A 139,967-nucleotide genomic window follows, 5' to 3' on the forward strand; every position below is an offset into this window, starting at 1 on the left:
AAGGATAGGATAACATAAAGAACCAATCAAATATAAATTAATAGATGAGTGAAAAAAAGTCAAGTAGACTAGAGGAATGAGAATGGGAGAGGGGAAGGAAGATGGGAGGGAAAGGGAAGAATCATGAACTGAAGTAGAATTGCATGCATGCGTGAGTTTGTCAAAATGAACCCAATTACTATGCATAACTATAAAGTTTTAATGAAGAGAGGGACGAGTAGGAGGAGGAAGAAAAAGAAGAGGAAGAGGAGGAGGGAGTGGAGGAGGAAGAAAGGAGGCAGTCTCAATTTGAATGCATAGAGTCAGTATTTATCAGTCCACTTTCTAAAACACAGGTTGAGTATCCCTTATCCAAAATGCTTGGGAGCAGAAGTCTTTCAGATTTGGAGTTTTTCAGATTTGGGAATATCTGCATAGACTTTACCAGTTGAGCATTCCCCCCCCCCCCAAAAAAAATCTAAAATATTCTGAAATCTGAAGTTTTTTGGAGTATTTCATGTTTTGGGTTTTCAGATGGGGTACTCAATCTGTATAATATTTAGTCTATACTGAAAACCTCTATTCTTTACACATTTATCTAATTAGCCCCTCCTCCCATTATGTGACAGTCTTAAAGGAGAAAAACAGCAATTCTGCTATAGATCTCTGATAGCTACAGTCAAACTCTGCCAAGGTAGTGAACACCATTTCCTCCCATATTAAAAACCAGTCCTTGCAGAAATATTGATAGGGAGAGGAAGTAAACAAACAGGAACCTTTCATTATCTCTCATTCATTTACACTGACCAGCAGCCAGATCAAACACATGCTCGTATTAACATATTTGTAACAATACCAAAACCTTTCCCATTGATTCCACTAAGGTTTTGCGTTAGTCAGCTTTTTGTCACTATGACCAAACTACATGACCAGAATAACCTAGAGGAGGAAAAGTATATTTTGAGCTCACAGTTCCAGAGGTTCAGTCCATAGTTGTCAGAGTCCAAGACTCTGGGCCCAAATGAGGCAAAGTATCATGGCAGAAGGATGTTGCAGAGGAAAGCTACTCATCTCATGGTATCCAGGAAGGAGAGAGAGAGAGAAGAGAAAACAGTCAGGGACCCACAGGCAGCCCCCAGTGATCTACTTCCTACAGCTCCCTCATTAGTCCATTCAAAATACTAATCCATCAAGAGGATTAATCCACTAGTTAGGTTACAGCTAACCTAACCATCTCCCTTCCTTCATTAACACAGGAGCTTTAGTTGCGGGTACCTCATTTCCAAACCATAACAGGTTTTTACCAGGTACTTTCCTCAGACTCATCTATAACACCTCCTGAGTAATGTATCTATACTGGCTCCTTGCATGTCTAAATCAGGTGGGACATCCACTTCCACTTTCCTTCTCTTGATTCTCTGTCTCAGCAACCTGTTTTGGTATCTGCAATCTTTCCCTGATGAACAAAACTCATAATTGCTGATTTCCTACCAATGGCAATAAGCCATATAATGTTTCTGGGCTCCAAATTATGTCCATCACTATATGTTTACTTTCTGTCGTATTTTATAGACCTAGTTAGTATTAAACGAACAGTATCTGTAAGCATTATCTGAGTTTATACGTAACAAAAATCCAAAAGCAGTGATTTTAAAAATAATTGATTGTTTTTTCCTCATCAAAAGAAACTCATACCAAGGAGGAATTTCAGGATGAATGGAATGCTCCAGCTCCTGAATTCACTGCTGCACAACCTGAGGTCACGGGCCAGTCTGAAGGCAGGCAGGTGGGCTCCTTGCCTATGCATTGTGTCCCTACTCAAGACCCATCTATAGCTCCCACTGATGAGGATACTTTGTGGGAACAACAACTGGATGAGATTAAGGTGTTCTTGCACAGGCTCCTAAGCAAAGTGAGAATAAGGTTGTCTGACAATAAACATTTCTTTCTTTAAAGGAGAAGCAGCTAGTATAGCCACTCATATAAATAAACAATAATTATATAAAAATTTCCTTCATTACTGAAGTCCCTACAGCTCTCTAGTGTTTTGTCATTTCCTTGATATATGATTTCTTAACTTCTACATTTTTATACAGATCTGGTTTTGATTTAAAATTCTCAAACAAGAATAAATATTTAATTGGAAAATTCTTTGGTATGTAAGAGTTAGACGTTTCTGAGAAATTTCCCCTAAATCCAGGGAACAATATAGATGATATATGAGTTTAATTTTCTATCTAACTATAAAATAAAATGACCCTACAATAACTTTTCTGAAATTAATTTTGAAACGATGGGTTCATGTTCATCATATGGGGAAAGTACTCTATTGGAATTGAGTGATGTAGTCATAAAACTATCATCCACCCTGAAGATTTTTCATTTTTCTAAGTCTGATCTGAGGAATATAAACTTGGAACTAACAGAAAAGAGTAACCAACAACCTTCAAACACAATTTATTGTCTTCTTTGATTTCTACTGGTTTCCAATGAATTATTATTTTTCAAAAGAAGGAAAATAGACTTGGAGATTTTGTAGTTGAGAAAAATAAGTATTAACCATAAAAATCACATTCGGGCTTGATTTTTGGCTTTGCCCTATGCTAGCTATTTGAGCTTTGAATGTTTACTAACAAAGGCCCTCAAACTTAATTTATTTATTTAGGCCAAATATGATTTATTAACACTGATAAAAATGTTTTCACAGTATAAACAATGAGATGGTAGAGATTATTGTTTTTTAAATAAATATTTGCATTTTTTTCCCTTTTGTTCAGACCTGCCTTCAAACTGTTTTGTCAGCTACTTTGGAGCAAAGATTTCCTATTGTTGCTGTGGCTGTAGTAGTTGTTATTGAACAATAAATCTCTTTGGCCCACCCTGGGGGAACTTTAGTCTGTTAGAGTGTCTGGTTAGAGAACTCTGACTTTACCAAGGATCTATAAAATCAAAGTTGAAAGACTGGCAACTCTCTAAATTACTTTCTCTTTTTAGTGTTCAGAAATATAGTTTGGCTTAAACAATTAAATGCTTGTATGGAAACAGTGAGTAAAAGGTTGATAGAGGAGCTCAATTGTCCTTATTTGAGAGAGAAAATTGCAGAGGGGGTTATTGCCTCATATGTAAGTAATATTGACTTAACTTGTAGTCTGTTCTCAAGTCAATATAAAGCAATTTATTACTGCCCTGACAATGTATAATGGTGAATTCTGGAAGGCACGACAAAAATCATTCATTTATTAGTGTATTTGTAAGAGTAATACAAATATTTTGTTGATAATTAAGCCTTATTCTAAAAAAAGAAATAAATAAACCCAGTGCCCAGGCATAAAATATATATCTGATTTTTGCATAACTCTCTGGAACTATGTCACCCTTTTCAGCATGTTATTTTGTGACCTTGCTGGATTGATCCTTCTGTAAAACATTTCAAGTCACTACTTAACAACACTGTGTAACAGGTTCATTAATTGGACTAAGCTTATTTGGTTTTAATTGGAAAATAGCCTTTTTTCTCCTCCTCCTGATGGTTCTTTAAACTTCATTTATTGGCCATCTTTTCCCCGTCCCTAGATAATATCTTTGATGGACTTCATACATTTTCTGGTTACTTTGGGTATTACTTGTTTTCAGGTATTGAAAAGTCAATGTTGCCCAAGTCGAAACAATCATATCTGATTTGAAAGCTTTTCTTCATTCCTGGATCAAAAACAGTAACCAGCAGTAGAGAAAATGGTTACAGTTTCTTCTTTCACTTTCCTTGACTTACCTCCCTGCTGCACTCACTACCATTCTACTGGATACTTCAGCTCCAAGGCAGGTTTGAGGAGCTAAGGGAAAGTCAGGTTAGTGACAGTACATATGGAATTGTTTGTTTTTCCAAAAAATTGACAGTAAGCCAGATGTATAATTTTTGATTTAAAATTATACTTAAGTGAAGGCTATGACTTGACAAACACATTGGTCATGAAGCAATGTTCAATAATATGCTCCATATGAGAGACAGGCCAAGAAAAGTGATTTTAAAATGTTGAGGTGGTTGGAAAAGGTGTGCCAGAAATATGCAGATAAGGGGCTGGGGATGTGGCTGAAGCGGTAGCATGCTTGCCTGGCATGCTCGGGGTGCTGGGTTCGATCCTCAGCACCACATTAAAATAAAATAAAGATGTTGTGTCCACCAAAAACTAAAAAATAAATATTAAAAAATTCTCTCTCTCTAAAAAAAAAGAAAAGATATATGCAGATAAAAAGGATCATCAGTTAATTACCAGATCTATTCAGATAAGGGGACATTCAGAGCAAATGACAGACAAAAAACAAACCCAAAAGAACAGTTACCATCCACAATGAAGATCCAAGTTATAAATTCTATACACTAAATAACAGAGCATCAACATTCATAAGAATTACAGGAGATTCATGAAAAAAAAGACAAAGAAACATAAATAGAAGGAGACAATGACAGATCAAAAATAAAAAAAAAATAAGTAAAGATTGGTAAGAAATACACTGATGGGGAGTAAAATTGGCTATAAAATAAACTATTATTTTCAAATAATATTTTAGTGAAAAGTAGACTTGATCAGAGGAAAAACAGGCTTGTACTTAAAGACCAAGCCAAGGAACATAAGAACAATTAAAAAGACCAACAGGCAAGGCTGGCACCCATTCATCCTCCTTAAAATCTAGAGAAATTTTCAGGATGCCTTGAGATAGGGGTGGCCATGGGACTCAGCTACAGTTAATGATATCTAAGTGGAAGACACTGGGGAGAACTCCTAGGAAAGCTTTGTAAGGGGGACAGATTAGCTGTCACACTCCTTTGGCTCTCTGCTTTTTTAGCAGACACGATAGGTGCCCTGCCTCCACCTGTACCCAAGCTTCTTTCCCTACTTCTTGATCTAACAGCTTTCCCTGGGAGCCTGTTTGGTCATGTGTGGAACAGCTTGTAAATGCTGTGTTTAATGTCCCCACAGCAACCTTTGATCAAGGAGGCTTGGAATTTGACAGGTAAATCGTTCAGCTTCCCATCTCTTAGGGGGACTGTTATGAGGAATGTTCTGTAAGATTCCCCAGAAGATCTGCGGCTAGAGTGAGCCCTAGTTGCCCACCCCTCTCTTTACTGATTTTTCCCCCTTTACTATCTCCTTTTCCTTCTCTATCATTTATTTGGCTTCCTGAGATCACTTTCCAAATAATTTACCCCCTCTAACCAATCCTTGTCTCCTGATCCAATCTCAGGGCTGCCCAAAGTTTGACATCCTTCTTTCTGTCTAGAATGTAAGAATGGATTTGGATAGAAAAAGATAACATGATCTCCATTTGCAGATAATATATAACCCTAAAAGAATTATTATAAAAATAATACCATAATTAAGACAATTTATTTAATAACAATTTATAGAATAACAATATAACAATTTAATAAATAAAAAACAATTGTCTTAATGTAGTCAAAGAATAACCAGATAGAAGATATAAGGGAAGGAGAAAACACACATATAGCTGCAATAAAAAAGATTTTTAAAATTTAATAATAAAATGAAATGTTTACTATTTGAAAAATGCAAAAGTAGAGTTAAACAAATGTACAAGGGATGCCTTGCTTATCAATAGAACAACTGTACCTCATACATACATGTTAAATATTTCCAAGTTAACAAATAAATTTAATGAGAATCTAATCAAAAGTGTCCATTTTTTCCCCTGAAGTTGACTATGGATTATGAAGTTCTTATGAAATATTATCAAACAGGAAAAGTAGTAAAACCTGGAAAAGAAGAACAATGAGAGGAACTAGTCTTATAAACTATTAGAACATTTATAAAATTCCTATAATTTAAAAATGTATGCATTCATCAATACATAGACACAAAGAATGATAGACTAGAAAATTCAGAAGTAAAACAATTATATGTGACAAGTTCAATGACACCAAAAATGATAAATGAACATACGTTCTTTTTAATAAATGTTGTTGGGATAACCATTTGGGAAAAAGTAAAATTGGATCAATATTTCACAATGGATACCAGAATGTAATCCAAACAATCTAGATATGTAAATATTATGGCTTGGATCTAGGAATCTTCCCCAAAGAGTTCATGTGTTAGGCAATGCAACAATGTTCACAAATGAGAAAATTTGAATGATGAGAACTATAACCATTTGTTGGGTTAATACTTTGAATGGACTACTGTAGGCAGGCAGGTGTGGCTGGAGGGCATGGCTTCAGAGACTGTAAATATGACCCCAGACTCACTCTCTCTCTCTCTCTCTCTCTCTCTCTCTCTCTCTCTCTCTCTCCTTCCTGGCTGCCATGAGCTGAGCAATTTTCCTCTATCACGCCCTTCTGCCATGTTATTCTGCTTCACCTCAGACCCAGAGCAATGAAGTCAACTGATCATGGACTGAGACCTCTGAAACCATGAGTCAAAATAAACTTTTCCTCCTTGAAGTTATTCTTGACAAGTATTTTTGTTCACAGCAATGAAAAGCTGACCAATACATGGCAGCCATTATGAAGTCAAACAACAATAAGTGTTGGCGAGGATGTGGGGAAAAGGGTACACTTGTACACTGCTGGTGGGACTGCAAAATGGTGAGGCCAATTTGGAAAGCAGTATGGAGATTCCTGGGAAAGCTGGGAATGGATCCACCATTTGACCCAGCTATCACCCTTCTCGGACTATTCCCTGAGGACCTTAAAAGAGCGCACTATAGGGATACGGCCACATCAATGATTATAGCGGCACAATTCACAATAGCTAGACTGTGGAACCAACCTAGATGCCCTTCAATAGATGAATGGATAAAAAAATGTGGCATCTATATACAATGGAGTATTATGCAGCACTAAGAAATGACAAAATCATAGAATTTGGAGGGAAATGGATGGCATTAGAGCAGATTATGCTAAGTGAAGCTAGCCAAGCCCTAAAAAACAAATGCCAAATGTCTTCTTTGATATAAAGAGAGCAACTAAGAACAGAACAGGAAGGAAGAGCATGAGGAAAAGACTAACAGTAAACAAAGACGAATGGGGGGAGAGAAAGGCAGAGAGAAGGGAAAGGATAGGCAAATGGTAGGAGACCTTCAATGATACACAAAAGTATAAGAGGTTATGATGGGCAAGGGGGAGGGGGAAAAAAGGGAGAGAATTGAACAACAGCAGGAGGCAGAGAGGGAAGGTGGGAGGGGAGGGGAGGGGGGATAGTAGGGGATAGGAAAGGTAGCGGATTAAAACAGTCACTAATATGCCATTAGGTAAAAATGTGAGTATGTAACAGATGTGATTCTGCTATCTGTATTTGGGGTAGAAATGGGAGTTCAAAACCCAATGGAGTCAAATGTATGAAAGATGATCTATCAAGAGCTCTGTAATGTATGGAACAATCAATAAAAAAAAATAATAAATAAATAAATAAGATTATGACAAAAAAAAAAAGCTGACCAATACAATAAATGGTGAAAAGTGAAACCCACAAGAAAACAAAAATTCCTTAAGAATACATAATAATACACGTTGGAGAGAATGTGGAGAAAAAGGAACACTTTGACACGGTTTATGGGATTGTAAATTAGTACAACCACTATGGAAATTAGTATAGAAGTTCCTCATAAGACTAGGCATGGAATCACCATATGATTCAGCTGTACCACTCTGTGGTATTTATCCTAAAGAATTAAAGTCATCTTATTACAGAGATATGTGCATACCTATGTTTATAGCAACATAGTTCACAATAATCAAAGTATGGAACCAACCTAAGTGTCCATCAGTAGGTGAATGGATAAAGAAAACATAGCATACATACACAATGGAGTCTTATTCAGCCAAAATAAATAAATAAATAAATAAAATTATGTCATTTGCAGGAAAATGGTTGGAACTAGAGACCATCATATTAAATGAAATAAGTCAAACTCAAAAAGTAAAGAGTCATATGTTTTCTGTCATATGTGGAAGCTAGAGAGGAAAAGGAAAAGAAAGGCGGAGGGTTGGGGATCCCATGAAAATTGAAGAGAGATGAGTAGAAGAAAGGGAGCAAGGGGGAGGAGGTGGGAAGGGAGGGGGAAGGACTGAGGAGTGATATTAGCCAAATTACATTGCTATATTGTGTACATGTACGAATATGTAACAATGAGTACCATCATTATGTACAACTATAATGTACCAATAAAAAATATGGGAAAAAAAGAAAAATTTCCTGCCTTAAAATTTTTTTTAAATAGTTCAGCACCTATGGAGAGGAGTTTAGCAGCATCTGACCTGTTGCATTTACAGTCATCCTTTGACGGGCAATTCCACCAAAGACAAATTTTCCAAATATAAAATACTTATGAATTGCAACAGCAAATGATTGGAAATAGCCCAAACATCTATTAGAAAACTAATTGAAAAAAAAAAAGAATATTACACTTCTGTTTTTTAAAAAATTGAGGAAAAGTTCTGTGAAAGATAGTAAATGAGCTCCAGGATACATTGTTAAATAAAAAATGTAAGGTGTGGAGAATTATATATAATAAGTGCTCTTGGTTGAATTGTGTCCCCCAAAGAACTATGCTGAAGACCTAACCCCTGATACCTGTAAGTGTGAACTTAATGGCAGGCATAATCAAGTTAAATTCATATTGGATAATAATGGTATCATTATAAGAAGAAGAAAATATGGACAGAAAGACACACAAAGAGAAGTCATGCAAAAATGGAGACAGAGATTGCAGTGATTGCTCCACAAGCCAAGTAACATCTAGGATTGTTGGCAATCTTCAGAAGCTGGGAGACAAACATGGCACAGATCTTCCTTCTAAGCCTCCAGGAAGAAATCATATTGCTAACACCTTGGTTTTGGACTTCTGGCCCCATGAGTTATGGGGATCAATGTCTTCTGTACTAAGCCACCTGGTTTATGGTACTTTATTACAGCATCACTAGAAAATTAACACAACGGGCTACTTTTTCCCCTCATCTCTTTAGTATGGCAAATTGAACCCAGGGCCACTGAGCTACATCCCCAGGATTTTTTATTTTTTGAGACAGGTTACCCAGGCTAATCTTGAACTTTTAATCCACTTGCTCCAGCCTCCTGAGTCACTGGGATTGTAGGTGTGCACCACTGAGCCTGGCTATGCTACATTTTTGTAAGAAAAATAAGAATTCATATGTATATTTAATTTTTTTTGCAAAAAGAAGTCTAACAGAATGAGCCAGAAATGAATAAAAATGGTTACTCATAGAGAATTAGCTTAAGTAGTGTGGAGAGAATGAGTTTAGGAGCAAGACTTCTTTAAACATAGTATCTTGTGGGGCTTTTGGGGCTGGGGCTCAGCGGTAGTGCACTTGCCTGGCGTGAGTGAGGCACTGGTTCTGATTCTCAATAACTTAAAAACAAAATGATACCTTGTTGTATAGTTTTGACTTTATATATGTGATATATTTTTATTTATTTTAAAGGTAAATAAAAAAGAAAACAACAGCAAAAAAGATAAATTACTGAAATCAAACAAACACATAATCAAAAGAACTGAACTGCTTATCAAATTGGTTCCCTAGCTATGTAAAGAGAAGACCAGTATCAAAAAAACGTTAAAACACAATACTTGGACTGCCCATCCTGTACAGGATACATCCTAAGGACAAAAAGAACTGTGAACAGATCTTAAGGTTCACTTAGTAGATTTAGTAGTGGTAATATTCATCTGAAACTACATGATTGTTGCAAGATAAAGGGAACATGTACTTGTTGATATTCTAAGTAATCAGAATTTTCAGTGTAAGAATAAAAGAATGCAAATCTATAAGCAGTCAGGGAAGCCAGGTGTGATGGTGAATGCCTGTAATCCCAGTGGATCAAGAGGCTGAGGCAGGAGGACTGCAAGTTCAAAACCAGCCTCAGCAATTTAGAGAGGCCCTAAGCAACTTAGTGAGACCTGTCTCTAAATAATATAAAAAAGGGCTGAGGGTATGGCCTAGTGGTTATGCACCCCTGGATTCAATCCCTGGTACAAAAAACAACAAAAGACTTCAAAGCATGAGAGCTCAAACAGGTGCCATGTATATAGGCAGATTACCGAAGGCTAATGTATTCATGAGAGGCCTGTAGGTAAAGATGTTCAGTGACAAGTGACCTACATATACCTTATGGCTTTTCTTCCAAATATCAAATATAAGAGAAAGTCCATTTTAAAAGTCTTTTAGGTATTTTCAACAGAGTTTCTGAATTATCTGTAGGAAGCTCTGACTTAGTTGTACATAGTTTGATGTATGTGTCTACCGTTAAATCCAGATCATGTTTTATATCAAAATTTATGTTAAGCAAAGCCAAGTTACTTGAACTTTGGTCTGTCAAAGTGTTCCTCAAGTATGCTTTAGAATGCTTTTGTCCACTTTCATAGCATTCATTATCAACCTTCATTACAAGAAGAATACACAGGACCTTCAGCAAGGCATATACATTAGGAAAAAAACTTGATATCAGGCAAATGGAGGTCTTCATAAATGGTGGATAGAAGCTCTATATCTTTCCCTCAGTGTTTCCATTTGATTCTCCAACAGTGAAGCTCTGCTGAAAGCGTTTCAGGATTAGGCAAGTCACTTCTGTACATGTCAGCGTGGTGCTCCTCTGATGTATTGAATTTGAGCTGTCCTATGACTGAGGGTACCAGAGATAAGCATTTAAGACCTTTGAGGTGCTGTTCTGAATATATATCTTTAAGTCCCTCAATGATGTGCTCCACTGTTGGAACACTGAGGGTTTCTTTATAGGAACTTTCAGAGGTTAGTGAGATTCCAGGTTACCCTGCTGAGCCCTACGAAATTTCCCAGGGAGTTTCATCTGAATATCAAGTTTTGTTGCCAAATTTGTTGCTTCCTCAAACCAAAACTCATGATAAACTTCAATATTTTCCATTACTTTATTGAGTGAATGCAATACTGCAGTTAAGCTGCTTGATGGCAAATAAGACATCTTATTTGTAACAGATAAGACATTGTAAAAGATAAGACATTTTTAAGAACAACAATGGTAACAATGAAATCAAAATCTATTACTGTACTACAGAGTACAAATGCTCAACCAGTTATACAACTATTCCATCTAACATTTGTGTCACTATTTATTCCATCTAAACCTAAAACAAGTGCTTGCAGGAGATCCTCCAAAATTTCAAAAGCATCATGCCTGCCTGACCCCTGAGAATGGTAAATTTCCTTCAGTTCTTGACCCATTTCTTCACTGTTCTGAAAAAGAAGAAAAATTACATTGTCAAGTTCTAATAGCAGTTGTGGTGATCAATGGAGAAAAGAATAAACTTCCTTAATTGTTCCTAATGCAATAGACACCTTAAACACAGGCATTGATTCTGCCAATGATTTAAGGCACAGGAAGACCAGAGGGTGTAGATAGCTTGGGGATATTTCTCTAAAAGTCTAGAAGCAACAACTTTCATTTTGGAAGAGAATCCGCTAGACAAAACGCAAGCCTGGCCACGACAATAATCCATATTTAGTCCCCACTTCTCAGTTATGGTAATGTGAAATTTCACAGCCAAAATTTCTGCATCAGCTTCATAAAGCAGGAAGCCCACAAATTCCTCTCTCAGGTTTGAGATTCATCTACAAACCTCACCAACACGGGGAGGTGCTCCTCCCCTGCTATGTCCACCACTTCGTCAGTGACAATGGAAAAGAAGTGCAAGTCTCTCACTTCCCTGAGGATTTCTTCCCAAAAGCAACTCTCACAGATCTCCAGCATCTGCTTCTGCCTGTGTTTTTGAACAGAACAATGTGTTAACTGCTGTGGTCTCAAAGCGTTTTCTCAGGACCTCTTCACCAGAATTTATCCGGCACTCCAATAGGGCCTGAAAGTTATCAGGAGTGAAGGGACCTTCTGGGATTTCATCAGCCTCATGCCCATCCAGTGGTATATTTTGTTTTCCCATAAGAATCAAAATTTCAAATAAATACTTTAAATATTCTTTGTTTTCCTTCTCTTCAAGGGTTAAAGGCAAAATATCTTCATCTTGTTCATCACCCCTTCTTCTGCACTGGGGTTCTCAGCATTGCTATTATTTATTTCTTTATGTTTTTGTTCCTGTTCAGAAGTTTTGTCAATTTTTTTTCCTGTTTCAGTGTCCTGATTTCATCTTCACTCAATTCTTTTATTCCTTTTCTGTGTCTATTATGTGGATTGTTCAAATGACTGGTAAGATCAAATATTATTGGTATTGCATTATCTTGAAGAACTATCCTATGAAGATGCACCCAATGACTTCACAAGTATCTTCTACAATTAATTTTGAGAAATAAAATAACCCAATCATTCTTTAGTTTTATGATACCTCTGCAAAATGTTTAGTTCTACAGATCATAGAGGTCTCGAAGTGCTTGGCACATAATCGATAATGTTTATTTAGTTGATCAGCCTCTCATGAATACATTAGCCATTGGTAATCTACCTATGTGCATGGCACCTGTTTGAGCTCTCATGCTTTGAAAACTTGTCTCTTCTTCCAGAAGACCCCATTGGAAGTACCACATTTCTTCCAGAAGACCCCATTGGAAGTACCTCTGCTAGTAGTACTCTGGAATTGTTTCAGTTAAATCTTTTAGATTATAAAATGCATTATTACCATGGATCCAGTTGTCAGGCATTATTATCAATTTTGAAGAAGTAAATTTTGAGGAGGTATAAGAAAAGAATGCATCTTATGAAATGTTACCATGAAGCCTATTGTTGACCTTTAACTATTAGGAGTTTTAAGTGTGTTAAAATCTGTAATGGACAATTAAGGGAATTAACCAGAGTTGTGAGCTCACCAAACAGATTTCAGTATAGATTCTGTCTTTATCAAGAACTTAAAGAACACGTTACAGTTAAAGTTTGAGTGGAAGAGTTGCCATGGTTGTTCCACATCTGGTTGTTGCTATTTACGTTCCTTTATTGAGCCTACATCTTCATAAGCCTACACTTTCATTTTAGCAGGTAAATAAATGTTGAACACTTCTGCTTCATGGTCAAGACAGAATCAGAGGATGTTGATATGGGCAACTTGTCTGTTTTCTTTTTCCATGACTACATCTACTGCATCATCTTGATTTATAATAAAAACCCATAAAATAAATGTTTTGCAGTTTATCTAGAAATAATACAGAAAATATTGCTATTATTTTGGTGAAGAAAATCAATTTTGTATAGTTTATTTTAATCTAAATAAAATGTGAATTTTGTTTAAAAAAAACAAACAACAAAAGTCAGGGAAAGATAAACCTGTCATGTGAAATTAGAATTTGGTACAAAATGCAAAAAAAAAAAAAAGGAACTATACAGTAAAAATATATTTATAGCTATGACCACTGAGAGGATCTGCAAGTGAGGACACAGGAAGCTGTCTAGTCTGCTCATCACAAAAGCCTGTTCTGGTTTTCTGCGTAGGAGATTCATTGATTTTTAAAATTTTACATCTTAATAAATCATTAATAACCTTAAACTCAGAGAGTATCTTCGTGTTTTTTTTCTGTTTTCCTTATACTATCCAGTTCAATGTTGTCCTCACAAACATCACTTGATTCGAATTGCTGATTGATTTATTTTCCTCTAAGGTTGCAAGATTTTCTGGACTAACAAATACAGAAATTTGGACAGTGTACAAAGCTCTCTTCCCTAACCACTATCAGGAAGAGTCCCCGACCCTATCAAAAATCAAAACTTTTGCTTGTGCTCTAGACTTGTCTTGTCTTGGAGAGGTCTAAATCACTTTTCTTTTCTGTGGCATCAAATTTTTGTTCCCTGCTGGGTTATTCCCAACAGCAGACAAATACACTGAACCAATCTCCTACATGGGAGTACAAAATAGCCACAACAAAGACCCTCCTCTGATTGCACATCTTCCTCCAGCTATTACCTTATTTAAAAATATATTTTATTTATTTATTCTTTTTAGATTTACATGACAATAGAGGATATTTTGACATATTATACATACATGGAACATAACTACTCATTCTTGTGGTTGTAAATGTTGTGGAGTTACAGTGGTCACATATTCATATGTGAGCATAGGAAAGTTATGTAGGATTCATTCACTGTCTTTCCTATTCCCCTCCCCTGCCCTTCATTCCCCTTTGTCTAATTCAGTGAACTTCTGTTCTTTCCTACCCTCCTTATTGTATATTAGCATCTGCATACCAGAGACATTCGGCCTTTGGTTTAGGGGGAACGTTGGCTTATTTCACTTAGTATGATAGTCTCCAGTTCCATCCATTTACTGGCAAATGCCATAATTTCATTCTTCTTTATGGCTGAGTAATATTTCATTGTTTATATATACCACATTGTCTTTAGCCACTCATCTATTGAAGAGTACCTAGGTTGGTTCCATAGTTTAGCTATTGTGGATTGAGCTACTATAAACATTCATGTGGCTGCGTCATGGTAGTATGCTGATTTTAAGTCCTTTGGGTGTATAACGAGAGTGAAATAACTGAATCAAATGATGGTTCCATTCCAAGTTTTCTGAGGAATCTCCACACTGCTTTCCATAGTGGTTGGACTAATTTGCAGTTCCACCAGCAATATGTGAGTGTACCTTTTTTTCCCAGATCCTCGCCAACATTCTTATATTCTTTTTTTTATTTTTTATTTTCAGTTGTAGATGGACATAATACCTTTATTTTATTTATTTTATACATGGTGATGAGGATTGAACCTAGTGACTCAAACGTGCTAGGCTAGTGCTTTACCACTGGGCCACAATCCCAGCCCCTGCTACTTATATCCTTGATAATTGCCATTTTTATTGGAGTGAGATGGAATCTCAGTTTTTGTTTGGTTTGATACTGGGGATTGAACCCAGAGACACTGTACCACTGAGTGAGCTGCATCCCCCCTACCCAGCACTTTTTTTTTTTTGTAATTGTAGGTGGACAGTCTGCCTTTATTATATTCGTTTATTTTTATGAGGTGCTAAGGATCTAATCCAGGCAAGTGCTCTGCCACTGAGCTACAGCCCCAGCTCCTCAGTGTAATTTTAATTTGCATTTCTCTAATTGAGAGAGGTTGAACTTTTTTTTCCCATATATTTATTGACCGTATTTCTTCTTCTGTGAAGTATCTGTCCAGTCCTCTTTTCCATTTATTGATTGGGTTATTTGTTTTGGGGGTGTTAATTTTTTTTAGTTCTTTGTACATTCTGAAGATTAATGCTGCACCTGGGTGCAGGTGGCAAAGATTTTCTCCCATTTTGTAGGCTCTCTCTTTATATTCTTGATTATTTCCTTTGCTGTGAAGAAGCTTTTTAGTTTAATACCATTCCATTTATTGATTCTTGACTTTACTTCTTCTGCTTTAGGAATATTGTTAGGGAAGTCAGTTCCTAAGCAGGCATGATGAAGAGTTGGGCCTACATTTTCTTCTAGTAGGCACAGCGTTTCTGGTCAAATGCCTAGGTCTTTGATCCACTTGGTGTTGAATTTTGTGCAGGGCAAAAGACAGGGGTTTAATTCAATTTTGTTATGAATGGATTTCCAGTTTTCCCAGCACCATTTGTTGAAGAGGTTATTTTTTTCTCCAATGTATGTTGATAGTGCCTTTGTCTAGCATGAGATAACTGTGTTTAGGTGGGTTTGTCTCCTATAACCTAATTTCTCTGATCCCCTATACCTCAAATCCATCAAAATAGTTGTCAATACACAACATTTCTACCACCTCTCCTCCACTATTTCCTCAACCCACTCAGCCAGGCCTTGGTCCTCATCACCCAGTGGGCCCTGCTCTTGGCACGCAGAACAATGGCCTCTTTATTGCCAACCCCATCTCTCATTTCTCTGTTCTCTTCTCATTCAGTCTCCCGATAGGAGACCACACAGTTGACCCTTCTCTCCTTGAAACACTTTCTTCCAGAGACTGGTTTCCTTCCTCCTCACAGGCTTCTTCTAGGTCTTCTCCTCCAGCCTGTCAACATCTACACTAGATGGCCCTAGATTCCGTTATCAGATTTTAGTTTATATACACCTTGGAGTACTCTCTATCTTATTTTAAGTATCTCCTATATGAAGATGAAGGCCAAATTCATATCTGGCTTTAGTCTCTCTCCTGGGATCCAGAAGTATCTATATAACTGCACTATAATGTTTATACAAGGGTTCTCTGGAGTCAGGCTAACTTCCTCCTGTGTGGTCTTGATTATTCACTTATTTGTGAAAAAGATATCAACATTACATAACTAGGTTATTTGTGAGGATTAAATGGGAAAGCACTTGAAGCATTTATAATAGGTTGGCCCAAAATAATTGCTTAGCAAAGACCCAATTTGTTTACTTGTTTAAATTTTTTCCTAGAAGTCATGACAGAAGAAATCTTGTATGTGTCATTGAGGGATGAATTCCCAAGGCCTGGAACGATTTATCAATGGATTCATTTAAACCAGGAAAAGGTAGAACCTATAGAAACTAGATGCACTGCCACAGGTTGCCTTAATTGAAGGAGTCATTCAGGACTTTTTTTTTTTCAGTACAGTGTCTTTGGAATCTCTTTTCATTGACCAACTCCGAGAAATGCAACTATAGCATTTCTGCCTCTGATATCTTCTCTGAGATTTTTTTCTTAGAAAATGTAAAATATATTGCTAGAACCCATCTGCAGTGTTTTTTCATTTGCATTCATTTTCATCAGCATTTATTGTAGTAGAAAACTAAAAAGCAGCTTTGCCTTGTGAAAAAAATATATATTGGGCATGGCATGAATAAAATTCAAGGAATACAATGCAATACAATATACTTTCTTGGCAGGTATAGGGTTGAACGGGCACTGCCAGATACCAGCATCTGAAAAGGTTATACAAACCGCAAGAGGGCAGAACGATCCCGCCCCCACAGTATACTACACTCTGGCCCCACCTCTCCACGGTCCCCGCCCTTCACCCCGCCCCTTCTACCATAAACCACGCCCACACTCCCGCCCCACACCTCGGCCCCGCCCTACATCGCTGCTCCGCCCCGCATCTCGCTCCACCCTGCCCCGGGCCCTGCCCAGCGCCTCGGCCCCGTACAGAATTCCGCCCATCCCAGTGGCTGCTCTAGGAAAAGTCTGCGGAGACTAGAACCCCCAGGCCCCAGCAGCTCCGGGAGGAAACATGGCCGCCCTGACTACGGTCGTGGCGGCTGCGGCGGCCACCGCGGTAGCTGGGGCGGTTGCGGGGGCGGGCGCGGCCACCGGGACCAGCGTGGGAGCGGCGCCCGCGCCGCAACAGGTAAATTGAGGACGGCTGGAAGCCGCTCTGGTGGCGGGCGTGGGGCTCGGGGATGTAGGCCCCGGGGGCGGACCACGTCTCTGGCCCCGGCAGAACAGGTGTCCTCTGCAGCGCCACCCGGGAGGTGCCGTGTTCACGTCCCTTGGTGGAGGCCTGGTACGCCCGGCGGCGTTGCTCTTTGTTGTTATGGGCGTCTAACAGCCTTTGTAAGCCGCCTCCCTGCAGTTTTGAAGTCGAGGAACACCGGGTTGGAAGCCCTGGGCTTTGCCGCTTCCTAGTTGTATGATAGGAAAATGTCTGGGCTGCTCAGTTTTCTCTCTAAAAATGGGTACTAATAAATAATACGCTTCTCCCTGAGCTGTGGGCATTCTGTCTGGGGAGACCCTGACATGAAGCTTGGTTGGAGGGAGACTCGGCATCCAGTAATCATCGCCAGCTCTTACTGTGCAGGTGCCAGGAACACAAAAGAGGAATAAAATGTGGGAGGATAAGAGGCAGAGGTGTTTCCTAGAATGGGCTTAAGGACCATTTTCTCCACAGCGAAAGACAACCGTACCTTTCAATTGCCATCAGCTTAACGAGACTGTTCCTTATCCCTCTAAACTAGATATCGCCCTTATACCCACTACACCCAACGTTCTTTCCCGGTTTTATGTTTTTCTCCGTAGCACTAATTACCATATGATATATATTTTTTCATTCTCTACCCCCCCCAGCCTCCTTGAGAATGTAAGCTCCATGAAGGCAGAAATTTTTGAAATCACTATTATATTCCCAGCACCTAAAACGTGCTCACTTTATAGTGCCTAGGACATAGTAGGCGCTTCCCAAATATTTGTAGATCAGTGCAAACCTGGAGGAAAGCTGTTGTGAACTGAGGACAGGGTGTCTTTTCAGCTTTGCAATTCAGGAAATCCACCTCAGGCAAATTTTCTCCCAAGTTCTATGTGATTCTATTCTAACTCCGGATCAAGTGCATCAGGAAAAATATAAAAATGCAAAATAGAGCAAATGTTTTTAAATATGGACTAAAACATGTATGGTCCTGTTAGTTTGTCTATGTTGCTGGCTTTCTCCATGAAAACTTTTCAGTTCAATGTGATTTGTTCTCTAAATTCTCATAGCTTGTTTTACCTCCTGATTTACATTTTTTACAAGCTATCTAATATCGTTATTGACAAAGCCCGTGAGTCTACTATAGTGATTCTCAGAGGTGGTGTTTGCCCCAGGGACTACATCAGAATCATATAACCCATAGAGTTATTTTAAACAAACATTATATTAGTTCTCAGAGAGCACTTAGCAATTTTTGGAGACTTAGTTGTGACAAAAGGGAAGAAGTTTTGAGGTGCTGCTAACATATAATAGGTAGAGGCCAGAAGACATCCTCCCCCCAACAGTTATCTGGTTCAAAATGTTAGTAGTACTGAGGTTGAAAAACCTTGCTTTATAAACATTTCCACCACTTTATTAGGGAAGGCATAGTTTCATAACTGAGAATCATAGCAGGAATGTAGAAATCGTCAAGTGTGTTTGGCTTAAAAAAATTAGAATCACTGCTGTACTAATTCCAAACCTGAATATTTGTCATTAATGCATATTCCTACTCACTAATACTGAAACCAACTAATGTTTCTTGAGATGTTTTTTTCTGATAATCCTATGATATTAGAAGTATCTAAAAGATATCTGAAACCTAGGGTTTCCATAACAGAGTATCACAGATTGGGTGACAAAAACAACAGAAATTAATTGTCTCACAGTTCTAGAGGCTAGAAGTCTAAGAACAAGGTGTATTAAGATTGAATTCTGGTGAGGCATCTTGTCCTAACTTGTAGACAACTATCTTCCTGCAGTGTCCTCACAGGGCCTTTCCTCTGTGGGCCTGCAGAGGGAGAGAGGAAGGGAGAGAAAAAGAGTGAGAGAGAGATGTATCTGAGGTCTCTTCCTCTTAAAAGGGTATGGGTCCTTTTGGACTAGGGTTCTCTTTTATCACCTCATTTAACTAATTATCTCTGGAAAGTTGCTCTCCAAATATAGTCACTGTGGAGCTAGAAGTTCAACATTTAAATTTTGGGAGGAAATAATTCAGTCTATCACAGTTCTCTTAAATTATTCTGGAATAATTATCTCTGAAGTTTCAGAACTATTGTATCTTGTATTTTGTAATCTCCTTGGGGTGTGGAATGTCATAAATTTCTCACCTATTATGAAAAGTAATAAGGTACCCCATCTATGCTTTTTGATGCTTGTATATGATTCAGCCACTACCTTTCAAGACTGAAGGCCACAAATCTTTTAACCTTCTCTTATCCTGGAACTTGTTCACTTGATCATTTTAGTTTTGAATTATGAGTTTTTTGGAAGTACCTCTAACTACGATGTTGCTGGTTTTATACCAAGATAGGACTGTGTCTTCTGCTTTATTTCTAGTGATTTTTTTCTCTAATGACCTGAATCTTAAGTCCATTGACTGCCTAGATTAGGCTTTTAATAATAACTATATTTCTTCTCAAACTTTAAATGGTCATTCAAAATGGACTTTCTCTAAAAGGTCATGCGTATGCATTGGGCTATGTGTATGTTCAGGTGTAGTAGGCTGAATAATGTTTCCCCAGGGCATACATCATAAGGGTCTTTGCTGATGTGATTAATATCTTAAAATAGGGAGATTTTCATGGACCTTCTGATGGGACCCATTGCGATCACATAGGTCTTTCTAAGATGGAGGCAGGGGAATCGGTCAGTAATAGGAGATGTGATAATGGAAGCAAGGGGATAGGGTGATTTGAGGAAGGGGTCACGAGCCAAGGAGTAAAGGTAGACCCAAGAAGTTTAAAAAAAAAAAAAAAGGTAAGGAAATAGGTCCTCCCTTAAAGCCTCCAGAAGAAATGCAGCCTTGCCCATACCTTGATTTTATTTATCTTTTATTAAGATTATTTTTAATGAACAAATCATTATGTTGTAGACTTACAGTATACATTGTGATGTTTTGATATGTGTATACAATCTGGAAGTAAATCTGGATTAAATTGAGCCCATTTACATATGACCTCACTTCATTTTTTGTGGCAATACATTTGAAAATGTATTCTTTTTTAAAAAAATTATGTATTTATTTTTAGTTGTAGATGGGCACAATACCTTTATTTTACTCATTTTTATGTGGTGCTGAGGATTGAATCCAGTGTCTCACACGTGCTAGGCAAGCAGTCTACCACTGAGCTACAACCCAGCCCTGAAAAATGCATTCTTAATAGTTATTTTGAAGTATACATTTTTATTGACTGAAATTACTTTGCTGTGTAATAGGTCTCAAAACTTATTTCTCATTTTCCATCCTGACTTTGTACCTTTTGATCAACCACTTCTCATGCCTTTCTCCCCAGTTCCTTCCAGTCTGTGGTAACCATTATTTTGCTCTTTACTTCCATGAGATCAACTCTTTTTTTTAGATTATACATTTGAGTAAAATCATGAGGTGTTTTTCTTTCTGTCTGGTTTATGTCACTTAGCATAATGTCCTCTAGTTTCACATCATGAAATTGAAAGAGAATAAATTTGTAGTGTTTAAACTAGTAAACTGGTGGTAGACGAATCTATGATAAATTTGTTACAGAGGCAAAGGAAGCATAAGGATAGATCTGAGATTCTCTATTTCTTTAGGGGGTATCGGGGATTGAACTCAGGGGCGCTTGACCACTGAGCCACATCTCAGCCCTATTTTGTATTTTATTTAAAGACAGAGTCTGACTGAGTTGCTTAGTGACTCACTTTTGCTGAGGCTGACTTTGAACTCATGATCCTCCTGCCTGTGCCTCCTGAGCCACTGGGATTATAGGCCTGCACCATCACACTGGGAAGGATAGACCTGAGAAAGTCCTGAGTTCTCATCTTTGACTGACCTTGAAGTTCTATGTAGAAAGAAAGTAAAGGCTGAGGTAAAGTTGTAAACTTCCTGCCTGAGTATTGAAGGTGTGCCCCAGAATGCAAACAGACCCCCTCACCCAAAGATAGCAAAGACTAGGACTTATTGTTTAAAAGCATTTCAGGAAATTTATGACCACTTATTACTGACAACTCGCTAGCCAAACAAATTTAAGTGCTATACCCAACAAAGAATATGTAATTCAGAATAGTGAGTAAACAAACAGAAACAAAACAAATCCTAGGAATCTTGTTTTAAGAGTTGCCACATTTAATTATTCTAAATGTCCAATTTTTAACAACAACAAAAATATGAAACATGCAAAGAAATAAGGAAGTATAGTTCACACAGGGGAATAAAGCAGAAAAGTGGAGGACTAAATACTGGATATACTAGATAAAGACTTCATATCAGTTACTTTATTATTTTTCCATATTTAGTTATTTTATCTTTTATTAATTTGTTTATTTATTTAGATAGCATTTCAGTGTTCAGTGTTGCCTAGGCTCATCTCAAACTATGGCTCCAATGATTCTTCACCTTAGCATCCCAAGTAGCTGGGACTTCAGGTGGTTTGCCAATGCACCTGACTCAAATAATTTATTTTAAATTTATTCACAGAACTAAAGGAAACTAAAAGAAAATATGAGAATAATATGTCACCAAATAGAAAATACCTATAAAGAGATAAAAATTACAAAGAAAAATCATATAGAAATCTTGGGGTTAAAGTACAAGAACTTGAATGAAAACTTGACTAGAGAAACTCAACACCAGGTTTACTTGGCAAATAAACGAATCAGCAAACTTGAAGATAGGTCAATTCAGATTATCCAGACTGAAGAATAGGAAAAATAAATAGATAGAAGAAGAAGAAGAAAAATAAAGACTCAGAGATCTGTGGAATACCATTAAGCATACTAATATGAATAATGAGAATTTTGGAAACAGAGAAGCAAAATATACACAAAGAAATGGATATTTGGGTGATGTCAGAAAACTTCCCAGATTTGATGAAAAACATTAACTAACACATTGTTGGAGCTCATCAAAACTTTCAAATATAAACAAGAAAAATTTTGAAAACTCCAAGAAGCAATTGAATACTTAGGAGGGATCCTCAATAAGATTAGCACATCAAAAACCCCCGGGCGTATTATTCTGTTTCTGTTGCCATTAACAAAATGCCTGAGGCTAGGTACTTATTGAATAAAATATTTATAATTAATTCACTATTTTGGAGGCTGAAAGTTCAAGATAAGTCATCCCCAGCCTCTCCTAAGGGCCTGCCAGCCTGTGTCACAGTGTGGTAGATGGCATCATGACAGCATGTGTAGAGGGAGAGAACAGTCACATATTGAGACAGGAAGTAAGGGAATGACCGAAAATACAATAATATCACAAAGAGTAAAATACACAGAAATGAATTTAATGAAAGAAGTATAAACTTTAAACATTTTTGAAAGAAATTAAAGGTGACCTACATAAAGAGATGTTTCATGTTTGTGAATCTGAAGACTTTATTCTGTTAAGAATGGTATAGTCTCCAGAGAATCCAACCCATCTGCCCTTTTTTTGCAAAAAAAAAAAATTTACAAGCTGATCCTAAATTTCATACAGAAAATGCAGGATATTATTTACCAAATAGTAAAAACAGCTTAGAAGAAAGAATAGAGTTGGAGTGCTCACATTTTGTAGTTTTGAAACTTATTTCAAAGCTACAGTAACCAATGTGTACTGCATAGACATAAAGATCAGTGAGAGTCAAGAAATAAACCTACATTTGTGGGCATGAAAAATGATTTTCAATAACACAATTCAGTAAGAAAAGAAATGGTACTAGGACAATTGGATATCTGCATACATAAGTTGAGCTCCTACCTCACACCATATATGAAAAATAACCCCAAATAGAGACCAACATGTGATATATAACTCTTAGGAGAAAACATAGGCATGAATCTTCATGACCTTTGAATAGGCAGTGGTTTCTTCTATAGAAATCTGAAGCACAAACCAAACTTAAGTAAGATAAATTGTACTCCATTAAAATTTAAAAATTGGTGCCTTAAAGGACATTATCAGGAAAGTGAAGAGGCATGGGGGTGCAGCTCAATGATAGAGCATGTGCTCAGCATGCACATGGTCCTTAGTTTAGTTCCTAGTACCAAAAAAGAAAAGACAAATCAGAGAATGTGAGAAAATACTCGCAAATTTGTAAAAGTTTTATGTCTACAATATAGGTTTAAAAACAAAATTGCACAACTAGTTTAAAGATCATATTGACTTATTTGCAATTCATGAATTGGAGCAGTATCTTGTTCTATAAAACAAAATAAGAACTCTCACAGGGCTTCACAGAACAGTGTTCCATTGTTGTTGTTATTGTTTTTCTTTTAAGGTGGGAACTAGAAAACAAGAGAAAAAAAGCATATTAGTTAACATCAGGTTGCTTCAGTTTACTTTTCTTGTGAGAGTTAAAGAGGACTCACTTATTTGACTCCCTGAAGACTGGTAAAGCCTTTCTGATTGACTGCTGTGAATGTTAGGAAAAAGTAGTCTGTTTGAGGATCTACTGCCTTCCTTAGAGTTTCAGTTGATTATGCAGCACTTAGCATAAATGACTCCATTTTGGTTTGGTCTGGTCTTTGGGGACTTAGTGTAGGAGCTCCATCTAAAATAGTGCCCTCCCATAAAAATGAACATACATAAGCAGCTCTAACAGTTCAACAATAAAATGACATGTAGCCTATTTTTTTTTTAAACGAGAAAAGGCAGAAGCCACTAGATTCTTTGTTTTATTTTTTGGCTTTATGCCATTATTTATTTATTTATTTAAGTTGTAGTTGGGCACAATACCTTTATTTAATTTATTTATTTTTATGTGGTGCTGAGGATCGAACTAGGGCCTTGCATGTGCTAGGTGAGTGCTCTATCTCTGAGCCACAACCCCAGGCTCCCCCCCACCCCCACCCCGCCACTTTGCATATGTAATACTGCAGGAAAGCCAAAGTCACTTGGCCCTTCAGCCAGGGAACCCTTCAGAAGAGAGCTGCTCCCTGGGTGGTACCAGCAGCTTTGCTACCAGCAACATTGACTTCCCCGCTGCTGCACCTCCCGGCAAAGTCTGATGCCATCTGGTAACTGCAGCTTGGTGAGGCCATGTACACTGCTGTCCAGCACACATAGGGCCAACCATCATTAAGGACTATAGTGGAAGAAATAATGCTGGGCCCTCAGAGTGTGACCTTATTTACCAGGAGTCCAGGGAACTGAGCAAGCACAACAGCAGCAATTTGGTGGCATTTGCTTTTATGAGATAAAATAGTTTGGGAATTATTCCTAGAACCAAGGTAATGTTAAGCCATTGTAATGATTTCAGTGAGGTATTGAGGCAGTGCAGACTTGCAATAGACTAATCTAATCAAGAAATCCAAATTGAAGAGATAGAAAATCAGCACTGATGACCAAATTACTTCAGCATAAAAATGTAACTGGTAGTGAAAATATGAAGTTTTCAGAATGGCAATGGAAGAGGATGTTCCAAATGTATAGAGTTCATTGAGATGGTATAAAATTGGGGACTGGGCAAATGTTTGTGTGGCCACAAACCAATCATGATATTATTGTTTATGAGTTAGTTAAAGTTATTTTCTTCTAAAACAATGAGAAAAGATTTAAGTAGATAGATATACCTCAAGAGCAGTGACCCATAAGCATATGAAAAAGATGTGAAACATCATTAGTCATTAGGAACTAATCAAAGATTAACCACTGTGAAATGCTATTTCACAGGCATTAAAATGGCTAAAATAAAATAGACAGATAATAGCAAGAGTTGGTGAGGGTACAAAGAAATTGGAACCCTTATGCCGTGTTAGTGGGAATGTAAAAGATACAGCCATTGTGGAAAACAGTTTGGCAGTTTTTCAGAAAACTAAAACCTTGTGCATCAGAGGCATTACTAAAGACATGAATGGATAACTCAGAGAAAAATATCTGCCAATTACATATATAGTAAGATATTTACATTCAGAAATAAAAAGAATGCTTCCAACTCAACAATAAAAGGGCAACCTGTTTGTTGTCGTTGTTGTTGTCTTTTTGTGGTGCTGGGGATTGAACCCAGGGCCTTGTGTGTGCAAGGCAAGCACTCTGCCAACTGAGCTATATCCCCATCCCTCAACCCAGATTTTTAAATGGGAAATTAAAAAATAGAGCTACCTTATGAGCCAGAAATCCTGCTATTTACCCAAGAGAATTGAAAGGGTTGGTTGTGAGGCTCAGTGATAGAGTGCTTACCTAGTGTGTTTGAGGCCCTGAGATTAATCCCCGGTACTACAAAAATAGGCAAGTTAAATTCACATACAGATGGTGATGGTACCATTATTTGTATTGGCCAAATAGTAGAAAGAAACCAATTGTCCATCAGCTGATGTCCAATGAGTTGGTAAACAAAATGTGGTGGATCTGTATAAAGCATCACATTTCAGCCACAAAAAGGAATGGAGCACAGATTCATGGTACCACATGGATGAATCTTGAAAACAATGTGCTAAGCGAAAGAAGCCAGACAGAAAAGGCTACATGTTGTATGAGTCCATTTAGCCAGAATAGGTAAATTCATAGTTAGAAAATAAGTTAATGCTTGCCTGGAGCTGGGAGAAGGGAGATGGGGAGTGACTGTTAATGGGTATAATACTTCATTTTGGCATGATGAAAATATCTCAGAACCACATAGTGATGATGGTTGCACAACTTTGTGAATATACTAAAAACCACCGAATTGTATGTCTTAAATGGATATTTATGGTATGTGAATTATATCTCAACTTTTTAAATATTTCCTGTGGGAGGCCAACCTTTCAGGTGACTGAGTTACACTCCCCAGCTGGGTGCTGAGGCACAGAAATAGGTGTGTCTTGCTACAGCCCCATGGGTGAAGCTATGCTCACCTGTTCCTTTGTAATATAACCCCTTGCCCTGTTTAGGATAGAATCTTCCATGAAAGTGCCTTGTGTGTGTCCCCTCCTCTTACTGTGCCCTTGGGTGTGGCCTACCCAGGTGTCAGTCAGCCTGCTGACAGTGGACATCATGAAGATAGACTCAGCCCCCTGAAACCTGATCCCTTGCCTCATTTGAATAGCTTCTCCTCAATAAAAGGGGTCTGCGTGTGCTCTCACTCTCTCTCTTTCTGTGGACCTTTAAGGTCAGAGGAGTCGTCACAGCAACCCCAAAGAAAAAGGTATTGGTGTCTCTTGTGTGGTTATTTCGTGCAGCCCAGTTAGCCCAGTTTAACTAGAGTGACCCCTGAGCCTTTCAGTCTCGAGAACAGAAACCCGGCAATTTCCTAAATTCTTTACTTTGTTCTTGCTTTTAGAAATATAGAACCTATATTTCCCTTTTTCTTCATCTCTCACATCCCATTGTTCAACAATCCCTTTTGGTTATACCTTCAAAATAAATCTAAGGTTCTTAACTTCTTTTAATTTCTGTCACCTGGGTAGTCCTGGACACTCATTCCAAGCCTGTGTTGCTTCATCAGCTACTCCACTGATCTTGCTTCCATTCGTGCCTCACCCATCCTCACACTTCCCACCGATTTATTCCCCCCAAACGGCCAGAATTTTTTTCTTAAAGAATTAAATTTACCATGCATTTCTCTGTTCAAAACCCTGCAGTAAAATCCACTCAGTGACCTAACCCATCTGTGTGTTTGGCGTGTACCACCTCCCTGTTGACTTTCATCTCCCATCAAGCCCCCTACCTTTACTAATCTCATGTCATATTGCCTTTTCTGTGCTTGAACTGGCCAACATCTTTCCTGCTCTTGCAAATTTGTACAGCTGATCTGTAGACCTGGCACACCATTCCATGCTGCTTCTGGCATGGCTGATTCCATTCTTTCTTAAATGTCACCCCCTCAAATAGAACCCCTGCAACTATTCTAACTGAAAAGCAAGCCTAGGTTAATATTTTCCATGTTAACACTAGTTCCTTAATAGCACTTATCACAGTTGGTGCATTTTTATTTGTTTTTATTGCTTGTTTCATATTTTCTCTATAAATCTGTTTCCCTTCAATAGACTTTAAGGAGGGGCCATATTAGGATGGATCATTATTGTTTCCCTAGTGTCTAATGCTGCCCCTGTCATAGCATACATAGTGTTCAGTCTATAGGTGACAAATGACTGGTAAATGAATTAGATCTTTTTTGTAAAAAATCTCTGGATTATTATTATTATTATTAATTTATCATTTTAAGATAAAAATTCCTTCTTCCACAAAATGTATTTTTAAAAAAATTAGATTAGCCTTAAAACGAACTCAATAAACTCCAGTATTTGATGTTTTAGTGTCGAAAAATAATTTCACGTTATTTCTTACTACTTTCATTATGGATGATAACTTCTTGTTATTTTTTATACAGAATGATGGCTGTTTTAGTACTTCAGGTGGAATTCGTCCTTTTCAGCTTCAAAATTGGAAGCAGAAAGTTAGTTGGACTAAGAAAGCAGAATTCATACGCACAGCAGAAAAATTTAAAAATCAGTAAGTATGTTTTGTCCAAATAACAGTACTAGTCAATTTATTATGAACAATATAAAATTAATTCAATTTCACCTGCTAAATCCCATATTATTAGAAAATTTTAGTCACCAGTTAAATAGAACAAAGAAAGTAGCAGGTATGAATGGACAGATGGTCATGCAATATTTAATATAAAAATTATAAGTGGAATTGTTTTATCTTTTTTTACCACTTTCAATTTTTATTTTAAGGAAAACAAAACAGCTGCTTCTTTAAATTTTGTATATTAAATAAGCAGATTGAGTACCTTTTCAATTTACAACTGCAGGTAAACATTCAGTAAACATTTTTGAATAAGTGAATAATTTGAGGGAGTTTAAAAAATATATGTATGAAAGTGCTTTATAAATAAACATCATGTATTTAAATTGCTATTTTTCCTATTTTGCAAACAAGGGTGATTATAGAGAGTAAATATCTTCCCATAGGTTATCTAGTTGGTAAATGTTTGATTTAGTGACTCTTATGGGTGGCTTCAGTCACTCTGAAAGCCACTGTTCTTTTTAATTACCAGTGCTGTTCTTCAGGAAAGCCTGTTTGAGTTGTCAGTATATCTCATTGAGGAAAGCAGTGGCTAGTTTTCATGAAAAATCTATACTCTTGAGTTAACTTTTTTTAAAAAAATAACTTGTGGTCTCTGTTCTTCTCAGATCTATTCTGTACATTATGATGAAATTGAGAAGTTTCTGTTTATGTTTCTGTTTAAATGTTAGTATATACTATATGTATTTATTCCTTGAAGAAGCAGTGATATTCATTGAATATTCATTGTTGTCTGCAGCATCATGATGTAACTATGAAGAATGGTGATAATTAGAACTCAGAGTGCCCCATTCTACTCTATAGTTTTTTATAAACATACTGCTTTGAATTTAGACACTATCCATTTACCAAAGAACTCAATAAAAGGAAACTATTGTAAGGAATAGACTCTGGAACAGAATTAGTGACAGTTCTCTTCAGAAATTCTACCAGTGAAAAAAATATACTATTTGAATTTTGAAAAGTTACACCATCTGTAGCTTTGGAAGATTGAATTCTTACTACCCTTATATAATACTTGTCTCCCTCCCAGCTTTATAATTGACAAAAATAGTATATGTTTAACGTATACAACATGATGTTTTGATATATGTATACATTGTGAAATGATTATCACCATCAAGCTAATTAACATATTCCTCACCTCACATAGTTACTGTGCACTTACATGTAAGATCTGTTCTTTCAGCATATTATACTAATTGAAACAAGTCAAATTCTGAAAGATGTACATGGCATGATCTCGTTTATGTGTGGAATCTAAAAGAGTTGAACTTATAAAAACAGACCAGAGGGGTAGATAACAGAGGTGGGCGTGAAGGGTAGGGGTAAAGATAATGGGAAAATGTTGTTCAAACACTATGTGTGTCAGATGGATATGTTCTGAAAACCTAATATATAGCATGTTCACATTGGTTAATGATAATATAATTTATTATTATACTATAAAATAAAATATATTTGAAAAATGTAAATACCATCTCTGTAATACCAAGAATTCAAGAAAATACAATTTATTTATATATTTTTTTCTAAAATGCATTACTCTAGGTAGAATTGGACTCTAGTTAGGGTTTCTGGTTTGTATTTATCTCTAGATGGCATAATGTCCACTAAAAGGTTAAGGTCTATAATACAGCAACTCAATGTATTTCTATTCAATTCTTCTTGAATACTGAGGAAAAAACAATTTGTTTCATCATTCTGTTATTTTTAGAGTAAGAAATAAATTCACATGTCTCAGAACTCTAAACAATATCAAAGGGTACTCAATAGAAAGTCTCAGTTTCACCCCTAGTTCCTCTCCCCTCAGACAACCAGTAGTACTAGTTTTTTTGTTTATTCTTCCACAGATTTTATGTGTTTATTAGGAAATGGGAATATATATTCACATTTGTCCCTTTTTATGTAAATGGTAGCATACTCTACATACTGATTTGCATCTTAGTTTTTTTAACTTCAGAGTATATCTTAGACAAAAAGGAGTGTTGATTTTGTCAGGTTCTATAATGGCATGGTAGTTATATATCAAATATCCTTAATTTACAGAGGTGCACATGGTAGTATGTTGGAGAAAAACTGCATAGAGGATTTACTTCAAAATACTTGAGCAAAGGAAAGAAAGAATAGATGAAAGGAGAGGTAAAATTACTGAGTCAGAGTGCTATGAGGGGCACATCATGAGTGTAAATGAGGGGTCAATTTACTCTTTACTTGTGGGCATGTTTGACATTTTTATATAAAAACATTGTTATAAAGAGTGTCTTCTTGGAGAGGTTTCCTATTCTGTACATGGGACATCTGCAGCATTATATACTGGTATTTGAGTGTAACATGACTTATTTAGCCTGTCCTAAATTTTTGGATGTGTAAGTTGTATTGTAACAAACAATGCTGCAATTAATTGCAGCATCCTCATAGGTCCACGTTATTTTGCACATGTGTGAGTATATCTTCAGGATAAATTCCTAGGAGAAAATGCTGGGTCAAAGGTATATGAATTCATGAATGTGGTAAATATTGTTGCATTGCCATCCATAGGCAATTTACAATGTATGAGAAGATCTGTCTCCCCACAGTTTTAATGAATATATTATTTAAACTTGTGATTTTTTGGCCAATCTGATAGATATGCAGTGTTCTTATGATACAGTTTTTAATTGCATTTCTCCTAATTTGAGTTTAAACATCTTTTCATATGTTTAGCAATCTGTCGCCATTAGTACATTTTGAATGTCTTTACACAGTAGTATTTCTAGCAATAGCAACATGTAATTCACTATCATATTGTATCCTATGTCCTTGGCAGACGTTTCTGTTTGATCATAATATTATCCCTGCTCCCCATCCAGAGCTTTCATGGGATTTCCAGTTCTTAACACACAGGACTTCAGTAGTGACCCTCAATCTGTTAGAAATGCCATGTGGAATGAGTCTGTTCAACTTCTCTGTTCCACCTCTTGCCTCCTCTCACAAACAGCACAAGCTTCTTAAACACACATGCTGAGATATAATCCCCTCTGCCTTTAGGGCCTGGGGCAGTCTTCTGTTGTGCCTCATAAATAGTAAATTTTTCTCTGTGTAGCAAGGTGGAAAAGACTGATAGTTGCCCCTCAAGTTATATGAAATTAGTCAATGGCCAGAGATACCCCAACATTCATTAAATCCAGGATTAAGGAAGAGATATTCATATTCCACTTTGTAAGAGAAAGAAAACTAACATTAACAAAATTCATTTTTTTGCCCAATCAAAAAAAAATTTCTTAACAGTATATCTTTTGTTTTGTTTTATCCAAGGGCTCAAATTAGCAATTAGAACTCCTTACTGATAGATGGACTAAGTCCAAAGAGCAATAATAAGATGAAAGAAGCTTTGTAATGAATGAAGACAATATCCTTGAAATATACTAAATTTCCTGTCTTTGTAGATTGTTTACCTCTTGAAGTTTAGTATTAATATCAGTAACTTGAATTTCCATAGTACATATTTATATATTGTACAAAAATCCCTCACATACTTTATCTCATTTGATGTTAATTATAGCCCTGTTAGGTAGTAAAGAGCTGTTATTAATCCTGTTAGCCATGAGATGAGTCACATCAAATGAGGTTAATGACTTGGCTAAGGTTACAGAGTTAACAGTATCTACTACTAAAAGCAGTGACAGCCCTTTTCAGACCCCAGCAAGATTGAAATGGAATCCATAGCCAAAGTCCTGTGTATTTTCAAAGGAAATTCATATATCCACATTTTCTTAAATTATCATTTTTATAATTTAAGTAACAATTTAATACAGTTGATTTTGGTTGAACTTATTCCTATCTACTCTTTTGACTCCTTAATCTCATTAGTCTAAGTAATTACATTCTTTTTAAATGAATTAATCTATTTTGAGTGTCTTCATATTTTAAACAGTTAAAATATATTTAAATCATATTTATACCATTTGTTTCTTTTTCTAAAGAGTTATTATCATAGAAAAAGATAAACACAGTCATTTCTACAACCAGAGAAGTGACTTCAGAATTGAGCATAGTATGCTGGAAGAATTGGAAAATAAATTGATTAACAGCAGGAAAACAGAAAGTAAGTTGAGTTCATGATAAACTAAAGACTGTTGAGTGAAATAAAGTTATAGTTTTTCCCTGTCTTTGTCTTTGTGCATTGACTGTATTGGTAGTAAGTTTGTCTTTTTAGGGACATGTGTTTATTCTCTGAGGTCACTGTTTAGTCATTCTAACTGGATTGTTTTCTAAGCATATTTCTTCAATTTGATAGGAAAGAGAGGGTTTTGGTGTTTTGGTTGACAAATTAGTAAATGCTATTAAAATTTCCTGAAAAGAAAAAAAAAATTGGTTCCTGAGCTATCTGATCTTAGCTCATCACCCTGGCATTATAAACTGACCTCTGGACTCAGTAAGTATTAGCAAATTTACAATCTGTACTTTATGAGGAGAGCATGTCACATAGTTATTTAAACCTGAGTTTCCTCATCTGCACTTTGAAACCTACCATTTCTACCTTGATAGAGATAATATGTAAGAAAGTGCCTTATAGATTATGGTGAATATGTTCTATTGTTGGTTATGAAAATTAATCATTTCAACTGTATAGTAAATGCTAGGCTTAAAGAATTCTGTGAGAATACCCTGTAAAGTTAAATTTTTATGTTGAGAAATCTATTTAATAGAAAAGCTATTTAGCATTGCTTATAGGACAAATAATGGTTATCAATCAATTAGCTAAGATTTATAACATGTTGACTTACTATGTAGAGATTAGATTATTCATGGTACTCTCTTATCACCAATTAAAATAAATTCCTAATAACTAACTTTTCTCTTCCACAATACAAAATTATACTATTTTTAGAAGTCATCTTTTGTCAGGTAGTGACAAATCATTCCCTTTCTTCTTTTGGAATGACAACAGGATCTAATATTGAGAGCACTTTTCCAGTTCTCTTTTCTTTGAGTCATACAGAAATTTAGACTTTGCTGATTTAATATTCATTAATATTTCTTAGGTTTTTTTTTTTTTGCAAGCAAGTGGGAAGCTAATCTTTCATGTCTTGGTTATATTCTTTTTAAAAAATTTTATTTATTTTATTCATTTTAGTTATTGATGGACCTTTATTTTTTATTTATATGTGGTGCTGAGAATTGAACCCAGTGCCTCACACATTCGAGGCAAGCACTCTACTGCTGAGCCACAACCCCAACCCCTTGATTATGTTCTTAAGTAGAGTATCTCAATTTGTGCATTTTAAAAGGCCGCTTGGTTTTCTCTTTTTAAAGACAACTTTGTTTTTATCTTTTTATTTTCCCTTTTTCTATAGTTTTGCCTTTTGTTATTAAGACTTTATACATACCTAAGAGAGGAAGGAATGAGTTGTTTTAGTATAAAGATTTAGAAACTTCCACTTTATAGATCATAGCTCAGAAACACCTATTCCTTATTACAAATATCCATGCCTCAGTTTTAGCCTGAATTTATATTTTGTTGTTCTTTGGCTATGCAGAGTATCAGTTCCAAATGGATAAATAAAATAAGGTTGTTTGCCCTGTAATGATTTTTGCTATAGTTGATCAAGCTAATAAAACAACAAAAAATTCTTTCCTAATTATTTAAACTTACTAGAGAAGTTTCTTGACTTAAAGTTTCAATAGTGATCAAGACTATATAAAATAAAATGTCTTTTATGGAACACTCAAATGTTAATTAAAAAATAGAACAAAGCCATATAAATATTCGGAGCCTTGTTCTGGATATTAGTCCTGGCTCTAAGACTGTAGATAAACTTAAAAATTAATAATATTAATAATAATAGTAATAATAGTAATTGCCAGGGCTGGGGGCATAGCTCAATTATAGTGTGCTTGCCTTGCATATATAAGTCCTGAGTTCCATCCCAACATTGCAAATAAATAAAATAGAGTGCCTTTAAGGACAGAGCCTTTTGATATTTCATGCTCATTTATCAAAAGTTGCAAAAACAGCTGAGCACGATGGTGCACACCTATAATCCCAGTGGCCATGGAGGCTGAGGCAGGAGGATCACGAGTTCAAAACCAGTCTCAGCAAAAGTGAGACTCGGAGCAATTCAGTGAGACCCTTTCTCTAAATAAAATACAAAATAGGGCTGGGGATGTTGCTCACTGGTTGAGTGCCCCTGAGTTTAATCCCTGGTACCCCCCCCCCAACAAAGTTGTAAAAACAAAAAGAGGAGGGTGCATAAAGTACCCAATGCTGATAAAATAATAATATTACTGTTATATGAATATGTATCCATGAATATGAATATTTACAACATAAGCCTACTAAAAAATAAATATTAAAGAAAATTGCTACTTCAGAAAAGAATATGAAAGAAGAATCTAGTCTTTCTACTACTGATCAAGACCATTTGAAAGTGGTCTTAACCTGTTTTCCAGACTTTTATTCTGGGCCTAACATTTTACTTCAGGATATTCCTTTGGTTGAGCTTGGCACCTGAATCATAGATACCACTTAATGGCACCTGAGGGACCTCTTCAGGGGCATGACAGTGACACTACTAAGTATCACTCACCTTTGTCTTAGAAAATGCATTTAGATGAATTTAAACCTCAATGGGGAGTTTGTCAGTATCCATAGAATTAGTACTGGCTAGACAGTTTTAGTATTCCCACAATATAATTAAGAGCAAATTCTATTTCCATAAATTACAATAAGTTAAAAAATGCTTTTAGCCAGGCCCATTGGTGTTGTCTGTAATCCCAGCAACTTGGGAGACTGAGGCAAGAGTATTGCAAGTTTGAGGCCAGCCTCAGCAACTGAGCAAGACACTATCTCAAAATAAAAAATAGAAAGGACTAGACATATAGCTCAGTGGTAAAGTGCCCCTAGGTTCAATCACCACTACCAAAAAAAAGAAAGAAAGAAAAATTATTTTAAAGAACAAAACATGCTAAGCTTAAGCTTCTAATCTTGCATTTAAAACAATGTGCAATAACTCTGTCTCCACAGAAGGGAAAAAAAGACATTTCCTTGGCACACGTGTATAATAAAATGTAACACACTATGCTTTTAAATATTGGAGAAAATTAAGAGATGCTTTATTTAGAGAAAAGGTACCTAAAGTATTCAGATGACTTTGATATAAACATCTTTTATTCTTTAATTGTTCTTCACTATCTTTTGCTAAATGATTGTGATCAGTCTTATGTGTAGAATCCTAATGCAACTACATTTGTCACAAAGTAATTTTACAATATGTATTTCTTCCTTACAGGAGCAAAAATCCAGCAACAATTGGCCAAAATACATAACAATGTGAAGAAACTTCAGTATCAGTTAAAAGATGTGAAGCCTACACCTGATTGTAAGTAAATTCAAATGTTAGAGTTTTTTATATATTAATATTTTCTTCTTGCTCATTAGAAAAATTTATACTTTTCTAATATGAAATGTCTATTTTCCTACTTGGCATTAATGAGGCTATACCTACTTTATTGGTTGGGAATTGATAAAGTCATTTTGGAGAACTGTAGTATCTGGCATTTATATAGGCTTTTTATTTTTTTAATCCTTAGAGTGCTATCAAATCCTTAAAAATTATAAGGTAAAATACCTTATATTATTGTCATTTGTAAGGTAGAGAACTTATGGTACAGGTACTTTAGATTGAGTTAATTAAGGGGGCAAAATAAGGCTGACTTCTGATTTCTGGTTTAGTGCTTTTTCTGTCATTTGCTTTTTGAAATAATTACCTTTCAGAGGCATTTCAAATATGTAAGAAAAGGTTCAATTGTATTGGGGCAAATGCTAGTTTTAGGGGAAAAAGTTGTATCCTTGTCTCCTTGTTTATATCAACATTGATTTCCAAAGGTTCAAAGCAATAAAGGAAAGTGCTCAAGATTATGGACTAAGACAGATGTTGATCAAACCCTTGATCTGTCATCTGTTATGTAATTTTAAATTTTAGGAAAATTACTTAAACTTTCATTTTTTTCAGTTCTCATGATGTTTTGAAGAGTATAGCTATTACTCATTAAATTTAATAAAATCAAAAATATTAGAATAGAACATGGTTTAACATATTTATAATCATATTATGTTTAGAAGGATAAGAACAGAATATAAAGAAAAAAGTACTTAAAAAAAACTTAAACCTATAAGCAAATGTGATAAACAAATTAGAAAAGTATTAACAATATATAATTTAAAAAGCCAACATCCATAATATATGTAGAATGCCAGAGTTAGAGCAACCAGGATAAACAACCTAATAGAAAAATTAGCATAAGATTATAAGGTATACAGGAATTCAAAATACATATAAAAATGCTCAGGCTTATTAATGATCACAAAAATGTCAGCTAAATCAGTGATGATAAATTTTTGCTTCATTTTGGAAATGGTTAAAAGTATATAGGAAGGGGCTCTCTCAGAAACAATGAATTGGTATAGCATCTTTGAAGAACAAGATGACAGTATCTAGCATATTGTAAACTTTTCTGTTTAGCATTTCAAGTTTTATCAGTTATTCTCTAAGAGCACTTATTTGAGCATGCTAAAATATATATGCAAGGATTTTTACTATGGTATTGTATATATTTAAAAGAATATCAATTGGAGAGTGGATTAAATGAGTTACAATAGATGTAGCCATATATAGACAGAAAAAATGAGATAGTAATGTGTGTGAAAAGTTAATCACAATATTTTGTTAACTGCAAAATTTTATTAAATGAAAACTGCAAGTCAAACAACAGTATGTTTTGAAATTTTTTTGTAAAAACTAATATTAATTATAACATTTAATGCTAGGGATGCATAGGAAAATTATTTGTAATAAAAAAATTGCAATCATAAAAGTTTACTTTTGAGCAAAGGTTTATTAATTCCTTAGGCCAAGAAGTATCTTTAAATTAGGGAAACACTCTACTTTTTTGTCTTAATTTTTAAGACAAAATTCTTAATTTTCAGCTACACTGAAATATAACAAAATAATTTGTTCATGGCTTTGTTTTTTTTTTTTTCTTTTCACAGTTGTTGAAAAGCTCAGAGAAATGATGGAAGAAATTGAAAATGCAATTAATACTTTTAAAGAAGAACAGAGACTTATGTATGTTTTAAGCTCATTTTAATATAAAATCACAGACCTTTAATTTTCAGTAACTCACCACTAGTTTGTTGTATACAACCCTATTATTGTTTGTATTTGAATCTTACACAAAAGCAATATAACACCTCTCCTTTTGTCTTAGGGTTTATTTAGGAAATTTTCATTCATATTTAGACACTATAAAATGTCAAATAAGACTCGAAAGATTGTTTTTATCTTTGAGGAAACTTAAGGCTTAGATTTATAAATGTTTATAATGTCAATTAGGGAAGACGATATGAAGAATCAGGAATAATTGAATTTGAGGGAAATTGGAATATTAAAATGGTTTGATTTTTATCTTCAAACTTTTTAAAATTTTAGATATGAAGAGCTTATTAAAGAAGAGAAAACAACGAATAATGAGTTGAATGCCATATCAAGAAAAATTGACTTATGGGCTTTGGGTAATTCAGAAACAGAGAAAGCTTTCAGAGCAATCTCAAGCAAAGTTCCTGTAGACAAAGTGATACCAAGTACTCTTCCAGAAGAAGTGGTAGATTTTGAAAAATTCCTTCAGCAAACAGGAGGGCGACAAGGGGGTTGGGATGACTATGATCACCAGAACTTTGTAAAGGTGAGAAACAAACATAAAGGGAAGCCAGCATTTGTGGAAGAGGTTCTTGAATACCTTCCAGGAAGAACACAGGACGAAGTTCAGCAGCATGAGAATTGGTATCAAAAATTTCTGGCTTTAGAGGAAAGAAAAAAAGAGGTAATAATAATAGCTGTTATTCATTGTATGTTTCTCTGTTCTAGGCACTGTTCTAAACTTAACTGTCATTAACTATTATTAACTTTGTAGCAACCCTGTTCAGTATGTTTGTAGTTGTTTTTACCCTATCTGAAACTGAGCCAATAAGAAATAATTTTACCTAAGTAATGGAACTACGTTGGGCTTCCTCAAGGCCAAACATTTCTACCCCTAAGAAACTACACAAGGGGCATTAAAACTAATAACTCTAGGCAAAACACTTTGTGTCCATTTCCTAGAACTGTATAATTCAGATCTACCCAGACTTGAAAATCATCTTACCAGCAAAGGCCACATTATCTTGGATAGAAAATCAAGAAGCAGAGGGGAAAGTACTTTTAAGTATTAAAAGTTTCTTTGAAGTTTTTTGTTTGTTTTTGCAGCCATCAGCTCTGATGAACATTAACTTGCTTTGTTTAATTAAAAAAATGCATGTCTGTTCAACAGATGACACACCTAAGGAGCAGCAAGGAAATATTGATTCATATAGCTACATTTTTCATTGTTGTTGTCATTGTCCCCCCACCCTTTAAATTAAATGCATGTAGGGAGATTGATTCAGGGAGTTTAAGAAATATTTTTGAATTGTAAGTCATTTTTAGAGACTCAAGAGAAGATTAACACTTCTATCTTCCACTTCCTTTAGTATAGATTGTGTTTTGTGTGAATGAAGATAACTTACCATTTTCAGACATACTCTGAACTTTTTCAGTGCCCTCCAGTATCTTGTTCTTACTTTATGTGCCTCTATTCTTTTGTCCTCAATGCTTAGCTTATCAAAATCTGTGCAGAGCAGATGCTGCCTTCTCCTTGTCCACCCAAACATAGTCGTCCTCCTCACACTTTCACTAACACGGTGTTTATACTTTTTTTTTTAAATGATGTGCTATGGCATGCTCATGTTGTATCTCCCCAAGAATAATGCTGCTCAAACTTGGTCCATGAACTGGATATTAGTTTGTAAACTTACTAGTTTACAATGAGATAAGGTGATTGCATGAAAATCAGTTACCCAGTAAGCACATTATTTAATTTAGTTGATTTTTTTCCATAAAAAAATTTGCTCATTGAAGGCAGAAGTGAATTGATTTACATTGTCATGAATCTCAGATATTTTTTTGGATTGTCACTTTGAGTGCATTATACTAAATGGTATTTGGTATTGTCTAATCATCTATGGATACTGTCCCATTGCCTTGTATATAATATACATTCCATATGGATTTAATGAATGAATGGTACATGATGAGATGACAATGGTTTCCTGACTTGGGGGGAAGGTAATGCAGCAGTTATATCCTATGTGGCATTGAGAAGGCCATTAGAATTTTAAATAATCTTTCCATAACCAATATGTACAGATATTGAACTATTTTATTATTTGTTTTTTTACACTTATGAAGCACTGTGGTTCCAGATACTGCCTTATTTAGTCTTCACAATAGCCATGCATAATAAGTACCATCTGCTACTTCACTGATGAGCAAAATGAAAACAGAGTAGTTTAGTGATTTATCCAAGGTCACATCTAGTAAATGGCAAAGACAAGATTTGATTCCAGGTAGTCTGACTTCAGGGCTCTTTACTCTTAAACTACCTCATTTTTATTCCTCTTCTGATATTTGACCAGGGGAAAAAAATCACTGAGAATGTAGGCTAATTCTAGAAAAAGAATTTGTAAGCAGAAGTGAAATGATTAGAGGAAAGGGATGTTGCCCATGAAAACAGAGCAGGTAAAGAGGAGAATAAGTACAGTCCTTGTGAACCTAAGGATATAGACAGGAAAAGGAAGGCCAAAAGAATGACCTACTAGTCAGAGTTTTAAAATGGTAATATTTTTAAATGGAAGTAGAAAAAAAATTTATTGGTTCAAATAAAACAGAACTTAAAACCCTAAGCACTCAGCATCCTATAATTGTTATTCTTTCTAGAAAGATGGAATTGTAGTTGTATTTTAAATTACTTTAGAGTAAACATTTTTCTTTTGCTGTCTTTTTTTAACTATCTAGTCTATTCAGAATTGGAAAAGTAAAAAGCAGCAAAAAAAGGAGGAAATTTTCAAGTTAAAAGAAAAGGTAGACAACATACCTGTGCCCTTTCATAATAAACCAGACGATAATCAAAAGCAAAAAGAAGAACAAAGAAAGAAACAGAAATTGGCAGTTGAAGCTTGGAAAAAACAGAAAAGTATAGAAATGTCAATGAAATGTGCTTCTTCCCAATTAAAAGAAGAGGAAGAGAAAGAGAAAAAGCAGCTGAAAGAACGCCAACGCCAGTTTAAACTAAAATTACTACTAGAAAGTTATACCCAGCAGAAGAAAGAACAGGAAGAAGTTTTGAAGCTTGAAAGGGAGTTAAGAGAAAAGGCAGAAAAGGCAGAAAAAAGGAAAACTGCTGCTGATGAAATTTCCAGGTTTCAAGAAAGAGTGAGTAAATATATTTCCTAAATAATACATGGAAGTATTATTTCAAGATTCAATTAAGCAAAAGTTGAGAAAGTCTTATATATCAAACCTGTGTTTCACATTACCATACTAAAATAAGTAAGCCATGCTATCTAACATCTAGTGGGTTAGGAGATTCCACTGTCAAGTGGTAAATAGTGCAGTGATGGACAGAGAACTTTAGGAGGTGGATACAGGGATGTTTCCCACAGCTATGAGAGTTAGAAAGAAGTTGATGCTTGGGTTGATTCTAGAGGGAGAAATCTTTCCTAGTCGAGGGAATACCATGAATAGCATTTTGGAAGAGTGTAACAGCATGGTGTACTATAGATACTTGATATATACTTATTCTATTTTGTCTCATCATCCCAGATGTGAAACGCCTATAAAACTTAAATTAAGCAGCAAATATACCACTTATGGTAACTTTGAAATTATATTTGCAGAATTGAAACTTTGGGACTTAATGGGTTAAAAAACTCTTAGGTTATTGCTAGTTAATAGGACTGTAGGTAATTTTCAACAAATATATACCAGAAAAAATGTTAGTAAAGACAAAGTGGAATTCAGTCCAAAAAGTATGAAGACAAAGCAGGGTTTTTAAAATGCAAAAGGGTGCAAGTAAGATACAACTTATGCATGTAACTTATGCATTATTATGTGCATCAAAATATATAGCAGCAACATTAATAAAGCAAAAAATAATGGAAGTATAAAGATAAATAATAGACAAATACATTCATATTAGAAATCTTAGTTCATTTTTTTAGTCTACCTATAAAATTCTTTCTGAATAATAAAAGATTTCATGCCTTCTCACTCCCCAAAAAGTTAAGTAGGGCACATAATGAAAGACTTAGAAAAAAGAAAACTAATAATCTAAAACTAGACATATCTGTATTGATAAATGAAAATGGGCTTAACTTATGTATTATAAGAAAAGGAATTTGAGCTGGGGTTGTAGCTCAGTTGGTAGAGCATTTTGCCTTGCATGTGTGTGTGAGGCACTGGGTTCCATCCTCAGCACCACATAAAAACAAATAAAATAAAGGTATTGTGTTTGTCTCCAACTAAATATGTGTGTGTGTGTGTGTGTGTGTGTAGTGTGTGTGTGTGTGTGTGTGTGTGTGTGTATAGAGAGAGAGAGAAGGAATTTTAGGTTGAACCTTAAAGTGAAACAAGTTAAAGTGACACCTAAAAATATACATAAAGGATGAACATATTATAGTTATGTTTAGAACAAATAAAGTTTTTAGCCTTTGTTGGAAAAGGTTAATATTGAAAGAGTATTGATAGTTAAGGTAATTTATTTTATTTTCCAACAACTAAATTGTAAACAAATTCAGGTTAATTTCATTTTCTTAATATAATCTTTTTCTTTTTTTTTTTAGGATTTACATAAACTAGAATTGAAAATTCTAGACAGACAGGCAAAGGAAGATGAAAAGGCAGAAAAACAAAGAAGAATGGCAAAATTAAAAGAAAAGGTACTCTGTACTGAGGTTAATTTATTTTTAAAGAAACTACATGAAAATGTAAAAATTATTAATGGGGTGCCACATGCTATTTCAGTACATATATACATTCTGTAAAGTTAAATAAGGTTAAACAGCGATCTCGAGCATTTTCATTTCTTTATGACAAAACTACTGAAAAATTCGAAAACAGTGCCTCACACATGTTAGGCAAGTGCTGTGTCACTGAACAACAACCCCAGCCTGAAAATCCTTTCTTTTAACTTTTTGAAATGTACAGTTATTGACAGTTACCCTATTATGCACCAGAGCTTGCTCCTAACTATTACTTGGTATTCATTGATCAACCTTTCCCCTCCCACTCCTATCTTAATTCCTTGGTTTATAAGCATACTGACATCATATGTATTTTCTTCTTATGGTTTTTATACTTAAGTACTTTAAATTTCCTGTTTATATATTAGAAAACATAGGCATATGATTTTAAAACTATCATTTGAATTCTAACATTTTACATTCTTTTTAAAAAAATATTTATTTATTTTAGTTTTAGGTGGATACAATATTTTTATTGTTTTATAGTTTAGGTGGATACAATATTTTTATTGTATCCACCTAAAACTGAGGATCGAACCCAGTGCCTCACATGTGCTAGGCGAGCACTCTACTACTTGAGCCACAACCCCAGCCCTCTATCATTCTAAGTAACCTTTTCTTTCACCCTGAAATCTCTCTCTTCCTACTTGCTGTTCTTTTAATCCTTTCTATATGAACCTGTTTTTTATACTTGTGGCAGCTGTGAGCATTTTGAATCTCAATGGTAATACTCAGAACTAAAGACATTGATGACCCCTAAGGATTAAGCAGAGGATTCACTTTATCATAAATTTATTGTCTGGCTATATCAATATTAAACTTAGCTATATAAAAAGTTATATTTTTTTCTCATAGTAGAAAGAGAAAAAATAGAAAAAGAACAAAATAATAGAACTAAAAAAATAGACTAATGTTTTATTAGTAAATTGCTGTAGTCCAAATTTTATTTTAGAAGTTTAAATTAGAAGTTTACTGAACAGGTTAACAGTTTTATTACCATTTAGCTGATATCAAGTATGTTTTTTAAAACTGCTTTATGTTATGTTACTAAGGATCTTACTCATTGAAATACAAACTTAGTTCACATAAGTTAACTGGCATTATTTTGCTTTTGATTACAGGTTGAAAATAATGTTAGTAGAGATCCCTCTAGGCTTTACAAACCTACCAAAGGTTGGAAAGAGCGAACCAAAAAGATAGGACCAACAGGCTCTGGGCCACTTCTACATATCCCACATAGGTAAAAAGGGTTTAGAAGGGATGGTCACTTTAGAGAAATTTCATAGCAGCATGTTTATATTTTATACAATTTCTATATTATATTTAGTTATGAGGTTGATAAAGTAAATCTATACACATTTTTAGCAGTTAACATATAATTAGATGTGTTTAGTCTTTAAATTTTTTTCTTGTATTTGTAATTGCTTTTCTCTTTTTCTTCATAGGGCTATTCCAACCTGGAGACAAGGAATATAGAAAATGTGAGATAACTGAATTGCTATTTATGTTTTGAGGATATTAGCATATTCAGTTATACTAAGAGAATAACTAACCATATTCTTTAAATATTACTAGCTTAACCAGATTGATTATTGTGCTGTACTTGAATTGAGAGATATTTTTAAGTTTCATGCAGCATTGTCATTAGTATTTCCTGCTTCTACTAAGAGGACATTTAAGGTGTATGTTGGCCTATTATTGATGTAAAAGTTATTTAAATAAGTTTATGTTCAATCTTTATTCCATTTAAATACTCAAAACATTTCAAAGATATTTTGTTTTTTGTCATGTGTAGTAAAATAAATTGGGGGTAATCATAGACATTTTTTAAACCAAAATTTTGTAATTTTTTAACTTTGAAGTAAGTTAGCTTAAGTAACAAAAATATAAAGTGTCTTTTTTTAAAGAGTTATGAAATAACTTAGTATTTTTTTCTAAGTTTAACAGATTGGTAGTTTGTCAGTTATTACATTTTTGTGTAATAAACATTTTGTATTTGTTTGAAGCATGCATTGTTTTATATAGAGAATACTTTTAAAATATACCTTGCACCTCAAATTCCCTATTAATTGTATTATTGCTATCATCCTTTTGATTTCCTTTAGCTATTCCCAATTGCCATTCACTCTTTCTGAACTTCATATGTTTATAAAATCTTTGTGTCTTTCACATCTTACTGGTTAATGCAGTTTTATTTCTGCTCTGTTTGCCTCAAAATAGAAACTTTTTGTTCTGAAATATCATCTGAAATAAGCCAGCTTTAAAATACTTTTTTTCTTAAGTAGCATTTAAAATGTTTCAAAATTGCTAGGCAAATATATTGGTCCAAAGAGTTTATTTTTAAATTTCTAAACTTTTATAAATGAAAACACAATTTTACTGAATTCAACTTTTCATATTATAAAATCTTAGATCCTAACCCTAATTAGTTTTCATCTTATAGGAAACCTACTGTATTCATAAAACTACCAAAAAGTTGTTTCTTATAATTTTATCTTAAGGTATCTTTTTTTAATATTTATTTTTTTAGTTTTAGGTGGACACAATATCTTTATTTTTATGTGGTGTTGAGGATCGAACCCAGCACCCCGTGTATGCCAGATGAGCATGCCCCCTCTTGAGCTACATCCCCAGCCCTTAAAGTATCTTTTAATTTTAATTTGTTACAGATGGGCTAAATGACTTATAGTGGTCAAAACCTTTTCCAGTATAACAGTTAATATTTCAAAGTATGTAGATTCCAAATTTTAGAGATAGAATTCTAATTGTATAGTTATTGGTATTTATGAGAAAACCAATTCAAACAATCTTTAATTGGAAATGTCCATTGTACTTATATTATTTGTTCCACATAAGTCTTTTAGATGATTTGAAGTAGTTCAAAAATAAAATGTGAAAGATAGGGAATTTAACAACAGAACTGAACCAGCTACAAGATACATAAAAGTAAATCTTTCTTCCATTGCTTTTTGTTGTACACAAATGCAGCATTCAGTTTCCTACATCTAAGCTAAGCATTCTGATTGATATGTTTTTTGTGGCTTTTGTTTATTTTGGGGTGTTTTGTTTCAGCACTGGAGATTGAACTCAAGGCCTCAACCATGCTAAGCACATGCTTCCCTACTGAGCTATACTCCCCTGTTCTATTTTATTTACCTATTTATTTACTTATTTTTAATAAAGTATGGATGTTTCTCTGAAGAAAATCAGTCTTTCTGACTGAATTTGAAGTAAATGAGGAATTTGTTATATAGATCCCTGCATAAAGAATGTAGGATGGCAGAGTGCTTGCCTAGCACACACAAGGCTCTGAGTTCAGTCCTCACACTGGGGAAAAAAAGAATGTAGATAAACATAATCTAAAATGTATTTAGTTATAGGTTCATTGATGAGATGTCAAATATACATTTCTTAACCTGGTTTAAAGTATATTAATAATAAATGGATGGAGTTAGAATATCATGCTAAGTAAGCCAATCCCAAAAAAACAAAGAGGGAATGTTTTCTCTGATGAGTGGATGCTAATCCATAATGGGGGGCGGGGCATGGGATGAGTGGAGGAATTTTGGGTGGGGCAAAAGGGAGCAAGGGAGAGGCATGGGAATAGGAAGGATGGTGGAATGAGACTGATTGCATGAATGGTGTGACTCTACTTTGGGTACAACCAGAGAAGTGAAAAATTCTCCATTTGTGTACAACGAATCGAAGAGCATTCTGCTGTCATGTATAACTGATTAGAATAAATAAATAAATAGTATATTAATAAGAAGTTTAGAAGAAAACACTAAAGAAATGTTACAAAGCATCTATAATTCCAAGACAACAGTTTTCTAAAATATAACTATATGTATTTTACAACAGATACATGGAGGCACATATCACTTAATACATTATACATATTTTCCACATAATTTTAACTTTTTTTTTTTTTTTGGTGCTGGGATTTTTGAACCCGGGGACGTTCTGCCACTTAACTACATCCCCAGCCCTTTTTTATTTTTAATTTTGAAACAAGGTCTCTCTTAGTCATCTAGGCCAGCCTCAAACTTGTGATCCTTCTGCCTCAGACTACCAACTCTCTGGGTATGCACTGACACCCTACCTGGCTTCAACATTATCATTTAATGGCTAAATAATATTGATTTATAGATACTGTGTCATAAGATTTGAGCTATTTGTACTTAGCTAATTATGTACAGTGGCATTTTATGTGGAAGTTAGATTCTGTCGTGCATATACCAAACATTTTGTATAGTCAGAGTCACTCATGAAAAGGCTTTTACTTACTTAGGAGATATATTATATCTTTCAGTGAGTCCAGCATAGCAACCTTTTACTTCAATTTCATACTAAATTGCTAGCTCTTGAGCTTAAGAACAAGATGAAATATTTGGCTTCCCTAATTTAAGGACTATGTTGATGAGAATTGCCAATCATGTATAGAGCATGCACAGTTGATTCTAGTAAATTAAATCAGTGTTGTGATTCAGTTTTTAACATCTTCAGGTATCTATGTATGTGTTGTATGTCATGTGTATGAGAGATCTTAATTGTAATAACAGTGAAAACTCCTGTCATAACTGAAGGACAGGGACTGTGAGCAAAGCACCAAGGTCAACACTGGGACCATCATGCTGTTTGTCAATGCATTATTTATTAAAGAAATACAGGAATGCCTGTGAATAAGTAGTTAATAGTAGCAAAAATCATTCAAGGAGCCTTCAATTGTTGAATAAATAAAACACTAGTCATTAGGCACATTTTTAAATAAAATATTTTCTAAGAAAGCTAACAAAAGTATACCAAAATTTCTAATAAGAAAGTTAATTTTAAAGAACTGTTTAGACTTGATCCTTCTCTTCCCCAAGAATGTCTCATGAATGAATCATATATAATAATAATATATATATTAGGAGGACACAATACCTTTATTTAATTTTTATGTGGTGCTCAAGACCAAACCCAGTGCCTAACACATGCTAGGTGAGCACTCCACCACTGAGCCACAACCCCAGCCTCTGCCTCATGAATCTTTAAAGGAAAAAGTACATAGTAGAGGTAACTTAAACCCCCATTTTTTGAAAAATGAACCACCTTATTTCTGTCTTTAGTATATGGTTGATTGGAGAATATGTTGAGCTTATTTTGCTGTTGGGAATTGATGCAACAATGACTCCTGATGACACTTGGACACAGGAGTTAAATATATAAGATTTGTGAAAGAAAAAACATGCAGTCTCACAAATGATTATGTAAGTTATGTGTAAGGTGTGTATAGTGCATATATATAAGTGCTCTATGATAGGATTACATTCCAATAAACCTTTTTTAATGCAATTAATACACCTAATTTGATACATACTAGCTTGGCACTACTATGAATATTACACTATGTATTTTAATACCCTAAGAGTGTTGGTTGGTCCTGACTGACTATGCTTCCCAACCCTAGGCCCAGCCTTAGGAGAGTATCCTATTACATATTGCTAAGCTGGGTTGTGGAGAGGTGGTGTCAGAATTTAAAGTATGATTTCTATTGAAAAATCACTTCGTCAAACTTTGGTAAGTTGAACATTATACATTTACTTATTTTTTTTAGTTGTAGATGGACACAATATTCATTTATTTTTATGTGGTGCTGAGGATCAACCCCAAGGTCTCATGTGGTGCAAGGCAAGTGCTCCACCACTGAGCTGCACCCCCAGCCTTATACATTTATTTTTAAATGATTCTGGTCATTCCAAAGAAAGTTAGGTAAATCTCAATTTCTGTAGTGCTCACAATTACATAAAAAGCATGTTTATATCCACCATTTTAATTAGGTTTAGTTTCCCTGTTAAGCTTTAAAATGTGTTAACCCCCACCCTGCACCCCCCCAAAATGACTCTTAGCAAATTTATGCGGATCCATCCCTATTTTCAGAACTACCTCTTAACATTCTCTAGGGCCTGTACTTTGGCAAAACGAACTTGAAGCTCTTGTACTTGCCCTTCCTCCCAAATATCCCACTAGGACCAAAGTTTTAACGAATTTACAGGCTGGATTCCACAAGACCTAACTATTTGCGAACCTCTGGGCGCTCAAAGTAGAAAATGCTGTACATTTGCAGTCTACAGTATATGGCTCCCATCATCTAGTTGGTCTGCGACCCAGTACATCCGGGTCATTAGTGAGGGTTTGATTTCCCTTTACGAATATTGCTTCCTGGTCGCGGTGGACATCACTTCCGGGGCAGCATGGCGGCCACGGAGGATGAGCGGCTTCCTGGTAGCGGTGAGGGAGAGCGACTGGATTTCCTGCGGGACAGGCACGTGCGGTTCTTCCAGCGCTGCCTTCAGGTCTTGCCGGAGGGCTACTCTTCGCTGGAGACCAGCAGGTAATTCGTGGTTACAGTCTGGAGGGCGTACAGCGCAGCCCGGCCCCTTCGGAAAGACGCAGAGGAGGGGCTGGAATGCGAACTGGGCGTCTGCAGGGGGCTACACTGCAGTCCAGCGACTCTGACCGCTCCCACCAGTCTCAGGCGGAATTGCAGTCACCCTTGCACCCCCGAAGTACGGCTGAAAAATTTGGAAAGCTCTAAGTGGAAGGTTTTTGGGAATCCTAAATTTCCGTCTTGTTACACAGCCATTTTTTGTTTATTCTGAGTTTCCTTTTCACTCATTTCCCAGATCCCTTGATTGAGTTTTCTTCGTTATTTATGGTATAAAAGGAAAACACAAAGCTCCTATGCTTCTCTTTCTTCTGTAGTCAGTAACGCGTAATTGGAAGTAAATGTAGTTTTGGTGTGTAGGAGCAGTGGCGAGCCTGTAAGGTATGAGTAGAAATTTACTTTCCAGGAATTGTAAATCCAATGGTAAACAAAAGAGGTGCAGTGTTGCGTGAAACATTTCATTAAAGTGAATTTGCAATTGCCTTTGGTAAAGTTAGAGTTAGCTAAGGTTTGTGATTCACAGTAAAGCTGGGGTTGAGAAAGCGAAAGGAAGAGGTGATACTTGGCTCCGCATTGCTGCGTTTTAAAGTGAGGCTTCAGAACTGCATGAGACTGGATGAGAAGAAACAGATTGGTATTTTGAGTACTGTACTACTAGATTAGTTTGGGGAATTACAGATTGCTTCTGCACACGTGGTCAAAAAATATATTTATTATGGTAGGTATTGTAATACAGCTAAATAAGACAAGTTCCAGTAAAATTGTATATTATTGTAGAGTTCATGGGAGCGTATAGAAGGGCATGTATCTAATCCATGTTTTCTTAAGATAGGCCTCTGTGATCACCACTTGACATGTATTTATTAATTGATTTATTTACTAACTTTGGGTCACACAGAATTGTAAATTCATGAAGGCAGGATTTTTTTCTATCTTGTTTACCTCTATAGCACTTTGGGACTGCCCTGTCCCATAAGGGATCCACTAGACACATTTTACTGTTTTGTTTTGAGTCAATTAAGTCAAAGTTAAAAATCAGTTCCCCTATTCCAGTAACCACCACATTTCAAGTGCTCGGTCACCATATTTGCCATTGGCTGTTGTTTCTTTCTGTTTGAGCAATTTGCATCGTCTCACCAAGACCTGTGAGACTGCATTGCACTGGTGCCTTGAATGGTATCTGATATATAATAAGCAGTAAAGAAATATTTGTTGAATATGTGAGCTGAGCCTAAAAGGATAAACACATTCTTGAATGTCATTTATGTTATTTTCTCCATCTGTAGGACTGGCTAGCAGAGCCCATATCTACACCTTAAAAATTGAGATTTCAAGGGCTGGGTTCAATGGTAAGGGTGCTTGCCTAGCATGCATAGGACTCTGGGTTCAATCCCCAACCATGCACAAAAGGAAAGAAATCAAAACTTAGTCCATTTGGTAGTGATATGAAATGTTAATAGATCAAATTTATGGGGATTCATCTTATGAAAACTCAGAGAATTTGAATAAAAAAAATTATATCCTTTTGTTACATTGTGACTTAAATAGTCCAGCTTTGCTTGCTTATAGCTCTGTGGGTTACATTTTCAAGATGCCACTATGTTTGATCTATAAAATTCCAACTTATACAAAACCATGCATGTTGGCATTAAGTTGTGTAATTCTGCTCACAACATAAGTAAAACAGCAAAAATTGCCCGACTTAATAAATTTTACAGTTTATTTAATAATTTTTAAGTAGGTTCTACACCAAACTTTGTATGTTAGAGAATAGATACCACTGTTGCAATGGTTAAGAGGTATTAATTGTATTCTTTTTATGTTTAGTGTTTTGTCACTTGCATAGAATTTTTTTAATCATTTTTAGTTTTCCTATGCTCACTCAGTAGCCACATTTAAAGGTAATAATGTATCAGATTTTGTAGTTAGTTTTGGTTTTTTAGTTTCTCTTTCCTTGTGTACTGTTTTTACCTTCATTTATCATTAAGGTCTTTTTGTGATGTGTGTGATTCATAATTGATTTTAAGATGGTTATGAAGAAGCTTTAACCTTTTAAGCAAAGGTGACTGATCACAAAATTTCTACTATGTTAGAGTTTTAAGATGAAAACAATGCATTGGGGAGCTCACAATTCTTACCTAGTATTGCACTTCAATTCCACAAGCATTAATTGAATGACTACTAGGTATCTAGTAACAGGAATACAGTGTTAAGCCAATGACTGAGGTGTTCTCTATTCAGTTATTTTTTGCAGATAAATTTGAAATATTGACTTGTAAGGCAAATATTGGACCAGATATTTAGACATTATTTTCTGCCCCTGTATTTTGGAAAAATTATTCCATTTCTTATTTAATTTAGTATGACAAGAATAAATGATTTTTTACTTTTCTAATGACATTTGCTTCATGAAAATAAGTATAGTGTTTGCTGTTTCATCTGAGGTTTTTCTTTTAACCTTGGAAAAGTGGTAGTTTCTAGTTAAGTGACCTCAGATGGTAAGCGTTGTCAATTAACAGCTCTTTTTTGTGACTGTAGTTTAGAGTTTTTTGTTGTTTGAGTTATTACCATTTGTACTGGAATAATAAAAATTTTTATAGATAAAGCTTTTTTGACCTAGCTATTCTAGAAGAAAGGTTTAGGCAGTTTTTATTCTATGACACATTTACAGTCTACCTACTTTTTGTGTATCTTGTGTTTAACCTCTTTGCTGCCTACCATTCTGCAACTACAATATCCTTTCAATTCCTCTCTTATATCCATTATATTACAGTCTAACAGTGTTTCTTTCAAAGCATAATTGTGGGAAGCTCTTTTTTAGTGCCCTATGGTGCTTATAAAAATGCTGGTTCCTGGTCCCCTCCCCAGATCTACTATGTTAAACATGGGCCTGGGAGTTTGCATCATAACAAGCATCCCAAGTAGTTCTGATGTATGCTGAAGTTTGAGACTATCTGATAGGAGAAAAATGTATTCAGTAGATTATTACAACTGTGCTTCCCAATTCTCATGTGCATATGACTCACCTGAGATGTTGTTAAAATGCAGATTCTAATTGCATAGGTCTGGGTGATGTCCGAGATGCTGCATTTCCAACAAATTCCCAAGTGCTGCTGATGTTGTTGATCCCTTGACCACACTTTTGAGTTTCTATATACAATGATGGCAATATTCACAGGGCATAATGGAAGCACCTAACTAGATCAAGCTGAAAAGAGAGGAACTCAGAGAAGACTTCCTGGAAGAAATAACTCCCAAACTAAATTTTGTTAGAGTGTATTCCAGAGTTTTTTGGTGTTTTTGTGATTTGCTTGTGGGTTCCCCCCACCAATAGATATATTGCAAATGGACAGTAAGAGTTAAGGCAGATAACTGGGTGTTGATTAGATAACTAATGTTGGATCAAAATGTAAGGCAAGTGTAGTAGGAATTGAGCCTAAAGAGGTAAACGTGGACCAAATCATTGAAGGCTTTGTGTGCCCTGTCCAGAAATTTGATATCACATGTGAGTAATGGAAACTCACCAAACAGTGGATCTTAATGATTAGAAATGTGCACTTCAGAGTGATCATGTGATTTGAGAATGATAAGTATTTTGGGTGAAACAGGACCAGAACCGGGGATATCAATTGGGAAGCTATTGCAGTAGTCCAGGAGAGAAGGTGCTGAAATGTGAAGTAGGAATAGAAAGTAAGGGATGAAAAAGAAATTGTCATCTCAGGATTCCAGTATTGGAACTATCACCTGGTTTGGAGAAAGGCAGAAAGGAGCAAGTTTAGAAAGGAATGATTTCTATATATGTATCATAGAACTTGCTTAAGTTAGGAAGCTTTTTTCATTTTTGTGATGAAATCTAGTTATATACTAGTTTTTAGTAACTTTCTTCTGGGGTAATTAAGATATTTTGCATGTTAAGTAATTCTAACGTTGTGTGACTATAGGTAAACATATTTAACAGATGAGTCAGCCATTATAAAGTATGAATGAATAATGCTTACAATTTTAGAAATCATGCACTATTACAGTAATTCATTTCAAAGTATCGGGGCATCTATGTGCTAGTATTTTAACTTCATGATCGATTTTAATGTGTCCTCTAAAGGCTCTCTACGGACACTGTTATCAGTTTAATGTATGTTTCTTAATGTAGCTGCTTATTTATAATTTTGGAACTCTGCAGTATGACTTAGCCATAGCCCTACCCTGAGACCTATGCTGAAATACAGTCCATCTTGGAGATACCAGTAAAGGAAAGTTAAGGGGTTGTACCAGAAAGGAACAAAGCAAGTGATCCAAAGTTTGGGAAGTTAATCAACATCTATAAATCAGTATTTTCAATATATTTCCAAATTGTCACTCACTGCTCTGGCCGGCAGCACACTGTTTATATCACTGTGACTAAATTCTTTTTTTCCATTGCCCAGACTTAATCTTGAAAAATGAGGTCTTTTGGAAATGTTTGGTTCATCTATCCCATCTTTGAATTGATTCAATGGTGAAGCAGATTTTATTTAGGGTGGGAAATACTACTTTGCTGCCCAGGTAAGATAAACTGTGTGTGTGTGTGTGTGTGTGTGTGTGTGTGTGTGTGTGTGTAAAAATTTCCCAGTAGGAGTAGGGGATGGATGGAATGTGGCTTGCTTGCTTCAGCTTTTCAAGCTACAAACTCAGAGATTCAGTTATAGGAAAAGAAAGGAAGGAAACAAATGTTCTCCAGAAAAAATAATAAAGTAAAAATAATGTAGTTGACCTGATTTTGGGTGCATTTATTGGCAAGTATTACTCGTCTATACATCCGGACAGAATTAGGTTAACCAGCAGATTTTATGCCAAGTAGCAGTCATGTGGGTACCATTAACCCTATATTATTTCTCTCAGAGGCCTACAGTCAAAAATTAATTTGTATTTCTTACAACTTGTTTAATTTTTTCCCTCACAAAGACTTAGGGCTACTTGAGAATTCTGAGATTATCAGAAAAGGAATGCTTTACCAGCTTGTCTCAGAGGGAGGCTGGGTGTTTGCTCCAAAGCACCTTCTTGGTTCTGTGTACCAGTCATTAACTGAACATTTCTGATGGGGTCTTACTTCATTTATTTATCATTTATTTATTTTAATGGTACATTATAGCTATACCTAATAGTGGAATTCATTGCTAAATACTGGTACATGCATATAACATAATTATAAATTTCATATCTTGCTACTCCCCTTTCTCTCCTCCTCCTTCCACCTGGTGATGGGGACTTAATTTATAAACATAAGCAATTCACTGTAGTTATGTTAATCCCAAAAACTTTAGAGTTTCTACTTAAACCTTCAACCTTGAGTTAAAACTACTGGATTTTTAGGAGCCTTTAATAATTAAGTATGCAAGATTTTAAGATTCCTTACTACCATATGACTGATTTATTATATTTGATACTTGAATATAAATGAAATGCATCCAGAAACAAGTAAAACAAAAGATCATTTAACTCTTCAGATAACAGTGTGAATAGAATTTCTCATCCTCAGCATTGTTCACATTTAGGGGTCAGAGAATTCTTTGTTCTTTGGGCCTGTCCTGGGTGTTGGAGGACTTCAGCAGCATCCATGGCCTTTACCCAAAAGATGACAGTAGCATCCTCCTGTAGTTGCTTGATTAGCAGTCTTGTTCTAATAAAGAACCACCTGGCAGCGCATTCAAATCATCTGGGAAGTTTGAAAACAAAAATGTGCCCAGACCTTAACTTCCACCCTGAGATTCTGATTTAGTTGTGAAGTGAGGCCTGGACTTTTAGGTTATGTTGTGGTGTTTCAGCCTTTTTTGTTTGTTTAAGCTGATTCTAATGTTCAGAAGGTTTGAGAAGCACCTCTTTGGGGAAGAATACTGCACTGAGACTCAGATTTCCTTTTAATTGATTAACCAAAGCATAGAAATCTAATTTAATCCTTTGGATTTTATTGTCTTCAGTATAAAAATAAAGAAATGGTCTTGATAATTTCTGAAGTTTTTAACTTAGGAAAGAATACCAAGTTGTTTTTATAGCCTTTTGTTTTTTTCAAGATGCTATGGTTGGAACCCAGGGTCTGCAGCATGCAGGGCAAACACTAACCATTTAACTGTACCCCCTTGCCCTAGCCTTTTGGATGTTTTCTTGCTATATAGCTTTTACTGACTAAAAGATCTTTGTTTTATCCATTTCCAATCTCAAGTCCTTCATGGTTTTTCAACTTTTATGTCTCTCCTCCTTTTGTTTTTCTCTATAATAATGCTTTAATAAACCATATTATTCAATATCAATTTTATCTAATCATGATTATTTATGGGTTATACCAAAGCTGAAAACCCTGTTAAAACTGTCAGAGAACATTAATAGTATTTCAGGTCTTTTATTTGTTAACAATAAATATTTTAAGTAATATCACCAGAAAAGTAGACCTTTTCACATAAAACACGTGATTTTCAAACTCAGTTGCTGTTATGTTAGATTTCCCCAGTGTCTAAAGAATCATTTTGTTTTGGAAAAGAGCCTGCCTTTGGGGAAAAGATTGCCAATCAAGGACCTGGAGAAAAGGCTTGTAACACAGTGTGATTAAATCTTAAGGTTATTATTATTCCTTTCCCTCCGTGTTAGGATAGACATCGATAATGATGGTTTCTATTTATTGAGTGCTTGTTGTAGACAGGTAAGCCCAATAACTCTGTGATGTGTAATGATGATTTACATCATTACTGGAAGCTAAAACTTAGGAAAGGTAAAGTATCCTGCCGAGAGTCATGTGACTAGCTATTGGCCAAGTTAGAATTTGAATGTAGCTCATTTGACAGCAGAGTTTGATCTCTGAATTATAGCATAACACTGTTTCCTACACAAAAGGGATCCACTTCCCTTAATTTAATCCTGATCTTATGCAGGTAAATAACCTTAATTAGATGGATCTCAATGGGTTGTTAGATTCAAATTGATACATTAACAATTTTCTAGTTCGGTATCCAATATATGCTAATAGTTTCTAAATAATATTAGTTTTCCCAAATGTGTATTTTTCTTGAGTATCTCAGTATCCTTGGTTTTAGTTTTTGCCTGTTAGGTTTAGTTGGAATTAAATTATTGTGATTTCTTCTCTTACCTAGTAGATGCCAGCCTTTTTTTTTTTTTTAAACCAGGGATCAGAGAGAGAATTATGCTCTAAGAAAAGATGAATGTTTTCTCATTTCTCTTAAAGTTGGTAATACCATTCTAGATAATTCTATCCTAGATGCATAGTTAATATATTACATACAGATGGCTTATGGCATGAAGGCTTAATTTTCTCTTGGGACCTTCCCAAAATGTTACAGCATGCATCAGATGGCTTTGGTATACAATATTATACCAGATAATTTGAAATAAACTTTTATAGAGATATTAAACTGTGGGAATGAGTTAATGGTGCTCAATCAAGCAACATTATAGACTTTCTCAACTTCAAAGGAATTAAATTATGTTAAAAGTAAACACTAACATGCTGACTTTTATACAAAAGCACAAGTTTTAGAGTTCTGATTTAGTGCACAATCTTGGAGGAGAATGGCGTTGCCATATAGTTTTTTATTCTATCAAATAATGTTCCTTGCTGGAAAAATGGAGTTGAAATGCATTTGTATTTAAAGTATTTCTTCTTTTCCCAAATTCATATTTTTTCACAAGGAATCACATTTATAATTGGTATATTCCTTAAGAAGTAAGCCTAAGTTATAAAGCACATTTCCGCTTGGGAAATAGTAGAAATTGACCTTTTTATACACTTTCCTAACGTTTTTGGCTTATTCATACTAAATCTGCTTAGTCTTCGTGCTGTTTATATACTAGATTCACTTGTGCTTCAATTGAGGATTGGTTTCTTTAGCCCATAAATGGTCCCTTTTTAAAAAAAAAAAAAACTAAAGATTTGACTGATACTATTTAATTATTAAAGGTAAACTATGTGGAGGGGAACTTATCTTATTATTTTACTTTAACAAAGTGAGAGTACTGCTTAAATTGTTTAAATGTTAAATGAGTTTTTTTTTTTTTTTTTGAACCATAAAGAGTTCAGTTGTTTGATAGTTAAGGTGGAATCTTACATTTTTTTCTTTTAGGTTGACAATTGCATTTTTTGCACTCTCCGGGCTGGATATGTTGGACTCCTTAGATGTGGTGAACAAAGATGATATAATAGAGTGGATTTACTCCCTTCAGGTCCTTCCCACAGAAGACAGTGAGTGAGTTTTTAGCATTTTATTTTTAGTGTGACTAGTTGTACCTGACATAACATGTGTTGAACTAGTAAATTTTATATTCACTCATATAATATTAACATATTTTATACACCTGTTTCCCTTGTAATGTGGCATTCATTCCCATTCTGTTGAGATACAACACCTAACAAGTCTAATCAGTAATCTCTGGAGAGAACAATTTAGAGTCATCAGAGATTAGAGAGTCACAGTTGTAGCTCTGCATTATTTCGTACACTTCCATACTGATGACTGCTTGCCGATTATTTGTATTCAGTGTTTATGTATGATTAATTCTGTAGCATTCACTGTCTTCATTCCTAGCCATTCGTTTTGTCTCTTCAGTGAAAAACTCTGCAAGCAAAAAGTTTTATTTCAGTCTCTGGTCATGTTTAACTAGCATTTTTAAATGGTTTCTTAGAGCTCTTACTTATATGTCATTCATTTTTATACTTCTTAAAACAAAAAAAAATTGATCATCTTCTCAAAATTCCTAAATTACATGATCAACTAAATATACCCATTTTATAAACTCTATTAGATACTCTCAAGTATAAAAGAAAAACCCTAACAGATGTAACTTATGCATTTTAGAAAATGTAACCTTAAAATGATCCAACAGGGCTGGTAATGTAACTCAGTGGCAGAATGCATGCCTAGCTTTTGTTATCTTCAGCATCATATGTGTACCAAAAAAGATTAAACAAATAAACTTTCAGGAAATCATGCAGTTTGTCAGTGGTCACCACTTTACTTGTGGAAGTCAGCATTTATCAATTCAAAATATGATTCATTGATTGAAGTACTTGTATAAATCTCATCCAATGGTCTTTGGAGAAGTAAGCTAAAATTTTATTTAGAAAGAGGTTTGGAGTGGAAATGTGATTCAGTAATAGATTGCTTGCCTAGCATTTGTGAGGCCCTGAGTTTGATCACAACACTGACCAAAAAAAAAGAGAGAGAGAGAGAGAGATGACCTTGAACGTAGCTTGTGGCTTTCTACTCTGTTCTAGAAGTTCATAGCTTTTGTTTTTACATAATTTAAAAAATCAATACATATTTACCAGTTCTTGTTTAAAAATTAAGCATTTAGAACTAGATCTTTCAGAATAATATATAAATAAGTCACTTTCCACCAACTACATGAAGAAGTATATATGATAATTTGGTCAGTAGTTATAGATTTCAACATGTTGGTTAGTTAGATTTACTGAATTTTTTGTTAAGAATACTCAGCTAAATCTATAGAAGAGTTTTGTGATAAATTACAAGATACAGTCCTTAGTTTCTAGGAACCTGTGGCTGAGACCAGTCATACTTAGTCTTAGTAACTTGCATAAAGAAGTAACTTGTGGATTTCCATTTTTTTTTTTTTTTTTTTTTTTGAGTATCTGCCATCTACCGGGCATATTTTTTTTTTTATTGTTGGTCGTTCAAAACATTACATAGTTCTTAATACATCATATTTCACAATTTGATTCAAGTGCGTTATGAACTCCCAATTATACCCCATATACAGATTGCTGAATCACATCAGTTACCCTTCCATTGATTGACAAATTGCCTTTCTAGTGTCTGATGTATTCTGCTGTCTGTCCTATTCTCTACTATCTCCCCTCCCCTCCCCTCCCCTCCCCTCCCCTCCCCTCCCCTTTTCTCTCTCTACCCCTTCTACTGTAAATCATTTCTTCAATTTGTATTATCTTGTCTTACCCCTCCTTTCCTCTTATATGTCCTTATGTATAACCCTGAGGATCACCTTCCATTTCCATGCGATTTCCCTTCTCACTCCCTTTCCCTCCCACCTCTCATCCCTGTTTAATGTACATCTTCTTCTCAAGCTCTTCGTCCCTACCCTGTCCTTGTTTACTCCCCTTATATCAAAGGGGTCATTTGGTATTTGTTTTTTAAAGATTGACTAGCTTCACTTAGCATAATCTGCTCTAATGCCATCCATTTCCCTCCAAATTCTATGATTTTGTCATTTTTTAATGCAGAGTAATACTCCATTGTGTATAAATGCCACATTTTTTTATCCATTCATCTATTGAAGGGCATCTAGGCTGATTCCACAATCTTGCTATGGTGAATTGTGCTGCTATGAACATCCATGTAGCAGTGTCCCTGTAGCATGCTCTTATTAGGTCTTTAGGGAATAGACCGAGAAGGGGAATAGCTGGGTCAAATGGTGGTTCCATTCCCAGCTTTCCAAGAAATCTCCATACTGCTTTCCAAATTGGCTGTACCAATTTGCAGTCCCACCAGCAATGAACAAGAGTGCCCTTTTCCCCACATCCTCTCCAGCACTTATTGTTGTTTGACTTCCTAATGGCTGCCAATCTTACTGGAATGAGATGGTATCTTAGGGTAGTTTTGATTTGCATTTCTCTGACTGCTAGAGATGGTGAGCATTTTTTCATGTACTTATTGATTGATTGTATGTCCTCCTCTGAGAAGTGTCTGTTCAGGTCCTTGGCCCATTTATTGATTGGGTTATTTGTTATCTTATTGTCTAATTTTTTGAGTTCTTTGTATATTCTGGTTATTAGGGCTCTATCTGAAGTGTGAGGAGTAAAGATTTGTTCCCAGGATGTAGGCTCCCTGTTTATCTCTCTTATTGTTTCTTTTGCTGAGAAAAAACTTTTTAGTTTGAGTAAGTCCCATTTGTTAATTCTAGTTGTTAACTCTTGCGCTATTGGTGTCCTATTGAGGAATTTGGAGCCTGATCCCACAGTATGTAGATCATAACCAACTTTTTCTTGTATCAGATGCCGTGTCTCTGATTTAATATCAAGCTCCTTGATTCATTTTGAGTTAACTTTTGTGCATGGCGAGAGATAGGGATTCAGCTTCTTTTTGATGCAAATGGATTTCCAGTTTTCCCAGCACCATTTGTTGAAGATGCTATCCTTCCTCCATTGCATGCTTTTAGCCCCTTTATCAAATATAAGATAGTTGTAGTTTTGTGGATTGGTTACTGTGTCCTCTATTCTGTACCATTGGTCCACCCGCCTGTTTTGGTACCAGTACCATGCTGTTTTTGTAACTATTGCTCTGTAGTATAGTTTGAAGTCTGGAATCGCTATACCGCCTGATTCACACTTCCTGCTTAGCATTGTGTTTGCTATTCTGGGTCTTTTATTATTCCATATGAATTTCATGATTCTTTTATCTATTTCTACCAGAAATGCTGTTGGGATTTTGATTGGCATTGCATTGAACTTATAGAGAACTTTTGGTAATATCGCCATTTTGATGATGTTAGTTCTGCCTATCCATGAGCAGGGTATATTTTTCCATCTTCTAAGGTCTTCTATATCTTTCTTTAGTGTTCTGTAATTTTCATTGTATAAATCTTCCACCTCTTTTGTTAGGTTGATTCCCAAGTATTTTATTTTTGGGGGGGATATTGTTAACGGAGTAGTTTTCCTCATTTCCGTTTCAGAGGATTTGTCGCTGATATACAGGAATGCCTTTGATTTATGCGTGTTGATCTTATATCCTGCCACTTTGCTGAATTCATTTATTAGCTCTAATAGCTTCTTTGTAGACCCTTTTGGTTCTGCTAGGTATAGAATCATATCATCTGCAAATAGTGATAATTTAAGTTCTTCTTTTCCTATTTTTATGCCTTTAATTTCTTTCATCTGTCTAATTGCTCTGGCCAGTGTTTCGAAAACTATGTTGAACAGAAGTGGTGCGAGAGGGCATCCCTGTCTTGTTCCAGATTTTAGAGGGAATGCCTTCAATTTTTCTCCATTCAGAATGATGCTGGCCTGTGGCTTATCATAGATTGCTTTTACAATGTTGAGGTATGATACTGTTATCCCTAATTTTTCTAGAGTTTTGAACATAAAGGGATGCTGTACTTTGTCGAATGCTTTTTCTGCATCTATTGAGATGATCATATGGTTTTTATTTTTAAGTCTATTGATGTGGTGAATAACATTTATTGATTTCCGTATATTGAACCAGCCTTGCATCCCAGGGATGAATCCTACTTGATCATGGTGTATAATTTTTTTGATATGTATTTGAATCTGATTCGCCAGAATTTTATTGAGGATTTTTGCGTCAAGGTTCATTAGAGATATTGGTCTGTAGTTTTCTTTCTTTGAAGTGTCTTTGTCTGGTTTAGGAATCAGGGTGATGTTGGCCTCGTAGAATGAATTTGGAAGTTCTCCCTCTTTTTCTATTTCCTGAAATAGCTTGAAAAGTATTGGTGTTAGTTCCTCTTTAAAGGTTTTGTAAAACTCTGCTGTATACCCATCCGGTCCTGGGCTTTTCTTAGTTGGTAGTCTTTTGATGGTTTCTTCTATTTCCTCTATTGTTATTGGTCTGTTTAGGTTGTCAATATCCTCCTGACTCAATCTGGGCAGATCATAAGACTTAAGGAATTTATCTATGCCTTCACTATCTTCTATTTTATTGGAGTATAAGGATTCAAAATAATTTCTGATTATCTTCTGTATTTCTGAAGTGTCTGTTGTGATATTGCCTTTTTCATCCCGTATGCTAGTAATTTGGGTTCTCTCTCTTCTTCTCTTCGTTAGCATGGCTAAGGGTCTGTCAATTTTATTTATTTTTTCAAAGAACCAGCTTTTAGTTTTGTCAATTTTTTCAATTGTTTCTTTTGTTTCAATTTCATTAATTTCAGCTCTGATTTTAATTATTTCTTGCTTTCTACTTCTTTTGCTGTTGTTTTGCTCTTCTTTTTCTAGGATTTTGAGATGAAGTATGAGATCATTTATTTGTTGGTTTTTTCTTTTTTTGAGGAATGAACTCCAAGCAATGAATTTTCCTCTTAGAACTGCTTTCAATGTGTCCCATAGATTCCAATATGTTGTGTCTGTGTTTTCATTTAACTCCAGGAAGTTTTTAATTTCCTCCTTGATGTCTTCTAAAACCCATTGATCACTCAGCAACCTATTGTTCATTCTCCAAGTGATGCTTGATTTTTCCTTCCTTCCTTTATCATTGATTTTCAGTTTCATTCCATTGTGATCAGATAAGATGCATGGTATTATCTCTACCCCTTTATATTGTCTAAGAGTTGCCCTGTGACATAATATATGGTCTATTTTTGAGAAGGTTCCATGTGCTGCTGAGAAAAAAGTATAACTACTTGATGTTGGGTGGTATAGTCTATATATGTCAATTAGGTCTAGGTTGTTAATTGTGTTATTGAGTTCTATAGTTTCCTTATTTAACTTTTGTTTGGAAGATCTGTCCAGTGGTGAGAGAGGTGTGTTGAAGTCTCCCATGATTATTGTATGGTGGTCTATTAGACTCTTGAACTTGAGAAGAGTTTGCTTGATGAACACAGCTGCACCATTATTTGGGGCATATATATTTATGATTGTTATGTCTTGTTGGTGTATGGTTCCCTTGAGCAGTATGAAGTGTCCTTCTTTGTCCCTTTTGATTAACTTTGGCTTGAAATCTATTTTATTAGATATGAGTATGGACACTCCTGCTTGTTTCCGCAGTCCATATGAGTGGTATGATTTTTCCCAACCTTTCACCTTCAGTCTATGAATATCTTTTCCTATCAGATGCGTCTCCTGTAGGCAGCATATTGTTGGGTCTTGTTTTGTGATCCATTCTACTAGCCTGTGTCTCTTAATTGGTGAGTTTAAGCCATTAACATTTAGGGTTATTATTGAGATATGGTTTGTTCTTCTATCCATATTTGTTTATTGATGTTACTAACCGTGATTTGTTATCCTCTTTGACTACTTTCCCCCCTTTACTGCCCTATCTCCCATTGTTGGTTTTCAATGTTATTTTCCATTTCCTCTTCCTGTAATGTTTTGCCAAGGATTTTTTGAAGAGATGGTTTTCTAGCTGCGAATTCTTTTAACTTTTGTTTATCGTGGAAGGTTTTAATTTCATCTTCTAATCTGAAGCTTAATTTCGCCGGATACACGATTCTTGGTTGGAACCCATTTTCTTTCAGTGTTTGAAATATGTTATTCCAGGATCTTCTAGCTTTCAGAGTCTGTGTTGAGAGATCAGCTGTTATCCTGATTGGTTTACCCCTAAATGTAATCTGCTTTCTTTCTCTTGCAGCTTTTAAAATTCTCTCCTTATTCTGTATGTTGGACATTTTCATTATAATGTGTCTAGGTGTGGATCTCTTATGATTTTGCACATTCGGCGTCCTGTAGGCTTCTAGGATTTGGGAATCTGTCTCATTCTTCAAGTCTGGGAAGTTTTCTCGTATTATTTCACTGAAAAGACTTTTTATTCCTTTGGTTTGGAGCTCTGTGCCTTCCTGTATCCCAATGACTCTTAAATTTGGTCTTTTGATATTATCCCATAATTCTTGGATGTTCTGCTCATGGTTTCTTAGCAGACTTGCTGAGCTGTCTATGTTCTTTTCCAGTTGAAATACTTTGTCTTCATTGTCTGATGTTCTCTCTTCTAAGTGATCTACTCTGCTGGTAGTATTCTCAATTGAGTTTTTAAGTTGGTTTATTGTTTCCTGCATTTCTAGAATTTCTATTTGTTTGTTTTTTATTACCTCTATCTCCCTGTGAAATTGATCTTTTACTTCCTGGATTTGTTTGTCAATGTGATCTTTCATTGACTGATTTTGCTGTCTCATGTCTTCCTTGAGACTCCAGATCATCTGAAGCATATAAATCCTGATCTCTTTATCTGACATTCCATCTGTTGCAGCTATTACCTCTTCTAAAGTTGAGTTGACCTGCATTGCTTGTGGTCCTTTCTTTCCTTGTCTTTTCATACTGCTCGCGTTTCTTTCTGCTTGGTGCAACTGTTGTGTTTTTGAAATTTACCCCCTATTTATTTATGTTGCTCTTGTATATTTGGGAAGTCTCCCTTGCAGGGCGGGTATTGGCTGTGCTCCTCCTCTAATTATGGTGGTCTGTCTACCCCGCTGATGGGTCGCAGGTCTGCCCCCGCTGCGGGCACGGGTGGTGGCTTTGCTCTGCCCCCACTCCAATTGTGGTAACGTAACTACCACGCCCTGGGGTAGTTGGTCCTGATCTGGATGTGGGTGGCGGCTCTGCTGGGCCCCCACTCCAATTGGTGTGACAAGTCTACCGCGCTGGCAGACCTCTAGGCCGGTGGGTCACAGTTCTGCACAGCCCCCACTCCCAATGGGGGTACCTGACTACCTCTCCAACGGGTCGCTTAGCCCCCTCCGGACCCGGGCGGCGACCCTGCTCCACCCCCACTCCAACCAGTGTGACGCGACTGCCTCGGTGTTACGTGTCCACCACGCTGGCAAGCTACCTGGCCTGTCTTGCCAGTTGGCGGCAGGTCTGCCTGCCCTGCTTGCTCGGATGTCAGCTCTGCACAGCCTCTACTCCAAATGAGGTTACTTGGCTACCGAGCCTCGGAATCGCTGGTCCTATTCTAGGCGTGGGCGGCTGCTCTCTTCAGCCCCAGCTGCGTTTGGGGTGTCATGGTACCACGCCGGCGGGTCACTTGGCCTGCTCTGGGCGCAGGTGAAAGCTCCACTCTGCCCCTACAGCACCCCGCTGGACCCTGATTGAGAAGCAGTCACCGCCGGTTCCCTACCCTTGGGCCAAAGCAGCTTAGGTAGCCGGAACCCCGCCTCTCCGATCCTGATACACTCTCCGCTGGGAGCTGGCTCCAGGGAGCGACCCCCACTGGTTCCCCAGCCCCAGGCCAAAACTGTTCCGGGAGTCAGAACCTAGTCGCCCCAAGCTCAGCGCACTCTCCACTTGGAGCTGGCCTCCACCGGCAGTCTCCACAGTTTCCTCAGACCTGGGCCAGGTTAGCCCCGGGAACCAGAATCCAGCTGCTCAGTGCCCGGCGCATGCCTTGCCCAGCACGCGCCTCTAGGAGTATTCTCCACAAGAACCCCCGCCCCGAGCCTGAGCAAGAAATCTGTCTGCTAGACGCAGGCAAATACCAGCCTGATATCACCTGTTCCGTAGTTGAATGGGCTGAGATCAGTAGAACACGGGGATGATTACATCATCTCTCCGAAATGGCGGCTGCTGTCCTCCACTGTGGTCCAACTGGTGTCTGGAACCAAACTGGGCCGCTTCTCTCCTCTGTTTCAAAGCCGGAACTCAGCACTAAGGGCTCCGATGTACCACTGGCGGGAGCCCCCCCCCCATCCGTATTGCTGTTCCCCCGCTCTGGCACCCTGCCGCTCCCCGGCACGCGCCACAGACTCCAGCCTCCGGGCGATTGCCTGTCAGGCTATGCGACCCTCCGTGCGGGGAAATGGAGCTCTCAGAGCCGAACTTCTCACGATGGAAATGTGTCCACTAGATTCTGGATCACCTCAATTTCACTGGAACTTCCCAAAGATATCCTTCAGCCGTTTTGCATCGTCTTTCTCCCACTTAGTGACGCGGCGCCCTGGGGTGATGAACTCCCTTCGCCGCCATCTTCCTATTCTCCTTGAGTTATCTGTGCTCCACAGGAAGGAGGATCACTTTGATTCTTTCTGCTTGCCCCTCCCCCAGCGCTGGCTAGCCAGGTTTCGTTTTGGCTGCTACTGGGAGGAGGGGTTGGAGGTCAGGTGTCTCTAGTTTCCCCCTAGTCTTTATGGAGGCTCAGCTTGATACTCCCTCTCCCGGCAAGCCTAGGAGAGATTTTATGCGAATTCCCTATGTCTGGGGGGTGAGCTGATTGACACAAACCTGTTTTGATGCTGCACTCTGTGGGAGAGTTTCGGTGTATCCTTCAGCTTTCCCGGATGGTGGCCGCTGACTGCCTCAGTGGAGTGTCCGCTGTGGGGGATCTGGATTTCCATTTTTGCCAGGATTTTTTTTTTCTCTACATAGTTTTAAGTGAAAGTCTAGAATTTTTTTTTTTTTTTAAGTTCAGTGTTACACAGATGTAAGATAATATTACAAATTCAGCTTGGTTTTTTTTTCCCCCTAAAATTACATGCCATAATTATAGACTACAGTTTCTTTAATGTATTTTACATTGTGAAGATAAGTAGTTACACTGTAGCACATAAAAAAGCTATTCTGTGACTTTTTATTGAAACATACTTTAGTATTGCTTTTGTTTAAAAATCGGCGGATTCATTCTCTTGAAATAAAGTGACAGTTGTCTCTATGTAGCATAACATTTTAGTGAGAGAATTTATGCCATCCGTTAGTTTCCAGATAATTAGTCACTTACTTGTCATGTTTCCTATCTTCTGAATTTATATTTTCCTCTGATTTTAAAGATTATTTGGTGACTTCATGATTGACCTGGTTTTTGATCTGTTATTTAGTATGTTTACTTCCCCCAGCATTTTATTAGTGAAATGAAGTGGTTTTTGTTGTTGTTAATATAACACTTTAATACCCACTTTTTAAAGACTGCATGTTTTTTTTTCATTTATTTAATCTTTGTTCTGAGAGATTTATTATTATTTAGGTTTGACATCTGTAGTAATTTTGTTTTTTCCATTTCTATTAGAATAGCTTAAAAAGGGAAAGATGAAAAGTGTTAACAAGAATACCACAAACTGGAACTCTTAGATTGTTGTAGGAGTTTTATAATTACTTTGGAAAACTAGGGCTAGAATGTAGCTCAGTTGTAGAGCTCTTGCCTACCATGTACAAAGACTTGGGTTCAATCACTAGTACTACCAAAAAAGAAAAAAGAAACTATTTGGCAGTAGTTATGAACATTATACATCCTGTGACCCAAAATTCCACTCCTAGTATATTCTCAAAGAAATGAAAATGTGTTTACCAAAAGGATATGTGCTAGAATGTTTATAGCAGTATTTTTCATAAAATCCCTGAGCTAGGAACCATATAAACAACTATCATTGGTGTAATGATAAACTGGCCTCTTCACATAATGCAGTAAGGGAATGAACAACTATAAGCAGTTCTTGAAATGAGTGTCACAAATGTGTTTTGAGAGAAAGTGCGTGATTTTCTTTTGAATGCTTAAAATCTTTTGAAGTTTGAGTTGCAATTTACTGTGACTTAGAAGACCTATTAGAGAAATTCTGTTTCCTGTTGTATTGTCATTTTCATCTGTTCCATCAGTTTGAAGCTCTTTGCTAATTTTTTTCCTTTAAGCATTGCTACCTAAAATATTTGTTATTTCTATCTGAATTATAAATGCCCAGAGCATTATCTGGTTCCTCAAATATTTTCTCATTCATAAAACATTTGCAAACTGAGTAAACTCTGCAATTTATAGTCCTTTATTTGTCCTACTTTGTGATGTCACCAAAAAAAAAAAAAATAGGGAATTTAAAAACATAAATGTTACACAAAACCTGGAGATCCCAAAGGAAATTTTGGTCGATTTGACTAAATAAATATGTAGAAATTTTCTGTAGTGAAAGTTAATAATTTATATAAGTGACAGACATGGAGGAGATTGTGGCTATAACAAAATTAATAGCCACACCAGGAGGAATTCTTAAAGAGCAAAGAGAAAAAGGCACACCATCCTTTAGAAAATGACAGAACTTAACAGCTTGTTAACAGAAGAAGTACAGATAATCAGTAAATACATGAAAAGATGATTAATATTGCTAGCAATTGGGGGTATGCAGATGAAATAATGGTATTACATTATTTTTTACCTACATCAGTTTAGCAAAAGTTTTTAAGAGTTGTCAAAGATGTTGGGTGGAGGCACTTTAATGTTCAGTTGGTGGAAATAAAAATTATTACAGAATTTTGAAATGCAATTTAGCAGTTTAATTCTTTTTTATCCCATCTGACATATTCTCATGTATAGTGGATTGAACATTGGCCTGATAAGTTCTGTTCACCCAGAACTTCACAATGTAACCTTATTTGGAATAAAAATCTTTGCAGATATAATTATGGTAAAGATCTGGAAATGAGACTAGTGTCTTTACAAGAGAAAAAAAAGGGAGATGAAACCAGAGGGGGAGGCTATTTAAGACAGGTGGTTTAGAGTGATGCATCAACAGCCTAAAGAATGCCCCCAGCCACTAGTCAGAAGACATGAAACGATTTCTCCTTCAAAGCCTCCAGAAGGAAGCAACACTTGATCTTGGATTTCTGGGCTCCACAACTGTGAGAGAATAAATCTTTGTTGCTTAAATCACCAAATTTGTGAGAATTTGTTACTAACTTTGGGGAAACTAAGAAGAGTGTTTATTTGATATTTTGTTACAGTAACAAATTAGAAGCAAAATAAATGTTCATCAAAGCAGAACAGTTAGCCAGACATGGTGGTGCATTCCTATAATCCCAGCAGCTCAGGAGGCTGAAAGAGGATTGCAAGTTAAAGCCAGCCTTAGCAATTTACAGGGACCAAGACCCTATCTCAAAAAATAAAAAGGGCTAGGTATGTGGCTCAGTGATTAAGTGCCCTGGGGTTCAATCCCTGGTACAAAAAAAGGTGGGGGGGGGGACCATTAAACCATAACTCAGTGAAGAATACTGCATAATAGTAAAATAATTGAGATAGATCTGTATATGTACTGATAAAATTCTGTCCATCATATATAGTCAAATCCTAATTTAAAATATGCACAAGAGCAGGGGGTGGTGGTCAATACATGAAGGATCATGTGAGCCTAGGTGTTTAAGGCTGTCCTGGGCAATATAGACACCCTGTTTTTTTTTTTTTTTTTTTTTAAAAAAGAGAAAGATGTGTTTTTTAAAAATCTATGAGTATAAATTTGTAGGAAAACAAAAAAGTCTACGTAGAAAAATTTTGTTGATGGTAGGAAGATGGGCGCAGAGCCAGGATATAGCAAGAGAAGATACTTTAATTTTTTCTATATATTTGCATTGTTTGTGTACAGTGTCTTTTTGTATTTAAAATTTTAAGTTAGAAAAAGCCTTAGCCTGACCTCTCTTCAAAACAATGAAAATTAAACAGGTAGAAACTAAAAAATTATGTGGTTATAGACAAATACTGATTATTTTGCTAATGGCAGAAATGATGTACATTTTTAAATATTTTTATCATTTTCATAGCGCTGAAATAATCAGATTTGTTCTTTCACTCACCCAAAAGAGGAAATTAAGAAGCTAAGTAGACAGATAACTGCCTAAGACCTTTCTTAAACAGATGTTGAGATAGACTTGAATTAATATCTCAGGCTCTTGACTTGAAGTCTCAGTGCTGTTTTAGTTACTGTTTAAGCACGTAGGTCCCTAGTTGAGACTATTATGTATGACACCTTCAGACATTGTCAATATTTAATAAAAATGAACCCTGGTTTTCACTTAACTCCAGGATTATAAAGATCCTCCTAGCAACCTGGTAATAAGTGTGAGGTTAGACCATTAGAGCATCGGGCCTTCTTATCAACCACAGGAGAAAGTTTTAGGAAACACAAGGGATCAGGCTAGAAATTGTGTGTTCCCATTAGTATATCTTCACAAATAAAGATATTTTCCAGAGGAAAATAAAGATATTATCCACAGTAACACAGCTAATTAATGTCAGAAGCAAGACTGGAATGAAATTTCTATTTTCTAGTCCTTTGGTATTTTTATTAAATGCAGTAGATGCTGTTTATTTTTCTATGAGATGCGGATTTTATCATGAGAACTCGGTGTCTTATGGCTTTAAAAGAAAATAAATCTGATATCTTTCATTAGGAAATCCCATAATATATTAGTATTAAGTGATTGGAAATAATGGATAAGAAGGTTGAATATTAAAAGGTAAATGTTCAATTTTTCTAGTTATGTCTGATGGGACATCCCACAGATCCTTCACAGCCCGCATGCAATTCTAAATTCTCAATGTGCTATTTTGTTGAAGGAAATACTTTTAAGTTTTGTCACCTACCTTCTCTTTAATTGATCTGATCCTAAATTTAGTCTTTGAATATCTAGAAAATAAGATATGGAAAAATATCATTTTTTAAAATTAATTACTTTATCTGAGTCTGTCTTGCCATTCTTAAACAAGGAGTTGAGTAAGATGTGTCCTCTTACTAAGAAATCTTGGGGCTGTAGCTCAGTGGTAAAGCACTTGCCTCGCATGTGTGTGAGGCACTGGGTTCGAACCTCAGCACCACATAAAAATAAATAAAGATACTGTGTGTTCATCTACAACTAAAAAAAATTTTTTTTAACGAAATCTTATGTTTCTGGGGATGTGAAGAATTATTTATATATTCATAAAACACTAATGTCCATTTTTAAATTACATTGCCACAATCCCCACTTGAATTCTTTTTGCTTAATGCTAACTTTTAAATTAGAAATCAGAAAGTTAAGAACATGATCAAATCAGGTTTTGAATTACATTTAAACAGCACAGCCACCATTTTTAATAGTGTGGTGACATTTTAGACCAAGAGTTCCCCTTTATTGAAATACCTAAGTATAATTTGAATGTGTTTTTATTTTCTTTCTTTTTTTTTCCTTTAATTTTTATTGTTGGTTGTTCAAAACATTACATAGTTCTTGACATATCATATTTCACACTTTGATTCAAGTGGTTTATGAACTCCCATTTTTACCCCGTATACACATTGCAGCATCACATCAGTTACACATCCACTGTTTTACATATTGCTATACTAGTGTCTGTTGTATTCTGCTGCCTTTCCTATCCTCTACTATCCCCCATCCCCTCCCCTCCCATCTTCTCTCTCTACCCCATCTACTGTAATTCATTTCCCCCCTTGTTTTTTTTCCCCCTTTCCCCTCACTTCCTCTTGTATGTAATTTTGTATAACCATGAGGGTCTCCTTCCATTTCCATGCAATTTCCCTTCTCTTTACTTTTCCCTGCCACCTCTCACCCCTATTTAATGTTAATCTTCTTCTCATGCTCTTCCTCCCAACTCTGTTCTTAGTTACTCTCCTTATATCAAAGAAAACATTTGGCATTTGTTTTTTAGGGATTGGCTAGCTTCACTTAGCATAATCTGTTCTAATGCCATCCATTTCCCTGCAAATTCTATGATTTTGTCATTTTTTAATGCAGAGTAATACTCCATTGTGTATAAATGCCACATTTTTTTTATCCATTTGTCTATTGAAGGGCATCTAGGTTGGTTCCACAGTCTTGCTATTGTGAATTGTGCTGCTATGAACATCCATGTAGCAGTGTCCCTGTAGCATGCTCTTTTTAGGTCTTTAGGGAATAGACCGAGAAGGGGAATAGCTGGGTCAATAGGTGGTTCCATTCCCAGCTTTCCAAGAAATCTCCATACTGCTTTCCAAATTGGCCGCACCAATTTGCAGTCCCACCAACAATGTACAAGTGTACCCTTTTCCCCACATCCTCTCCAGCACTTATTGTTGTTTGACTTCACAATGGCTGCCAATCTTACTGGAGTGAGATGGTATCTTAGGGTGGTTTTGATTTGCATTTCTCTGACTGCTAGAGATGGTGAGCATTTTTTCATGTACTTATTGATTGATTGTATGTCCTCCTCTGAGAAGTGTCTGTTCAGGTCCTTGGCCCATTTGTTGATTGGGTTATTTGTTATCTTATTGTCTAATTTTTTGAGTTCTTTGTATACTCTGGATATTAGGGCTCTATATGAAGTGTGAGGAGTAAAAATTTGTTCCCAGGATGTAGGCTCCCTATTTACCTCTCTTATTGTTTCTTTTGCTGAGAAAAATCTTTTTAGTTTGAGTAAGTCCCATTTGTTGATTCTAGATATTAACTCTTGTGCTATGGGTGTCCTATTGGGGAATTTGGAGCCCGACCCCACAGTATGTAGGTCATAGCCAACTTTTTCTTGTATCAGATGCCGTGTCTCTGATTTGATATCAAGCTCCTTGATCCATTTTGAGTTAACTTTTGTGCATGGCGAGAGAAAGGGATTCAGTTTCATTTTGTTGCATATGGATTTCCAGTTTTCCCAGCACCATTTGTTGAAGATGCTATCCTTCCTCCATTGCATGCTTTTAGCCCCTTTATCAAATATAAGAAAGTTGTAGTTTTGTGGGTTGGTTTCTGTGTCCTCTATTCTGTACCATTGGTCCACCCGCCTGTTTTGGTACCAGTACCATGCTGTTTTTGTTACTATTGCTCTGTAGTATAGTTTGAAGTCTGGTATCGCTATACCACCTGATTCACACTTCCTGCTTAGCATTGTGTTTGCTATTCTGGGTCTTTTATTTTTCCATATGAATTTCATGATTGCTTTCTCTATTTTTACAAGAAATGCTGTTGGGATTTTGATTGGCATTGCATTAAACCTATAGAGAACTTTTGGTAATATCGCCATTTTGATGATGTTAGTTCTGCCTATCCATGAACAGGGTATATTTTTCCATCTTCTAAGATCTTCTTCAATTTCTCTCTTTAGGGTTCTGTAGTTTTCATTGTATAAGTCTTTCACCTCTTTTGTTAGGTTGATTCCCAAGTATTTTATTATTTTTGAGGATATTGTGAATGGAGTGGTTGTCCTCATTTCCATTTCAGAGGATTTGTCACTGATATACAGAAATGCCTTTGATTTATGCATGTTGATTTTATATCCTGCCACTTTGCTGAATTCATTTATTAGCTCTAATAGTTTCTTTGTAGACCCTTTTGGGTCTGCAAGGTATAGAATCATGTCACCTGCAAATAGTGATAATTTAAGTTCTTCTTTTCCTATTTTTATGCCTTTAATTTCTTTCGTCTGTCTAATTGCTCTGGCCAGTGTTTGGAGAACTATGTTGAACAGAAGTGGTGAGAGAGGGCATCCCTGTCTTGTTCCAGATTTTAGAGGGAATGCCTTCAATTTTTCTCCATTCAGAATGATGCTAGCCTGAGGCTTAGCATAGATTGCTTTTACAATGTTGAGGTATGTTCCTGTTATCCCTAGTTTTTCTAGAGTTTTGAACATAAAGGGATGCTGTACTTTGTCGAATGCTTCTTTCTGCATCTATCAAGATGATCATATGGTTCTTATCTTTAAGTCTATTGATGTGGTGAATAACATTTATTGATTTCCGTATATTGAACCAGCCTTGCATCCCAGGGATGAATCCTACTTGATCATGGTGCACAATTTTTTTGATATGTTTTTGTATCCGATTCACCAGAATTTTATTGAGGATTTTTGCATCTAGGTTCATTAGAGATATAGGTCTGTAGTTTTCTTTCTTTGAAGTGTCTTTGTCTGGTTTCGGAATCAGGGTGATGTTGGCCTCGTAGAGTGAATTTGGAAGTTCTCCCTCTTTTTCTATTTCCTGAAATAGCTTGAAAAGTATTGGTATTAGTTCCTCTTTAAAGGTTTTGTAAAACTCTGCTGTATACCCATCCAGTCCTGGGCTTTTCTTAGTTGGTAATCTTTTGATGGTTTCTTCTATTTCCTCAATTGATATTGGTCTGTTTAGGTTGTCTATATCCTCCTGACTCAATCTGGGCAGATCATATGACTTAAGAAATTTATCGATGCCTTCACTATCTTCTATTTTATTGGAGTATAAGGATTCAAAATAATTTCTGATTATCTTCTGTATTTCTGAAGTGTCTGTTGTGATATTGCCTTTTTCATCCCGTATGCTAGTAATTTGAGTTCTCTCTCTTCTTCTCTTCGTTAGCATGGCTAAGGGTCTGTCGATCTTATTTATTTTTTCAAAGAACCAACTTTTAGTTTTATCAATTTTTTCAATTGTTTCTTTTGTTTCAATTTCATTAATTTCAGCTCTGATTTTAATTATTTCTTGCCTTCTACTTCTTTTGCTGTTGTTTTGTTCTTCTTTTTCTAGGATTTTGAGATGAAGTATGAGATCATTTATTTGTTGGTTTTTTTTTCTTTTTTAAGGAATGAACTCCAAGCAATGAATTTTCCTCTTAGAACTGCTTTCAATGTGTCCCATAGATTCTGATGTTGTGTCTGTGTTTTCATTTAACTCTAAGAATTTTTTAATTTCCTTCTTGATGTCTTCTATAACCCATTGATCATTCAGTAACCTATTGTTCATTCTCCAAGTGATGCATGATTTTTCCTTCCTTCTTTTATCATTGATTTTCAGTTTCATTGCATTATGATCAGATAAGATGCATGGTATTGTCTCTACTCCTTTATATTGTCTAAGAGTTGCCCTGTGACATAATATATGATCTATTTTTGAGAAGGATCCATGTGCTGCTGAGAAAAAAGTGTAACTGCTTGATGTTGGGTGGTATATTCTATATATTTCAATTAAGTCTAGGTTATTAATTGTGTTATTGAGTTCTATAGTTTCCTTATTCAACTTTTGTTTGGAAGATCTGTCCAGTGGTGAGAGAGGTGTGTTGAAGTCTCCCATGATTATTGTATGGTGGTCTATTAGTCTCTTGAACTTGAGAAGAGTTTGTTTGATGAACATAGCTGCACCATTGTTTGGGGAATATATATTTATGATTGTTATATCTTGTTGGTGTATGGTTCCCTTGAGCAGTATGTAGTATCCCTCTTTATCCTTTTTGATTAACTTTGGCTTGAAATCTATTTTATTTGATATGAGTATGGACACTCCTGCTTGTTTCCGAAGTCCATATGAGTGATATGATTTTTCCCAACCTTTTACCTTCAGTCTATGTACATCTTTTCCTATCAAATGCGTCTCCTGTAGGCAGCATATTGTTGGGTCATGTTTTGTGATCCATTCTACTAGTCTGTGTCTCTTAATTGGTGAGTTTAAGCCGTTAACATTTAGGGTTATTAGTGAGATATGGGATGTTCTTCCAGCCATAGTTGTTTATTTATGATACTGAGCATGGTTTGTTTTTCTCTTTGATTATTTTCCCCCCTTTACTGTCCTACCTCCTACTGTTGGTTTTCATTGTTATTTTCCATTTCCTCTTCCTGTAGTGTTTTGCTGAGGATTTTTTGGAGAGATGTTTTTCTAGCTGCAAATTCTTTTAACTTTTGTTTATCATGGAAGGTTTTAATTTCATCTTCCATCCTGAAGCTTAATTTTGCTGGATACACAATTCTTGGTTGGAACCCATTTTCTTTCAGTGTTTGAAATATGTTATTCCAGGATCTTCTAGCTTTCAAAGTCTGTGTTGAGAGATTAGCTGTTATCCTGATTGGTTTACCCCTAAATGTAATCTGCTTCCTTTCTCTTGTAGCTTTTAAAATTCTCTCCTTATTCTGTATGTTGGGCATGTTCATTATAATGTGTCTAGGTGTGGATCTCTTATGATTTTGCACATTCGGCGTCCTGTAGGCTTCTAGGATTTGGGATTCTGTCTTGTTCTTCAAGTCTGGGAAGTTTTCTTGTATTATTTCATTGAATAGATTGCTCATTCCTTTGGTTTGGACGTCTATACATTTCTGTATCCCAATGACTCTTAAGTTTGGTCTCTTTATGTTATCCCATATTTCTTGGATGTTCTGCTCATGGTTTCTTAACAGTCTTGCTGAGGTATGTTCCTGTTATCCCTAGTTTTTCTAGAGTTTTGAACATAAAGGGATGCTGTACTTTGTCGAATGCTTTTTCTGCATCTATCAAGATGATCATATGGTTCTTATCTTTAAGTCTATTGATGTGGTGAATAACATTTATTGATTTCCGTATATTGAACCAACCTTGCATCCCAGGGATGAATCCTACTTGATCATGGTGTATAATTTTTTTGATATGTATTTGAATCCGATTCGCCAGAATTTTATTGAGGATTTTTGCGTCAAGGTTCATTAGAGATATTGGTCTGTAGTTTTCTTTCTTTGAAGTGTCTTTGTCTGGTTTCGGAATCAGGGTGATGTTGGCTTCGTAGAATGAATTTGGAAGTTCTCCCTCTTTTTCTATTTCCTGGAATAGCTTGAAAAGTATTGGTATTAGTTCCTCTTTAAAGGTTTTGTAAAACTCTGCTGTATACCCATCCGGTCCTGGGCTTTTCTTAGTTGGTAGTCTTTTGATGGTTTCTTCTATTTCCTCAATTGATATTGGTCTGTTTAGGTTGTCTATATCCTCCTGACTCAATCTGGGCAGATCATATGAGTTAAGAAATTTATCGATGCCTTCACTATCTTCTATTTTATTGAAGTATAGGGATTCAAAATAATTTCTGATTATCTTCTGTATTTCTGAAGTGTCTGTTGTGATATTGCCTTTTTCATCCCGTATGCTAGTAATTTGAGTGCTCTCTCTTCTTCTCTTCGTTAGCATGGCTAAGGGTCTGTCAATTTTATTTATTTTTTCAAAGAACCAACTTTTAGTTTTATCAATTTTTTCAATTGTTTCTTTTGTTTCAATTTCATTAATTTCAGCTCTGATTTTAATTATTTCTTGCCTTCTACTTCTTTTGCTGTTGTTTTGCTCTTCTTTTTCTAGGATTTTGAGATGAAGTATGAGATCATTTATTTGTTGGTTTTTTCTTTTTTTAAGGAATGAACTCCAAGCAATGAATTTTCCTCTTAGAACTGCTTTCAATGTGTCCCATAGATTCCGATATGTTGTGTCTGTGTTTTCATTTATCTCTAAGAATTTTTTAATTTCCTCCTTGATGTCTTCTATAACCCATTGATCATTCAGTAACCTATTGTTCATTCTCCAAGTGATGCATGATTTTTCCTTCCTTCTTTTATCATTGATTTTCAGTTTCATTGCATTATGATCAGATAAGATGCATGGTATTATCTCTACTCCTTTATATTGTCTAAGAGTTGCCCTATGACATAATATGTGGTCTATTTTTGAGAAGGATCCATGTGCTGCTGAGAAAAAAGTGTAACTGCTTGATGTTGGGGGGTATATTCTATGTATGTCAATTAAGTCTAGGTTATTAATTGTGTTATTGAGTTCTATAGTTTCCTTATTCAACTTTTGTTTGGAAGATCTGTCCAATGGTGAGAGAGGTGTGTTGAAGTCTCCCATGATTATTGTATGGTGGTCTATTAGACTCTTGAACTTGAGAAGAGTTTGTTTGATGAACATAGCTGCACCATTGTTTGGGGCATATATATTTATGATTGTTATGTCTTGAGCAGTATGTAGTGTCCCTCTTTATCCCTTTTGATTAACTTTGGCTTGAAATCTATTTTATTTGATATGAGTATGGACACTCCTGCTTGTTTCCGAAGTCCATATAAGTGATTATTTTATCTTTCATAGAACAGTTGTGAGAGGGTAAATACACTACTTCTTAAGAAAAGTAACTCCTTTGATTGAAATAAATCTTGTTTAACTCTCATTAAATTCTTATTCTATAAGTGTATAACCATTTTCTTTTTTTTAAGAATATCTACATGTACTACCTTATAATGCATGATATACAGTGGAGGTTATCATTTAAAACTCTTAAGTTTTAAAGTGAGATATGACATCAAGCAGGAGTCGGCTTAATAATTGTCCTTCATGTGCAGACTTGATAGCTAAAATCTTATTCTTCAATAATACACCCCTCTACTTATTTACACAGAAGCACACATACTCATGTGCATCCATGCATTAATTCTCAATTTTGTTGCTTCTTCCATTTACTCAATTTTCTCTTTTCTTAAATCACTTGGATTATTTTATTTTATTTTATTTATTGCACCAGGGATTGAACCCGGGACACTTAATCACCGAGCCACATCCTCAACCCTTTTTATTTATTTATTTATTTTCGAGATGAGGTCTCCCTAAGTTGCTTAGGACCTCAGTAAGTTGCTGAGGCTGGCTTTGAATTTATGATCCTCCTGCCTCAGCTTCTGGAGCCACTGGGATTACAGGTATATGCCACTGTATATTACAAGTGTCTGGCAAGTCACTTAATGATGGATGCCACGAGAACAACTTCCATGTTGCATGAACTAGTTAATAAAGACTGGAAAGTAGAGAATGCATTCATTAAATCAGTGGTTATTGATTGTTTCTTAAAATATGATTCTCCAGGCCCCACATTCGTAAATAGAACCCAAAAATCTATTTTTTTTTTCAAAGTCTATCATTGATTCTGGTGGGGAAATAAATCCAACAGAAAAGATCTTTGTTTTGCTGCTGTTGAGTAGGAACACTAGATGGTGCTATTAATAACCTCCAAAGAAGTTTAAACTTAATCTGAAGTATGCATTCATTTAAAAATTAGAATGAATTGCTTTTATACCTTACTCAATATCATGAAAAGGTAAGATTACTAGAATTATTGCTAGCCCAGTAGCCAACAGAGATTGACAGGAATCAGGAGTGCCTAATGATATTGAAGTAGCAAAAATGTTACCTCTTGGGCTGGGACTGGGGCTCAGTGGTAGTGCACTTGCCTGGCATGTGTGAGGCACTAGGTTCAATTCTCAGCACCACATATAAATAAATAAAATAAAGGTCTATCAACAACATATATATATATTATAATTAATGTGACCTCTTAATGAGCACCATTACAAAAATATTTAATTAGAATTAATTAGGAGTAATCAATATTTTTCATGGGTTCTTAGGTATTTAGTCAAATTCCCTAAGTGTTAAGATCTCTTTTTGTTGCTGTTATTTATACTGAAATAAACAATTTCATTTTTCTAGCATTGTAGTCCAAAGACAGTTTAGAAGAAGGCAAGAAATATACATTTTTCCCATATACCATGACTGGTGCTTAAGATTATAAATACTTTTTTCATAGTGTTAGTGTGTACTCTCGTTTTTTGAAAAGAAAAGGCATTTTTACTTTCAAGATATTTTCCTTGATAAATTGTGATAAAAGATGTTAATTCCCACTGGCTCAGAAGGCTGAGACCGGAGGATTGGGAGTTCAAAGCCAGCCTCAGCAAAGTGAGGCACTAAGCAACTCAGTGAGACCCTGTCTCTAAATAAATTACAAAATAGGGCTGGGGATGTGACTCAGTGGTCGAGTGTCCCTGAGTTCAATCCCTGGCACTCTCGCGCGCGCGCACACACACACACACACACACACACAAGCTGTTACTTCTTCCTGTTTTAGTTTTGATAAAATATAATTGATATTAAATGGTTGCTGTTTATTAAGCCTTGGTCACTGCTGAAGTACAATCTAAGCATGTTCTTTTAACCCTTCCAAGAACCTTGCAAGAGTTATATTTGCAATGTTCCTAGCTCAAAATGGAAGAAACTAACTCAAAGAGGTTGTTCTACATGCCTATAGAACATAGTGCTAGGAAAAACAAGATTCTGAGTTTGATTCCAAGGGTCCACACCATAGTCTCTTACCCTTATGATGGCATTTTGAGCATTACCATTTCTGCTTTTCACAAATGTTATTAGTGTAAGCAAGCTCTAATTCAGAAATGAGCAAGCAAATGCCATTATTTATTTACATCTAAAGAAGTGATATTTTACTCAGAAATATTTTATTGAACTCTTATTGTATGTCTGCTTCTAAAGTACCTTGCAGAATTGTCAAAATCAGAAGGGAAATCAATATAAGCTTGCTAATGAGAGCATAAACTCATACCCAAAAGATGGAATTAGAGATTTCTTCCATCAAAAGTAGAAATGGGATCAGATTTTTATGGAGAAGTTTGAACAGGTTGGTAGCTTGAAAGAAGAATCTTTAGAAAGGCAATCCTAAGTGGCATGGGGTAGGGGGACTGATTTTATATCGTATAGGAAAATACACTTTTTGACACTGCCCCTCATTCAACTTGAGAGTGATTAAAACAGAAGTATAAAGGGACTCAACCTGGGAGCTGTGTTAGACTACATTCTAAAGATACCAACCCCACAGGATTCTTTTTCCCCGGTTATTCAGTCAAACACTAATCTAGGAACTGCTGTGAAGGAACTTCGCAGATGGGAATTAAGGTAATACTAATTAGCTGACCTTGAAATGTCAGATTATTCATGGATGATGAATATATACAGATAGGCTCAGTATAATCCCATGAGCACCTGAGGAGTCAGTCATAGAAAATGTAGTGAAAGGGAGAAGAGAAAGTCTAACCATGGAAAGGATTTGAGTTTTATTGCTGACTCTGGTAAGGACTCATTTGCAAGAAATGGGAAGAGGGTCTCTAGGCACTACAGGGGGTCCCTAGCCCATAGCCAGAGACCTTCCACATCTGCTAGGAACTTTCTTCTGCTAACAACCTGAATGAGCTTGAAGGCAGATTGTTCCTACAGAGCCTCCAGTAAGTAATTTAGCCCTGCCAACACTTTGATTTTAACCTGGTGAAACCTATGTTGGACTTCTACCCTTCCAGAACTGTGAGATAGTAAGTGCCTACAGTTGCTGAGTTTGCGCTGATTATGGAAACAGTGAATAATACAGAGGACAAAATACACCCTTGTTCATATCACCCTATGCAGTTAAATTGTGTTGTTTATTCCCTTCCAGGCTTTGTTGAAAAATTTATCATTTGCTACATTATAAAAATAATAATGCAGACAGTTTTGTATCCTGCTTTTTCTCTTACTTTGATCATAGACATTTCTCCATGTTGCTGTATAGTTTTATTAATAATTGTTTTTAATAGGAACATAATGTTCCTTTTAGTAGATAACAGCATGATAGACTTGATATGTTGGACTTTTATGTCATTTTTAGATTATCACCATTATTACACTACAGCAAGCATTTCTTTGCTTATGATCTTATATTTGAAGTAGGTTCTCAGATATAAATCATGACTTGGTCAGAGTGTATAGTTGTTTTTTAAGACTTAGTTACACACTGGCAAGTCTTATGGCTTACCAGTTTAAGTCATCAGCAAAATAAGAGAACCATGTTTACTAAAGTCATTATCACTATAAATATCTTATATAAATAAAAAGACTAATGGGGAAGATAGTTGATGTAGAGTTTTAAATTTAGTGGTTCCTAATTTGTCCAAAGAATTTATAAGTGACTAGAAAGCTGGATCAAGTACAGTACCTGATTTGAAGAAGCAGTAGAATGAAAAACAGTTATTCTGAATTAGTCAGGTACTAGTTATAAGAGATATGAAAGCAGTTTCTCGCATCAGAGCTTATTTTAAAATCAGTTTGTTTTTTTATTATTAGTTCTTAATTATCTGCTGATACATTTTGTCAGAATTATTTTCTAATAGCTGTCAAAACCATAATTATTATGGATGCAATTGTTTTGTTAAATTCCCAACTTATATTCCATTGATATCTTGAAAAATAAAAATGTTTAGTCAGGAAAAAAATTGTAAATAACTATACCTTGAATGAGTAGAGACTTAAGTGTTAACTTATAGTATTTTATATGCTTCAAAGCCATAACTTAGAACAGTGGCCTAATACTAAAATACATAGTACATATTTTTCCTCTGTGGCTCTAAAGCAGTTTGTACCTTTAGCTTACTCTTATGTAAATAAGCAGTTAAAGTAAAAGACACTGAGCTGGATGTAGTGGCTCATTACAAGTGGATCACAATTTGAGGCTAGCCTCAGCAACTTACTGAGGCCCTGAGCAACTTAGTGAGGTCCTGTCTCAAAATAAAAAAAGGACTGGGGCTATTGCTCAGTGGTAAAATGCCCCTGAACTCAATTCCCAGTCCTGCCTGCAAAAAAAAAGGCAATTCAACATAGAAAAAGTAAAAGACACCGAGTACGAAGTTAGGATTCTAGACCTGTTGTGTTGATCTTGAATATGTCTTAACCTTTGGTCTTCTGTTTTCTTTTTCTATATATAGTGGGATTGAATATGTTGAGAAAATGAAAAATGGTCATACAGAAGTATGAAAGTATTTTGTATGCAGTGAGATAGGCTATACATAAATGGTACATACAAGGAAATCACTATTTTGTCTCTAAGTGGTATTTAATAGAATGTCCTCAATGCATTCCCATAAAGCACCTAGAAGGGACAAGGCATATGGTAAACATTTAATGTTAGCTAGCATGAAAATGGAGACAGTGACAAAGATTGGTATTAAAACAGTCTTTTACTAAAAGATTGTATAATTAAACTGCTTTAGATTCTACCAAAATAAAGTGTATTTAAAATATGTTTTATTTTCTAGGATCAAATCTAAATCGCTGTGGTTTCCGAGGCTCTTCATACCTGGGTATTCCGTTCAATCCATCAAAGGTTAGTTCTCTTTGGGTCAGAAGATAGGAGAAGGGATGTAGGAAGATTTTAGTGAGAAAGAAGACTAAGAAATTATTCAGAAAGAACCAGGCTTCCAGGTTTTAATCAGGCTAAATGCTATTTAATAATGTATATTATAAACTGAAACCTCTTAAAGGAAAACAGTATTCCCCTTCCTGTAAGAATTACATAAACACAGAAATGTCTTTTTTAAAAAAAAAAAAAAAAAGCCTCTCTTATTATTGTGAGTAATTTGTGACTGCTTGGATTTAAAGTTTATTAAACACTATACCGACTTATTCTGTGTGGAAACCATAGAAAGTTGTTATACAAGAAAGTCATCTAATTAAGTCATGGTGTTAATTTTCTAGTATTTGAAGCAGTACTAACAAACAAAAAGGAGACTATGGGAAAGTGAATTAAGAATATACTTTCATTCTACCAAAACATAAACCTTTTTTCCTCATCTCCTGCTTTTTTTGGGTCCTGGGGATCAAGCCCAGAGTCTGAAACTTGAAAGGCAAGCTCTCTATAAATGATTTATACCACCACCCTCCACCCAGACTCAAAGGAAAACTTTCTTAAATTGAGAAATCAATGGGAAACTTTACATTTTTCAAGTGAAGTGTTCTTTTTAAAATAACCAATTAGTAGGATCAGCTGAATATTTGAAATTAATTATAAAACTGTATGTGTATTGTGGCATATAGAATTATTTGACTTAACTTTTGGGGGTTGGGGTATACCAGGGATTGAACTCAGGGGCACTCAACCACTGAGCCACATCCCCAGCCCTGTTTTGTATTTAGCAACTCGGTCTCACCGAGTGCTTTGCTGTTCCTGAGGATGGCTTTGAATTTGAAATCCTCCTGTCTCAGCCTCCCAAGTTGCTAGGATTATAGGCATACTGCACGTGGCAATATAACTGTTTTTTAATTCAGATTTTATCTATCACAATGCCAAGTCTCAAGGTCTTTATAGGATTTCTTATAATATGAGTCACGCATTTTGTATTTGTTAACTGTTCATAGTTACTTTTATTGAAACAGTTCAATCAGGTCAAATTAATTTCACCATATTGTGGTAATGAGTCTCTTAAGTCTTATTTCTTATCTTTGTCCAATTATTAGTCTAATAATTGTCCTTGTGTAAGAACGTAGGCTTCATAAAATGCTCTTTGCAAGCAATACCCATTTGAACTCTAAATATCTACATACTTCAAGTTAACACTATTTCCAGTTTTTCAATTGTAGTACTTTGAGTTTCTATTTGCATTTCTTTGTTTTTTGCTATCCAAAGTGCTAGTGTTTTAGTAGAGGTTCAAACAATTAAACTTTATATAGGAACAGAATGATTTAGTTTTTCAGGTGTATTTTTAAAAAAATATATGATTACACTTTAGTATTTAATTTACATTTGTGTTATTTAAAATTTTTATTTCTTTTATAAATCTTTTCTGTTTAAAAGACTATGTGCAAGCCTGGTATGGATCATTGGTTTGAGGCCAGCTGGTGCAACTTAGCAAGATCTTGTCTCAAGATGAAATAAAAAGGGTTGTTGTTGTAGCTCAGTGGTAGGCTCTTGCCTGGCATGTGGGAGGCCCGGGTTCAATCCCCTTCCCATAAAGACTTAAATTATAAGTAATAAAATTGATTAAATATGAAGTTCAAATAATTTGGGTTATTCAGAATCATAATTACTTCCATAAAGCTTTTGAGGGGTCTGAGATAAATTTAAATATTGTGTTGCCTGAAATGTATGTGATCATATTTATACTGAGACTTATATAAAAATGGAGGTTTGCTGGGCACAGTGGCACACACCTGTAATTCTAGTGACTCAGAGGTCCTGGACAGAAGGATTACAAATTTAAGGTCAGCCTTGGCAATGTAGTTAGGATCTAGTTTTGACCCTGCCTCAAAATAAAAAACAAAATGGGTTGGGGATATAGGTCAGTGGTAGAGTGTCCCTAGGTTCAATCCCCAGTACTGGAGGGGGAAGATTAATGGAAGTTTATTTTTCTCAGTTGTGTATACAAATTGGTATATATAACATTCAATTTTACTGTTTATTAACACCTCATGTCAAACTAATTAATTAAATAAATTTTAATTTCAATTTATTAATTAATATATTTTTAATTTAGAATCCTGGAACAGCTCATCCTTATGATAGTGGCCACATAGCAATGACCTACACTGGCCTTTCATGTTTAGTTATTCTTGGAGATGACTTAAGCAGAGTAAATAAAGAAGCTTGCTTAGCAGGCTTGAGAGCCCTTCAGCTGGAAGATGGAAGGTATGAGTCATGTCTTGTTTTTTTTTTGTTTTGAAATTCAAAAAGACATAATACTAACTAGACCTTTAGAGGATCGTGTACTATTCTTAGAACTACTTAAAATTTATTGAATACATTGTTAAGTGCTTAATCAAAAAAGTAATCCAGGAATTTTTTTTGTGAATGAAAATAAAAGTAATTTTATAATAGCATAACTCTTTTATCTCTTTATTTTTAATTAATTTACCTGTTAAAGGGAAAAATTGATATTTGGAGGCAAGTATACATTTATCTGAATATTTCTTAAAAATATTGATATAGGAGAAATGGATGAACATGATATTTTCAAAGGCTAGAAAAAATAGTGTACTATTATTTGGTAGGTTATATAGTGTATCTAAAGAATTTTCTAAGAGTTTTAAATCAAAACAGTTTTTAAGTCTGCAAAAGTGACAAAGTGATGGCAGTTTAAGGAAGACTTTGCAAACAAATCCTGATGTATTGTTACATCTTTATGCTCATCTACTGATATTTCTTTTCCTGTCAGTATTTTTTAAAACAGTGCTCCTTATGAAGGAAAAAATTAATGTAGACCTATAGAATAAAGTGAAATTTGTTGGAAATACTACAATACTTCAGCCAGAATGTATGATTAATATTTCACTATAGAACTCAATTACTGATACCTTAGCTTTGTTTATAACACATATTATTACATGTCAGAAACTAGCTGTGTAACAGTTAAAACAATATGATCAATCAGTTAATAATTATCTGTATATACATTTAGAAGAAATTTCCCAAAGCAAAATATGGGCTTGGAAATAGGACTCAGGTTTTCCCTTCTACTTTTTTTGCCATTAATTCTCAAAATAGTGTATTGCAGCTTGCCTCCTATTGGAGTAAATAAGCTTATTCTGAATGGTGGCATCTGGGAAAAAGGTAATATGGTAGTGTATAATACTACCCAGGAACCAGAACTTTGAGTAGAATGTTGATTTTAGAGATCATTTTATTTTATTCAGGTTAATAATCCTGTTATGTAATACATGTAAAACATGGTTTCTGAATGAGTGATAGATATTTCTGTAAGACACAAGAGTAGGTGTTTCTAACTCCCTTGCCAAAAAAAAAAAAAATTATAGTCCAACATTAATAGAATATCATTTTACCGGTTTTATTTTCAGTTTTTGTGCTGTACCTGAAGGCAGTGAAAATGACATGCGATTTGTGTATTGTGCTTCCTGTATTTGCTATATGCTGAATAACTGGTCAGGCATGGATATGAAAAAGGCCATCACCTACATTAGAAGAAGTATGGTGAGTTATGTTGATGACACTGACTAGATTATTGTTGGTAGTGTATGAGAACTTCCGTAATAATGTATGCCTCATCTCTTCCATCAAGAATTTGGAAATAAGGGCAGTAAGATTGATTTCTTGGTACTTCTTATATCAGAACACTATATAGAAATAGTCTTAAAGAGCAGATCGACTCCTTGACCATTAAAATTTAATGTGTGTGTGTGTGTAACACAAGGTTTATTTTAAGGCTGATACCAAAATAAAAATGCTGTTCTTTCACACAGTGTAATTTAATCTTTTTTTATTGGTGATAATAAGGAATGCTTAGTCTCAGCCATAATTATTCTTTGTTCTATTCCATCTCAAATATAAAATTGAAGTCTGAATGAAATAGTGAATTTTTTAATATATTGTTGATTTATTTAAATTAAATTAAAATTAAAAAGAGAAGAAACAAATCTGAAGGAAGTAGAAGTGCTGCTTTCCAGGTTTCCATATTTGCTTCCCAAATATGAAGATTTTAAATTTTGTAAATTAGAATTTTCAAGGCCGTTAATTTAACTTTTAGTTGGCATTTTAGTATTTTGTAATGAAAATTTAAGTTCTTAGAGGAATGGAATTGGTTTTAACTGAATATGTAACTGTGGCTCAGATTTTATAGGATCTACTATAGCACAAAATTTTAAAAGGTATGGATACAGAAAGAAAAGATCCTTAAAGGAATTTTTTTAAAAGGAAGAGAGATTTATATTAGGAGGTTAGGTATATGCATTTTGGGCATGAATGGTACAGAAATAATACTGTCTTTGCAGTGCATTGTGTTCGGAGGTAAGCCATGTTAATTTGCCTTATTTCTTCCCACTTGGTTTCTCTGTAAAGTTAACATTTTTCTCTTTGTAGTTAGTATTTTATCCATTAATGTTGTTAGTATGCATTAATGGTTTTCTAGCCCTAGTATTTATTCTGTAAATAGTAATTGAAATTCTCTTGGGAAAAATCTCCTCACTGCCTTTGTTTATTTACTACTTCAAGAAGGCAGTGAAAATGACATGCGATTTGTGTATTGTGCTTCCTGTATTTGCTATATGCTGAATAACTGGTCAGGCATGGATATGAAAAAGGCCATCACCTATATTAGAAGAAGTATGGTGAGTTATGTTGATGACACTGACTAGATTATTATTGGTAGTATATGAGAACTTCTGTAATAATGTATGCCTCATCTCTTCCATCAAGAATTTGGAAATAAGGGCAGTAAGATTGATTTCTTGGTACTTCATGGACTCTAGATTCTTATTTAGTGAAATATAATTGCTACTACCATTATTTACTTTAATGCTCGGATTGTCTTAGATTTGACTAATGAGAACCTTTCAGGCTGACTCATTTTCGATGCCCTTTTGACATGTTTCCTCATTCTTCAAGGACCTTTTGCTTTCTGACACAGTTATTCCAAGTTTACTTTCCCAGTCTTAGCCCTGAAATCAGTAATTTCTTCATGGACCCCTGGTTTGTATTGAGGGGTGATATTTAGGGATATGGATACCAAGTATGCTCATTAGTATTGTGATATCGTTGCTTTTAAGCCCTCTCTCACCATGCAGAGTTCAGACATGAATTCATTTAGTTAAGCATATGTAGATACCCTCTGTATACACATTCTGTGCTTTTTTATCAGTTTATTAAAAATCACAAGTTCATATAAATACTTCAGATTCTAATCTAATAACAGTTAAGTTTGTTTCTGTTTGGATTCCTCCCATTCTGCACCCTGCCCTCCAATTTGTTGGTTTTTGTTTATTAACATGAAGCATTAATTTGGTTCTGAATGTCACAGCAAAAAAGGTGCAGTCATAGAAGTTTGACTCATTATTTCCATCTTCCAAACCCTTCTTAACCCCCAGATTTAACATCTTATTCCCATTTACTATAGGTAACCATTCTCATTAATATTTGGATTTTCTTTTCTCTCTCTGCCTTTGATGAAAAGACGTGTATATTTTCTTTTTTCTTTTTTTTTTTTTAAACTGGAAGTATAGTATACTATAGTTTGTTTTGGTAGTTTATTTTTTGTAGACTGAACAGTACACCTTAAAAATCATTTGTCAGTTCATCAAGATTTTCCTCATTCTTAACAATTTTATATTACTCCAGTGGGTAAATATGTCATAGTTTGTTTAAACAATCTACATATAGAACACTGAACAGTGCTATAATTAATAACTTTATGCTTGTATGTTTATGTATTTTGTTAGGGGTGTATTTTTCAGGATCAATTTGTGATTGTGGAATTGCTTGATCAAAAGCTAAATACAAACTGGGTGCAGTAGCACATGCCTATAATCCCAGCAGCTTTGGAGGCTGAGGCAGGAGGATCACAGGTCCAAAGCCATCCTCAGCAATTTAGCAAGACCCTGTCTCAAAATAAAAAATAAAACAGGGCTGAGGATGTGGCTCACTGGTTACACATCTTTGCATTCAATCCCTGGTATCAAAAACAAAAACAAAAGCTAAACAAATATATGTGTAATTTTATTAGATATATCTCATTTTCTCTCCAAAGCAGATGGACCAGTTTGTATTCCTACCAATGTAGACAAATGCCTGTTTTCATACAGCCTTGCCAATAGAATGTATTTTTATCTTTGTATCCTGGTGGTTGAAAATGATGTCAGTGTATTTTTAATTTGCATTTCTTTTATTATGAGTGAAATGGACCATTTTTTTAAGATCTATACAAAATCAGGCCGAAGGCCTGGTTTTGGGTGTTTCTTTTTCCCCATTGTTCTCATTTTTTGGAAAAGAAAAAAAAAAGTGAGGGATTTCAGTTTTATGTATGTTCTTTTATGTTTAGTAATTTCATGGATTATTTTTCTTAAAAGAATTTCTACTTTAAGGCTACATACTTTTTTAATGCAACTAAGTATGATTTCTGAAGTGGATGACTCATTTTAGTAGCAGGGAAAGGGTTGTGTGTTTTGTGCTCTTTCTGGCAGAAAAGAGGTTCTCTCTTGTTTCTCGGGTTCTTTTGAGTTTTCCTTATTACCTGATCTTCAGAGCGCCTCTCTTCCTTTTTGACTTTCTTCACCAAAAATCATGCCCTTTGAGAACTGCCACCTTGACTGTGAACCATTTTAAATCCCTTCGCTATATTCAGTGCTTCATTTTACCAGACCTCTTTCAGATTAGGCTGTCCGTGATTTGCATAGAAGTACCAAACCATAATGATAACCATGCAAGCTGAAATTATGCAAAGTGATTTTACTCATCAGTAGAGAAAATGGTAATTGTTCTATGACCTTTAAAATTTTTGCCAAAACATGAAAATCTTACTGTCAGGAACAAATGTATGCAGAATTTTTAATAATAAAATTAATATTTAGTACACTGTAATTTTAAAACATTAGAAATATGAGAATTAAAGTGTTCTCTTTGAACAACACTTTGCCTTCTCATTACATAAGTAATTATAAGAAGTGAGCAATTTTTAATTTGTCTAGGCCAACAGTCATACTCCCTTCCACGTTTCAGACAGTTTTAAGTATGTTCATTGTGTTTTCGGTGTTGTGAAATATCTCTGAGATTGTTGCATTTTTTCCAGCAGCAATTCTCTAGAACATCTTTATCCTTTTCATCTCAACCCCTTTCCTTACTCATGTTGATATTTCACTTTCACTTGTTTCTTGTGATTGCATATCTAGAACCTCTCAAGCAGTAGCATTTTCAAATTTTGAGTGACAACTATTTCTTCTGTAACTATTTGATTTCATGTTTATTTACAATGTTATTGCTTTTTATTTCTTTGCTGTACTTTTCATCTTTTTTGTGGGTAATCCTTTCTTCTCATTATGCATTTTTGTAAAACAGCATGTGAGTTTGTCATCGAAGGACAAAAATCAGTACAGCCATATGCTCACTATGTGAACTGAACAGTATGCAATGACCAATTACTAACAGACTTCGAAGAGGAGGATGTAATTTGCCACTGGTTATGATATATATCTGTTATTTATGTAATGACATGTGGACTAAAAAATTTATAATTTATGCAGTTATAGTAAATACACTTATTGAAGTTGAATTATTTTTAGTTTTAAAGGTATGGTAATTGGAATTTGTACATATTGGAACTATGCAAAGCAAGAATTATTGTGTTTTTGGTATTAGGTGAACCTTCTTTTTTAGGCAGTGTTTTTTTTTTTTTTAGGCGAATTTCAGGCCTATCATAATCCCCCTCCACCCTCCCCCCCTTATTTTTTCTTGTGATTTTTCACAAATCACTCTTGCTTTGTAAAAGGTACAGTGCAAGAATTAAAAGCAAGAATCAATAAATGGGATGGATTCAAACTAAAAAGTTTCTTCTCAGCAAAAGAAAAATCTGTGAGGTGAATAGAGAGCCTACATTTTGAGAGCAAATTTTTACCCCTCACACATCAGATACAGCACCAATCTCTAGGGTATATAAAGAACTCAAAAGGTAAACATCAAAAAACCCCAAATAACCCAATCAATAAATGGGCCACAGACCTGCACAGACACTTCTCAGAAGAGGGCATACAATCAGTCAACAAATATATAAAAAATGTTCATCATTCTCTAGCAATTAGAGAAATGCAAATCAAAACTACTCTAAGATTTCATCTCACTCCTATCAGAATGGCAGCTATTATGAAAACAAACGATAATAAGTGTTGGTGAGAATGTGGGGAAAAAGATACACTCATACATTGCTGGTGGGACTGCAAATTGGTGCAGCCAATATGGAAAGCAGTATGGAGATTTCTTGGAAAACTGGGAATGGAACCACCATTTGACCCAACTATCCCTCTCCTCTGTCTATACCCAAAGGACTTAAAAGCAGCATACTACAGGGACATAGGCACATCAGTGTTTATAACAGCACAATTTGTAGTAGCTAAACTGTGGAAACAAACTAAATGCCCTTCAGTAGATGAATGGATTAAAAATGTGGCACATATACACAATGGAATATTACTCAGCAATAAAAGAGAATAAAATCATGGCATTTGGAGGTAAATGGATGGAGTTAGAGAAGATAATACTAAGTGGAATTAGCCAATCAAAAAAAAATAATGAATGTTTCTCTGATATAAGGTGACTGATTTATAGTGGGGTAGGGAGGAGGAGCATGGGAAGAATAGACAAACTCTAAATAGGGCAGAGGGGTAGGAAGGGAAGGGTGGGGCAGGGGGTTAGCAATTATGGTGGAATGTGATGGACATCATTATCCAAAGTACATGTATGAAGACACAAATTGGTGTGAACATACAACCAGAAATATGAAAAATTATGCTCTATATGTGTAATATGAATTTTAATGCATTTTGCTGTCATTTTTTTAAAAATCAAAAAATAAATAAATTTTTTTAAAAAGTATATCAGGGATTTGACAGGTGGGTTGCTGAAATTTGATATTTCTTTTTCTATAGACAATTGGTAATCTGTAGCTTAAGAATTTCTTGTTGCTTTGCTAAGGTTTAAGTTTTGTAATTTTATTCTTATTCTGTTTTGATTTTTTAACAATGTGGGGAGATTGAAATTTAGGTAGTTCTTACCCTTCAGCAAGTCCAAACTGTCCCAACAGATTTGTTTCTATTTTCATTCAACTCTTATGTAGTTGCAAATGGGAGAGAAGGAGGGGTTTGAGCTTTATTAGATTAAAAACTGAATATGTAAGTACTATCTTTGAACAATCTAGTCTCAGAATTATATGCATTTAGTGATTTGACTTAGTGAATAAAAGATCAGTTACTTGGAAATTGCCTACTTCTACTTCTCTGTGGAGAAAAGTGCAAATTTTGAAAGTTATAAAGGAAAAGCGAGGATAAAAGATTTTTAAAACAAAACCCACAATGGCAACTTTTAGTCATTTATTATTCCATATTTTTTCCTATTAAACTAAATAATATTTTTCTTTTTCAGTCCTATGACAATGGGCTGGCACAGGGAGCTGGACTTGAATCTCATGGTAAGACATCTTAAATGAATGTGTAGTTTCTTTTGTTTCTTTAAACAGCATCATGTTATAGCTAATATGAAAGGTACTATCTTTGAACAATCTGAAATTTATCTCAGACCTTGATGTAGCCTTATTATCTTCTTTGTCGCTTTCCTGCTTCTTTCTTTAGATACAATTGTACCTATTTGAAGCCTCTTGGGTCAATATTCATTAAGGGATGATTCAAACTAGTGTTCATACAATATTTTCTAGTGACTTATTCAAGTGTTAGCCGCACGAAAATATCTTGGGATTATTTTTTGACCATTGTTAGAAAACAGCAGGTTATTTTCTCGGGCATAATCTTAAAAGACCAGACCAAAGAACATGAATCAAATTCAATGAAAATTTTGTTCCTTAATGTAATTATGGGTTTGTCTTTAAATGTGACTTGGCACTTTTCTCTTGCAGATTTTAGAATTCTTTTTTCTGTAATTTTGAAAGTTTGACTTCAGTATGTTATAATGAGGTTCTTTTCTGGTCATGTTTATTTTGGATACTAAAGACCTCCTCTACCAGGTATCTGTGTCTTTCTCATGATATAAGAGATTTTCTGCTATTATACCATTCTGCTATTACATCATGAACAGATTTTCTATACCCTTAAACTTTATTTCTTCCTTTTCAGTTATGCTGATAATTAGATATTTCATCTTTTAGTGGTTTCCTACAGATCTTGAATGCTTTCTTCATTTTTTTAATTCTTTGTGTCTTAATGCAATATTTTAAAAGGTCTATCTTCAAGTTCTGATATTCTTTCTCCACTTAATCTAATCTGTTGTTGAGGTTTTCAAGTAAATTTTTTCTTTTAACCAGGACTTCATTTCCAAGATTGTGATTAGCTTTTTTTAGAATCTCTTTTTGACCAAATTTTTTATTTATCGACTGCATTATCTTCCTTCTGCTGTCATGTATTAAAAAAATAAAATAAATCTAAAAAATTATTTAACTTTTTATCTATGTTGGATATCATTGAGTTATCTACGAACTATTATTAGAGAGCTGTAAACCATAGGAAGTGTCATATTACCTTTTTTTTCATATCTTTTTTGTGTTTCTGTGTTGAGATCTGTGCACCTATTCAGATGAATTTCACTACTACTTTTACAGGATGTCCTTCTTAATAAACAGCTCTCTTCAGAAGATGTTACCTGGGATATTGGTTTGTTGTGTAATGTTGAGTTATTTCTAGCTGGGTAGGATAGCTTTTTTGGTTGTGATTAGTGAGTTTGGTCACAATATTTTATCAGAGTCATAAAGACCCACTGTCTTTGCAGGTTTTGCAAGAGTGGGAACCCTCAAGGAATTCAGGCAGGTATTTGTTGGCAGCAGTGTATATGAGGTGGTTAGTCTCACAATAGGAGTGGTGGCCCCATCAGGTGATTGGGGTTTCTTCAAGGCACTCCTGGTATTGGTTCTGTTACTTAAAAAGGTTTCTGTTACGGGATGCTCCAGTTGTGGTTAAAGGGCCTGAAGTATTTGTCTTCTGACATTGGCATGGGTCAGGTGCTTCACGAGAGAGGGCAGGAGTCAGAACAACAGCCCCCTTCTGTGGTACTCATTCCCAGTGGTGTCAGCAAGGCATGATCAAACAAGGTACAGATCAACCAATGCAGAGGACCCATGTAGGTATAGTATTAGCAAAATGTGTGTTATTCCACTTTGCTACTACTAAGCACATGTGTGCATCAGACCTCAGATCCCTCCTAATTATGTAGGCCTGAGGATGGCATGGGGCTTTTCTTCTCCAAATTCTTTTTTTTTTTTTTTTTTGGTAGGGGGTGGCGGGTACAGACAATTGAACTCAGGGGTGCTCCACCACTGAGCCACATCCCCAGCCCTGTTTTATATTTTATTTAGAGACAGGGTCTCACTGAGTTGCTTAGCACCTCGTTTTTGGTGAGGCTGGCTTTGAACTCATGATCCTCCTACTTCAGCCTCCCAAGCTACTGGGATTACAGGTGTACTTCACTGCGCCCAGCTCCCTCCAATTCTTTACCTTGAAGTGCCCATCAAGGCTTTGTGTGAATATGGGTCAGAGCTGGAGCTGGGCAGAAATGCTCTCAGCTAGACTGGGAATGTAGCTTAATAGCAGAGCACCCACCTAGCATGTGTGAGGTCTTAGGCTTGATCCTCAGCACTGCCAAAAAAATAAAAAACATAACTAGATCCACTACCAACAGAATGACAACAGGGGGAAAAAAATTCTTTCAGCTGAGAGTATACATGTTTAAATGAAGTAAAATTTCTCTCTGGATTTGCTTGGGCTGAGCATCTTGTGGGTGGGGCATTGGTCACCCCTCCCCCCCCTCGCCCCACATACCTTTCAGTTGTAGTGTCCACTAGGTGTAGAATGGTAGTGAGTCATGGCTGAAGCCCATTGAAATTCCTCTCAGCCAGGTGCCTGCTGAACCATTTAAGGTAGAATAAAGACAGTTCCTGGCAATTTTCTCTACTAATCTTCTCAGTCTCTGTACCCCAAGAGTTATTATGTATGGTTTATTTGTGATTGCCACAGCAATCTTCTGTGGGTGTCCAAGTAGAGGACAATAGTGGACCTCACAGAGTTCTGTGCTGGGAGAGGGATAGCAGGATCTGTGGGGGGAAACGTGCCCTCAATCCTGGCACCTGTGGGAAACCAAGTGTGACTGTGCTGTCTGATCTTCTGTTTCTAGAGGGTGGCACCCTCCACTGTTTTCTGAGTTGTATCTCCTATTCCTCACCATTTGTCACTTTCAGCAAGTTTGTATTGTTTACTCCACTGAGCCAGGTCTGTCTCATAATCACCTGCTGGGGCAATGTAGTGGGGTGATCACAGGGTCCCAAAGATAGAAATATGTAGGAATTTCTGACCTCCAGAGTAGCCCTGACTTAAGCAGAGGTCTTTTCTCTATATGGCAAACATCAATGGCACCCTGGGAATTCCCAGGGAAATATAATAGTGAATTCCTTCTCCGAAGTCAACCCACTGTGCAGACACCATACCTCTCTGTGTCTTTAGGCTATAAACCTGCCTTGTGCCAGCTGCTGCAGGAACAGAACTTGCTGGGACTGTCTTTCATCTTTATTTCTGGATAGGGGAGATTCCCCTCCGCCATGGAGCCAGGCTGCTAGTGCTGTGGTATTTTGTTTCTCTTACGCTCTTGTCGCCAGTCTCTGGATTTTACAAAGTTTCTACTCTTCTGATGTTGGATTCCAATAGTTAGTATCCCACAGTCACTGAACTCAGTATACAGCTACACACCTGTTACATTGGTTCTACTCCACAGAGGAACCAGGGAATGCTGGGTACCTCTGTCTTGCCATCTTACCCCTCCCTATCCTCATCTTTCTTATCTCAGTGCTTTTGTTCTTGCTCTTCCTAGTATACATTATCTTCCAATCCCATCCCATATACCCAGCATATACCTGGCCTGCCTTCAAATCCTTCAGATCTTGGTTCAAACTATATTTGTTATAAGCCCCTTATTTAAAATTGTTAACCACCACATACACATGGTCTATTTAGAATTGCAAGCCAATTATGTATACCCCATTCTTTTTTTTTTAATGTTTTTATTTATTTAGTTAGTTTTTGCGGACACAACATCTTTGTTTGTATGTGGTGCTGAGGATCGAACCCAGGCCACACGCATGCCAGGCAAGCACACTACCGCTTGAGCCACATCCCCAGCCCTACCCCATTCTTTAATCACTTTTCTGGCTTTATTTTTCTCCATATCACTAATATTTTATGACTGACCTGTATTTAACTGTTTATTGTCTGCCTTTTGCCTCTTAATTTGAGCCTTAGCAAAACAGATTTTTGCCTGTTTTTTCTACTGATACATTCACCCAGCCTATAGCACGCTGGGCACATAGTGAAGGAGGTACCTTCATCAATCCTTTGCATTCATGACACCCAAAACTGTTTCCAAATCTGCATTTGTTGCCTCTATGCTGCATGATCCCCTTTCCATCTGCTCACCAGGCATGTCTTCTATACTACCATTTTAGCATCTTACACTGGACACTTTGAATTATTAACTTATATTAATTGTACAGATTATTGGGTTTGACTGAAATTTCCATACATGCATACTTTGATTGTATCTACCTTCCCTGCCACCCCTTCTACCTGTCCCTTTCTCTTCCCTAATAATGCCTCTTATTACTTTCAGGTTTGTTTGTTTCAGGACTAGTTGGAAGATAAAAGTCACCAACAAGTAGTTTTCATAAAAAACAGAAAACGTATACTTGTTTTTCTGTGTCTAACTTATTTTACTTAACACAATGACCTCCATTTTGCATTTTTTTTCTTTATGATTGAATAATACTCCATTTGTGTGTGTGTGTGTGTGTACACACATGTATACACTATCTCTTCTTCATCCATTTTTCTGCTGTCAGGTACCTCAACTGATTTCTTAACTTGTCAATTGTGAATAGTGCCACAATGAACATGGGTATATGTTATCTCTTTTGTATATTGACTTCATTCTCTTCTGGTGTGTAGCTAGGAGGGGTATAACTGGAACCATTATGCACTATTGATTGAATTATAAATTAATAAAGCCACTATGGAAAACTGGGGAGGTGACATTTATAATTGTCATCATTCTTCTCTTCCTCACAAGCCTGTTAGTGCTAGGCAGGAATGTGGAATAACTAACCACCAGATCTATTGATTTTTTTTTTTTCAGAGAAGCCAGCAGTCCAGGATTTGGGGTGTTTATTTTCTAGACTTTTTGTTTTCAATTTGCTGGCTAAGCCAGTTGTCACCCCCATAGGTCACTAATTTACAATCTCAGATCTATAGATTAAGAGCAATATTATTTATTAAGCAGGCAGTTACTGTTCTGTATTTTCCATTCATAATCCTCACACCAGCTTTCTAAGAGTAGGTATTTCAATAATGAGTTCAATCAGAGAAACAAAACCACTATTAGTATTAAAATATAAAGGAGGGCTGGGGTTGTAGCTCAGTGACAGAGCACTTACCTAGCACATGTGAAACACTGGGTTCAATCCTTAGCACCTCATAAAAAATGAATAAATAAAATAAAGGTATTGTGTCCATCTACAACTTTAAATTTGAAAAAATAATAAGGGATATATTATAGGAATACAATTTTACACAATTATGGAAGAAGATGGAGAAAAGCATACAAGGGGTAGTTAAGAGTCTGGATTAGAGAAAAGTTACCTACAAGCCATTATGAACACTGGCAGAGGTGGACAAGCCAGACCATACAGGGGAACCTAGAAAGCCAGATATCTCCACTGCCAGGATATGAATATAAGTAGAGAAGTGTAGAGGACTATTACTTCTGTATCTGGCCCTGGTATCACCAGGGCAAAGAAAGAAGAATTTGGAAAAATAAAGCCAGCACCTCTGCCTTTGTTGTTATCTCCTTCATCTACAACTTGTGTAATGACTGCTGCTTCATTTCTGCTTTACATATCTCACTCAGATTTTTCTAACTTCAGATCATACAGTGAAGGGGTTTCTGGAAAAATAATTCTTGCTTAACAAAGTTGAAAAACCACCACAGTAATTATAGTCAGTTTTCTTAGAGATTTTGCTATTCCAGAGTGTCATAACCCACTTAATAAACCCATACTTTCCCATCAGCACTGTCCTACCTGTGTTCAGGTCCCTTAGTTTAGTCCAGAACTCATTTTCCTTCTAGCTTTACAGACCCATGTATGAATGATCCCTCCAGGCAGTCTAGGCTTAGATAAAATGTATTCTTTAAACATTTGCACATTTTTCAACTTTGCTAATATTCTTTTTCCTTTCCTTCTCCTTGTTTTTTTTTCTTAATATTCAAGAGTTTGACGTTTCTATGCCGTATTCCAGTGTCGCCTTTATAAAATTCCCATTGTCTTTTGTCCCCAACTGCTCCTGAGCAATTATTCCCTTTTTCATGTCTGTAGCACTTGGTCCATATCATGTTTATGGTACTTTCATTTGCCTCATCTTTGCTGCTAGATTGTAAGGTAATCATGTTTTATTCATGTCTTTCTTTGTGTACCCCTGTACATTATAGTTGTCCAATTGGCATTCGATGACTTGGTCATCTTGTATTCCACTTTGCATCACTAGCCTGGAATGTCAAATTCGGAAATTATCTGCTACAGTTTGATAATAACCTAGTTTTTTCATGTGCTTTTCTTCCTTGTTCCCCAATAATTATTTATGTTTGTTTATTTTGTTTTCCTCTTCAGCTTCTCTTGTCCAACTCACTTAGCTACAGTTTGTCAGAAAAACTTAAGAGAGCTGGTGTGGTGGTGCATGTCTGTGATCCCAGCAACTCAGTAGGCTGAGTACTGAAGGATTTCAAGTTCAAGGCCAGCCTCAACTTAGTGAGACCCCTCTCTCAAAATTTAAAATAATATAAAAAGGACTGGGAATGTGGCTCAATTTTTAAGCACTCCTATGTTCAGTCCCCAGTAACCCCTTCCCCCAAAATGGAACAAAACAAAAAACTAAACAGACATTATAACCTAGACCATGATCATCAAATCTGGTGATTCTAAATGATGTTCCTATGGTAGAATAGTTTTAGAATTCCTTAATGTGCTTTGAAAGAATTGGATTTTAACTACTTTCTCAGGGATAAAATTGGTTTTTTTATTTCAAGATTTATAATAGAAAAGTTCAGATAAATTAATTCATGGATTTTTTATTATTTATTTATTTATTTTAAACATTTATTTTTTAGTTGTAAGTGGACACAATAACTTTCTTTATTTTGTTTTTATGTGGTCCTGAGGATCGAACCCAGTGCCTCACGCATGCTAGGCGAGTGTTCTTCCTCTGAGCCACAACCCCAGCCCTGATTTTTTTTTTTTTAATCTCTGCTTTTTAAGCTAGAATAGAAATGTGGAATCTCTTCGTTCTTAATTTTATCTCAACATTCAATTCCCTTGAATTTATTTCACTTTACATTTTTCATGTGGTGTTTAAGTACAAAATGATGTACTTGTTTATGTGTCTTATTTATTTCATTTTCTCTAGCCATTTGATTGTTGACTACCCTAAATGACACATTTCAGAGGACATGTTTCTTTTTAATATCTCAGTATATGCAAATGCTATAAGAATGCTTAAAACTGAGCTGTAAAATCTTATGCCAGCAAGTTAACCTGTAACTGTTGACACTGTTAAAATGTCAGTAGACCATAGAATGCAGAACTAAGGTCTGTAGTTCCTACTTCACCCTGCACCTGGAAGAACTGGACTAGATGTTTGTTAGGAGAAAACCTGTGGTTCCTTCCAACTGAAACATTTTATTACTGTGATATTCTTCAAATTCTCCACAATTGCAGCATATCATTTCAGATGGCAAATTTTAAAATTATTTCACTTGGAGAAGTTTCTTTTATTATTTGTTTACTTATGCATTCTTTAATATTCTCTTATTGTCATGTGCCTTAAAGAAGTAATTTTTAATGTCTTCAACTAAGGCAAAATGAATGAACAGAGCATAACCTTTCCTTAATGATTAAGATCATTGTTATGAGACATACTGTAGTATTACACTTTTAATGATAGTATTATACTCTTAATGATATAATCTTGAAGTATTGTGAAGTATGCAGAGTTTATTGACCTATGTAAGTTCTTATGCTTGTTTTTAATAATATTTCTTAATCTACTTATTAATGAGATGTTACTAGTTTTTGTTTTTTTCTCTACCATCTTCTAATGTTCTACTTTTAAACTACCACTTTAGAACTAGTTTTTCAGAATTTTATGTGAAATGAGACTTTTTAAATTATTGGTTTATAATTGTACATATTAGTGGGATTCATTATGCCATATTCATACATTTCTTAACATAATTTGATCAGTCTCATTCCCTAGTACCTTCTCTTTCCTCTCCTTCCTTCCTCCCCGATTCCACTTGCACTTCTTTCCTGATTGATCTTCCTTCTAGTAGTAGTAATAGTAGTTGTTGTAATGCATTATGATTATATGTATAAGCAGGGTTCATTGTGGTATATTCATACATGGACATAGCATAATTTTGTTCACCATTTCTTCAGTACACGTACCATCACTATCACTTTTCTCTACCAAATTGGTCTTGCTTATTATCTCACAAAAACAAGAGACCCTTTTTAAGGGAACGTGGCTTACCTATTGGTAAATGAATTTTAGCTTGAAGCATAAACTTTGTAATAATTGCATCTGGACACTTAAAGCCCAAATTTACTTCAAGAGTTACCATTTCTAAAAACTGAGAAAAATAAAGTGTTCTTATTTTGAATTGTGACTGTTTTCATTAAAGAATCCTAAAAAGTAGTTTAGAAAGTAATACTTAACGTGCCTCTTTTTTCCTTTTGTTTAAAGACTATACACTGTCATTTAGAGGCTTTATCTTTAATAATAATACTTGAAGAAATTAAAATTAGTCATTGAAAAGGAAATATGATTGTTGGTTGTTTAATAGAAATTATTCTAAAGTCTTATGATAAATTTGTTTTGCTTTTCTGTTTTAATTCACTCAAGACTAGAATAGATCTCTCAACTAATTGGGGAAGATTATAAAGATTAAATAATTGTTACTGTCAGTTATTATCATATAAGCAAGATTCATTGTGGTATATTCATTCATTGTTCCCCATTATTTCAACACACACACCATCACTATCACCTTGGATTTTCTAGAGGTGATACTCACTTTTCCTTAGAGAATACATCCAAGATTTGAAAGTTAAGAGAGGAGACATATTATCTATTTAAATTTTTGAAATTAATAAAAAATCACTAGGTAAAATTAGAATAAATTGGAAAATAAGTATTTTCAAATTGTTTGGAGTTAACAAGAGATAATGCCAATGGAAAGTGTTGTGTCTTTTCTAGAAAAGTACTGACTTCATTTCCTAAGGAAAGTACAGTCATCCTTAGTACAAATAGGGGATTGTTCCAGGATCTCTGCAAATGCTGATGCTCAAGTCTCTTATATAAAATGGTGTGGTAATTGCATATAATGCTTTCCTGTATACTTTAAATAGTCTACACTATAATACCTAGTGCAATGTAAATGGCTATGTAGTTTTCGTATTGTTTAGGGAATAATGACAAGGGAAAAAAACCTGTTCTGTACAGGCACAATATTTTTTCAAATATTTTTGATCTTCATTTGGTTACATCCATGGATAAAGAACTCACAAATATAGAAGGTTAGACTCAAGTGATTAGTTGGACAGGGACTTTGTAGCTCCAGATTTTAGTTCCAAATTTGCCATTAACCATGTAATTTTGAACAAATTTCTTATTCTGAGTCTTACTTTTTCTCATAATCAGAATGATTCTTGTAGCTTTAGATTATTTTAAATTCTGTTTCATCAAATAAACACTAAAGACTTTAGTGTTTAGTGATTATTTTGAAATCAATTGTCACTTAAATTTTATTTCACTGTTTTCTAGAATTATTTAACCCTTTCCCCATCCCCAGGCATTTTGTACTGTTTTTATAGGTATCTAATTTGAAGTTTTTAGCATTGTGTGGTTTTGATTAACAGGAGGATCTACTTTTTGTGGCATTGCATCACTATGTCTAATGGGAAAACTAGAAGAAGTTTTTTCAGAAAAAGAATTGAACAGAATAAAGAGATGGTGCATAATGAGGCAACAAAATGGTTATCATGGGAGACCTAATAAACCCGTGGACACCTGTTATTCTTTTTGGGTAGGAGCAACTCTAAAGGTAAGAAAACTAATAAAAATGAGAAACCTGGACTTCATGTTAATTTAAAAATGTTTGATCTTAGTCATGTGCATTAAATGCTATTAAATTTAGACTACTGTTTTACTTGAAATTTTTCCATCTTAATAAAATTGAAGTGATAACAACTTGAGTCTATTACCTACTTAAAATTTAGTAGCATTTGTTATTTATCACCTTTCTAGTAATTACAGTGTCATAAAAAGACTTGTTATTGAAACTGACTAGAGGTCCACGTAGTCCAAGCATCTGTCTGAAAGTGGTATCAGTAAAGATTGTATGGAAAGTTACTAATCTTAAATGGCTTTTCAAGGAATGAGCTGTGATTTATCTTTTTAAAAAGTCTTTCTGTTATTATTTTTGTCTAAGTCTTCCAAAACTCATTGACATGCCTCTTTTTACTTTTTGTTATTTAAAGACTGTATACTGTCATATATCCCCATCTTTACTACCTTTTAATATATTTAGTTTTAATATATTAGTTTAATATATTAATTCCATGAAGCTGTTGAGCCAATAAATATCTGTAAGTTTTATGTATCTTAAAAATAGCTTTTTACTTTTAAGAAGTATTACCTAGTTCCGATAGGCTAGAATCTAAATAGTCTTCTATGTAATATCCTAATTTTTTCCCTTAAACAAAATTTATGTATATGATTAAAACAAATTTAGAACAGAAAATTATTTAAAATGAAAGAAATAATATCTGTTTCTCCTTCTAGTGCTATTTCTCACATGTGCTAGTTTTATTTATTTTTTAATCATGGGAAATTTCAAAAGTAGGGAGAATGTTTTACTTGAAATTTTTCCATCTTAATAAAATTCAAGTGATAACAACTTGGTATGGTATTTGCATATAATGCTTTCCTGTATACTTTGTATAAATATCCATCAACCATTATCAATATTTATCCCTAAACTAGTCTTTCTTTATCCATACTTGTCCTATTTCTCTTTCATTCATCATATTATTTGAAAGAAAATCTGAGATATATTATCTGGAAATTCTTCAGTATAATCTCTGAATGAAAACAGCTTTTTAAAAAAACAGAACCTTAGAGCTGGGAATATAGCTCAGTTGGTCGAGAGCTTGCCTCGCATGCACAAGACCCTAAGTTCAATCCCCAGCACTATGAAAGAAAAAAAAAACACCCAAAACACAGAACCTTAGTAGCATCACATCCAAAAAATCAGCCACAATTGTTTATTATCATTAAGTATACAATCCATGATGGTATATATTTCCCATTACATTATATCAAGAAGCACATATCTGGTGGTTTCTCCTTTTATCAGAAAGCTTCAAAATTGCCATCCTGATTTCTTCCATTAAGTTTCCCTCAATTTTTTTTGTTTTTCTATTTGTTTTATTGTAAAATATATATACTTGTCAGTTTAAGAATTTGTAAGTATGTAAATCAGTGGTATTTATGTTCACAATGTTGTAAAACCATCACCACCATCTGTACTAACTTTTTCATCACCCACAACATAAATTCTGTATTCATTAAATCATTAAACAATAACTTCCTATTCTCTTCTCCCAGCCCTTGCTAACATCTGTTCTACTGATTCTGTGAATTTGTCTGTTTAGTTACTTCATAAAAGTGGAGTCATACTACATGTCCTTCTGTTATCTGCCTTATTTCACTTAGCATATGTTTTCAGGGTCCATGTTTTATAGCTTATATCAAGTTGTTGTTCCTTTTTATGACTGAATAATATTCCATTATATGTCTTTGCCACATTTTGCTTATTTTTTTATGATCACTTGGGTTGTTACCACTTATTGGTTGTGTGAATAAGGTTGCTATGAACATGCTGTACAATATATGATCAAGTCCTTGTTTTCATATTTGGGAATGTTAGACCCAGGAGTTGAATTGCTGGGTCATACTTTTTGAGGACCCTCCAAACTGTATCCCACAGCAACTGCCCTGTTTTGTATTCCACAATCCTCACCAACATTTTCTTCTATTTTGTGGTGGTTGTTGTCATTCAGTTGGTTTTTTGTGGATCTGATGTGGTTATCTCATTGTGGTTTTGATTTATTTTTCCTGAGTAATTACTGATGTTGAACATTATCATTGTTACTGAGTTACAGGAGTTGTTTATTCTACATGTTAGTCCCTTAGCAGATAACATGGTTTGAAATTTTTTTCTTCCATTTCTCAACTTGCCTTTTTACTCTGTTCATAATATCCTTTAATGAACAAAAATTTTTAATTTTGATGCAGTCCAGTTTAATCTGTTTTTTAATTTGACTTCTATAAAATTGTTGTCCAATCGAAGTCATAAAGATTTTTCCTAGTGTTTTTTTCCTAATAGTTTTATAGTTGTAGTTGCTTATAAATAGTCTTTTTGTCAATCTTGAGGTGATTTTTATACATGACATAAAGTAAAATCCAATGTCATTCTTTTACATGTCAGTTTTCCCAGCACCTCTTTGATAGTCTTGGCATCCGTGTCAAATCAATTAACCGTATAGGTGAGGATTATTAAAACTTTGTAATAAGTTTTAAAATCAAGAAATGTACTCCTTCTAACTTCCATTGTTTTTAGGATTGTTTTGGCTGTTGGGGCCCCTTGCAGTTTCATATGAATTTGGTGATTGAGTCCCATTTATTAAAAAAGAAGCTTCTGGAATTTTGATAGGGATTGTGTATATATAGAGATATCCAAAAGCTGTATTGACATCTTTTTTTATTATTGGTTATTCAAAACATTACAAAACTCTTGACACATCATATTTCATACATTTGATTCAAGTGGGTTATGAACTCACATTTTTACCCCAAATACAGATTGCAGAATCACATCGATTACACATCCACATTTTCACATAATGCCATATTAGTAACTGTTGTATTCTATTACCTTTCCTATCCTCTACTATCCCCCCTCCTTTCCCCTCCCATCTTCTCTCTCTACCCCATCTGTTGTAATTTAATTCTTTCCCTTGTTTTTTTTTTTCCCTTCCCCCTCACAACCTCTTACATGTAATTTTGTGTAACAAGAGGGTTGTATTGACATCTTGACAATGTTAATGAGCATGGATGTCTTTCTATTTATACAGGTGGTCTTTAATTTCTTCCAGAAATGTTTTATGGCTTTTAGTGCATAGGTTTTTCATCTCCTTGGCTAGATCTATTTCTAAGTACTATTTAATTATTTTAAATGCTTATAAATAGAATCGCTCTTAAAATTTGCATTTGGATATTTATTGTTAATGTTTAGAAACCCATCAACTCTTATGGAGTGGTTTCAGCAGCTATTGAATATATCACATCACGTCTGTCAGTAAGGGATTATAAACAGTGATAGTCTTATCATTCCTTCTAAATTTATTAACATTCCTTTATAAATAATTTTACCTTAACATGAGTATAGTTTGTACAGAGAAATGCAGATTATTTCTTTATAATTTTAATAGTGTATGGCATAGTAGGTTGGTTCCCTAGTATCCCCTCAAGTTTTCCAATGAAATGGGGTGGGGTTTTTTTCCTTTTTTTTTTTTTTTGTAATATCTTTGTGAACTCATATATTTTAATGTTTTCATTCTTTATGTTTTTCAATGTTTCGGTTGTCCCATCTGTGGTCTCTTGAAGATTTTTGCTGTGACTTCAGCAACCACTTTTAAACATTTCTTTTGTAGTTTTTGTGGATATTGCTGTAACTTTATAAGCTGGTTTTATTTATTTCTTGTTTTGGTACCAGGGGTTGAACTCAGGGGCACTTAACCACTGAGCCACATCCCCAGCCTTTTGTGTAAATATTTTATTTAGAGATATGGTCTCACTAAATTGCTTAGGGCCTAATCTTATAAAAGTTACTGAGGCTGGATTTGAACTTGTGATCCTCCTGCTTCAGCTTCCTGAGCCACTGGGATTAGAGGCATACACAACCATGTTCAGCCTATGCTGATTTTTTAACAGCTTTAAACGTTTTCTTTTAGCTATGAAATATTTAGGATTTAGGCTCCCTTTTTTTCCCAGCATATTGTTGTTGACTACATTATATTTACTTCTGAAACTTTTCTTCTACCCTCTAAAACTGTCACGTTCAGTAACTATTTGTATGGTGTGATTACTATTGGATCTTTTGTGTTTTCCCTATAAGTAAAATTCTACACTTTGGAAACCAGTAATAAACATCTATTATGACAATGTAAATATTGTTCATTGTTGAAGCAAGTACTGTATTGGATTATAATTTCTTGGACTGGAGATATAGCTCAATGCTACAGCACTTGTCTAACATGCACAGACCCAATCCCCCATGGTATAAATTTCTTCTTTTAGGTAATATGGGAAATGTGTCAGTCTTATGCCACTGAATGAGAAATGTGTCAGTCTCTTTCCTTAAATTCTATTCATTGAATCAAAGTATGTAAGTTTGTTTCTTATTTGTATTATAATTTTCTTAAAGGTAATTTTCTTGAGAAATAATCCTTGTTCATCAGACACTAATATCTTTCCTGGTTCTCTGATTTATGAGTACATTTTACACTTGAAACTACTTGCATCTTCAGAAATTTCTTGAACCCTTACCTACTGTCTGCCACTTCTTTGTGCCTGTCACAGTTTTTTTTTTTCTTTTTAATGGTTCTTCAGAGAGAAGATAAATACATGACATAAATAATTAAGCTACAAAGTTTTTTATGTTGCAGTCATATTTGTCTCACTTTTATCTTTCCTAACTATAGAGCTGTAATTTTTACTTTTCTCATATAAAACTATCTCTAGCATCTGGTTAATGATTTTGCTTTCTTTTTTTTAAATATTTTGAGTTCTAGTTACTATTTGCAACAAATAGATCAAAAGCCTATCAGAAAAGTTAAAATATGATTAGATAAAATAGTTCTTTTTTAAATGGCTGATTATGTTGAGTAGATTGAGGAAGTTATGTTTTGAATGTAGCTTAATGTGGTACAAAGAGCCTAGTTGCACCTGGTTCAGAGAAGGAAATAGCAAATCAATAAAAGGAGAGTAGACTTTGCAAAGAAGATTAAAAAAAAAAAAGATCATGTAGCTAACTAATTTTAAGTGCTGAAAAGTCCTGAGATTTCCTCTTTGAGCCTTAGCTAGAGAAAAGCATATCTAAATGATGCATACCTGAAATGTGAACCAAAGACCAATATAAAAGTTTTATATCAATTAATTTTATCATTTCAGCTTCTGAAAATTTTTCAATACACTAACTTTGAGAAAAATAGAAATTACATCTTATCAACTCAAGATCGCCTTGTAGGGGGATTTGCCAAATGGCCAGATAGTCATCCAGGTAATTATTTTCTGTATGAATACAGAATAGTATTTATTTTTTGTGTAGATCTTTAACTTCTTTTCTACAAAGATCAGTTGTTAACTTGGACATTTCTGTAAATATTTAAAAATTTGTAAATCTATTGAGTTTTTTACAGATAGATTACCGTGTCTCTGAAACAGTTTCTCTGGAGCCTATACACTAGAGAGTTCTAGTAAGTCTAGTAGCAGATGTGACATGAGGAGATTTTTATATACTTTTATGGAAGGAACTTTTATAAAAAGTGACTTTTATTATGAAGTAAATACATCTTTACCATATTAAGTTAAAGTAGGTAGTGTCATCACCTACAGATAAGATTTTTTTAAAGAAACTATTTTGAGATTTGAAACAAGTTCTGTTCTTTTTGACTAAAAAAATTTTTGAGGGGAAAAAAAAAGCTTTACTTCATCTGTAAAGATTTTAATTTAATTAATATAAGATTCTATTTTTTATTATTCTATATGTATATTATGCCTCTTCCCTTACTCCTCCTTTCTGTGGTACTTGGAATAGAACCCCAAGGTACTCTACACTCTACTACTGAGCTATATCCCCTAGCCATTTTTATTTTGAGACTAGGTCTCCTTAAGTTCCCCAGGCTGGCCTCAAGCTTGAAATTCTCCTGCCTCAGCCTACAGCATAGCTGGAATTACAGGAATGTGAAGCTGAGCCTGACACTTTTATGCTTTCTTTTTCACCTTTTTTCCTGGAACAGTTTTCTAGTTTCTAAAAAATGAACCTCAATGTTGCTTTGTGCTCCTTATAATTTTAAAATAACTCTATGAAATAACATAACAGTACAAAGGAAATTAAGCTTAATATTTCTAGTCTGAAAATTATAGGAAAGAAAGCCAGAATAAAACTAAGCAGTAACGCTTAATGAAGTTTGATTTGGTAAGATGTTTTGAAGTTTAATAGATCTTGATGTCATACATGCTGGCCAGTTCAAAAATAAGAAAAAATCTTGGCCACTGCAAAACTGTTCTTTTATAATGTTCCCACAACAACACAGTTCTGAGCTTTTCAGAATTTTTTTTTTTTAAAGAGAGAGAACTTTTTTTTAATATTTATTTTTTAGTTATCAGCGGACACAGCATCTTTGTATGTGGTGCTGAGGATCGAACCTGGGCCACACGCATGCCAGGCGAGCGCGCTACCGCTTGAGCCACATCCCCAGCCCCGAATTTTTTAAATAAGGCTCCAGGAAACAAATGATTTCAGTCTCTACACTTTTTTTTTTTTTTTTTTTTTTTTTTTAAGAAGATTGCTGTCCCCTTGAAGATGGGAAAGTGTAGTGAGGCCCCTACAAAAGAATTGTTATTGTAACCAAATAGAATGTGAGTTTGCTTGTTTGTTTGTGGTCAGGTCAGATATTTTTAGAATGGCTGACATTATCCTAAATAGAAGAACTAAATATGAGACAACATTCCAGAATGCATTATTTTTAGATTTAACACAATATTAGTATATGGTTTAAGAATTGCCATACTTAAAGGTAGGAGGGTAAGCTGTATTGCTTAGATTCAGAGGTAGGTTTATTTTCTTTTCTAATATAGAGTGACAGGCATTTGTTTCCATTTTGTGTAATAAGCAAAAGGAAAAACCCACTAAAGTGAGAGGTCTTTTATATTACTGCTGTTCTTTCTTTGTCCTCAGAGAATATTGGTAGTTGCATATTCTCTTGTTGTAACTGTTCTTCTTAGTTATTAATAATTTCATTAATAAAATATTTTAATATCTGATTTGTTTTAATTGGTTTTTGAAACTGAGAAAGTAAGCATTTCAAAAACTGTATTTTGCCTTTCTTAAAATTTAATTTTAATGTAGATTTTTTTGTAGCTAAAATATTTTGTAGCATGTATAGATGCCTGTTAGGATTTTTAAAATGTCTTCTTTTCAGATGCTTTGCATGCATACTTTGGGATCTGTGGCCTGTCACTAATGGAGGAAAGTGGAATTTGTAAAGTTCATCCTGCTCTGAATGTAAGCACACGGACTTCTGAACGCCTTAGAGATCTTCATCAAAGCTGGAAAAACAAGGACTCTAAACAGTGCTCAGAGAATGTACATATCTCCACATGACTGATTTTAGATTAGGGGGGTGGGATTTGTAGCCTAACTGTAGCTCAAGGTTAAAAGCCATGTATAACCAAGTGTGCTCTTTTTTTAAGGGATAGAGTCTTACAATCAAAACTCATACTGATATCACTTTGGAAAATGGTCTTGAGCCAGTAACCTTTGTACTAGGTTTCAAGAAAATCTTTGTTGAAGTTTGAACCACATTGGATTCTGTTGTGGTTCTTAAATGTTTATACAATATTTCTAAGAAGTTCTTTGAGGTAAATTAACTGTATGTATGTAGGTTATCTTTTTAAAAACTCTTAGTACAAATTGTATCTTATATAAAGTGAACACAAATCTTCAAAACAAGTTTATACTTCATATAGCATTGATAATCTTCAGTTGAGGACTTAGTGATCATTTAAAAATCTTGACTGCTGATGTTAAAAAAATTGAGTATCTGGGATTAGTCTTTGAAAACAGATGATCCCATATTTTTTTTTTTAACAGAATGGCTTATTTTATCTTATTCTGAAGTGTGCCAATTAAACAGTATGTGGCCAATATAAATGAAATTAATGACTGGAAAAAAGTAAATAAGCCTAACTAATAAGATAGTTTTCTAAAGAGAGATTGTTTTAAGAAGACTATTATGTAACTGAGGAAAGAGTAATTTAATTGTGATTATGAAAAAGAAAGTTTTGTGCTGTGTGGATCTTTATGTATATGTAGACATTGCTGGTGTGACTACCAGTTATGTTTTATTTTAATCTCATATCATTAGTTGTCTTTTCTAGGGGTGGGGGAGAAAACATTCTTATATAGAAGGAAAAGCATTTAGTGTTTCTGTTTATATTTCTAAGATTCATGATACTGAAAATTATACTTTTCTAATAGTTACTTTTAGCCATTTAAAATTTTTGTTGACACCAACGTGTTATTAGCTGTTCTTATTTCAAACTATCTGGTTGCACATCCCTAATCCAACAATCTGAAATCTAGAATAGTTCAAAATCCAAACTTTTTGAGTGCCAGTAGAAATTTATCTGACCCTTAGACAGATTACAGTGAAAATGTAATAAACAAAGTAAAATTTTGTAAGGTATATATGAAACAAATTCATTGTGTTCTGACTTAGGTCTCATTCACAAGATATTATGTTTATGCACATATTCTAAAATCTGGGGAAACAATGAAAATCTAAATCACTTCTGATCCTAAGCATTTTGGATAAGGAATATTCAACCTGAAATAATTTTCTAGCTTTTTCAAATTAAATAAAAAATTTAAATGCAAAAACAGAACCTCCCAAATAAATTCAATGGTGCAGCTCCATACATAGTCATAGTAGTTTATATTTTTATATTTTCAGGTAAGTGGCAGGGGAATGTAACCATTTAGAGGGTAAGAATTAGAGTTGCACTTTTGTTCATTACTTCGTATTAATTCAGTGAACTAGCTAATCACAAAGGTGATGTCGTAAAGACTCTATATTAGTAGTCAACCTGTCAATAAATCACATCTATCACTTAGTCACTTTCAGAGATATGAGTCTGATACTGATATGGAGAAGGAAATCTCACTAAAGGAGCTAGATTTAAGTTAATCTTGGTAATGATAAAAGTTGAATAATTAGTTCTACAGACATCAATATAAAAACTAAGTTGTGTTACTCTTTAAGAATTACAAATATTTTCAATTTATTTGATTTCTTGAATATTCTAAAATAACCCTTCCCAAGGGAAACCTAGCATGTACTTGGACAAGTGATTCGTTTATTAGAATCATTGGTATGTTTAGTTTTAAACTGGAATTTGCAAAATCAGATGTATTTTATTAGAAATAAAATAGTGCTGGGGGCAGCTCAGTGATTCAGTGTTTGTCTAGCATTTGTGATGTCCTGAGTTCAATCCTCAGCTTCAGAAACAAAAGGAAGAAAAAAATCTTCCAGTGGTAGGGAAAAAATTAGACTTATCAAAAGATATTATTCTTCCATGAGTTATTCAAGTTGCTTTTAAATGCTCACAATTTAAGGTATCCCTATCTCAAATTCAGTCATCTATTAGAGGTTGAGAGTTAAAATAACATGTATATAATGGCTTTATGAGTATGTAGAAATCCCACATTTTTCCTGAGTCACTAACAAGGTTAGAAGATAAGAAAAGTACTAATAGTAATTATATTCATAAATCAAAGTTAAGTGAATTCTAATGTAAAAGTCATTCATAAAACTGTTAGATATTTTCTAACTCCTTGAATAATTTAATAGCAAAAGAATATTAATAATAGAATGATTCTAATTGATACACACTGAGAGACAAAGTTTCTTGTGAAATTTTAGAGGCCAGTGAATGTTCACTTTTCACCAAAACATACTGACCAAAAAAACTGGGCTGTTGTGAGTTTTGGAAAGACTATTTCTAACTTTTTAAAAATAATTCACAAGAAAAGTATTGATTAATAAAGTAAATTATATACAATATTTTACAAATATACTTGGTTCTTTAGAAGTAGTGGTGTAATGAGAAGAAAACTATGAAGATCAAACTCAAATAACTGTTCCCAGGGTCTAAATTTTCTCCTGTCTACCAGTTTTTGGTTTGGTGGGGTTTTTGTTTTTGTTTTTTTGTTTTTTTAGAATATAGTAGAAGTTACTGTTTACTGTCTATAGTGTGTTAAATTTGATTTGTAATATGTATTGAGGATTTTTTTAGACTCTTATTCATAAGTAACCTAAATTCAAGTAAAAATTTTGCTAATAGAGGTATGCAGTTTGAAAATTCTTGGACCTGATCATATTGGATTGTTAATGAGAAGATGCTCTGTCTGGAATCAGGTGGTTTGGGTTTATATCTCAAATCTGCCAGTTCAGCATTATCTTGGACCCCAGGTACCCAATTGGTAAAATGAGGAAAATATTAAAACTTAATTTACAGGATTGGTTAAGAATTAAATGAGGTGTTACATGTAAACACTTAGCATAGTGCCTGAAATCCAGCATATTCTTAATTATAGTGTCATAATCACAAAATTATTTTTAAAGCCTCTAATCTACAATAAAGGTCTTAACAGAATGTAAACTCAGGGAAGATGATGGCAGCAGTGTAGTTTTTAATCTCTCCATAAGAAGACAGAGTAATTGGGGTAGCCACAGACACACTGTCTACAAAACTAGATGGCAGGGAATTCCTATGAACCTGAAAATACAAGTAAAAGAATAAAACGCTGACTCACGTGGTTTCACCATCTGTGAGGAAGGCAGCTGGTTTCTGAGCCTTGCAAGTTAGAGAACTATGACAGTATGCAGAGCTGCTCACTACAAAGTGCAGTGGGCCACCTGAAAATAGATGCTGAAATGGGGAAGAGTTCTACAGAGTCCCATCTGCAGGTGAGTCTTAAAGCAATATGATAAGGTCTGATGGTTACACTAGAGCAGCCTGGGTTTTATACTGTGTACTTTTTGAAAGTAATAAGACAACACTTCAAAAAACTGCTGAAATTAGAATCCAGGGTGGACAAGACAGGTACAATAGGATAAAGAGAGAGAGAGAGAGAGAGAAGTAGTCAAGAAGACCAGTATATAAAAAATATTATATAAACACGGAAACACAATCATTTAAATCAATGTGGGATGGAGAGGGGAAGGAGTTCTGGGTTTGTGAAGCTGAAAAAGTTAACCTAGAGTACCCCTTCTTCCCAAAAGCATAGAAAAACTCACTTTAAAAAAAAACTAAACAAGATTGCTGTCCATTGACATTCAAAGTTAGTATAAGAAATAGGAAATAAGTACATCAACATCCCATAGACAATGAAAACACACCAGAGAGACATGATTTCAAGACAAATAGAAACCTAATGCTTCAAAACAAAAAGCAGTTATGAGAGCAATTATAGTGTCTGTATGGTATCAGTAGTCTTAAAAGCTGAAGTAAACACAATTAAGGAATTAGTAAAGATAAAAGCAAAAAGTATTGATCCCAGCATTGCAGAGAAAACCAAAAGTAATTGGTAGAAAACCAGAACAATAGAGCCAATAAACTGACAAGCTGATTCTTTGGGTTGGGGGATGAAGCTCAATTAAATAGACAAACTATCATCTGATTTATTTTTTAAAAAGGAGGGGGAGAGGAAGCACAAATAAGAAAAACTTAAAATGACAAGGGGGAATAACCATAAAACAAGAATTTTTTAACTGATTTTTTTATACAAGTTAGAAAGCTTTATAAAGAAAAACGCAAATTGCCAAAATTTAATACATACAGAAAACCAAACAAACTAGGTAAGCATAGAAGAAGCAAGTAATTAAAGGATCTCCTACCAAAAATAAGCATTTAGACCCAGATTGTCATTCTTACCATTCATTTAAGATCAGATATTCCCAGTGTTGCTTAAACAAGTCCAAGGAGTAGACTGCAGAATCTTAACCTTAAATTGCAAAAAAAAAAAAACTTTCCAAGTTCATTTTGTTAGAGTATAATAGCACTTATTAGAAAACCTGACAAATAGTGTACCAAAAATAAAATACTAGTCCAATGAATATCAGTGCATAAAGTTTAATGATTTACTAGCAAACAATCCAATAGCATTTTGAAAAAGTATTAATCATGACTGAGTTCAGTATATATTAGGAAATGCAAGGATAATCCAATATTAGAAAATATATTACAAACAAAAGAAAATTATGGTTATCTTTGCAGAAGACATCTGATAGAATTAAGTACTCAAGGTGTAGAAACTGATTAATATCTCATTAACATTGTATTTATGCCCCAGAGTGGCGTTCCAACCAAACTCAGGAACAAGACATGCCCACTGTCTCCTCTACTATTTAACACTGTGTTCATAATTTAAACAAAGGAAGTTAAACAAAACAAAGACATGAACTAATAAAAAGGTAAAGCTGTTTTCAGATATGATTATATGTATTTGGAAAACCCAAAGCAATTTTTATATAAATTATATATACTATAAAAGAACTTAATGATAGCTATTAAATAGTTAACAAATAATCAGTAGCCTTCACCAGTCACAGAGTGTATACTAATGATTCCATTAATTAAGTTCAGAACAGGCAAAGTTCATGTGTGTTTTAAGAAATCACTTCTTTCAGCTTCTACCTCCTTTCTGAAAGGTAAGTGCTACCGAAACTTAATCATCAATTAATTTTGCCTGGTTTTGAACTTTATATAAGTGGACCCATGTTGTATACTATATTTTTTTACCTGGCTTCTTTGGCTCTAGAAGAGAATACAAGGAGGCTCTATGGTGCTGGTAATGTTTTGTTTTATGATCCTAGGTGCTGGTTACATAGGTGCATTCATTTTATGAATATTATGCTGTACACATGATTTCAGCACTGTTCTGTATGTATAATTATAAATAAATAAAAATATCTTAAAAAGAATGAAAGACTATATGTGTGTATATGTATGTATACACACAAACCTAAATTAGATTCAGTTCAAGAGAAGACCCCCGTTGTGATTGCAAAAAAAATGTATAAACCTGATGTCTAAAACCTATATGAGAAATCTTTTTGTTCAAAACAGTAAGACTTGAAATACCCTCTCCCCCAAAAAATAGACTTGAACAAGTAAAAAACTATGCCATATTCTTAGATACGAACATTCAATATCAAAACAGGATTTTCTCCTTAGCTTAATTTGTAAATTTAATGACATCCCATTAATGTTATGCATGCTTTCATTTGAGATAACATTAGAATAACCTGGAGGAAAAAATAATGAGAGGGCACCAACTCTACCAGACTTTAAAATATACTCTGAATTCTCCTTTGTAAAAAGCATCAGAATTTAACATGTGCACTCTTTGTATTTGTAAATTAGCTTAAACATGCAAATGGGCAATGTTACATTTTCAAGGATATTACAGCAATATTTTGTAAGTTGTGAGAATTGCACTGAAGATGATGCATTTATGCAGTGCAATACTGTGCAATAAAGTGTGAACATAAAGACATATGGCTGAATGAATTACGTTTGGTATAATGTGTTACACCAGACATATCAACAGACAGTCCGTGGAACAGAAGAAAATCCCAGGAAAGTCTCAATAGCATATTATAATGCAGTAAGAGACAAAACTCAGATCAGTGAGGAAAATGAACTTTTAAGTGATAACTGGAATGACTAGTGCTTAATTACTCAGTTTTTTTTTTAATATATAGCTTAATTCACTTCAAACCATTGCTTTTTACACTGGAGTCTTAGTTTTATAATTTAAAAAAGAAACTGATAGTCCTCTTTATCCTCATCCCAGCCTGTACTTCCTAAAACAAATCCTACAGATCTCTTGTGTGTATACAGAGGAAGAATATGTTAAGTGACTGTGTTTAAGCATTACTCATCCAATACTTCTTCATACATACTAGACAAATACACAGGTGTATCGATGCATACACACAAAGATCTGAGATTAGATTATGAGTCCGTAAGATAACTTCCATTCAAATTATTATAATTGCCTTATAATATCCATATTTTTAATATTTCTATAGTATTGCATTTCATAAATATCAGTGCCTTATTTTCACAATTACAAATACATTGCTATTAAGATCCTTGAAAATATGTCATTACCTGTGTATTTATTTTTAAATTTATAAATATGGAATTGCTGGAGCAAAAAAAAATGTACATTTTAAATTCTGGTAGTTTTTCCCATGCTGCTTCCTAAGAAAGGCATACTAGTGCATGTGTGCCTTGACATTGAGAGCTTAAAAATGTCAAAAATAGTCATCTAGTAATAAAACTGCATCTACTTGAAACTCAGAATTGTGGCTTTATAAAAGATTTTAATGGCTTAATTTCTCACTCTTTTTTAATTATTTATAAATCTGAGCCCCAAGTATGAAGTGACTTACAAGATGTGTGTGTGTGTGTGAGAGAGAGAGAGAGAGAGAGATCAGTAACCATGCTACAACTTGAGTGTGCATTTTCTTTCTCCAGCACAGGGTACTTTTGGTTTTGTTTTTTTGTTTTTTTGTTTTTTTTTATGCCACATCTCTTTCATGTGTTTAGGGTTCCTTTCATGCCACATTTCTTTGAGGTGTATCCTCATCCTCTGCATTTTTTTTCACATTTTTCCTGATGTTCTACTAATTTTTATTAAAGCCCTAACTAAATTAAGGGTTGCCATTAAAAGTGTTTGTGTGATTTCCTGAAGTGAATAAGTGGTTGATATTGTACTACAGCTTGTTGTTGTTGTTGTTGTTGTTGTTAATGTGTGGATTTTTTTTTAATAGATTGAACCTAGGGGCACCCAACCATTGAGCACATCCCCAGCCTTTTTTTAGATTTTATTTAGAAAGAGGGTCTTGCTAAGTTGCTTAGAATATGCAACTTTGGAGGATGTATTTATTGAAGAACACATGTGAGAGGTGTGTCTGCAACTTTTAAGTATGTCAAAGTAAAAGGTTTTATAAAAGTGTATGCTGGGGATATAATTCAGTGGTAGAGCACTTGCTTAGTAAATATGAATCCCTATATTCGATCCCCAGAACTGGTGGGGGGAATCATAAAATGGTATGCAGGGCTGGGGATGCAGCTGAGTGATAGAGCTCTTGCCTAGCATGTGTAGAGCCCTGGTTTCCATTTCGAGCACCACAAAAAAAAAAAAAAATATATATATATATATATATAGCAAAAGTTTATGTGGGGACATGAAAATCATGTAAAGCTCACTGGAGAAACTGTAAAGTGAAAGTAAGAGACGCATCACAAGCTTTGGCACAAATTCAATTTCTCATTTAATCCTACATGAGTTAAGTCAGGAGTTTGGTAGAGCTTTATTAAATATCAAAGGAATGAAGGAAAATATGACAAATAATCAAATTGATAAAGTGCACATGAGTATCAGGTTTCTAGAATGTTAATATATTTTTAATTTAAATTTCAGCAATTGAATAACACATTAGAATATTCACTTTTTGTTTGTTTGTTTTGTTTAACTGGGGACACGGGGCACTTTACCAGCTACATCCCCAACCCTTTTTTGTTTTGAGACAAAGTCTCGCTAAGTTGCTGAGGCTAGCCTCTTACAAACTTTCTGCCTCCTCCCAGGTTACTGGGATTACAGACATGCACCACCAAACCTAATCACAGATGAGATTTTATTGCAGGATATCCGTTTTTGCTCCAGAACATACTGTAGGAAATCAGTAGTTAAATTATGGAAATAGTCATATGATTTTTGAGGCAATACCTTTTGCTTTTATTACTCTTAATACTCATTTTAATAGTTCTATATTAAGGGATTCTTAGGTTGTTTCCATCTCACAAATGTTGCTGTGAACATCATTTATTTCATTTCTGTGGAGTTCCTAAAAGAAAATGGACTAAAGGATATCTGCTTTTAAAATATTGGTAGTTACTGCCAAATTGCCATCCAGAAACAGTAAAGCTATTTCTTAACTCATCAATAAGGTAATAGAATATAGTACCACTGGATTTTATCAATCTTGAAGTGTTTTCATTCTGAGTAAAGGAAAAATGTATTTATTTGTTGATAATGTGTAGAAAACAAGTTCTATTAAGTTTAAGGGAAAGTTCATTTTTTATTATGTGTTATATGTGCCAGTTGTATGTTGAGAGAGTGAAATCAGACTATTTTCTGTGCATTAGGTTAGGACTTACAACATTAGTTTTTTTTTCTTTTTATATTATTAGTTATACATGACAGAATATATATATATATATATGCAGTTTAACTCCCCATTCTTGTTCTACATGATGTGAAATTACACTGGTCTTGTATTCATTCACATATGCACATAGGAAAGTAATATCCGATGCATTCTACTATCTTTCCTATTCCCATTCCCCCTCCTTTCCCTTCATTCCCCTTTGTCTAATCCAAAATACGTCTAACCGCCACCACCCCCATTGTGATTTTATCTTCTATAATATCAGAGAAAACATTCAGCATTTGGTTGTTTGGAATTGGCTTTTTTGCTTAGCATGATAATCTACAAATTCTATCCATTTACTGGCTGATGCTATATTTCATTTCTCTTTATGGCTGAGTAGTATTCAGTTGTGTAAATGTACCATATTTTCTTTTTCCATTCATCTGTTGAAGGGCACCTAGGCTGATCCCATAGTTCAGCTCTTGTGAATCGAGCTACTATAAACAGTGATGTGGCAGCATCACTCTAGTATGCTGATTTTAAGTCTTGGATATAAACCAAGGAGTGGGATAACTGGGTCAGATGGTGGTTCCATTCCGATGCACATTCAAATTTCAGAATAGTCACTGACTGATAAAAGGTAGCTTGGGTAGGAAAAAGAAAACACTCTATTTGCAAATAAAGATAGGATTTTTACTCAATGGTGAACTGAGTATAATTCAATAATGTAATTTTTACCCCACCCCAAAAAATGCTGCAATGATCTTAGCCTGTAGTGTTGAAATTTTAATATATAACATTTATTTTTTCAAATACACCAATAGTCTTCATTTACCCATGTCTCTGGACATCAAAGGATAGGGGAGGCTACAGAGGTGGCACATGGGGATTTTTGAATATGTCAACTAACAATCTCAGTCTCCACAGAAATCAAAGAAGCCATTCCCTCTCCCCACCCCACTTCTTGCTGTCTTATTATATAAGTGACTCCATGTCCGGAGTGGGGAGCCTCTGTTGCAGGTTTCTGCTGTAATCTGATCCCTGGATTAGTGCCTTCTGAAGTATCTGCTGCAGATCCAGTGTGGCTTTTCAAGGTGGGTTGCTGGCTATTTGCTTCTGGTTTGACAGTACCAACATTATGACTTCATATGAATCCAAGACCTCATTGTATCTAATTGATGTTAGTGACTTGATCTCTTTATCCTCCACCCACCACACATAAACACATTCACTGCTTTCAGCAATATGCAGAAATTGCTATATGATCGTCATGCCTGAAGCACTCTTATCTTTTTCATATATACAGTTGCTATAACCTCAGTGCTACCGAACCACCCTGGATATCAGGTGAGCCTTACTGAATGACCCTGTACTGAAGGTAAGCCTGTTTCTCTGGGCCTATACTTCTGTATGCTAAACCTGGAAAAGATCACTGAGTCACCCAACCCACTGAGCCACATCCTCAGCCCTTTGAGACAGAGTCTGACTAAGTTGCTTAGGTCCTTGCTAAATTGCTATGGCTGTCCTCAAACTTGAGATTCTCCAGCCTCTGCCTCCCAAGCTGCTTGTATTACAGGCATGCACCACTGCACATGGCACAAGTCTTCATGTTTATAAGTTACAAATCAGACTACTAAATTATTAAGTTCTGTTTTCCTAGGTTGGCAAGTACATCTTCAGAATTACAGAACTGAAAAAAGCAAGTCATACCAAATAACTAAATAGCACAAATCTAAAGTTAACTCCATTTTCCACGCCAGGCTGTTGCTGTCTGGAGCAAGGGGAAAGGAAAGAATTTCTCTCTGACTCACTTGGTTTGCCAGCTCTGGCTCCCTGTAATCACTAGGGATAATCACAGGATAAACATCCAGTTTCTCCTCTTGGAATGTGGGGGAAGTTGTGGTTCTTTCATGCCTGCCCAGTCTCTTCTCTTTGCCCACCTATATGTACTCTTTATTGGAGCATAAATTTTCTTTCAAAAGAAAGCAAACTTCACCCAGCCTGAGTCAGACGTGCACAGTAGATATCCAGCCTCCTGGATTACCCTTTCAGTTTCCTCAAAGAAATTTGAAGCTGTAAGGCCATGTTCAAATTTGAAATCTCAGCTTCAGGGTTCCCAGCCCATAGTCTGCCACCCCCTTTTTTTTCCTTATAACTTGAGGAATCCAATTACCCTTGTGGAAGATTCCTTGCCCCCTTTGCTAAGTTTCCTATGACCATTAGCTCCACACACAGCTGCTTATCACATCTTGGGTCTAGGGCTATATAACCTGGTAGTACAGTCTGAAGAGGTCACAGGGAAGGAAAGCCCATAAAGGCCCTGGGAGTGGGCTGGGACAGGGAAGTACAGAATTTCTCATACCTAGGCCATGGCCAAAAGTGGCCTCACGGGTTTCTCTAATGTGTGGGGGTCCCCCTTGCCCGGATCTAAGGGCAGTACTGAAAGGCTGCCAACCTCTCTGTACTTAATTTCTTTCATACCTATCTAGATCTTGCTATTTCTACACATCTCTTCTGTCCACTTTTTTATCCTTTCTGCACATTCTCAGGGCTGGGAGTTATAGGGTTTCCTTGCTTCATCTGTAGCAGGGACTTACCTTTCTTCCTTTCTTTAGACTTTAATAATTGGAACTTTAGAAAATTCAAGTGATAAAGTCAAACTATAATTTTGTGCTGTAAATTCAAAAGCTGCATATTTCCTCCCTATACCTTTGCTGTAATGGTCTAAACCCCTCAAGATAAATGGGTGCCTCTGGTCGAATAGGAAAAGCAAAGGAAAAGAATGTACATTTTTCAAATTTATTTTCCCTATATAACCTAGCAATACAGTCTGAAAAGGACACAGGGAAGAAAAGCCCAAATTACTTTAATAGAAGTAGGATGGCTAAGACAGATCCTTAGCTGAGTTCTAGAAGATGAGAACTAATACCATTCTCTCAGATTATTCCATGAAATTGAAAAGGAGGGAACACTTCCATATTCTATGAAGCCAGTATAATCTTGATACCAAAACCACACAAAGACACATCTAGAAAACTACAAACCAATATCCTTGATGAACACAGATGCAAAAATCCTCAATATATTCTTAGCAAATTTTATTCAAAAACATATCAAGATAATGTGATCAAGTGGCCTTTGTTCCAGGGATACAAGGTTGGTAGTATGTGCAAATCAATAAATATAATTCATCACTTAAATAGAATTAAGAACAAGAATCACATGATTATTTCAATAGATACAGACAAGGCCATTGATAAAATACAACCACCATTCTTAAAACTGAAAGCTTTTCCTCTAAAATCAGGAACAAGACAAGGATGTCCACTCACCACTTTTTTACAATGTAATTCTCAAAATTCTAGCCAGAGAAATCAGGCAAGAACAGGAAATAAAGGGATACAAATCAGAAGTCAAAACTATTACTGTTTGCTATCCTGTGTTTGCTGATGACATGATCCTATATTTAGGAGACTCAAAAAAACTTCTGCCAGTAGACTTCTAGAGCTGATTAAATGAATAAGACCTAGAGTACTCAAAGCAATTCTGAACAAGAAAAGTGATACAGATGGTTATCAGAATATCCAATCTCAAATTATATTACAGAGATAGAGTAGCAGAAACAGCATGGTACTAGAATCAAAATAGACATGAAGACCAATAAAATAGAAGACACACAGAAACCCAACTACAGTTATCTGATAGCTGTATGTAGAAAAATGAAACTAGACCCTTAACCAACACAAAAATCAACTCCAAGTGGATCAAAGACTTAGGAATTAGACCAGAAACAATGAAACTCCTAGAAGAAAATGTAGGTTCAACATTCCAGCATATAGGTACTGGCAATGACTTTCTCAATAGGACCCCTAAAGCTCAAGAAATAAAACCAAGAATCAACAAGTAGTAGGCCATCAAATTAAAAAGTTCTTCCACAGCAAAGGAAAAGATTAAGAGTGAAGACAGACCCTACAAAATGGGGGAAAAAAAAGCTTTGCCAGCCACTCCTGACAGGATTAATATCCAGAATAGATAAAGAACTAGGGGGGAAAAAAACACCAAGAAAACAGCCCCATCAATAAATATGCAAAAGAACTAAAATTTCCCAAAAGAAGAAATGCAAGTAGGCAACAAATGTATTTTTAAAAAGTTTAACATCCCTGTCAATCAAGGAAATACAAATCAAGACTAAGATTTCATCTCACTTCTGTCAGAATGGCAATTGCCAAGAACACAATAATACTGGTGAGAATGTGTGGGGAAAGGTACACTCATACATTGCTGGTGTTTTCAACAAGTCACTGGCATGAGGAAAATAAGATACAATAAACTATTCAAGATCAAAAGAAAGGTAAGAGTCAGCAAACAAATGCAACATGTGGACCTTGGGTTCTAATTTGAACAATTTTTGAGACACCTTTGAACTAATTAGGAAATTTGAATATATACTAGCTATTAGATAATATTTAAGAACTATTTTTGTTAGCTGTAATAATGGTTGTTAGATAAGAAAATTTTCTCATATTTTAAAGACATTAAGAATTCGGATGATGTCAAAACTTTGCTTTAGCCAGGCTTAGTGGTGCAAACCTGTAATCCCAGCAGCTCTGGAGGCTGGGGCAGGAGGATCACAAGTTCAAAGCTAGTCTCAGCAATTTAGCAAGGCCCTTGGCAACTTATTGAGAACTTGTCTCAAAAAATAAAAAGGGGTATACAATGAAAACTACAGAATACTACAGAGAGAAATCAAAGAACACCTTAGAAGATGGAAAGATCTACCTTGCTCTTGGATAGGCAGAATTAATATTGTCAAAATGGCCATACTACCAAAAGCACTATACAGATTTAATGCAACTCTGATCAAAATCCCAATGGCATTCCTCATAGAAATAGAAAAAGCAATCCCATGAAATTCATCTGGAAAAATAAGAGACCCAGAATATCTAAATCAATCCTTAGCAGGAAGAGTGAAACAGGTAGCATCTATATACCAGACCTTAAACTATTCTACAGAGCAATAGTAACAAAAATAGCATGGTATTGGCACCAAAACAGGCTGGTAGACCAATGGTACAGAATAGAGGACACAGAGACTAACCCAAAAACTACAATTATATTAGACAAATGTGCCAAAAAACATGCACTGGAGAAAAGATGGCATCTTCAACAAATGGTGCTGGGAAAACTGGAAATCCATATGCAACAAAATGAAATTGAACCCCTATTTCTACCATGCACAAAATTTAACTCAAAATGGATCAAGGACTAGGACTTATACCAGAGACTCTGCATCTAATAGAAGAAAAAGTAGGCCCTAATCTCCATCATGTGGGATTGGGCCCCAACTTCCTTAATAAGACTCTATAGCGCAAGAATTAAAACCAAGAATCAATAAATGGGATGGAATCAAACTAAAAAGTTTCTTCTCAGCAAAAGAAACAATCTGTGAGGTGAACAGAGCCCACATCTTGGGAGCAAATTATTACCCCTCACACATCAGAGCACTAATCTCTAGGATATATATAAAGAACTCAAAAAGCTAAGCATCAAAATACAAATAACCCAATCAACAAATGAGCCAAGGACCTGAACAGATACTTCTCAGAATAGGATATATAATCAATCAACAAATATATGAAAAAATGCTCATTATCTCTAGCAATCAGAGAAATGCAAATCAAAACTACTCTAAGATATCTCACTCCAGTCAGAATGGCAGTTATGAAGATAAAAACAAGAATTGGAGAGGATGTGGGGAAAAAGGTACACTCATACATTGCTGATGGGACTGCAAATTGTTCAGCCAATATGAAAAGCAGTATGGAGATTCCTTGGAAATCTGGGAATGGAACCACCATTTGACCCAGCTATCCCTCTCCTCTGTCTATACTATAGGGACACAGCCACATCAATGTTTATAGCAGCACAATTCACAATAGCTAAACTGTGGAGCCAACCTAGATGCCCTTCAGTGGATGAATGGATAAAAAAAAAAAATGTGGCATATATACACAATGGGATTTTACTCAGCATTAAAAGAGAATAAAATCATGGCATTTGCAGGTAAATGGATGGCATTGGAGAAGATAATGCTAAACGAAGTTAGCCAATCCCAAAAAAACAAATGCTGAATGTTTTCTCTAATATAAGGAGGCTAACTCATAGTCGGGTAGGAAGGGGGAGCATGGGAGGATTAGATGAATTCTAGATAGAAAAGAGGGGTGGGAGGGAAAGAGAGGGGGCAGGGGATTAGCAAGGGTGGTGGAATATGATAGACATCATTATCCAAAGTACGTGTATGAAGACTCGAATTGTAAACATACTTTATATATAAACAGATACAAAAAATTGTGGTATATATGTGTAATAAGAATTGTAATGCAAAAAAAATACATGTTTAAAGGCATGAATTGGCATGAATATATATATATATATACACACACACAAAGATATGAAAAATTGTACTCTATATGTATAATAAGAACTGTAATGCATTCCACTGTCATGTATTTAAAAAATAAATAAAATCAATAAAACTAAAAAAAAATTAAAAAGGGGGGCTGGAGTTGTGGCTCAGTGGCAGAGCACTTGCCTAGCATGTGTGAGGCACTGGGTTCGATTCTCAGCACCACATGTCAATTAAAAAAGGTCCATTGACAACTAAAAAAATATTTTAAAAAATATTTAAAATATATTATTATATTTAAAATATTTGGGGATATGGCTCAGTGGTCTGCCTCTGGGTTTAATCCCTGGTACCAAAACAAACAAAGTTGGCTTTAAAAAAGACTAGTGGCTGCTGGACACAGTAGCACATGTCTGTGATCCTAGCTATTTTGAGACTGAGACAGGGGATCACAGGTTTGAAGCCAAACTCAACAACATAGCAAGACCCATCTCAAAAGGGTTAAGGATTAGCCAAGTGGTAGAGCACTTCCCAAGCATGTGCAAGGCTGTGGCTTCAATCCACAGTGCTGCAAAAAGCCTACAGTGGAATTTCCATTTCATACCAAGAGAGTAGCAGAGACTAGCTTTATGTTCCTCCTGAATAAACTAAAAACTTGGATGAAATAGATGAACCAGTGGTTATCTAAGACATTGGTCATCAGGCAATGGAAAGTAATCCCTGTGAAATGAACAAATTAGGTAAGCAGTTGCCCTAGTTTATTGCCTTGTTTATCTCTAGATTACCATACAGGGAAGAGGGAGCCAGATAGAGAAAGTAAAGAAGGTTTCTGGGAGATCAAGATGGCAAGAGTTTGTAGGTCAAAGTGTCAGGAAAGAGCTGCACAGAGACCAAATCTGAATATGTGCAGGGGATTCTCTTCCAACTAGACTAAATAGAAGACTTCCAGACTTGGAGCATTGAATACAGAATTCAGAATGATTTTACCTCAGTGGTAATAGTAATTAGCCCTTCTTTACATGCTGCTGAAGTTGTAGCTAACTAATCTTAAAAATTAGACCCCAAAGGATCAAACTCCTTCCAAGTAACTGTCCCAGAGCAAAGCCCAATAATAGTTGTAGAAATAAAGTAATATCCGGAATTCAACAGGGTGAAACAATGTCTCATTCAATCAAAATTATCAGGCATACAAATTATAAAAATATGACTCCAATTGAGAGAAATCAATCAACAGAAACTGGCATAGAAATAACAGATGTTAGGATAAGAAGAGTAGACCATAAACATAGCTATTTTCGTATATTCTATATGTTCAACAAGTTAGAAGTATTAAATATGTCAAGGAAAGACATGAGAAATATGAAAAGAAGCCAAATAAGCTTTTAGGTAGAAAAATCTATAGTCTAAAATGAAAAAAATACCCTGGATGATATTAGCAACAAAATAGACTTTGCAGGAAAAAAAAAAAAAAGATCAGTGGACTTGAAGACATAACAGTAGAAACTATTAAATGAAATGCAATTTCATTTTTGAAAAATGAAGCATGAACTTCAGTAGACTGTGGGACAACTTCAAGCAGCCTAATAAATGTACAAGCAGTTGGAATCTTAAAAGTGGTTAGAGGGGCTGGGATTGTAGCTCAGTGGTAGAGTGCTGGCCTAGTATGTGTGAGGTACTGGGTTTGATTCTCAGCATCACATAAACTAAAGGTCCATTGACAACAATTTTTTTTAAGTGGGTAGAGGGGGATGCAGGAAAGAATACTTGAAGTGGCCAAAATCTCCTCATACATGATAAAAAGTCCTAAGTCCACAGATCTAAGAATCTCAAGCTCCAAATGCAAGAAATATATTGATTAAAACCAGTGGTAAAGAGAAAAATCTTAAAAACCAGAGGAAAAATACCTTAGGTATGTAACAAAGATAAAAGTATGACAGCAGATTTCTTACCAGTGAGAAAATAGGTGTAGCATCTTTAAGAAATAAATTGTCAGCCTAGAGTTCTATACTCAATGAAAATATCTTTTTTAAAAAAGACCATAGAATTAGAAGAAGAGGAAAAGGGAGATAAAGTAAGTATGGCAAAATGTGAAAAGTTCTGAGGTCTGGGTTAATGGAAAATCATTATGCTATTATTATTGTTTGAAAACTTTGATACTACAGAGTTTTAAAAATGCTAATTTGAGTGTCTCAGACTGCAAGCTCATCATTCCCAGTTATACCATTTCCTTGGCTTTTTATTTGTTTTTGAACTCTTAAGGGAATTTTTTAAAACATATTTTAGTATTTATTTTTTAGTTGTAGCTGAACACAATACCTTTATTTTATTTATTTAACTTTATGTGGTGCTGAGGATCGAACCCAGGGCATCATCACAGGCAAGCATTCTACCGCTGAGCCACAACCCCAGCCCCAGGGGAATTTTTAAAAAATTTCTTTCTATATCTTTATTGGTGCATTATAGTTGTACATAATGACGGGATTTCTTGTTACATATTCATACATGCATGCAATATAACTATATAATTTGGCCAATACCATTCCCTAGTATTTTCCCCCTCCTTCTATCTTCAGGCTTCCTTGGCTTTTATGTGAGGCTATGTCCCAATTCTGTTACCTAGCTGGCCCCAGAAGGTATTTAAATTTGTATGACATTTAATAGAGCTTGAAATGACTATTTCTAAACACACTGAAATTTAAATTTCATTATAATAACTAATAGTCCTATAAAACATTTTGATTGCAAGGACTTAACCCTAAAGCTTTTTGTTTTTATTCAGAAGGTTATGGTGCAGACAGGCTTGCTTTTTGTTGTTTGCTTGCTTTGTTAAGTTTCCATGGATCATTGTGATGATAAACCAGGTTTAGAAATCACTATATTAAATAACTCATAAAATTCTTTCTAAAATGAAGGGTATAATCTTAAGATGACAGATTAATTGTACTGTCTCTTAAGCAATGGTTTGGGGAAGTGTATTTAGCTAAATTTTTAGTAAAATATTTTTTTGGGGGGAGGTTCATCAGTAGTAGGAAGAGTAAAGAATAAAAAGAATAAAGACCAAGCAGCTCTTTACCTTGTACTTTAGGCCTAGCCTCAGTAGGTCATGCTCAACACCAAAGAAGGAAGATTTTTTTAAAACAATTATGAAGTAAGTTATTATTTTGAAAATGTATTTTATCTCTGTCTCTCATAGATGAAAGTTTAAAAAGTAAAGATTTCTAAAAGACCTATTAAATGTAAGTAGACAAATGAGTTTCGGGAAGCATTACTTTTTAAGTCTTTATGAACAAGATTGTACTATCCACTTGGAGAGGAAATAGTACAGAAAAATAGAGCCCCACACCAAATCATTCCCTCTCTCATTAGTACAATAGGCATATACCAACATAACTTTAGAGTCTAAATGAGTTCAGAGAGCTCAGTCCAATTTATTAAAATGAGGTTTTATGTAAGTCATCAGAGATTGCAGACTAGGTTATAACTGTTGAATGTTTAATACTGATTGTATTTATGGAAGATAATAATGCTTCTATGCTTATAAATATATAATAGCATAATGGAAGCCCTCCATTAAATGTTACTAGTCTCTATAGCACATATCTGGAATGTGCTTTGTCCCAGAATTCTATGATATGGTGGGAGGAGAGAAAGTGAAGAGGGGCATCAAAGAAGATACTTGAACACCTGGAACAAATGTCTTTTCCTCCACTTCCTTTGTATTTTGTAATGCTGCAACTCATCTCAGTGGTTTAACTATTATCTGAAAAGGGGACAGAAATTATCTGCTGAGGAAACTATTGAAAAAATCTAACTTATGGGCAATATTTTATCTCAAAGACTGATTTTCTTATTAACATTCTAGGTAATTTAGCAACTTGGATTTAAACTTCAGGACACCTAAAGTCATTAACCTTTTCCCTTTAAACACACACTATAAGATCACAAGTTCAAGGCCCGCCTCACCAACTAAGCAAGGCTCTAAAGCAACTTAGGGAAACCCTGTCTTAAAATAAAAAACAGCAGGAGATGTGGCTCAGTGATTAAGCACTCCTAGGTTCAATCCCATGTATCAAAAAAAAAAAAAAAAAAAAAGGTGGAAGGGGGTGGAGCTGAGATGTGACTCAGTGGTAAAGTGCCTCTGGGTTCAATCTTTATTACCACACCCCCACCCCCCACTCCCACCCCACCCCCGGAAAAGAAAAAACACTACCTGCCTCAGCCAATTGAGGCCAAGTGAGATACTAGCCCATTTTCAAGTCTTTCTTCCACCCTGTTGCTCCCTGACTGTATACTTATTACAGTACTTATCACATTGTACCATAATTCTCTATTTACTGTCTGCTTTACCAAAAGAATGGAAATGCTTAGAATATACGACAGTATATGGCTTGTTAAACCTCTCATGGGAAAAAAAAAAGTGCCAGGAAGTATCTCCCAGATCTGGTTCACAGAAAAAAATGCCTCAGCCTTACTGTCAAAGGGTCTAAGAAAATGCCTTTGAGCTCTATTATCTCAATTCACTAACCAGTCCTAACAATGTATAATCAGTTCTAACAATGTAAACAAAAATTTAGGGCTATCCCCATTCTCCTGGGAGTGCCAACATATTTTACAGTCCAGAAAACCTTGCAAGTTTCCTTTCTCCATTCTCACCTCAGAGAGACAGGAGTAAGCCAAATTACTTGGACTGTGATTTTGGCTGTCCGTGTATACCAAAGTCCTTTCATGATCTCACAAAAACTGGGCCACTGAATATAAGATTTATATTATATTGTTATATTGTTATATTTCCCTAACAAGAAAACTGGCTTTGGAGTTGTACCACTACTGGTACCAAGTAACTCTTCAAAAGGGCACTTGAGTCTGTAAGAAAACAGACACACCAGAGTCCCTATAGAACTAAGACACATTTTCCCAAACCAGGATTCACCTGCAAATCAGGCTTAGATTTTTACCTAGAACTAAACAACCATTTCCTGTCTTTGAGGTGCCTTCCTCTGAGCTCCCTCAACTTTGGCACACTTTGCTTCTCTATATTGAAATTGCCTATTGATAATATTTGCCCTGCCAAACTGCACCATGTGATTCCTGAGCAGCAGGGAACTGAATCATTTTCTGTTTTAGATTCCCAATACTTACATGGTAGGTGCTAGCTAATATCTGTTGCATTGAACAGAACTGAATTCTTCTAAGCAGATTTCTCTGCCCAACCTCTCAAGGCACTGGAGAAGTAAACAATCAAGACGCCACACCCAGCAATGACCCTGTTCTGGTGACCTTTATCAAGCCATTCCCTATGCTGGATCTAATTACTATGTATCACAGGAATCATAAAATTTCCACTCAGATCAGCAGAAACAATAAAAAACAATGTGTACCTTTCTATAAAGTGTCCAAAGCTCTTCAGAAGAGAGGAAGGAATGTTCAAGCTTTCTATAAAAAGGGGGACAGTATATCAGACAGCTGAGCAGAATCTCACAAATAGGATAGGACTTTACTACGTTGCTCATGCTTGCTTTTTTTAAAAAGTAAACTTTTTACATTAGAACAGTTTTAGATTTATAGGAAAAAAAAATGCAGAGTTCCCAAATACCCTGGGCCCAGTTTCTTCATTATTAACATCTAATATTAGTGTGGGATATTTACTATAAGTAATGAACTCATATTGATACATCATGATTAACTATATTCATATTTCCTCAGGGTTTTTCCTGGTATTCTTTTTCTGTTCCAGAACTGCATCTAGGATACCAGCTGCTTTCAGTCATCATGTTTCCTCTTGGCTAGGAGAGTTTTTGAGATTTTCCTTGTTCGGATGCCTTGGACAGTTTTAAAGAGGCTTGTTGCCTTTGGTCAGGTATTTTGTAGAATGCACATCAACTGGGATTTGTCTGCTGTTTTTCTCATGGTTAGATTGCAGTTATGGGTTTGAAGGAAGACAATGACAGAAGTAAAAGGGCATTTTCTGCCTTTCTGCCTACTAAAAGTCCTGTGTCAATCCCACCCCGTGCTCTCGTCCATTGCCCCCAAAGCTCTTATTATGTCAGTAGGGCCTGCTAGGATCCAGGACAGAAGGCATTATTGCAGTGTATATTATGGAAAGTCATGCTTACCCTGTCGGATATCACTAGCAGCAACGCAATCCTCAGAAAAACTTTCCTGAAGGGCTGACCTTAGACTCTCAGGCCAGAGGTTCTCCGTGGCTTTTGATAGTGAGCTGAGCTGACAGGCACCCCAACCAAAGGCAACAAGCCTCTGGCATGGAAGACCGAGCAATCCTGCTAACTAAAGTGGTAGAAGACAAGTGGTGCAAGACTGGAGTGTGGAGTAACAGGGACATTAATATGACCACAGTCAAAAGCACCTGGCAAAGAAATACACTCAGGTGCAGCAGAGTGGCAAAGCCTTGAAAAGTAAAGGCAGAAAATTTAAGGATATACAGGGGAAAACAGGTGGTGTCTAAGAACCTGGACTCCGACTTGGCTCTGCCACTGCTTTATCCAGTTATTGAGTCAGTCACTTCACTGTTTGGGCCTCAGGTGACTAGCTCTGAATAGTGGGTATAATAGTACCTTTGCCTTGTAGAGTTTTATGAGGATCAAAGAGATAATAAGGAAGCACTGACAGGCTGCCTCATGCCAGTGCTCAATACATATTAGTTGTAATCACAATTATATTAAGATTGGAGTAGAGCTAATCTCCAAGGCATGATAGAGTTAAAACCCTAAATTCAGGGCTGGAGATGTGGCTCAGTGGTAGTGCGCTCGCCTGGCATGCGTGCGGCCCGGGTTCGATCCTCAGCACCACATACCAACAAAGATGTTGTGTCCGCCGAGAACTAAAAAATAAATATTAAAAATTCTCTCTCTCTCTCTCTCTCTCTCTCTCTCTCTCTCTCTCTCTCTCTCTCTCTCTCTCTCCTCTCTCACTCTCTCTTTAAAAAAAAAAAAAACCCTAAATTCAGAAGTTTCTAGATAAACTAGCTGGGGGAAAGAATTCAGATCTCTTGAAAAAATTCAGGAAATTCATTTTAAAAAACAAAACACAATCAAACAAAAAACTTCAATTATAACCCCCACACACCTGCTGACACACGGACTCAGTCACTGGGAGAAGGCAGATGCTTGGCATTTCTTGGATGGCTGAGTCATACTTCCTCATGTCCCCTCCCACACAATTTCAATTTATAATCATATTTACAGGGCAATTAAACAGGGATAAGTATGCTGCACTGTCGAGGGACATGAAACAGATCCAAGCCAACTTGGCCCTTCTTGAAACAGTGTACTTGGATTCAGACTGTAGAGCCAGCCAGCTAATGATTTGCCACTGCAAACAAGCTTCTACATTTACTTTCATCCTGGAAAGGATTAGACCAATTCAGGTATATTAAAGTGCTTGTAATCTGTGAAGTAATTTTAATTGAGAAACACGGTAGGTTCTGTTAAGATCTCTGGCCAGGTCTGGGACTGAAGAAGATGGTAAGAAATGCAGTGATTTTTTTTCCCCCTCTTCATATATCTTTTGCAAATTTGATAAAAATAGTAAAGAGGACTAACTGAGCCCTCAATTTGTGCTGGTTACAGTTCTATGCTCTTTACATGTATTAACTCATTTAATTCTTGTTAATGACTCTGAGTCAATACTGTTATTATGCCCCTTGTTAAAAATGTAAATAACTGGGGTGCAAAAAAGTTAAGTGAATTGTTAAAAATCAAACAGCTAAATGCAGCTATTTCAGCTGGGACTTGGATTTGGTTGTATGTAACAGCAAACTCAACATGGCTTAAACAACTTATAGTTTAATTTTCTCTTGAATAAAAGAAGGAGGGAGATAGGAATCAAGAGTTAGAGTGGCAGCTCCACCAGTTACACTCAGACTCATGTCTTTCTTCTCTCATCTTCTTACTGCATGATGTCCAATTTTAGGTTCTCCTCAGTAGCCCAAGACCCTGTGCCAAATAGCAGAACTGTATGTCAGTTGAAAGAAAAGAAAGAGGGAAAAAGAGGGCCTCTTGGCTTTTCCACAAGTCCCACCTTAGAACTTCCCATAACATTTCATTAATTACCCCTTCTGCAAAGAAGGCTGGAATATACATTTTTAAAAGTTGGGCACATTTGTCAAGGTTCTGGACCAAAGGAGGAGGATCCATGCACCATAAAACACTGCTTCTCAGACTATAAGTGTGCTTTTGGTTGGCAGATGAAGAGAAAGCAATATTATTGTCTTTACTTCCCACTTGGAGTAGTCACTTTGAAAATACAAACAAGGTAGGGCATACAATTTAAAAAATTAGAACTTTCCCTTGTCCACAATTTACTCATAATTGATTAAATTCTGTAATTTCATAGAACTTAAATGGTCACTTTAGAGTCTTACAACCAAGATTAAAGGAAAGAAGTAATATAGCCAGATGTAGTGGTGAATTCCTATAATCCCAGCAACGCATGAGGCTGAGGCAAGACAATCTCAAGTTGTAGGCCAACCTCAGCAATTTAGGAAGAACTTATATCTCAAAATAGAAAATAAAAAAGGATTGAGGATGTAGCTCAGTGGTAAGTGCCCCTGGTTTCAATCCCTATTACTGCAAAATAAATGTATTTGTATAAAATAATTTTCCCCCATATTTTTATTCTGAAATTTTAATCTGAAGCGTACCACCCCTGCAGACATTAGTCTCAGATTTCTCTTTCAAAGAGTAATTGTCCAGTTTTCATTTGTCTTCCTAAGGGAGAAAAAGGAAAATAATATTTGGATTATATATTTAGAGAATTTCCAAATTGAGTTATTCTAAATTATGGCTAAAACCTTTCTTTGACCTCAGTTTCTTCAGTTGTAAAGTACATATATTCATTTGTTCATTTGTTCATTCATTAATTGAATAAATACTTGTTTGGAACTTTATAGATATCAGATATTTTATATTTGATAGTCATTTTTGTTTCACCGTTAACAACATAATGGGGTAATGTAAATAAAAGTTTGTTACTTCTATAAGTATTTTTATGGTTAAATAGAAAGTATTTCTTTTCATACAAGTAAACCAAACTGGTCTTGATGGTACATTGAAAAAAGAAATTTAAAATTTCTCTTGAAATTATATGACATAAATATTTCAAATATTTTTACCCAGAAAAAGTATATTTTATATTATGAATCTTTACATATTAGAAGATAAATATTAACAATTTTCTTTTTTAAGAGTTAACATGTCAACATACTGTGAAGTGCCTTTCTGAAACACAAAGTTCTCCCCTAGCGAGCTGATGCAACTCTAGAATAAATATATTTGCAGAAAACAGTTTTCTCATTTATACTATTATAGCCATATTGCTTCTCTAAGGAAATATAAATATTGCTACTATGTGCATAAATGTATTAGGAAGAAAATCATAGTAGAAGAGTTGCCTATGATGGAAAATATAATAAAAATGTTTCCCCTGATAGAATTAAAAGCTATGCATGTCACTGTAAATGATGAGAGAGAACTTCAGAATCAAGAGTTTGGGGCTATGGCTGGAGTGCTGTTGATTATTCTTAGTTTGTTACTAATTCTGATTACCTTCTGACACTAGGGTAGTCATGCAAATAATTGAATGCACCTTTCATTTGCAGAGTTCACAGTTCACAGTGACTGTGGGAAGAACTCAGAGCACCTGGGTACTGTCATACCCCAGCCAGAGACCTATGACCTGGTGTCGGCATTGGGGGAATGGGTCCCATAAATGGTTGGTGTTCTTAAAATACAGTATGTTCGCTTCAATTCACAAAAATCAAACCCCCCATTTCAAATGTGGATTCAAAAAAGAAGCAAATATTGTAAAGCTGAGTTCTTGAGGAGGAAAACTTTCTTGTAGAAAGGGAATAAATATAGCAGTTATTTTTTAAAAAGCAGACACAGGTTAATACAATTTTCAACATGTCTTTCCTTTGTGTCCTTCATATTATTCAGAAAAAGGTTATTAAAAAAAACATACCATAGCTCTTTATCTTGCCTTGGCTGACCCACTTATAGTTTGTAAACAGGTGAAAATGTGCCTGGCCAAAAGCTTGTCCTTCCTGTTCCTCAAAGTCAGTATTATTTTTATGGTATGATGCTTACAGACTCCCTTTCTTAGCACTTTTTCTGCTTTGTGAATTTCTTCCCAAATATTTCTCCTTCCTATAATTAAAGAAAAGTCTCCAAGCCCTACCAAATATTCGGTTTAATCAATGAATCATTAGCCTGTATTGGTGGTGTTCTTAATTTTCACTTAATGGCAAGATGAACCATGTGCCCTTTGTTGGGGAGCTCTGCCACAAGAAGAAGGAATTTTTTAAAGTATGTCTCGGAAGTAAAATAGAAAAAATAGTCATGCTTAATAATGTTTGCTCCAGCTAATGAATTCCGTATTTAATAAGTAGACAGTAGCCAATCTTTTACTAATCAATACTTCCTATTATATCCCATCTCCTTACTTAATGCCCACTAAAAGCATTATTAGATCTGAATCTGAGATACTGTAAATTATCCCTCTTCCCTCCTCTCCATAGCATCCTTCCACCAACACTTACAAAGCAAACAATATTCTAAAATAAATAAAGAACAACCATAAGTGGGCTCCTAAAATCAGCCCATCTGTCTGATTCCCAGCACTTGTAGGTAACTTCCTTTATCTCTGGTTTAGAACTCTCAAAGCAACAATGCCAAAATACTTCAGAATGATTTTTTTTAAATGATGCTTATCTATTAAGCAGCAGAAGTAAGAAGTAGACCAAGTAAGAAAGTAAGACTGTAGACCTTTGTTCCAGGAAGATGACTGAAGTTCTGCTGGAAGATTCTTCAGTCTTGTGGAGTGAACTTTTGTGGAAGTAACACAACCAGGCCTGATGAGAAAAGCAGATCAAAGAAACTAAAAGTGGAGTCTGTGGTTCAATTATTTATGATGATGCTGCAGCTGTATTGATCAGAGGCAGTTTTCTCTTGCCTTCCAGAAGCTGTCTACCCAGAGAATTGTGCCCCAGTCTGCAAATGCAGGTGGTAGCAGAGAGGTGTGAGTAGCTAACCAGGACCTTAGTTACAAGAAGACGGGTTACCCAATATAGTTCTACCATATCTAATGACAAACAAACTGAAGATCTCTCCGCATATCTCATTTCCTAAGAAAGAAATGGTATATCATTTCACCTTGTACCCTGCAGGAAAAAAAGGTTCTGCCCTACCTGCCAAGATCATATTACCTCAGCATCAAAAAGCTCAATACAAAATGGAAGCTTTCAAAACACAGCATGGGGGCTGAGGTTGTGGCTCAGTGGTAGAGTGCTTGCCTGGCATGCATAGGCACTGGGTTTGATCCTCAGCACTGCGTAAAAATAAAGATATTGTGTCCACCCAAAACTAAAAAAAGCCCACAGCTTGATATTAAAAGGACAGTAAGATTTTGCAAATTTTATTTATTGTATTCCCTGCTGAACCTCTACTGCCAGGCACACAGTAGGTGGTCAACCATGTTTAATTAACTATTTAATGAACTATAAAGAAATGTTGTTGGAATATTGAGATTTTAGGCACTAAAGGCGTAAATCCTTGTCGCACAGCTTGTCTTAGGAGGCCACTGGCTTAGCTACAAGTAAACCAAACTGGTCTTGATGGTACATTGAAAAAAGAAATTCAAAATTTTTCTTGAAATTATGACATAAATAATTTTTATCCAGAAAAAAGGCATATTTTCTATTATGAATCTTTACATATTACAAGACAAAGGATAGCTGTCCTAGCCTTCCTCCTAGGCAAAGTCCTACTTGCCAGAGGAATAACTTACTCCTGCAGGCTGAGGATGAATATAGGATAAGTGTACACAGTTTCCACTTTGCTATTTCAGAAACCTCTAAGGCAGGGATTGATCCTTTGCATTGATACAAACAGTCCCAAGGAATTTGCTATCCTCTTTGAGCCAAAGATTGGGATAAACCTCTGAAGAAAGGGAAGTATTAGAAGATCCACTGTCCTTTTCATCTCAAGGGAAGGGGGTTTTGAAAACTTTGTTCTTAATGCTACTGAGGTGATTAGCATTCCATTATTCTATTTGGAAGGTGAAGTTGAGGGGAGTTCCTGTTCTGAAGTAGAAGAAAAAAAAATGTTGGTAGCTGACCAAACTGATTTATTCCAATAGGGAATTCTAAGAATTTACCCCAAATGATTTTTGGTAAACCACCTAGGGAAAGGCATATTGTGACATATTTCTATTATAGACAACTTTGGCTAATGTACTGCCTTTCTTCCTAATAAAAAGCACCTTATGGAGTTAAATAAACAACCACATTATAGAAAGAGGAAAACATAGGTGTTCCTGGTGTTCTGATAGAATTTAAATTGAGTTAAGAGTCCAAGTAATAATCAGTTTCCAACAAAAGCCTATAATGGCATAAATTTTGGATCTTGAATCAAGATGACCGTCAAAGTTCATGCTAATATCTCTGCCTCTCCCACCAAAATTTCAACAATTGATGGATATTTAATTTTTAAATCCATAGCAGTACTAGAAATGCAAATGGAAACACTGGTTGGGACAGAAATTTTACAAAGAATCCCTAAAATATGTGAGGCAGATGAAATAATATCAACAGATATTAATATATAAAAATAGTATGTAATAATATATAAAAATAATAGATATAAATTAATATATTTTAGGTGGATATTAATAATACCCACCTAAAAGTGGTGGTGCTGACTCAGAAAGGGTACAGACAGAAAACAGCAAGAGCCCTGGGCTGCCAGAAAGTGGTCTCTAGACATTGAAGCAAAAATGCTCCATCCATCAGATTGAGGAATGTGTTATAGAATTAAAAACCAAGAAGGATATAAACCATGTGAAATTACCACTGGAAAAATTATCAATGTAACACATTCTGTTTTTAGATTAAAAATGGAAACCATACAATCATGTAAATAGATGTTCCAAAAAGACATTTGATAAAATTCAGTATAATAAAAGTTTCGTTCACATACTAGGCTTACAAAGAAACTTCCTAGCCCCCAAAATTAAATGAATATATATTTAAATATATATATTTTTAAAAAATGGTATATAATTTTACCCTATGTACAGCAAAGAACCGTTTCCATTAAAGTCAGAAATAAAACAAAAATGGCTACTATGGCTTCTGCTATCCAACATTATATCAGAAGTTCTAGCAAGTAAAATATGGCAAAACATGTCTTTAAATATTGGAAAAGAGGAGGAAAAAATGGTCTATATGTAAATTCAGATTATATAATTGTCTTTTTTAAGAATTTCCAGCAGCATCAACTAAAAACCACTAGAAATAGTAAGATTCAAACAAGAGGACCACAAACCAGATCAGCAGACAAAATCCAGAGCTTTTCTAATCACTAGCACTTTCCATAAAGCTACATACTCAAAAAAATATCCTAGTAAGTTATAAATACTAATACTTAAGACCTTCCCTAAGGGTTATTATTATAACAGATGACCTGAATAAAAAGATATACAATGCTATGTTATTGGATAATAAGACACCACAGAGCAAACATGTATCTTCTTTTGTTTAAATCTATAAGTCTAAGATATTTAATTAATATCTCCCTTTCAGAAAAAAGTTTGCTGATTCCCACACTATACCATTAAAGTCTCAATGTTTTAAAAAATATTGAAATCATCCAAAAGATGGTCTTTGTTTAAACGACTGGGTTAAAAATCAACACAAAAAATATAAGAAATCTAAAGAATTTGGAAAAAATTTGGAAATTAAACAATGCACTTGTAAATAATCCATGTGTCAAAGGAAAGATCACAAAGAAAAACTAGAAAATATTTCTAACTGAATAAAAACAAAAGCAAAACCTATAAAAGTTTATGGAATATACCTTAGCTACATTCATATTACAATATGTAATAATAGAGAATGAATGCTTTTACCCCAAGTTTTGGAATAAGGCAAGGATCTTGCCACATTCACTCAATATTGTACTAGATGTTCTAACCAGAGCAATAAGGCAAGGAAAATAAATTAAAAACACCCAGATTAGCAAGGAAAAAACTTAATTTTTCTTTAATCACAGATGATATAATAATCTACATATTATTTGCTCCCAATAATATTTAAAAGAATAAAATAACTAGCAATACATAAATAAGTGTAATATCTGAACACTAAAAGCTATAGGTCATTGCCGAAAGACAGTAAATAAAATCTCAATAAATGGAGATATTCCAATATTTAAAACCAGATTATGAGATTGCATAACTCCACAATTTAATTATAAACACAAAACCATACACTTTCAACTGATTATGATAGTAAATTATATACCTCAGTGAAACTGTTAAAGAACAGAGAAATATCTTTTAGCTTTTAAAAATATTTTTATTAGTGCATTGTAGTTATACATTATAGTAGAGTTCATTTTGGCATAATCATACATGAATGGAATATAATTTGCTCCATTTCGGTCTCTTGTACTTCCTTGTTTTCTCCTATACTTCCCAAGCTCCTCCATTTTCTTGTCCCTCCTCCCTTTTCCTCAAGCCCCTTCCTCTACTCCACAGGTTTTCCCTCTATTTTTGTGGCATCTACCTCCCTCTTTTTCCCTCTTTGCTCTATCTTCTGCATTTAAAAGAGAACATTTGACCCTGGACTTTCTGAGTCTGGCTTATTTTACTCAACATGGTAGTTCCACTCATTTACCAGGAAATGCCATTATTTCATTCTTCTTTAAGGCTATTTACTACATTTTCTTTATATATTCATCTGTTTATGGGCATCTTGGCTAGCTTCATAACTTGGCTATTGTGAATTATGCAGTTATAAACATTAATGTTATTGTATAACTACAGTACGCTGATGTTAGCTCTTTTGAATAGATATCAAGGAATGGGATAGCTGGGTCATATGGTAATTCCATTCCTAGTCTCTTGAGGAGTCTCCTTATTGCTTTCCAAAATTGTTGTACTAACGTTCGTTTCCACCAACAATACATGACTGTATTTTCCCCCCACATCCTTGCCAGCATTTATTATTATTCGTATTCTTGGTGATTGCCATTGTGAGTGAGATAAAATCTTGACGTAGTTTCAACTTGCATTTCTATGATTGACAGGGATATTGAACATTTTTCATATGTATTTTAGCCATTAAATAATTTTTATAGGTACTAGAATGTATTTATATTTTGAAATAAAAACTGCAGTAAGTGTGAGGGTTTATGAAAACTAAAATGTTTTAAGATTTCTTGTTTTAATCTCTTTAAAAAGCTAAACATTGATCATCATAGATTTTAACTTTAAAATCTTCACAATACAATTTCTTCATTTGATGAAATTTTCTTCATTTGATGGAAGTTGTCAAGTAGCAGATTTTCCACAGCAAGGAACCCTTTAATATTTTGGTCTGCTCAGTGTGAAAAATTCACACATCACATAATCCCTCTATTAAATAATATCTTCCTCTTAAGTGGGAAGTTCCCTGTTAAGCAGCATCTGTCATGTTAATTTCATTGTTTTTGAGGAATATGAATTAACTTTGGGTGAAATAAAATAATCTATATGATATTAATTTTCCTTCTTAGAAGAAAGTGAAATTAAAAAGCAACTTTTATTGAATAGCTATTGACTGACCCTATGTCTTTGAAATCCATGCAAAGAATTTCAGGATAGATTTCAATGTGGTCTTCATTTTGTATGCCTGTCTTTATTTATTTTTTGGTACCAGGGATTGAACCCAGGGGGGGATTAACCACTGAGTCACATCCCCAGTCCTTTTTATATTTTATTTAGAAACAGGGTCTCACTAAGTTTCTTAGAGCCTCGCTAAGTTGCTTAGGCTAGCTTTGAACTTGTGATCTTCCTGCCTTAGCCTCCTGATTTTTGCTGGGATTACAGATATAAGCCACTATGCCCAGCTACCTATCATCTTTGAAAAGTCTCTAATGCTGTATGGTGTTCTTCACACACTGATGACAAGATACTACCTGGTATCTGGGTAAATGCTCAGGACCAAACCTGTATTGTAACTTCTGGACACTGGCATAGACAATTTTATTGGCAATTTTCTGACACTGCAGCAACTGATTCTAAAACTTTCTTGGCCTGGTGGAAGAATTTAGGCAACTGAAAAGGATACTTTGCTGGAGTATTTCCTAGAAGCAAGTGATTAAGTAGACGGTCCTTTTGTAATAGCATCTTCTTCAGAGAGGAGAGTGGCAGCTAGTGCTGCCAGGTGGCAAAGGGAACTTCAAATCAGATATCTTAGCGTTAAGAGCAGGAAGTGGTTAGGACTAGTCAAAACCAGTCATTTTACAGAAGAGAACACTGAAACTCACAAAGTTGAATGAACTTCACCCAAAGTGCAGCAGAAACTAAAAGTTTCCTATCCAATGTCTATCTCTCCTTCTTCCTCACTAACCTAATCATTGATGTTGTTTCAGAGTGGCAATATTCCCAGAGTACAATAACTACCCTTGCAGCCTTCCTTGCAGCCAGGGGTAGATGTATGACCCAGTTCTTATATTGAGGAGATGTAAGATAAGGTTGGATGTGGTTTGGGGGAAGTTTTTTAAGGCGAAACACTTGACCTGTGTGTCCTTGTGTCTCTCCCTTCCTCCTGCACCTAATGTAGGCATAAGAATAGCTGCTCAGATCTAACAGTGTCTTTAATGATGTGTGAGAATTCATTCTGGGTGTGAAAAACCTTTGCCTTTTGAGCAATACCTCTTTCTGATAACCCATCAAGTATTGCTAATATTGGAAAGAAATCCATTTCATGGATGCTACAGATTATTTATGTTTATGTTGTTTATGTTTTCCTTAAGAAGCAAGAGCACAAAATTTGAGAAGGACAAGAAAGATCTAAGCTCTAGTCCAAGAAACATTGCAATTGTGTCTTACCTTCCACAGGGCCCTAATTGTGAACATCCAGCACACTAACTGTTGTTGCTTTCTCTAAGAGGCTGTCAGCTCACAGAGGGGAGTAGCACTCTGAAGAAGCAAAGTTC

At 35.2% G+C, this 139,967-nt stretch overlaps 2 protein-coding genes and 1 pseudogene across 4 annotated transcripts; 2 read left to right on the forward strand and 1 right to left on the reverse strand.

The window, feature by feature from the left end:
• Nucleotides 1-10,142: 10,142 nt before the first annotated feature.
• On the reverse strand, nt 10,143-12,396 carry LOC113177768 (52 kDa repressor of the inhibitor of the protein kinase-like; annotated as a pseudogene).
• A 4,663-nt stretch (nt 12,397-17,059) lies between these two features.
• Ccdc112 (coiled-coil domain containing 112) lies at nt 17,060-43,647 on the forward strand. The gene is made up of 10 exons (XM_026382291.2): nt 17,060-17,229; nt 27,588-27,709; nt 31,756-31,877; nt 35,065-35,154; nt 36,825-36,900; nt 37,264-37,654; nt 39,703-40,119; nt 41,529-41,624; nt 42,830-42,948; nt 43,154-43,647. The coding sequence occupies exons 1-10, from the start codon at nt 17,113-17,115 to the stop codon at nt 43,182-43,184; spliced, it is 1,581 nt and encodes a 526-aa protein (XP_026238076.2). The 5' UTR covers nt 17,060-17,112; the 3' UTR covers nt 43,185-43,647.
• Nucleotides 43,648-47,944: 4,297 nt separating this feature from the next.
• Nucleotides 47,945-109,788, forward strand: Pggt1b (protein geranylgeranyltransferase type I subunit beta). 3 transcript variants are annotated; one of them, XM_077801276.1, is made up of 9 exons: nt 47,945-48,084; nt 56,244-56,362; nt 81,162-81,229; nt 83,376-83,527; nt 84,694-84,826; nt 90,755-90,800; nt 100,347-100,531; nt 105,724-105,832; nt 107,757-109,788. In XM_077801276.1, the coding sequence occupies exons 1-9, from the start codon at nt 47,945-47,947 to the stop codon at nt 107,936-107,938; spliced, it is 1,134 nt and encodes a 377-aa protein (XP_077657402.1). In that variant the 3' UTR covers nt 107,939-109,788. The 3 variants fall into 3 exon arrangements, with proteins under 3 accessions (XP_077657402.1, XP_077657405.1, XP_077657406.1); XM_077801279.1 differs by lacking the exon at nt 105,724-105,832 and having other exon boundaries at nt 107,757-107,897; XM_077801280.1 differs by lacking the exon at nt 47,945-48,084 and having other exon boundaries at nt 56,283-56,366.
• Nucleotides 109,789-139,967: the final 30,179 nt, after the last annotated feature.

The sequence above is a fragment of the Urocitellus parryii genome, chromosome 1 (assembly GCF_045843805.1).
Source record: "Urocitellus parryii isolate mUroPar1 chromosome 1, mUroPar1.hap1, whole genome shotgun sequence".
Classification (NCBI taxonomy): Eukaryota; Metazoa; Chordata; class Mammalia; order Rodentia; family Sciuridae; genus Urocitellus; species Urocitellus parryii.

What these genes read in the sequence shown, in the direction of transcription:
- Ccdc112 (XM_026382291.2), top strand. Translation starts at nt 17,113, where the DNA reads ATGGCCGCCCTGACTACGGTCGTGGCGGCTGCGGCGGCCACCGCGGTA. An exon ending in CGGCGCCCGCGCCGCAACAG is followed by an intron (nt 17,230 to 27,587) that starts GTAAATTGAGGA and finishes TTTTTTATACAG; the next exon opens with AATGATGGCTGTTTTAGTAC. An exon ending in TTTCCAGGTTTCAAGAAAGA is followed by an intron (nt 40,120 to 41,528) that starts GTGAGTAAATAT and finishes TTTTTTTTTTAG; the next exon opens with GATTTACATAAACTAGAATT.
- Pggt1b (XM_077801276.1), top strand. Translation starts at nt 47,945, where the DNA reads ATGGCGGCCACGGAGGATGAGCGGCTTCCTGGTAGCGGTGAGGGAGAG. An exon ending in CCTACATTAGAAGAAGTATG is followed by an intron (nt 84,827 to 90,754) that starts GTGAGTTATGTT and finishes TTTCTTTTTCAG; the next exon opens with TCCTATGACAATGGGCTGGC. An exon ending in AGCTGGACTTGAATCTCATG is followed by an intron (nt 90,801 to 100,346) that starts GTAAGACATCTT and finishes TTTGATTAACAG; the next exon opens with GAGGATCTACTTTTTGTGGC.